This window comes from Apus apus, chromosome 4, assembly GCF_020740795.1.
Source record: "Apus apus isolate bApuApu2 chromosome 4, bApuApu2.pri.cur, whole genome shotgun sequence".
Lineage (NCBI taxonomy): Eukaryota > Metazoa > Chordata > Aves > Apodiformes > Apodidae > Apus > Apus apus.
In genome coordinates, this window is record NC_067285.1 from 10,661,878 (window position 1) to 10,783,773 (window position 121,896).

The 121,896-nt window shown below is 43.9% G+C and overlaps 2 protein-coding genes across 4 annotated transcripts; one reads left to right on the forward strand and one right to left on the reverse strand.

Moving 5' to 3' along the window:
- Positions 1-51,206: 51,206 nt before the first annotated feature.
- On the forward strand, positions 51,207-59,344 carry SMNDC1 (survival motor neuron domain containing 1). 2 transcript variants are annotated; one of them, XM_051619063.1, is made up of 6 exons: positions 51,207-51,300; positions 51,871-51,990; positions 54,671-54,813; positions 55,767-55,928; positions 56,711-56,864; positions 57,590-59,344. In XM_051619063.1, exons 2-6 carry the CDS (start codon positions 51,871-51,873, stop codon positions 57,725-57,727), a joined length of 717 nt encoding a protein of 238 aa, XP_051475023.1. In that variant the 5' UTR covers positions 51,207-51,300; the 3' UTR covers positions 57,728-59,344. The 2 variants fall into 2 exon arrangements, with proteins under 2 accessions (XP_051475023.1, XP_051475024.1); XM_051619064.1 differs by lacking the exon at positions 51,207-51,300 and adding an exon at positions 51,777-51,795.
- A 6,771-nt stretch (positions 59,345-66,115) lies between these two features.
- MXI1 (MAX interactor 1, dimerization protein) lies at positions 66,116-121,440 on the reverse strand. Of its 2 annotated transcripts, none has more exons than XM_051618622.1 (6): positions 121,137-121,440; positions 110,554-110,686; positions 94,913-94,942; positions 70,674-70,788; positions 69,341-69,512; positions 66,116-68,001 (listed from the first exon to the last, which is right to left on the reverse strand). In XM_051618622.1, exons 1-6 carry the CDS (start codon positions 121,318-121,320, stop codon positions 67,838-67,840), a joined length of 798 nt encoding a protein of 265 aa, XP_051474582.1. In that variant the 5' UTR covers positions 121,321-121,440; the 3' UTR covers positions 66,116-67,837. The 2 variants fall into 2 exon arrangements, with proteins under 2 accessions (XP_051474582.1, XP_051474583.1); XM_051618623.1 differs by lacking the exon at positions 121,137-121,440 and adding an exon at positions 111,385-111,824.
- Positions 121,441-121,896: the final 456 nt, after the last annotated feature.

Below are 121,896 nucleotides of genomic sequence, written 5' to 3' on the forward strand. Positions count from 1 at the left end.
TGTGTCCCTCCATATTTCCTTCTCCATCTGTGTCTGCTCCTTTAGCAGCTACCTAGATTCCACCACCTTTCACTGTGCAAATACCTCTGAGCATCTCACTCACTGAACCTTGACTGGGTTTGTACCTATCCCTTCATTATAACCAGAAGAGTGTCCCTCCTCCACAAGCTGCTGCTCTGCTGGACATTCACTCCAACCAGGGCACAGAAGTGAACAAATCAGTCCACAGTGGCTCTTTCGACTGTTATTATTTCTTGCAAATTTCTCTATTTAGGAAATAAAGACAAGCCTGAAGCTGTATGAGCACAGCTCCCTCTTCTGCAGCTCTTCCTCTTTAATGTCTTACATGTCATGTATCAGAATGCAAACTCTGCTCTGTTCATTGTCTCTCTTCCTAGTTTTGTAGTTTGACGTGATGAACCTCCAACCTCGATTTCAGTCTGAGTGACAAGATAATAAATAATAATGATAATAAATTTCCACATGCTTACTGAGTATATCCAAAGGATATAGGCTTCACAACAGCATCCTTGTGACTGATTGAATCTGGTGGATCTAATACTCCAAGACTGGAAGTAAGCAACCTCTCTGTGGCACCACCCTGCACTCCACCCACCAACTCTACTTTCCAAAAATAATGGTTGGTGAGTGAAAATGAAAGGGTTAATTCCTCTCTGTCTCTGCTTAACCTTTCCAGGCTATTCAGCTTCCTTTCAGACTCCAGCCCATCGGAGGCATGCAAGGTGAAGGATAGAATTACAGACTGGGCATGTTTCCTGTACTTAGTGGGTGGGTAGAGCACAACTTCCTCACTAATAATGTCAAGGTAATTAGGACATCCTGCAAAACCTGTTACAGGGAAGAAATAACCATTGTTTATTGTCATTTCTACTTGCCTTTTTTTTGAGCCCATCTCTAGCGGTGACACAACTGGTCCAAATACAAAAATCCCAGGATTTGCAGTATGGACCTGGGCTAAATTCTTCTGTTTTTTTTTTTCATCACTCTTTCCAGCCCTATCTAAGAGCCCAAAGCAGTTGCTGAAACTGACACCTCTGTCCTTCATGCGAGCCTCTGAGCCACTGGGCTGCAGAAGCACAACTCTGGCTGGGTAGTGAATTAGTTTCTGCAGTTTTTGCTGCGTGTCACACTTCCAACAAGATGGATCAAGAACATATCTCACCCCCCTCCTTCTCCCACAAAGCAGACTGCAGTCTGGCAGTCAAGAAAACCCTCAGGCAGATGAGGGAGGGCTCTAGAAAGGCATCTCCCCTCTTGAGAAGAGTGTGCAATAGATTCTAATTGGAGTCACTTCTCCAGGATTCTGATAGAAAGAAACACTTCTTGCTCAGCTCTCAAAAACAGAGGCACCAGCACTGACCTTCAAGTGTTAAGAAACCCAGCAGCCCCCTCCAGGCCACAGGGGCCACAGAGTGGGGTAAGATTGAAATAATTCTGCTCGATGTTTCCTACTGGCTCCCTTAAAAATGTCCTTTCTGGTAGATGCTGTTTAGAGTAGTGGAGCTCTTTACCCCTTGGGAAGTCAGATTTTGTAGAGAAGTAACAAGATTTTGGGGGGCCAGTTAACGTAGCTGGAAAAAAAGCAGACAAGCTTGGGTAACTTAAACTTTTTTTAGATCTCTGTTTCACAAGATGTTTAGCAGCAGACAACTGACCCTACAGGTTTGCTATGACCCACCTCTCCTCTCACTAAAAATACGCCAAGGATGACATGCTCATGTGGGCACGATACTGGGAACCTCTTGGGTGTGCAGCCCAGATCTGCAGCCCTGGGCTCTCCATTCACTAAGGGGGATGGATGAGGAATGAGACAGCTGTGAGACAAAGGGAAAGCCTTCACTTCTCAAGAAAAAAAAAAAAACAACCAAGCAAAAAATAAATAAATAAATAAATAAATAAATAAATAAATAAAAAATCCTTTCCTTGTCTTTTCTGGCTGCAGCCATCACAGCCTGTGCAGGCAACACAGATGTCAGCACAACCCTTCCCATATCACAGGAAGCATCTATGTGGTTAGATGCAGTCACATGGTAGCTCAGCCTCAGAGCTGGGGGCTGCAGCATTCCTGAAGACATTTAGATGCATTAGCAAGGACCATCTCAGTATCACTTAAGCCTTGGCAAGGGAAGGTGACTGTGCAGACATTCCCTTGTCCAGGGCCACTAGGTACTAACTTGTGCATACACTGCCCAGCCAAATGGGCCTTATGGCCATAATGGAATACAGATAATAATCTGTTACATTATTCCTCTTTCCTTTTGTAACGTTTCTGGGCTGCTGGGTGCTGATGTTCATAAGCACTCCAAGGAAAGCAACATTGACTTTTCCTCAGGTGGAGGATTTCAGGATGCCACGTGTCTCGTTTGCTCTGCCAAACATATTTCCGAGAGTCGTGGTTTTGCACACATTGCAGGCACAGCCTGCATCAATATCCCAGGGGGAATTGTGATTCTAATTAATGACAGAGTCCTTCTAAAGGTGTCTCTATTAAGCCTGTACATAAGGGCAGTCTGCTAGGAAATTTTCCTTCCCTCTCACGTGGCATAAGCTGTTGTCATCTGCAAAATATATTGACAATAACGCTGAGCCTAAATTGTTAAGTGCACTACTGCTGGGCTTGTGTGGAGAACCACATGTTGTACAAGCTCTGTCTGAAGGGCTTTGTGTGTAATGAAATTCTGCACTTGCCTTTCAGAACTGCCAGGTTTTCAAATTACATTTGTGATTGTCATCAAATTCAGCCAGTAAAATAAAGCTGTGCATTTCAGATGTGAGAGAAAGGCAGGGGAAAAGGATCTTGGGTCCTGAAATAAAGATTACTCTGAAAGACTCTGCAAAAATAAGACTGAAAATAAGTAACAACATACGTCAACATAGGATTCCTAGCCATCAGAAGATAATGGCTGTCTGCAACAATGCTTTTCATACCCTAAAAGATAACATTGGTGTCTAAAGGCTGGTCTCCACTCATCATTTACTAGCATAATTATACTGCTAAAAATACCAGGATTTGGATACACTTATTTCAAAATAAGAACATTAATATAGGGTGGAAATACTGGTGTAATACGAGATATAATTATTCTGGTAAACTTCACGGTGCAGACAAACCCTGAGGGAAAAAACACATAACGTCTTGTCTGTTTCATTGTGTGCACTGATTTTAGAACCCACAGACAAAAGAGAACACCCACACAGAAGACAGGTCCCACAGACAGTGTGCTTCTCCATCTGATAGGCTAGAGCCAAAAAGCTGAGACTTACAGAAAAATCCACCTTTCCACAAAAATCTGGAGGGAGAAGGTTGGTGGCCAAAGTGACTAAGTATCAGCAGTGCCTTCGGTCCAGCTCACTGTTTCTTTTTCACTGCTACAACGTGGGAATGAAGCTGTGGGATAACTGGGGGTGGGAGAGCTGCAACGGTTGGTCTGGGCAGTGCCTTTCCCTCAGAGACTAAAAATTTCATATACAGAGCAGCCAGTGCCTCTCAGCATTCTGGAGGAGCTCAGGCCAGCAGAGGTTAATGACTGACCCTAACCTTCTGCTTGGGAGAGGGTTGAATGGAGTGAGGCAGAGGCAGCAGAAATTCCTGCTGACAGGTCCAAAAGGGGTCACCTAGTGATAGACTTAAGCTCTACGCAAACTTTAAAGAATGTCCTTGCTTACCAGTTTTGCTCAGGCCACTGAAAATGTATTTTATGGGGCTGCTCAGTTACAGAATTTTCCACCCATTTTTATTTGGAAAAGGAAGATCTTAGCCACTGAACTTAGGCACTGTAATCCTGAAGGTCATCTGTGAGCAGTCCATGACTGCTCCCTGTCTCAGCACTTTGCTCAACTCAGCCTGCAGTGACACAAGTTTCCTAAGTTTTAACAACTTCAGTCAGAATGCTGCCTCGTAGATATCCCAGTGAAGAATGTAATTTCCTTTTACTAAGCTTCCCATGCTATTTCTATAGTCATGCCCAAGTAGCTGTTCTCCTGTTTGACTTCCTCAGCTTTTGAAGACACGCAGCTTCTAAGAGAGGCAGGTGCCAGAAAGTGCTCTTCAAAGGAGTCCAGCATTAGGACATGAACACATAATTGCTACAGGCCTTCAAGTCCTAGGCATGTTGCACCAAATCTACTAGCAACTATTAACAGCAATTAAAGAAATCCTGTTTTTTGCCCTAGAGAATCTCTGCTATTTGTTCATGGACTTCTGAAAGAAAGAGCAGCTGTCCTGCTCTGGATACAGACCAGAGTCATTTCTGCTCATTGACCACAGGCACCTTCTCCCCAGTCTAAGTCATTGGAGAAAACAGCAAGGCAAGTGTCTGCACTGAAAAGCAACATTGGCTGTTTTTCTTCCTTAGTTCACCCTAAAATAATCCCTTGACTTGATACTAAAAGAGTCCCATTCCTGCCAGGACACAAAGACGTCCCAGCGCCATCTAGCCACCTTGCCTTAGAAACACACAGCAGCACCACAAAACCCACTCGAGAAGTTGTCCCCATAAGGAAAAACTTCCTACCACCAATCCCAATTTTGAAGGTCATGCTGCCAGCTCTGGTCCTGACATACACTTTGGCTTGTTAAGTTTGCTAAAGACCTCTTGAACTAAGCTGGCCAGTAAGTTCAGTGCGACCCAGAGACTGAGTTTCACATGCCTTTGCTACTGAAAGAAAAAAAGATAGCAAGGGAGCTATCATGGCTTGAACTAGCTTTCAGTTCAAACTGTGTAGTTCCTTTGAATGAGAAGCAAGAACTGAAACCTTGAGGAAAGGATGAGGTGTAAATCCCCAGACAGATCTAATTAGATGAAAACTAGAGTCTACTTTCAGCTCTGTAATGTGGCTTGACTTACATCAAAGCCGGACCTTAGTGAGAGGGAAGACTTTGCAAACAACTCCAAGCAGGAAACCTGGCCAATGGTGGGAAGTAAGATGGCTGTGGCACGCATGGAAGGAGAACCAGTGCCAGCACAGACAAGCAGCTTTAATTGAAGGACTTGTTTTCATGATCAGTTTAAGCCAACGTGACTCTGCTTCCTCCCTGCCACCCCTTGCCATCAGCTCTCTTGTGTGAGTACCACTCACCACAGAGTTAGGTGCAGTGCCAGGCAGCCCTGCTGATCCACTCGAAAACCAAAACCCTGAAAAGGAAAAGTCTTCAGGCCAGTAGAAACTCATCTTTCTTACCAGCCCAACTGCCAGAACCAAGAAGGGAGGTGGCAGTAAGATGCAGCCAGATGTTCAGCAGAGGCCAGGACTGCTTCTTTAGGCCACAGGGAAAACCTAAAGCATAAACCCACACTCCTAGCACTCCAGAGAAATAATTTAATTTGTAACAGCTAGCTAGAGTACATGCTCACTGACCCCTGTGAGTATACTACTTACCTCAGAGGTGAGCTTTCATATGCAACATTAGAAGATGACAGAGGAAACCAGAAATTGAAGTGCAGTAGCAACATAACCGTGCCACCTGTAAGGTGACATGTCTGAATGACGAACTTTTAAAATGGCAATTCATTCTGCGTCCATGACACAGAATAACAGAAATAAATATTTTCTTCATCAGTTGCAAACAAACCTCCTTTGTGTGTACTGAGGATCCCCAGCATTGATATGATACAAATAATAAAAAAAAAATCCAAGGGAGAATGGTTTACATCCCAGAAATTAAGTTTCTGAGATAACGGATTTGTAAATGCTGATTTTAGAGGGGCTCCCAGTCCAGCAGCACAAGCACTGGCTGAATGTGGGGTGTCCTTTTAGCAAACATTTCAACCCTGATGAGATGGTGGCTCCCAGCAGAGGCTTAGCTTGGGCAGGAGCCATTCAGATATTTCACCCTGAGCCTCTAGCACAGATACCAGTCAGAGCAAAGGGCACTTGTTGTTCCTGGCAGTGTGGAAATGCAGCTCCCAGCTGCCACATCATGGAAGAATGACATAAAATGGTCAGCTTTGCTTGTCCCTAGAGCCACAATTTCCTCACTGCAGCATGTGGACAAGACTTTTTGCCAAACCTCTCTCCAGAGAGACAAGGTAACAGTTCAGCTTTCAGCAGTTGTGCCACTAACTCCATCCAGAAAACTCACTGGACTGGCAGAAAGCAATGGCATATTACTTACTTGGGTTATAACCCATCATGCATTTAAAAATTCAGCCTTTTGATTTGAAAATCAAGGATTTAATGACATTTGGAGTCTGTGCCTCCCCAAACACTGGAAAAGAAAGCTCTGAGGAAACCTTGTAGTGACTTTCCAGTACCTGAAGGGGCCTACAGGAAAGCTGGAGAAAGACTTTTTACAAGGGTGTGTAGTGATAGGACAAGGAGTAATGGTTTCTAACTGAAAGAGGGTAGACTTAGATTAGATATTAGGAATATATTCTTTACTGTAAGGGTGGTGAGACACTGGATGGAACAGCTTGCCCAGGGAGGTTGTGGTTGCCCCTCCCTGAAAAGTCTTCAAGGCCAGGGTAGATGGAGCTTCAAGCAACCTGGTCTAGTGGGATGTGTCCCTGCCAATGCAGTAGGGTTAGAACTAGATTATCATTAAGGTCCCTTCCAACCCAAACCATTCTATGATTGTGTGATAGAAGCAAAAGGCTCAAAGGTTCAGTCCAGGCCTATCTCCAGGCCAGAACTTGGGTGAGGAAACCACTGAAAGGACAGAGTAATTCTAGTTTTTCAGATCTAAATTCTGACTACAAACCTTCCCTTCTCCCTGATAGTAGATAAACTTTGATACAGCTGCTTCAATAGGCACAAAAAAGGCAACAGGTAAATTAGAGAACTTTCTGTGTCACTCCTGCATCAACCATGGTAGGGCTAGACTATCGATCTCTGGATCTTCTGAATTTAAACAAGGATGTATTCCTGCCGTTTTTTTCAATATATTTTTTTTCTTTTTCAAAAAAAGCCAGAAGTTACTGAGCTCAGCACAAGGATAAGCAAGACTAAATTATCTTTAAAAGCATGTTTCAAGTCTGAGCACTTGTTGATCCTTTCTGCATTATAAGCCAGGATAATGGGAACGTAAATGGTGTTGCTTCTAAGAGAGAGACAAGTTTGTGCCATTGGAGAAGAAGGAGAAGTGCTGTGCCCCTGAATTTGCCATTAATATTGAGTCAATCGAGTCTGCAACACCAAGAGAGATGGGAAATCTTCCTGGTCACCCATTCACCACCAACATCCACAAATCACTTGAGGTAGCAACATGGCAAATGAATGAGTGATTTGGTGTCACACCATGAATCAGGTAGAAGTTTATTTAGGAGGGACTTACTTACAACCAGGCTACGTCATACCACATCTGTTAGGTCCAGTTATTTGAATGTTACTAATATCACTGAGCTGAAATAGAGAAGGGCTGATATTTGGGTAGATTCTCTCTATTTTACAGAGTGAGATACAGAAGAGTTGGCCTGGGAGCAGCCTTTTCTATATAACATCACAGTCACAGGAAATACATGCTGTTTTCCAGCATGGAATTTCTAATTCTGGCATCTTGCTTCCCTCAGACAATTTTTGTCGTATATGTAGCTGCACTAAAGCATTATTATCTTTTGAAAGCCTGGCTTGCAGCTTTTTGTCCAACAAGAGCAGTTTTTTAGCTTTGTAAAGAGTAGCATATTATTGCCCTGTCCTCTGGAAAAAAGGAGAAATTTATTTTGAGGCAGAAAAGAATTGCAGAAGGAGAAAGGGAGGAAATAGAAGTCTGTAGCTTGTTATGGGCTTGATGGAGAAGGTCTGCTGTTTTTGTCAGTAGTTCTACAGCTTTTCTATAATATTTTTGTGCAATGGCCAGCTCAGCCTCACCGAACTGGTTTGGTCAATGTTTTTTTTGGAAAGCAGGAGAGCATTTGAATACATCTTGTATCTATGGGTAATGGAACAAAAGACAAAGATGATACAGTTAAAGCTGCAGCCCACATTTGTGGCTTCTGAATGCAATTCTCGAGGAAGGGATTTTATCAGCAACTCTTCCCTGGCTAAGTACGGTGAAAATAAAACTGAACGTGTGATGGCTGAGAATCCTAAAAAGTACCCTGGGCAACCCTACCCAAGGGAATATTATTTTCTGCTATCAGCCCTCCAGTTCCACTGAGGAGTCCCACCAGTATCCAGCACAGAGACACAGTTTGCAGAGCAGAAAGGGAATAAGCACTGTGTTGTATAGAACATTCCTCTAGAACAGCAGCATAGTTGCAAGAAGCTTTACAACCTTCCTGATAAAAAACAAACCAGAAGCAACCAACACACCCAGTTATACCAGTATCACATCCCCCTGCCACCTACAACAGAACACCAGGCTGGGTCAGGTGAGCACCTTGCAGGAAGGCTGGTGATTTAACATGCCAAAGTATCTGGAAACTTCTGGATAGCAGGAAACCTGGGTGCAATATATGCCAGCCACCATGGACAAAAGTACCCCAGCACCACATAATACCTATAGCATTCTCTACGGGAACATTTACATAGGAATAAAAGAAAATTACTTGTATTGTGAAATATTTTTCCTGCTTCAAAGTTACTACTGTTCCAGTAAATGCTGGAAAGCCACTGGAGATGTCCCTATTGGTGCTGTACTCTGTTAAACCTTCTGTGATGCAGTAACTGACTGTCACTAAAGGTGGTTACTCCCTTTGCTTGTCCATTGAGATAAAAAACGCAAGTGATACTATAATTTTGGACTTGCTGAGCAGATGACTCATTTGAATAGCCTGAAGTCTGTCTCTAATAACTGCAGCATCAGTATCAAATTATACTATTCCCATGACTCCAGGATGCAACTAAAGCAACCAGCTGCTTTCTTGAAGGTTCGGTTGAAATAGACCATCCAACTCAATACAGCTCACTTTTCCTTTCAGCTCTCATATTTGAAGCTGGTGTGCTGATGCATCTGTAGCGTGTAGTGTCATCAGGGACCCCTCAGTTCCCAAAACTACCAGATGGCATCAGAAAGGAGAAAGGAAGTGGTAAAAAGTCATTACTCCTGGTGGCATTAGACCTTGAGTTTGCATCATGTGAATAAGAATAGCCTCATAAAACCCTTTTTGCCTGCCTGGGGATTTGCGATTTCAATTTTTTCATTTATGAGCTGTCGCCAAATTTAGTTTCAACCTATGACATTCCTCTGTCATACTTATTCCCGTCTATATTCTTGGTAAATCCCAAATTAGCCTATGGCTCAATCTAGACTGTAACAGTCAAGGACTCAATTACAACTTGTGTTGCAATCAGGTTTGGGAACAAATGATTTCCGTTTTGTGGTGTTGGTGGGAACTGTGCCCATGAAAACTTGAACCCAGTGAAAGCCAGATGGTCCCATCAACTCCCTTGATGGGAGAGAGGAGCAGTGCTGGCAGAGCTGCTTTTGCACTGTTATGCTGGACTCTTATGAAAGCAGATTTCTTTCTCCATCCTTTAACCCAAGCTCACATGCACATTTTTGGTGGGTGGCACATCTGGCTCTCAAACTTATTGTTTCTCTGACTGACAGCTGGCAGAGGTTGGTGGGTGATTTTCATGACAAAGAGGCTTTTGTTTGGTCCTCCTTTCCAGTTAGCAGATAAGAAGCACACACACAGCAATATTCAATGAACACAGCACAGCTCTTTCCAGGGATATTTTCTTTTGCTGTAACAAAAATAAACTTTTCCACTGAAGTCTACATATTTCTGGAGAATGAAAAAACCACAACCAAGAAACCTTATATATATATGTATATATATATGTATATGTATATAAATGGCGTTACTCCCCCAAAATAAACAAAGATAATTTATATTTTAGCTTATCTGCTGGGAAAACTAACAGTCTGAAGAGCCTTCTCAGAAGAATCTCAAAAGTGAACTGAACAGATTGAAGCAAAATCTCAACCTCAGATCCCTCTAACCAGTCTAAGCAAATTCAGCTCAGTTCTGAATCTTACAAATCTGAACTACATAAACTTCTCCATATTTTCTGGAATAGAGAATGCTCACCTGCATTCTATAGAAGATTATTTCAGTCTTGCACATAAATATGTTTGCCTAAGGTCACAGGAACATTCTGACAGAGGCAAGAATGAAAATCTTGATTTCTTGTCTCCCAGTCCCTTTAGGCAACTAAAATAGGGATGCCAAACTGGAAATAGGAGGGAAAGAGAACTGGACATTTTGACAGGACAAATATTCTGTTCCTCATGGGAACCGTATCTCTAAGGCCCCTTCCAGCAGATGCTGGATCTCAAAGAAAAGGCTGATCTTTCTTCTTGTACCTCAGAAATGCTGGGAGCCCATAGACAAGCTGTAAAATCAGAGCACCAGCCTTTCCCATCCCTTTGCTGACAGCCCAGGAGAGTTCACATCTGACACCAATTACTCCATGGATTCCAGACAGTTTTCAAATTTGTATCAGCAAATGTTTAAGGTGTGCTTTTCCTTTTTAGCAACAATTTTTCTCTACAGCTTAAAGAAATCCCCATGAGTGAATAAGATAAGAAATCAACAGGGAAGTCAGAGGAGTGTGTGATTTGATCCCACACCTCGGTTCCCAAATCACTTTAAGACTTTACCTGTGAAACACTTCTTCAGCACATTAAGACACATTAAAGCAAAGCTCGATTCCAGACTTTAGCTGCCCAGCAGTGTCCCCGTGGGTCTCCCAGCCCACCAGTCCCTGTGGCTAGCACTAATCACCCCAGGCTCTCCCGCTGTCTCTGGCTGGTGGCACCACACTGAGTCCCTGTGCTGCCTTCCCTTCATTGCTGTTCCCTGCTGTGATGAAGGCTGGCACTAAAGAGGAGGCTGCCTTCCTGAGAAAGGCCAGATGATCAGAAGAGGGGCTTCCCACCTTTCAGACCCAGGAAGGCACGCCATTGCCACAGCATGCCTGGCTCTGCACTTTTGTGCCAACCCAGCTATCAACTACAGTCCATGAATCCTACTTTGTATGGGGGCCCTTGCACTGAGCTGACTCCACCACCATGGCAGAGTCTGGAAGATTTTTTTTTTTCAGCTTCCTCTGAGAAAATCTGAAATGACCAAGTTGCACCTGGCTGCTGAGAGGTACAACAGGCTGGTAAACTTTAATAATACCCTGCTTGCCCAGTAGCACCCTTTGACAGAGGACTGACAGGCTCTGACAGCACACCGGTTTTTCAAGTCTGAATTTGGGAGGGGCTGATTGTATGCAGTGGGAGGAAACAAGGGTCTAAATGTGGAAAACATAGGTGACACTGCTGTCTGGTGAGTAATCAAGACCATCCAGGGTTTGCCTGGATTAGCACCATTGCAGCAGCACCAAGAAGTGCTGGTCCTGGGCTGAGCCACCCCATGCTCCTCAACACGGTGCAAGCACAGAACAAAGATTACCCTTATGCAAGTGCTTAGCAGAGGATACCCCAGCCCATGACACCACCAAAGCGCCTCATCTCCAGTTGCTTTCTGTACACTGGATTGTTCAGGTTAGGAAAAAGATAATCCATCTGTAAAAGCCTGTTGGGATCTTTGGACAAGACCCCCTCCTACAAGAGTCCCTCCTACATGGCATCTGTAAGAAAAAACAGGTTATGTTGCATTTACCACTGAGGATAATTCTTCATAATAAAGCCTGGGCCTGCTTAACTTAGCAGGCATTAATACTGACAAGAGTTCAGGGTTCATCAGTCAAGCTAATTTGTTGAACATTACCCTGCTGCTGCTTATCTGGGATAATCTTTTCTGTTGGAGGAGGGTTGCAGCAGGCTAACACCTGTGGCCCTGCTCTGCATGAACTAGCTTTATCTTTTAGCCAGTGTTCCTGATCTCTTTCAGCATTTCTGTGTAAAGGCAGCCACAAAGAGGAAAATGTCTACCAGTGTCCTTTTTGTTCCTATTTCATGATGTGCCAAAGGGACAAGGAAAGCTTATTTCATTACAAATGCTGTATCTGCACAGCTTCAGCAGCAGTACCAGAGGACTGGTATCACAATAGGGTGAAACAGAGGGTTTAGGAGCAAATCAGTTTTGAAAAGTCTCTGTAAAATTGTTTTTGATAATCCTGATTTTCATTTACATTCCAAATAAACACTTGAGAGAAAAAATTGTGTGGGAGATATGCCTGCCTCTTTCATCAGGAGCTGAGAAAACTTTTACTCATCAATTCACTTGTGAAATTCTCCAGTAAAAGCAACTGCCTGAAACCTTTAAAAAATACAGAATGTATAATACTAAAAGGAATAATAATAATGATAGTAATTTAAAAAAATCCTTCCCTTGACAAAACCTTTGACAAAGGCACAGTAAATTGTGAGACCAGACAGCTTTAGCAGAGCACCATCAATGGGAATGGAGCAGGGGAAGGGCTGAGGGACTGTGTGTTCACTGAAGCATATGGTTGCCAATTTGCTGGACATATGTTGTATTCCCCACAGGGCACAGGAGGACTTTTGGATTAAAGGGTGTAAATCATTGATTATCACAATAGAATTATGTTCTATTCTAAATGTACAGAGTCTAAATATATACCTCTTTCTCCTTCCCTAGTCACAGCTCAAAAAAACCCCACCAATCACACTGTGCATTGCTTTTAAGAAAGAAAATGAGAGTAACTGTTCACACAGACTTTCTTCCTTTTATTATACTACTTTTTGGGGGGCTGGGAAGGAACAGAAAAGGGCAGGGAGAAAGTAGAAAGATAAAGTGTCTTGGAACATTTTATCCCATAATTTCCAGAGGGAGCCATTGATCACAGATCACAGATGTGCTTTTACACCACAGCAGCACCTAATTATTTTTCAGGACTATTGCAATACATGTTTAGGAATCTCTGAATAATAGAACCATATGGTAACATTGTCAGAAGGAGAAAATAGGAACCCAGTAGGCTGAGGGAAGGAGAAGGCATTAAAAAGTGCTGGCTGTAAATAGAAAACCATTTGTCAAACAAAGAATGAGGAAAAAGCAGGAATGAGAATTGTTGAAGATTTTCTTCACGTTCTTCGGAGAAGATTCCAAAAGCCTCATTCTTTGTTTCCCAGCCAATTTGCTGCAGTTGTCCCCAGAGCATCTGTTCTGTGAGACTGGGTATGATGCTCTTGCAAAATTTATGGAGGACTAAGGAAGAGCTTAGACAGTTACTTTATACCAGGGAAAGAGAACTGGACAGGGAGTTCTTGATGTGCTATCAGCAATGTGAGGCCTGATGCTCTGTGAAAGCTTCTCCTGGTGTCCTGAAAGGTGTTGAAGCACCTACAGAAATATGGGAGGCTTTGCCATGGAAGCTTTTTACTTGGGAGACTGCCTGCCTGAACAGAGAATGTCCAGACAATCCTGGTGCCTCCAGCTTCATAACCATACAAACACACACTCTTTCCTGAAGAAGTTAAGCCAACACCTGCTGAAGGGTTTGACCGTCAGAAGCACAACTGAAAGAGCTGATTTTATGCCCAAGAACTTCCACCTCTGCCTGGAGCATCTCAGAGAGAAATAGATGTGTATGTAATAGAAGACACAAACTAGAGGGGACAGTCTGATATGTCCACAATGGTGTCACCTCTGCTTTATGTACATTATAACTATGGTTCACCCAGAGTCTAGGACCTTCTGATGCTTGTAGCTGGGCTGCAAGATATCCCCAAATACCCCAAGTCCTCAAAATCCTCCTGGATAAAATGTTCCCATAGAAAGAAGGGAGCTGCCTGAGCAAAACACATGCCCAATAACTGGTGGAACCATGTTGGAATATTACCACAGCTGAGCTTCCTTCTCCTGACTTCACCTACATCCTCACTGCAATGTGGGCAGGTCAGAGCTCAGCTTCAGAGGCAGCCTGGGCTTCATCTGCCTCAGCAGATGGACAAGAAAACACATGCTAAAAGTGTGTGCACTGGCATAAGGGCTCCTTATCTACATGGTTACAGGACTGGGAGCTAAGGCAAGTTTTCTGGATAAACCTACAACACAGCAGCAAACACAAGAGAGATGCATACACGCAGGAGGAGGCTTTTTCCACCACACAGCTTGGGGTGAAATGACTCTTCATGCTACTCATCCGCCCGGGCTCTGCAGGGCAGGAAATCCACCCAGCTGAAATCAAGGCACCGGAAGGTGGCTGGGGCTGTGCATGGAGGTGGAAGGAGCCTCTCCGGAGCAAAAGCATGCCACTGCAGTGATCAGTGTCCCCAGCATGAGGCAGGGCAGTCCTAATTGTGCAAAGTGCTCTTTATTCATGACTCTTCACTGAAGCTGTGTTCTTGATTGTGCCTCTCAAAAAAGCCACTTTAGGGCCACTTCTTTCTTGTCCTTAGCAAGAGCAGTTTACTGTCTCCTCCTGGAGAGTGCATTTAATCATTCTGCAAGGGACCTACAAGTGTAATTGACCCAATGAGCTAATTTTAAATCTTCATTCTTGACTTCAGATTCACTTCAAATACACTTCATTAATAAAAAATACAAATGCTTAAGGGTCACATATTTCCAAGGGGCCCAGAAGTCCTCACTGCAGCTATGTTCTTTTGCATATATAAATAACTAAAGTCACAAATGGTAATTGTTAATTATCTGCCTAATGCACAGAGAGCATCAGGTAGCCAGATCTCCAGAGGGCATTCACTGCAACCACAGCTGATTGCAGGAACAAAATTGGAAACTGCTTACCATGCACAGGCCTGTAACATCTCTGAAGGACTGGAAAGAGGAAGGAAATATGAAGACCTGTGCTCCTCCCCTTAAAAAAAAACCCAAACCTAAAGACCCTGAAGAAAAGCCACGGTAAGGAACTACTTAGCCTTTGACAAAACAAAAAATGAGTACTTAGTTGATTAAAAAAACCTAGAGATGATGTTAAGATATGTTGCCATAATCCTTGCTTAAAAAAGAGTAAACTTAAAAGAAATAAGAACTCTTCATGCTTATTTATTTCTTTAGCTAGCTATAAAGGAACTAGTTCGAGCACAGGTGTTAATCTCCCTACACACCAGGAGACTCTCTACAGGCTGGTTTATTAAGACTCAGCTTACTGCTAATCATTAAAGCAATGTAATGTTTTGCACTGACCTGTTATTAATCTTGGGCCATGTAAATCCCTCTGGATTGACTCAGGTGCTGGCTAAGGAAGGTAGAGACCACGTGTTAGCCAGGCCTAGACTCAACTGTTTTCCCCATCAAGATCCACACCTAACACTCTTCCAAACCCTTTCCACATTGACATTATTTTTCTGCTCTTGCTTACCACTGCCAGCTTAATCTCCCTGTCCTTTCTGGTCTGCTTTAAGAATTACCATTTCCTAGATTTCTCTTTTTCACATCATGAGTTTTGGATTAGTTTCTTCCCAGATTTAGAAGTCTGTCCAATCCAAAACCTGATATTGATTTCTGCCCAGGTTTTTAATACTCCTAAATAAATCTGTATTGTCTTTAGTCAACGTTGATTGTCACAACACCTCTCCTACCTTGCCATGATCTGCTTTTAAGTATTTTTAAAATTTTTTGCTTGGAACATTTTAAATTTCTAGCTCAGCACCAGAAGAGCCCAGCACACTGGTCAGGGACCAATCAATAGCACAGGAAATATGTTCCCTATAGGCATTCCTAGATGATAGAGTTTAGGTTGCATGTGACAGACCAAACTCTGTTTTCTTAGTGATTCATAAAGGATTTGCATCTACAACAGACACCAAACATAATAATTACATGCCTAAATCCTTAGCAAGCCACACCACTGAGATATACTTTCCAAATGCACTCAACAGAAAAAGGTTCAAGCAATAGCTTTTTCTGCTGCTGATCTTAGGTATCTGACAAAGACACTGCAACCAGACTAAGAGCAGAGTTTCAGTTTTCATGGCTCATTTCACCATTGATTTATCACTTATTCTCATATAAGGGGATCACAGCAAGTGCCAACAAAGAGGATATTTTCTGCAGATGACTATGGGAACAAGAAAAAGACCCAGAGCATCCTATAAAAAAATAATAAAATACGTTAATAAAGACTTGTTGCCTCAGACATGATGAGACAATAAAAAACGAGCACTGTAGACTGTAAATACAGAAATTCATTGGATACTTTGTCTTATTTAGGTTTCCCTATCTGCTTGCAGAGATAGCCTCATTCCCTTAACAGCCAGTATACACAAGATTGTTTTACACTGTGCAGCTGTAACACAGCTACCTTAGGTAAAATGTAAGGTTTTTTGAAGGGACAGCAGTCAGTTAGGGGAAGCCTTCTTCATTATGATATGAATTTGAAAACACTAATTTCTTAAAATCTTGGGGGTGACAAGTAGATTCAGTTAATTCAGCCTGTGATCTTCTATTAGCTGTTATAGGCTTACACCTGTGTGGGAAACTGTAACAGTTTTCTGGGCACCACGGAGCTGAAGCCAGAGCCTTGGGATGCCAGTCTTGGAGTCCAGCTGTCACTCAACCTACTCTTGTCCAGCACTCTTTATGTCCCAAGAAGATAATCTGAGGCTCAACTCTAAGAAATGGCCACATAAAACTCTGTAGACAGGATGTATTTTCAGTCTCTGCTGGTATGCTGGTAATCCCTGTCCTTTCTGGTTTTCTTTAGCAATTACCATTTCCTAGGAATAGAATGCAAACAAATTGCTTAGCATTAACACCAAGATGTAGTACTGAAATGTTAGCAAACTCCTGCTCCAAAACCTAGCTATGATCAACCAAAATGAAGCTATTCTTTATCATAGTTAATGACAGGGTTAAAACTATCACCAGGTTTCCTCTCATTCCACAGTATTGCAGCTCCATTACATTGGTATCTTATTAAAGCACCTTTAGACATCTATTGAAAATTAATTGAGTTTTCCACAGAAATACTCTTATGAAATGCCCATAAAATTAGAAATAACAAACACAAGTGTGATACTGATACTTTTTTTCCTTTCATAGAAATGGGGTCTACAATGTCTGTTGGACAGATATCAGATTTTGTAACACACAAACCTCATTTTCCTCTGTTTATGAAGTGATTTTCTAACTCAAGCCAATTTCACAATATCTTCCAACTTTTTAGGTTGACTAAAGTTCTCACATATGCCTTTAGCTTCCTGTCTTGCCATGTCTTTTCTGAGGTTTCTTTTCAACCTGCTTCCCTATACCTGATACTTCAGAGTCTTCAACTTCTTTCTACAACATACATTTTTCTTTTTTTTTTTTTTTCACAAGCCAATCAGAACATCTTCTAGTGTTCATATTGTTCACTCACCTCTCTCAACATTGACTCATCTCTGTGACGTCCACTATTATCTGTCCTGTCACTTCCAATTCATGCCTTCCAGCATTATGATGCTTTTCCCCTTCCACACTGATGGACAGATATGGTCAGAGAGAGAGAAGTGACAGAAAATAAAGGGCTTTCCTACTGATCTCATGTCAGCTGCATTACTCCACGATGACACATTTTTCATCAGAACTCCCACCAAACCCAGAGGAGACCTCTGCTCCCCCAGAGTATCAGCCTTTCTTTAGCTGGATGTCCTTAATCACCATTTGTTAATTTGCTACATTCCCTCTCAGTGCTGTTCTATGCACATTTTTGTACTTAAGTAACTTCAGCTGTTTAAGTTGAGCCACTTCTCTATGAGATGTCAAAGGTCCTGACATACAGATTCCAATTTAGTGCACTGTTACCAGAAGGCTCATACCTTGAGAGATGGTCAGATGTATACAGGTCTAATCACATTGGCACAGATGCCAACACTCATGGACCAGGCACAAACATATGACACACACCACTTGTGGCTCTTAAGCCCTCCTGCCATAGGGTGGCTAGGGGTGGCTTTCACCCTCAGAGTTGGGGCTTTAGGGGTAACTCATGAAAGAACACAACAAATAGCTGCCTACACTGAGATGTTTGACTGAACCTACCATGCCAGTCCTTGTCCTTGGTAGTTTCATGGTTGCTGATAGAAATCATGTGAATACCCATGCTCATGTGGCTGTTACCAGAAATCAGACTAACCCAATAGATTCTGCCTTAAAAAAAGCAATGTACTAACACAAGGAATTTTCTTCACGAGACAGATCTGTGGATAACAGGTGGTACTTAACAGACCTGAAATGAGTAGTGAGAGAGTAGGATGTGATAAAAAGGCATTATTTAGGGACACAGAAAAGAGAAATCAAATAATCTACAACAGCAATCTGAGGACAGATAGGCTGTCCAGGAAATAAAACCAGAAACACAACATTTTATGTTGTCACCTACAGTTGTCTTGCAGTTGCCTTATGGCTTCATGTCTCTGATGTGAGCAGTGACTTATACAGCTATTAGCACTACTGCTAGCTCAGAACTCTGCTCCCCGATTTCCAGCTTCAGTGCAACATTGAATTTAGTGCTCTGATCATAACTCAGCATGGAGGCATGTTGGCTCCCACCAGCGTTTCTGGTGGAGAGGGCTGTCACAGTTCTCCCAGATATCATATCTGTGAAAGATATCCTAGATATCATACCCATACATGTAGCATTGGAAGAATTCCTGATAAAAATAAAGTAAAATTGTGGTGACCTACAAAGCAAGCCTGAAGGCATCACCACAACTTCTCAGTGGTCTACAGCACTGGTAAGGCTGCACACTACTATTGAGTTTGGTTCTTTTTGTGAACAGCAGCAGTGACAACATCCCAAGGCTAGAGACAACAGTGGAGAGGAAGACTAGCAGCATCCAGTTCATTCTCACCTAGGCTGCAACCCACATGAGAGCAGGTGTGAGACAAGGGGAGTTTTTGACCTCCTGTCCTGCTCCAGGTCTGAGAAGCTGCTCACTATTTTGGAAATTTGATGGCAGGGGCATCAGTTAGCTTTTGGAATCTGGTCAGCAAGACCGATTCATACACCCAGACATGTTTGGGACAGACCCATGTTTGGGAGAAGTAAAGCCGCAGGGAAACAGCTTTTCTCAGCAGCTGGTGAAGTAATGTCTCTGGAAAACAAGAGGGGCAGAGAGCTCTGATGCATCTTCTGTGTCACAAGAAGAACTGAGGATGGAGGATATTCATGCAAATGTGGGAAAAAGCAGAACAGAGGGAGGAAGAACAAGCAGACGGGGAGGAGGAGGTGATGAAAACCGGCAGGGGAACGGCTCTTTCTGGGAGACAGTAGAAAGGATTTTGCGCTGAGGAAAGCTGTCGCCAGTTATTTTTGTACAGATTTTAAAGTTCACCAAACCCAGCTCTGGAAGTTGCATGTTGTGTTTTTGGCTAGCAATATCAACATACCATATGGAGAAGCCTCCGTTTGAGCTTTACAATATTGTTTGTATTTGATATTGACGTATTTTCATTACTGAACCTGCCTTGAATTGTATGTCCTTTTCTTTTGATATATGATGGGTGAAATAAACCCATAAAACAAAGAAGCAAAACCTAAAAACAACAGAAGAAATGCACAGGGAAATTCCTGTAGTTTGAACTAGACCTGAAATTCATTGACTTTAGCATCCTGTCTTCAACAGCATCAACCAGATAAGGTAGATTCCAGACAAGAGGAAGAAGGAAGAAATATACTACCATAGATATCATGGATGCTGTTTCTCCATCTGTTTGTCCCATTATTATTGGACTGCCTCCCTGGTTGAGGGATTTGCAGAAGTAGTGGGCTAAAGCGGGAAACAGTCTAAAGACAGGCCTTACATTTTACTGGTATAGTAAGAAATGAAGGGCAATAGCTCCCACCTTTTATGTCCTGAGAAGATCCCTAGCAGAAAATAATCTGAAACAAAAACTTAGAATGGATGAAAGTGTGGAAGCTGAAGGGACTGAAACATAAGTGGAACAGAAGAACCAGAGGCCCTAGAGATAGACAAGCCAAAAGTTTTTTACTTTCTCTACTTGTAAAGCTTTCCTCTTGTAATGTTTTATTCTTCTGCTGAGATTGTGCCTTATTTACTTCAAAAAACTCAGGGCTTTTGTCACTCCAGACCACTGACCACAGCTGCCAAAGGCAAGACTGTTAAGTAATTAAATGTCATGCAAGTAACCTGCTGACCTGATCACAGCACTTGGCATTGGAGCCTGGGGACTTGATCCAAGCCAAGGAGAACAACCGTGGCCTTTCCAACCAGTCCAATTAATGCCTGAAAGGAGCTGCTGAGGAAAAGCAGGAAAAGTCAGAGGGTGGGAGCAAGTCTCCAGCCATGAGAACCTCTGGCAAGACAGATGGGCAGCTTACTATGCAGACCTGTCATGCTCTAAGGACATCAGTTAATTATATGCATGGTTGTCCATGGGGAATTTCAGAATCCCAAGCAGCATCCTCCAAGCTGCATGGAAGACCTGCAAAATTACTATGAAATCTAAGGGAGGCCAGCTTCATGAAGCCAAAACTGGCATTTGAGTATCTGACATTGCTACTGTAAAATGAAATCCAACATGAAACAGTACCCAGCAAACACCTTGGACTAGACTTGAACCGGGCTAGATTTGAAAGATTTTTGCATTTTGTAAGCTTCTCTCCAGCCTGCCACTGTCCCTGAATGTTTTTTGCTACAACCTGCATTTTAATAAACTATACTTTCCTCTGCTAATTACCATCAGCAGCACAAAATCACAGTAGTAAAAAGCCCTCCTACGCATCTCTTCCTCCTCCTTGCAAGCCCATGCAGCACCAAACCACATATTTGCATTTTCAGAGACAACTTGCCTGAAATGTAATTGAAGACATACAGATAATCTGTTTACAGTAACAAATTACAGTAATTTCAGTGAGGCTTTCGTGACAAATTCACGCCTAACTTGGCTATTTTTGATATGCAGTTAAAACACAAAAAAGATGCTGGTGACACAATCAGAAAGCTTGCAAAGGCATTAGATGAAGTAGAAATACCTTGGTAATCATTGCTACAGATGTAAGAAAAACTACACTGAAAAGACAGCCTTTTTTCTCTTCCTGGAACTTCAGATGAGGAAATTATTAATACATGATTGCAGCACTGTACCGTGGGATCTTAAATGTGTGTAGCTGGTGTGGGTTGAGCTGTGCAGGGGAGAGCCCTGCTAGCCATGATCCTTCTGCAAAATCTATCCTGAGCACCTCTCTAGAAGCAATTCCTGTAGTCCCTTTCCTTGGCATCTCTGTCTACTCCTTTGCTGTTCTACAGGCTAGAGTATATCCATTGCCCAGGTAGGAGCAGGAGACAGGTAACACAAGTTCAGATTGCCGCTTGATTCACCTCATGAGATTTTCAACCACTGGTTATGGCCTCTGGTTTGCATTTATCAGAGCCTGGTGATATGGGGTGCCCGGCACTCTGCTGCAGAGCCAGAAACAACCTTTTTCACTGGTCACCTGCCACCATGACTTGCACAAAACATGGTATAGGTAGATTCAGAAAGAAGTGTGGAAAAGTTATTCTGGTACGTTTGGAATCAGAGACCCCCATGGGGAGAAAAAACTTGCTCTTTACAGGGGGCACTGGCAGAGGAGCTTAGAGACCAGTGACCTGTACAGAACCAAGTCTCAAATCTCCCAGATATTGACTGTAGGGGAGAACTACACGGTACTCAATATTTTCAGGTTTTCCTGCACAACTGGAAAAAGGAAAGAGAAAAAGGCATAGACTCCTTTTCAATTTACACTGAAGGTCGCAAAAATTGAAAATATACCTTGGGGGAAAAAAAAAAGAAAAATAAGAAGCAGTGCCCTTGATTATATCACTTAGAATTTGGTTGATGTAGCTGATATTCCATTAGCCTGCCTACTTGCTGCTCAGTTGCTAAAACTCTGCTGGCACTTCTGAAAGTTTTTTCCACCTCTGTGCTGAAGTTGGAACACTGGTAAGGAAAGAGGAAAAACCTGCTGCTGAAAACTCAACACTATCACTGTGTCCTCATTTCTACTTGTAAGAGAACTCATGCAACACCAGTCCAGCTCTGTCATCTCATAATCTTCAAAAGGTATCCATTACCACTAACACCACTGAGATGGGAAGCAGTCATATCATCCCCACTGCAAACAGACATTGAAGGACTGGAAAATTTGCACAATGAAACCCAAGGCAACCCAGGTCTGCCAAGCCAAGGCATGGTGCTACGCCACCTTCCAACTGGTTCAGTTGAACTCTGTTCCTTTCCATTTTATTCCATGCCTTCAGAATATCCACCAATTTATTCTCAGTTTAAAAAAAAATAAATTATTTGCACAAAGAGCAGTTTTTAAAATCAGAAATCACAACCAAGTAAATATTGAAAATATTAGAAGTCACTCTGGAACCCAAATTCTCCTTGAATTTCACTAAATGTTAGTTAAATGTTCACTAAATGTTCACTTAGTTGCATCTCTTTATCCTCAATTCAATTCTGTAAATTCTCCCTGATTTTCTGGGCAGAGATAACTTGAGTACAAAATGTGTTCTGGTCTACTAAGTTATTGTTCCCTGGAACAACAACCTTACATTTGAAGGAATGGATATGGATATCCTCTTTGAAATCCATCTCTCTGCAAAACCCTCACTTGATGGAGTCAAAAGAAATCAGCTTCAAAGTGGCCAAGACAATTTACGTCATGTATGTTCATTAATGATCAATGTCAGATCCCCTGCAATGGCACCTTCCTCTCTGCAGAGATATGAAAGCCTAAGACCCTCTCTACTGTCTTCAGCAAACAACCATGAAAGGGAAGAAACTGACTGAAAGAGCTCCAAGATCTTATAAAATAGGCCATAGTCCAAGTCCTATTAACAGATTACTGCTGTTAGCAAATTCTCTCTTTTCATCATGAGGAAGAATACAAAGGATTGATGAAATTATGTAGATTAATAGGATATAGCAAGTGTTATTCAACTGCTCTAACCTCACCCAAGTAGCCTATTTCTTCTTACAAAGCTGTTGATCAAGCAGAGAAAACTGGAAAACATAATTGTCCTTGAAAACATGCGTAACTATCAGTTAACTTCAGATACCAGATGTACACATAAAATAGTATTTTTGTAGGCACATGGCTATAACGAACTGCAAAAAGTATGAGTATAAAAGTAGCCTTGCAGGACAGAAAAGTAGCATCTTATAGGCAGAAAACAGTCCTGGGGGAAATATACTAAATTCTGACACTTGTATTAGAAACAAACAGGAGTTCACCTCTCTAACTATTCAAGCAACAGCAGTTTATACATAGATGAGATGTAAACACAATTTCTATTAAAAACCTGGAATTGTCCCGTTTACAAGGAAGATTAATTGACCCAGAGGAAATTCAGGTCAGCAAGAGAGTAAAACAGCCTTGAAAAACTGTCTTTATAATTTTCAGCTTGGTAGATTTCAGTTATATTTTTTAACTTCTTTTCCTCATCTCTGACCTTGTGACTAGAAATGAAACACCTTCTGGAGAAACAGCCAGCTCAACCCCTCTGCATTTATCTGAACCCACTCAGCATGTGGGAGGAAGGATGGTTCCATGGTTAAGTCAACTGAGAGTCAGATTCTGTTCCTGGTTTCCTCCGTGACTGTGGGTGCCTAAAACCTATAAATCATTCCTCTGTTAAAAGGGAGGCTGTGGAGGAATTCCATTCATCAGCATGTGTAAGCATGCTCAGATACCAGAGCATTAACATAAGACAAAATGTCTATGTGCAAAACATCTGTGTGTCTTCAAGGTTCAATAATCACTGCATTTGAGCTTAAGCCGTAACATTTATGCCAGATCTCATCCTCAGGTGTGCTGTTGCACAGGTAAGGTCAGTGTGCTCAGTGGGATACCATGTGGATCACACTGTTCTTGCTACAATCAATCCTAAAGTTTTTGTTTGGCCCTCATGAAGAATTTTATGTCAAAAAATATCTCACTCAAGTGAAAAGATTGTCAAATGAAGATACCTGCCCGGCATAAAAAAAATCTATCACTATCTATATCCAACAACGTTCATTACACATGTGGGAAGCAAGAGGCTGTGAAGCATAAACTGTTTCAGCTGTATTGTTAACCTACGCTGCCTGCAGCAGCATTTCAGTTTCCTGTCTCTCACCTATTTATATTGTGTCTACAAGAGTATGTGAGCTGGTGATAGGTTATGCTATCTGTCTTGCTGAAGTTGAAAGGAAGCCAGAGATTCTCCTACAACAAATGTATTGAGGTAGATAATTCTTTAAAATGAGCCAGCAACTGGCAGAGCCAGAAAACTCGCCTTTCTCTGCCTCTGGTTCTGTAGCACACCTCTGAAGAGACAGCTCTGCTCTAGACCACCAGAGTTCATTAGGAAGATGCTGCATGATGCATCAGACGTAGGTGTGCGTGGGAAGAAAAGTTCATAGTTTCACCAAGCATTTTGCAAATGCTTTTCTAGACATGTGTAGTATCATTTGCCTCAGCAGTTTCAACAGCTGCATTCAGAGCTCTGCTCACCAGAGTACATCATGCTACACAAGAAAAATTTAATTAAAGATTCTTAAATATTTCTGTAATGAAAGCTAAATGAATTGTGTGGAAGCAAAAGGAACCAAACTGACTGACATCTCTAGGAGCCGAATTCCCTGTTTTACTTACAAAGCGGTCTAAGGGCAAACACAAAGCCAGTTTTCCTCCTACACAATATACATCAACCTGAAGAACCTTCTAGGAAAAGCAGGAAAGAATGCACCCATTCATTCAATCATTTTCTGTCCTAAGACTGCCAGCTGAGGAGATGAGAGCTGGAGAGGGAGAAGGAAAATAAAAACTGTGTAAGGCAGATCCCTGCCCCTAGAGGCTGGATGAAGGCCACATCAGTTTAGATGGTCTTTGTAAGAACCAAAACAAACAAAAAACAAAACCAGAAGACATTCAAAAGCAAGCTTTCTAATAGGGAAAGGATATGCAAATCTACCTATCCTGCCCTTGGATGCTTCCCTCAAGAAGAGAGACGGAGAACAGCACAAAGAAAACTTACACAGCTGCTAGAACCATACAAACCTTTCCGGTAACAGAAGTGCTTCAACTGCTTGTTACATTAGGAGGGAAGTGACATTTATAGCCCTATTTAAAACAGAAATAAAGAAAAGCAATGAAGAGACCAGTTGTCTTCCCTGCCTTCCTTTCTCTCTTGCCTCTCCCTAACTCATATACCCTCCAGGAAGAAAGATTTTACTCTCCTTTGACTTCTCAGAACAGCTGGTCTGTCTCTAACAAATGAGATACCCAGAAGAGGAAGTTTAGGAGTGATTGAGCCACTGAAGAGTCCCAGTTGACCTCAGGGCACGGCCCCCACTCTATTGGAGAAATCCACCCTTTCCTAAATGCCAAAGTTGAGGCATTTCTCCATAGCAGTTCAAGAAAACTGTTTTGTGAGATGTATCTTGCTAATACTTCTGATAATTGTTCAAATCTCGCTCCGCTTCATTTGAGGAGTGCAGGAACAATCCAGCCACTGCTTTTGACCATTACAACACTGACAACTGTTGTGAACCTTACTAAAAAGGGGCTGTGATTTCAGGCAGAAATTTTAGGATTGTTTCTAACAAGCAGTATTTTCTTGCTTCTTTAGAGATTTGTCATTTGCTTAGTTATTTAAGCAGTGTTAGGTCTCCTCTAAGCAAAGGGAAGCAAGAATTTCAGATCGGAACAAGAGCGGATGCATTTCCAACCAGATTCATAAAAAATGCTTTCATGTCAAGTGTTGCAATGGGTCAGGAGAGCCCCACCATTCTGCACAGCCAAGACTTTCATAGTTAGAGTAATACAGATGACAGGCTATCTGCATCATTGTTCCACATTAGCAGTAGTGCAAAATGCTATGAGAAATGCTCAAGTGCTGTGTACTTTCCTTAAGCAGCTCAGTTCAAATAGTACAAACACCACAGGAATTTCACATGCCTCAAGTCATTTTCCAAAGCACTGGCCCCAGCTAAGACCGGGGAACCAAAAGCTACTCATGAATGTGCAGATGGGTCTCTGAATGATGCTCCACACACTGTCTCAAAGGTAGTATAGGCTCCATTTCTTGAAATTGTACCTAAAGCCCTTACACTGTTCAGAGAAGGTGCACTTTGAAAGGCCTCGTTGTGAAGCTCCCAACTCTTCATTTGCCATCACTGTCTCTGCATCCAACTGGGCAGCTTGATATCAAGTCACTGAACCCTATACTCAGGTCCTACTAGAGATGAGCTTGAAGTGGCAAATTCAGATCTTCATGCTGCTATAAACTGGCAGATATTCAGATGCAAGATCTAAGGCCTGTGTCCCATTTCCACCAGATGTGTGAAAAAGCTAGATTAAGAGAGTGAAGCAGTGGCAGTCTTTAGTTCAAGCATGTGCTGCCATAACATACCATGAAATTATCATCTGCAGGGACTTAATCTGGGACCTGAAAAGTATCCCCTTCCCCAGGAGGGGAAAGCAATACTGTCCAATCAAAGGCTGTCATTCACAAACCAAGTGCAATTAGCCAGAGGCATGTTGTTACTGATGATAACCATAATGAATCCCAAGCAGAGACACCTTCCCTGGCAGGCCACTGTTTGGTCTTGAAAAACAATTTGGGAATAAATAAAACAAAAACAAAAGCCATTACATTAGCTGCTGATTTTTCACCTCCTACTCAAGCACTCTGTAGAGATCCACTCTAGTTTCCATCAGAAGCAAGTAATTACTCTCAATCAGAGGTATCTGGCACAGAGTGAGCAACTTCGTGCATTCCTTGGGGTGGGTGGGTATTTTTGTACTAATTCAGATAATGCAGCTAGTTTGCTGAGTGGGAGAGGATTACCCATTTCCAAGACTACCTCCCAGCTCCCCCTTCCACTCCATTCCTTGATTTTTAACATACTCCCACTGCTTTATGACTGGTGCATTACACATAACCAGCTCCTGAGGTGTCTGCTCCTCTGTAATAGAAGTGCTCACATTCCAATGTTGGGTGAGTTGATTTGTCTTTGGTTGGGTTTTTTTTATTGCATATAACAACACACATATTATGTTGTACTGCAGCAAACTAATGTTTTTCCCCCAACCCCACCTCAAATCACACAGTTTAGAAAGGTAACTGAGAACGTTAGGAACAAAGAAATCAGATGATGATCTATTGCAGAAAGATCTGGCCACAGCTTGTGCTCAGCTCTGTACAGCTGGTCTGAAAAGTTACCAGACAGTTACCAGGACAGGAAAAGAACTGATGTCTGACTTCAGGCCAACACTTCTGATATCTCTGGCTAGGGCCTCCAAGCTGGTACCCTGGGCTGACAGCTCCTCTGGGCATGTACTAACTACTCTACATTTTCCTAAGCCAGCATTTGTATTTCTGGTCCCTTTCACTTGTTGTCAAAGAATAAAGCAAGTCAAGAGAAAGCTTGTGCTGGCAAGCCAAGACAGTTCCAGGCACATTCCAAACGTACTGCTGGTACAGGCAGCTTGTTCCCAGAGACAGCCAAGATCTAGACCCCCTCTTTCCACTTCCAGCTACCTCAAACCCGTTACTCCCTGCTTGGGTCTATTAAAATGTACTTAAAGTGATGTTATATCTCTGAAGTCTTGCAAGAATTCAATGGTCTTTGTAAAAAGCTTTTTCTTGTCACAAAGTACTGAAGAGTAGTGTTGTACAAAGTAACTTATTTGCTGGTAAGTTATTTTTGTAATCTTGTTAGTACAATGTGGGAAAATAAATACAAGGGAAATACTGTAGTGTTATTCCCTGATAAGGTACTCCCCTATTAAGCCCACTAGGTCAAGTATGCTGTGTTATCAATTATACCATATTATCACTGTCAGCCTTATTTGCCTGGATGGCATAGAGGTGCTTTCCTGGAAGATAATCTACTAGACCATTTTTAGTTTAACCCAAAGATTTCCCTTCCTTCCTCTTTTCAGTAGACATTCTCCAGAACAGAATGAAAGAAGTATTTTCCCCAGACTATTGAAGGATAGCATGAGCAAAATCTCATTCTAGCCTTATCTGTGCTAGACAGCTGGCAACTGTGGACGTCTGGGGCATCTGGGTGGAGACATTTTCACGGGCCGCTACTGGCAGTACACGGCAGCATGACAGGCTGCAACGTAACAGGGATTTGAGTGGGTTTTTTTTAAAGTACTTTCTTTAGTCTCTTGCAAAAAAAGCATGTCCATTGCCAGCATAATATTGCCTGCTGTACACCAACTGCATAAAGGCAAATAAATTACAGCAGCACATCCAAATCTCAGAGTTCACTACAGGGAAACCTTGTCAGCAAATTTCCCCTATTGGATACATAATCACTAGGAGCAGACAGCTGGAAGTCAAACAGCAACTATAAAACCCTTTGAGATATGACAGTGGCACTTTACAAATGGGTATTGTTTGACACCTGTTATAATTTCTACCACTTTATCTTCTCCTTCATTATGAATCACACTGGCTTCCTTGATATCATGCCCACAGCAAGTGGGTAAGCAGGCCAAATAAAGCAAATCTTAGCTCGGTATAATTCCACAATGAAGATAATTAATCACATCCTTGCCCTTATCTTTTAAAACAATGCAGAAGAAAGGAAGGCTCTATCTACCACTAGAAGTTTATTTAGCTGGACATAAATGAGACTTAAAGACAGTAGTAGTCTTTTAGCAATTTGGTGATCAAACTTGATCCAGAATAAAGGCAGGACATCTGACTTACCTTCATCAAAGGTTTGCTTTTTAAGTAAAATAAAATGAAGGAGGTTACATTTCTCCAAAATATTAAATAATTAAATATTGAAAATTAAATTCTAATAAGATATTGTGCAGATAAATCCTCATTTTCAGTAAAAACACAAACTTTCTACTATGAAAAAGAGAGGAACATTTATTTCTGAGATAGCATGTGAGAACAAATATGCAAGAGCAGGGGAAGAGGAGGGAAATATAATGGAGAAGGAGCAAAGCTTTTAAATTTGTCTATGCATAAGAAAACAAAAATTACTCATTTCTCTCAACCTAAACTATGCTGAGCTTTTTTTCTGTTATATAAATTTAGGCTTCCAATCCAGAGTCAGACCTACGTTAGCATCACAGCACTGAGTCACTCAGATGACTGACGCAGACATACTGAGTTCTCCAGCTGAACTTAAGCCTTTCCCCATTAAAAGCAGAATCAGAATCTTCCTTTCTTTTTACTTTTTTAAACATATTGCTTCTCTTATGAATGCCAACAGCTTATAAATGATGTAGTCGAACTATAACATAGAAACAAAATTCTCCTCTTGGACAATAACCAACCTGCAACCTAAAACCAAATGTTATCTTCTGTGACAGCTTGGTTCATTTAAAGTTTAAAACCTTTGTTACTCCTTTGTGAAACTTCCCACAAGTAAAGAAACCTATCCCATGAACTGTGGTCATGGGAAAAGCCACTGCTCAAGTGCTGTGATGCCCAACCACTGCACATTAAATTTAATGTGAAAGATTAAGAAATAATCCCAATTGCGCAAGTATTCCTGGAACTCTTGAAGCCTAAGCTAGTTAGCTGTGGAGGGCTAATGAATACTGAAGGTATTAAAAAAACTGGCATTTTGAAACTCACTTCAAAAAGTTCTGACCACAGTAGTTGCCACAATGATACCTCATGTTATCGTTAACAGGATTTACGTGAAAAAATGGAACCCGATTGCGTATCTCACCACTGATTAACCAGCAGTTTGTCTCTTAAGCCACTATTAATAAGCAAAGAGCAGCTCTTTGTCATTTTAGCAGATGAGAGCACTCTTCCATTAGGAAGTCACTTCCCCATAAATCACAGCCTATCAAAAGCAGCATCTGACGTGCTTGCAGGGGAGTAAGAGAGGAACTCGGGGAGCAAGCAGCAGGCTGAACGAGTGCACAGAAGTGTGATATATGCTGGACCAAATGTGCGTATCACACAGAGCTTCAGCACAGCTAATGACATCTTTGCTTGCCAGGCATTAAGATCCCATTAACTGGTGAATCATTCTACCATCTGCAAAAAGCGGGTCCTTCCTCCCTCCTCCCCTCACCCAGGACAAGTGAAGGGGAAGCTTGAAAACAACTTTCATTTCTTTTAATTTGTTATGAGCAGTTTCATTGTCTCCCTTGGTGATATCATTGGTGATACCTCCAGTTGTGTCTCAGTGGAATTCTACTACAGTATAATGTAACATGCAGACACCAACAGGTTTCCTGTATATACAACAACATTCACAATGACAACCAAAATTGAAGCCTTTGAGACAAATAGATGGTTTCATGTTCATTGCCATTAAGTAAAGCAGCATTCATTTCAGAGCCAGGATTGAAGAAATAAAAAATATTACAACTGAGCATTAAGCTGGGAAACTAACAAATAAAACTGAACCTAGCTACCTGCTAAGCCCCCAGTCATCTTGCAATTTCCAGAGACTACAGGAATCTTCTGGCAGGTCAAATACAAAGAAAGGCAGTTTTGTCTGTAGGTCAGTGACTGCTATACAAGTTTTGCTTGGTGCCCTGATGCCATACGCAGAGCCACAAAGATGATTAAGATGATTAAGGGAGTGGAACATCTCCCTTATGAGGAAAGGCTGAGGGAGCTGGGTCTCTTTAGTTTGGAGAAAAGGAGACTGAGGGGTGACCTCATCAATGTTTACAAATACGTAAAGGGTGAGTGTCAAGAAGATGGAGTTAAGCTTTTTTCAGTGATGACCAGTGATAGGACAAGGAATAATGGATACAAATTGGAGCATAGGAGGTTTAAGGTGAATATCAGAAATTTTTTTTTTACTGTGAGAGTGACAGAGCACTGGAACAGGCTGCCCAGAGAGGTTGTGGAGTCTTCTTCACTGGAGACATTCAAGACCCACCTGGACACATTCCTGTGTGATGTACTCTAGGGGGGTTGGACTAGATGATCTTTCGAGGTCCCTTCCAACCCCTATGATTCTATGATACAAAAACCTAGAGAAGGAACGCACATGACCTATCTTGAGCTGCCACCTAATAACCACATGCTAGGAACTGCTTCTCTTCCTTGTTCCAAGAAGGCAAATTAGTCACTCATCAGAATGGCCATACCCAGGAACATTACAGTAGTGAGTTACGTGTTCAAGTTACTGTCAATGTGGTTCCTCAAGAATTTCCTTAGTAGCAGTCCACATCCCACATTGTTCCCATCAGAGCTGTCATGGCTGCTTAGACACCCACACTGACAACCAGGCCAGATAACTGATCCAGATGCAAAAAACAAGGTACTTTTTGCTGTGCTAGCATCATGGGGAACCTGGCATGAAAGTGTTAAACATGACTTCAGCAACATTGCTGTAGGAAGTAAAACCACAGCCAAATTATCTGTTTCAAAGAAGTTGTTTGGTGGGGATTTTTGTTTATTTTTGGATTTTTTTAAAGCTAATTTTCAAAACAGTGAAAGCTGCAATTCAAATTCTGCCTTAGGCAGTATCTCCTCCCACACCATCTTTAACACTCATCTGGCTCCCAGATCAAAATCAGAGTGCCACTAATAGTCTTGAAATCAGTTTAGGGAAAAAATCCAAACAGCCCACCAACAAATTCAGGCAGTCTAACTGATTTCACAGGCATTTAGACAGACTTTTTCACTGCTGGGTTCAGACCTACAAACAGCCCCACAACATGATGTTGCCCCTGGAGTTACCTCTAAGTCTCAAAAACCTAGGGCTACTCTCTCACTACACCTTGACAAGAACAGAGGAAGATGGAGCCAGTCCAAACACAACTCCCACCCCACCCTAGTCTGTTACCCACATTCAGGCTCCACTGTCTATCAAGATGAAGATATCAGGTTCACACTAGATGACCTTTAAAGGTCCCTTACAAACCAAATAAATCTGTGATTCTAAGAGAAGAACATCACAGTGCTTATCTGCTTTTTCTAGGAATTTCCCTTAAGTCCCATATTTAAGATAAACAAGAATTGCAACGGAAGGGGGAGGCTCAGGTTGCAGTTGCACCAATTTCAAGGGCTTCACACTGAATCAAACAGGACATTTGTAAAATTGTTGTCAACTGCCTGGTGTACCTGAAGGATCATTTCTATCTCAAGAATGACTTTTGCAGACCTCATAGTTTTGCGACCTACTTTGTTTTTCTGCATAGATACAACAACTAACTTAGCAAATAGCATTGTTTAGCTAACATGCAAGTTTGCCCATGCTTTGTTATGGTATGAAACATCTAATATGTTCCTCACTTTACATTATAAAGAATACATCCCTGGGGTTTTTTGTTTCGGCTTCAAAGAGAGCATCATTAAGTGCTGTGCCAAGAAACTTGATTAAGATACTATTTTAACTTGTAAGTTCTTCTAAAACAAATATTCAATTGACAGCTTTAAGTAGATGACAAATGAACTTTAAAAAAACCCACATTTTTTAAATCAAACAGGTAAACCAATTCTACCCTGCAAGAAGAGGAAAAAAATACCAATTCAGTAAGACTAGTTTGATACACAATCACTCGACAAAGGAATGCAGATTGTCACAGCTGTCTTAATCAGTAATTACAAATGAGTTATTCAGAAGTGCTATTCATTCCTTGATAAGAGTTAAAGTTGTTTTACTGCTGTTGAGTATGATCATAGTGCACTGACAGTCTCCTGACGGTTCCCCTGCATTCCCAGAAACTGGAAGGGGCAACTTTGCACCTGACATAAAGCTCTTAGAACAGGCTGTCCTGGAGCACCGCAAGTTATGTTCATAGTAAAACAACATAGTAAAACTCCATGGAACTCCCCAGGAACCTGGGGGTCCTTTTTTCTTTTTACTCCTTCTTCCTCGTTTCTATTCCCTTACCCTAAGATTCCACAAATCATCCATTAATATCTTATCCAGTGATTTAAGTTTCCTTTCTTGACCACTGCTTCTGTATTTCGTGAAAAGCGCTGCCAGCAGCCACTGCTCAGGCAACTTAGGTGATGTTCTGTGTGCTCTCCTGTGGGATGAGTAGCCCAGCACAGCACTTCAGGGCAGTTACCACTGCAGAAGCCTCTGTGTCATTGGTGTGCCATGGACATCACCTCTTCATAGGACTTCTACTTCCCTTCCCTGCTTTGTCCTCAATTACCTTCAGCTTGTATGCTCACTCTTGTTTCCAAATGCTGTCATCACTGTGGCCACAACAGCAGACGGAAGAATCTGGGGGGAGCAGACATCTCACTATTCTCTCTGTATGTCAGTGCTTCCCTCAAATCACTGTTTTGTTAACTGCACAGCAGTTAAACTAATGCCTCAGGATTAGACTCATGGGATATTAGAATTATATAGGGGGAAAAGGATATGAGTAGCAAGAGGAAGAGTCAACACAGTGTGTTTAAAGCAGCTCTTTCTGGCCTCTTACATCAGGTAAATGTAAGTAACCCAAAAAGATTTCTCATTTAAAAAGGAAAAAAAAAACCCTACAAAACCACTGCAGGGAGTGAACAAACAACTTTCTGTGCAAGCATATGCGGCAGCCCTCCCTCTGGGAAAAGTTTTTATTTTCCTTTGTGATTTACAAACAACTCAAACCTCCATATCCTCCTCGCTCTTCAGTGGCTGCTGGTTCACATGGAATTTTTGAATGTGATCGTCACCGATGCATCTCATGAGGCTTTATAATGCCATCTTAATTTTCTACTCTGACCAACTCTCTCCCCCTTATATTTCCCACAGGGTAAGATTTTGAAAGAAACAAAAGAGTCACCTAACTTCACATTTGTAATGAGTGGCTGCAGCCTGAGCTGAATCAGAGCCTTTTGAAATAGAGTCATTTTGTCTAGTTTGCTCTAATGTGATAAGCTACAAGGGATAGAAATTTTATCTATTATTACACAGAATTATTTCAAAATATGGATCCAAAATAAAAGCACAGTCCAGGGAGGGCTAATCGGTGCCTGGCAGCCCACACTTTAATCACATGCCGATTACTTTGTTAGTCATCTCTTCATCAGTGCTTTCAACCCACTCCTGCTCCTCCTGCAGTAAACTTTAATTAACCAAAGAAACACTGGAGTTACTCACTGAGAACAGGGAAGCAGAAAAAAATGGAGGAGCTGAATGCCTCTCATCATAGGTGAGAATGAATCAGTTTGGAGGTAAAGTCAACTCTTTAAACCAAAGCAGCAGGAATACTCATCTGAGTGAGCATTCGGAAACAATCCAAAAGGAAGATTTTTGTATCATTGCTCTTTCATATTTCTTTCCCTGACATGTTTCGGGATAGCAGCTGGTCTTTTACAATAAATTAAATTGAGAAAAAAAGCAAATAGAACAACACATGAGTCACCTGCGTGGAAAGTTCACTAAAATCACTGCTGTGCATTATCCTTACTCTGATGGGACAACTGTTAGCTAAAAGCCCAAAACAAGCAGTCACATAATAGCAACATTTGTACTTTAGGCTGAGCCTTCAGTTCTTTCTAATTTTAGTGAGCTAGCACCACCCCTATATGTCATGCTGATTACCCCAACAGTAACAGCATCTGTCACACCACCAGCAAGTAACATCTGAAGTGTTATGGTTTTGTTATGCTCTTGAGGATAATAACCACTGGTGGAAAGGAAATCACTACAGTAAAGCACAATCCATTGTACAACTAGTTGCACAAGCTGTCATGACTTGCCAAAGAGAATCCATGGCACAGCTAAGGTTTTATCTTCCAGAATCACCATCCTTGCACCAGCACTAGCACTCTTCCCTGCCACATCAAGCCAGGCAGCATGAGATCTGGAAGATGATTAAAGGAAAACAAAGTTCTGGCTCTTCAGCTGGGCATATTTCCATATTGATTCTGGAGTGTGAAGAACCTGCTAGATTACTTTAGCTATTAGGCAAGTATCAGAAAATGAAACAGTTTGGTAGGTCCCAGGCTCTACTGGATTTTACCATAGCAGCCAGGACTCTGAGTCACAGGGAAGAGCTGTGCTTTAGATTACAGCTGCCTATTAGCCTTGCATGCTCATAACAGATTCTGCAGAGCATCCTGCACCCAGCATGCACCTGGCACATTTGCATAATTTGCAGTATTAGACTAGAAAGAGGGATACAAAAACAATGACTGAGGCAATATTCAGCTCCAAATGGATGTACTGGTACTACCCTGCCATAACAGGCTGCTGGCAGAACTAGCTTTAGATAGATTTATGACTTCCTTGGCTTCACTACCCCTTCAGTCTTCTTCTAACCTCTGTATTACTCACTTCATTAATGACTCTCCCAGCTTCTTTCCTCCCACTTCTCACCGTGATCTACATTTCGCCCATCCACAGCACCCTGCCACTGCACCACTCTCCCTTTCTCCCACTTGTGAGATGATGCCTCTCTTTTTGCCAGCACCTCTGCTTCAGCCACAACAGACCAAGATCAACTACACCAGAATCCTACTTTTGACAGTGACTACCAGCAGATACCTGAGAAAAGCAGCAAGAATCAGTCTCCTTCCCCTTCACTTGTGGAGCTTCCCCCCTTCTTCTGCTCCTCACCTTCCTGTCAGTCAGCACTTGCTCTCACACCTGATCATGTGATGATACAAAAAATCTTTATAATTAGGTTTGAGAGGAACAAGAGCAAAGCTTTACAAAAGATCACCATTTGGACAGTGCTTGGTATAGAGTTATCACTCAGTGCCACATTCACATGCCAAGTTGGCTCTGTCATTAAAGAGAAGCCTGTACACACGGGCTATATTCACAACTGAAGCAGGGCAAATCTCAAAGAATTAATCTCCATTTTTACATACTCTCCAACTCAGACAATGCTGTAGAAGCAGTGTTCCTGGTATGGCACTTCACGATGCTATTGCTGCATCCCAAACAGCAAAACAAACACCAAAGGTAGCAAGGGCTTGCTCCTCCAAAGCACAGTGTGAGAGGCAGGAGACTCTTTCTTACCATTAAGGCTCCTGTTCCACTTCAACAATTTCAATTTTGCTGCAGCCATCTGCTGTCTCCCTCCCCTAATAAAAAACCACCAGGGGTATGTGTGCTTACCCACCTCTGTATTTCAGCTTAGAAAAAGAGACAATAACTGACTGTTGTGCTGGCACAGGAAGGATATGCCAGCAGCCACACACAAAACTGCTGACCTGGCACAACACGCAGCTGTAACGCAGAACTATTTTCCCATGCAACTCATTGTTAGCATTTAATTGCAAACACTATAGAAAAGGGTAAGGGATTTGGAGGGAGGTTATGGGAAGCAGAGCATGATCTGGAATGCTGTTGTGCAGTCTGGGGAGCAGCTGGGAAAAGGCAGTAGGGGCTACCTGGATGGATGGAGAAGGCAGAGACAAACTAGCACCATGCAACAGCCTGTCTTCAAGCACAAGTAAGACTGGATCACCACAGAAATCACGTTTCACAGCTGCTCTCATGCCCACTACAAAAGGTATATAAATCACATCAGTAATAAAAGAGTAATAAATCATGTAATTATTGCATGATTGGATTTGGGGGGAGCAAAGGGAAAATTCAGCATGGCGTTTGCAGGAGAAGGTTCAACTCCCTGACTAAAAAGAGGTGGCTTTGGAGCTGAAGGAGCCCATGTTTTCATGAGCCCTCACTTTAATGACTAACACGTAGATGTGCAAGTCACGTGATTTGATGCAGGCATATGAATCAGAAATTATTCCTCCAGAAATGGAGGAGCAGTTGTATTCCTTACCTGTTCCCTTTCATACACTTGTATGCTTTGGAAATAATTCTAAAATAATAATACATGAGAGATAAACATACATAAACCATGAGAGAGGTAGATCAGAAACAGAAGTTTCAAAGGCCCCAGTGCAAGAAGCTCTTCTAGGCACAAAGTTCTTCTGTTGGTTCCTCTTCCTACTTGTCTGAAGCCCCACTCTTTCTGAAACTCTCATCTTTAGCTAGCATGAGTCTTCTTAAAAAGGACTGAGTTTTTTTCCCCAAATCTAAGATAGCTTAAATCACTAGATGTTCTGTAGCTGGCAGAAATCCACATCTAGACAAAAAAAGAAGCTTTAATTAAGCTTTACAGCCCCTTTCCTACAAATAAACATCATGATTCACTATACCATTGTGCCTATCACAGGCCCTTTCCTTTCAGCTCAGTGGGATCCCTGAGTCCCTTCTGAGATCGGATTCCTACCAGGAGCTGTAAGTTACCATGTCATCCAGCTGGAAGCCTGCTTAGGATATTAAGAAACAAAAATATGTGCTTTTCAACAGCACCGTCTTGATTACCTAATTGATTTTTACAAATTAACAATAATAATTCTAAAACACCCAGCAGGCTAATTATCAGCCTCTTTTCATTTATACTCCCATTAAATTCACAGCTGCTTTGCAAAGTGACAGGCTGCTGTATGAAGACAGCCTTGCATGCTCTCACTCAAGCCCCTTCCATTTATTCCATAGAGAATGACGACACAAATAACTCAAATGCCTGCTTGGTATTTCGCTGATGCCATTCACATATGACATACTATTAAAAAAGCAAACAGAAAGAATTATATGGGGTTCTAAAGCAAAAAAAAAAAAAAAAAAAAAAGGCATTTTTTTGTCTCATGCTAGTCAAACAGTTAATTTTCAAGTATCCACTAATTTCTTAAATATGCAAAGGCATTTTACTTTGAGCCAGATCTGCCAGCTTACCTATCTTGTAACAAAACATAGCTGAGAAGCAGGTAGCTGTGAATACAGCCGCTGCTGTTGAGGGGTGGGGGGAGAGTAACGGAAAAGCAAGGTGTCTGCAGGGCTGGCAGACTCTAGTTAGGCCCTGCAGTGTCAAAGTGGTGTCTTCCAAGACCCAACCAGCTGGGTTCCTTGGCAAGAACACCTCAAAAAGAAGAAACAACCTGCAATTACATTTTGTTGGCTTTGAAACATGTTAAATTGACTGAATGTGTCAACGTCACGCAGTGTGATGTTTCAGCATCTTTAAAGGGTATTTGCAGGTGTATTTCTAATTTGCCAGTGCGTTCTCACACCAAGCATGTGAGCACTTAACTGACAACCCAAATCTACACCAAGAGCAAGTCTGCATCATCTCAGCTAAGAACTTGAGTAGTTTTTCTAGACAGAACTAGGCTGATTCCAGGCTGGAAATTGTGAAAGCAGCCAAACATAATCTTCAGACTGAGCTGATGTCTGTCTACTCCCAATTTAAAACACTGAGAAAATGGGATATTTGGGCCATATTTGGTTTAAAAATTCTCTTAAACAGACTCCTTAAAGCCAGCCACAGGAGAGAGAACAAAACATATAGGCTAAAGCATACAGTTAATTGGACATGCTCAATTTCTGAAGACATTTATAGAATTTAAAGAAGAAAAGTTTGTCATGAAAGGATGAATGTCAAGCAGGATATAAAAATACCAAACTAGTTTACCAGTATCAGTTGATATGAGACGTAACAATCCCACATTTTAGTGATTTAAGAGTTGTAAAAAAGCAACCTCACTTAGATCAGAGCCTCTGCATCGACAGAAGTGCTCCCAGTATGTTCACCTGGAACAGATTATGTTACATTTTTGTGCACAAAGATCTTGGGACAGGTGCAGTTTATAAACCACAAAACAACCCCAGAGTACAAGATGCAGCTGTAAGTACTGCTGTGCAGTAAATACCACAACTTGAGCTGGAAGGAGGGAGAAAGATAGTTTGCACTTGTTATTTTAGTGCTTGACCCAGCCAAAAAACCCAATAAGAACACCTTGAAACCAAGGGGGTTTTTAACATTTTTTACTATTTTTTTTCTTGTAGATGTTCTTTCCAAAGACCAATTAAACACCTGAAATAATATGGAAAAGCATAATTAACCTAACAGCCTTGCAGACATTTGCAATAGGATCTGCATGCTGTGGTTCATGTTTAGGATAAGTCAGATGTCAAGTTTGGATTCAGCCTAGAACTTGGCAGGTATTTTTATTATGGGGTAACCAAACTATGAATAATGTACTTATTTTAACTTATCTTACCAAGTCCATAAAAAAACAACCCTATGTGTCTTACAGTCTTTTATAACTACCCTCAGCCAACACTCACAGCTTACTGATGAGACAAACTTGAAGAACGACATCTGGTTTCATCATCATGCAGCTCATAAACCACAAAGGAGATCAAAGGCACATTTTTACAAAATAATTTTGAGTCAATCTGTTTCAAAGTTTTAAGATTTTGAACTCAGAGTGAGAATCAGGAGGCAAACGCAAGTAAACTCAGGGCAAGGAGTATGTTTACTATAAATGACGTTCCCTCTGTTGAGCAGCTATAAACGTTTTTGAAGAGGTGAGAAACAGGCAATGAACTTGGATTCAATCATTCTGTTTGTTACAGAAAACAAAATGGTTTATTTATTAGTTTATAACTGAGTGCTCTGGGACCTTTCCTGATAAATGCTTCACTAGCTGAGTCACAGCATGCGCAGGATTAGTCACAGCTGTAAAAGTGTCCCAAGGTTTCATTTACAGCCACAGATCTACCCAATGTATATTAATTTATTCTGTAAGTTGAAACTCTCTGAAGCTGTGTGCTTCAGAAGCTCCTGACCCCATCATCCCCTCCACGTCACCACACACCTGCACCGTTTGAAGCTGAGGAGCAGACTGCAACAGCACGCAAGAAGGTGATGTCTGCTGGCTGTGCTGGGGAAGAGGGACAGAGAGCCCACAGCTTGCAGATCAACATATGTTATGTGGGCCACAGCAGAGGAGAGCATGTGTCCTGCTGACCGTGATGCTATTTTAAGTGGCAATGGGTAAACTAAATGACTTAAATGAGCAACCAAGCACCCTCCTTTCATTATCTGCTCTGAGTGTCCACCAGAACTTCTGTGCTTGTCAGCTTCTATGCTGGCAATCCCACTCTGCAGATGGGGAGCAGAGATAAGAAGTAAGTAACTTTGCCTAGGGTTAAAATGAAAATTCATGGCAGAATAAAACCCCTACCAATACCTCAGGCATCCAGGTTTTAGGTCATCCTGTCCACGGAATCCCTAAAAACCCTCTGCCTGGAATGATTTAGCAAAGCCTGGCTCTTCTATGACAGATGTCAACAACTGCCTACACCAGTGAACACCAGGCACCTTATCTCAGTTACCTTTCTTCTCCAGCTGAGCAAAGTCTGAACATGAGTGTGTGCATGAGTTAGCTGCTCCTCCTCTGGAGAGGCTTGCACGAAGCAAAAGAAAGATCAAACCTGACCACGTGAACAACAATATGAAACCACGAACACAGGATTCCCAAATGATTTAAAAGGATTCCTAAATGGCTGGAGTAGCCAGCCGTTGCAACCACAAGGCCCCCAGCTTTTCAGCACCTTATATTCAGCTTTTACACATACCTTGAACACGGCACTATTTAGGCATGGAGAGCCTTTCCACTGGACTCCTTATGCTACCTGTGTGAACAATGCTGCTTTCTCAACAGGCAGTTCACTTTCTGCCCAAGAGACATCTCAGAGACTTATCCTCAACAAAGTGAACTACAGACACACTTAAAGTGACCTCAAATGGGAGCCTGTTTGCACTGTCAGTTAAATAAATGGAGACAGTGCATGTGTAGCATAGAAAAGATGTGATTTTAAAAATTATAAAGGATGAGGGCTTGTGCAGCCTTATATAAGCCTATCTTAATGGTAAAACATTTGAAAAGAGAAAGTTGCAAAGCAGAAATTATTTAGATTGCACTTCATTGTCTGCTATTCTGAACCCTGCAGCACAAGCACCCATTAATGAGATGAGCTCCTTTTTCCTGTATTTGTTTCTCCCTCTGTTTCTCTTGCCTTTCTGTAACGATTTAACTTGATCGTATTGGTTCCTTTCTAGTGGGGGTTGCTCCAACGATCAGATAAGATAATTGCCTGTAGAATACCGTTCAGCAACAACTATTGCTTCCTTGGCTGAAAATGTCAGAGCCATTGAAAGCTCTTAGCGAAGTTCAAGAACAAGGAGGCAAAAAAAGAAGCTGCTCCTATAAATGGATGCATCTGTGCCTATACAGTAAGTTTGTAGTGACCAGTTCTCCTAGACTGTCTTGCTTTATAAGCACCACTTCCAGCATATTTTATGTTTTCATTACTTTTTAAAGCAGCTAAACAACAAACACACACCAATTCACATAAGGAAGTTATTTCTCTAATTTACTTTGGGATTCTACACCTTGTATTTCAGCTTTGGAAGACAATACATAATCACCTCTTTTGCATAAATCCTAATGTCCAGCCTAAACCTTCTCTGGTGTAGCTTTAGGCCATTCCCTCTGTCCTATCACTATTTACTTGTAAGAGATCAGTGCCTACCTTTTTACAACATCCTTTCAGATAGTTGTAGAAACCAATGAAATCTCCCCTCAGCCCCCTTTTCTTCAGACTAAATAAATAGCCCCAGTTCCCACAGCTGCTCCTCATAAGACTTGTCTTCTAGGCCTTTCACCAGCCTAGCTGCTCGTCTCTGCACCTGCTCCAGCACCTCAATGTCTTTCTTGAATTGAGGTGCCCAAAACTGCACACAGTATACTCTGTACTAAAATCACTTATATTATTAATACAACTGATGATAGGACTAGTCCACTGAGACTTATCCAGTGATTTAAAACTTCAAAACCAATAGTATTTCCTTGCTCAGATCTATACAGATGCTCAAAATAAATCTAGAGATTATTTCCCAAGATGTATTAAAAAAAAAAAAAAAAGGATTAACATTGCTGATCTAATATTTCAACCACTCTACCACAGTTCCTGACAACAGCTCCCTCAAGGTTAGCCTCAAAATTGTATCACAGCCTAATTTGTCTGAAATCATGTCTATATTTTATTGAACTCTGATTCTGTTAGTGAGTTTACATATTATCCAGATTAAATTTTTAAGACTGTTTCATGGTTTGAAAAGCATCATCATCTACTGGTAGGGAGTTTTTAGTGCAGCAGGAAATGGAATTAGGAAAGATCTACTGACTTAATTGAAGATGCCACTAAAAGCATTTGTCAGCTGCAAATATCCTGCCCTTCTATTTCAGCAGTGATCCTGGGAGGAAAGTGTGGAGCAAACTACTCTCCATGTGCACAGCAACCTACTGTAGAGAAGCCTGCAAGATAGAACAGGCCTGTCTGTGTACATCAGAGCTGGGGGTACATTTAATGCTTTTATACCCACTAGCGTTATCAATATGATTTTCAGATGTGCAGGAATTTTATACAATAACTGTGCTATATTGTGCCTGCTCTCTATCTCCAAAGTAAACACCATCTCTAGAAGAAAAGCATATTCAACACCACAAAACCCACTACATTCTCCACTGCTGCAATGTGCATTTGAATCCCCAAAGTGACTAAAAAAGAAGAAATGAACTATGGAAACTCATCTATAGATATGCAGATGGTATTTCCTATGCTCACTATTCTGATTTACCAGGCAGTATTTACCAGGCATGTCTATTCTATTACAATAAAAGGAAGGCAGAGAGCCCAGATGAATGCCCTAAATCTAGACATATTGACACCATGAGTGTTAGTGAAATAAGTCTGGTTGGAAGTATCTAAAAAAACAAACAAACAAACAAACAAAAAATGCAGAAGATAAAGACCCCAAGTATGAGTTTTGCTACTGTATTTCATCCCTGTGATTTAAGATATTAGCATCATGACTCACTCCAGGGATTCAATTGCTCCCTGGGCGACATGACCTCCTCATACCAGCTTTGTTTCTCATACTAGTAGAAACTGGTCATTCACAATCACTGAATGAAGAAACTTCCTTATTAGTCATACCCAGATCTATAAAGCTAATACCAGAAAATGATGTTTAAACAAGCCCACTGCCACTTAAGTATGTGGCCTTCCAACGTTTCAAAGCCAAATAGTTTCATCAGGTGTGGGAGGGAGGGTAGAAAATGAAAAAGTTAGACATATAAGGCATCTGCTTTGTGGCTCTAGATGAAATCTATGGATCAGCACTGCTTGCAGCAGTGCTCTCCATGCTTGCAGCAGTGCTGATCCATATTTAGCTTTTAATGGTCATTTGCCTGACGGGCAAATCCCAAGGAGATTCTGAGACTGGTGCTTGAAGAAACCACAAATATAAAAACCCACCAAGCCTTCAAGTGCAGAAGGCTCAGATCTCAGCTGCATGTTCACTGATTAGCTGACCATCCTTATCAATGCTGTGAACACTACACCTTCTCATATTCAATTAAAGACTACACATCAAATCCTCCTGCTGAACAGGTGATTGTGTCCATATGCTCTTGTCTTCACCTGTCCTGGAAAAGTTCAGTATATTATTGATCTGGCATGAAACTAAACACTTAGAGAAAAGCAGGCTGCATCTCAATTATTAGTGTGACTATAGGCTTGTTTGCTTAATTCAAAAGATGCTGCAGCAGCATCAAGTAATACCTGTCAAAATGATCGCTGACAATAACCACCATCTTGTTCCCACTGACACTGATTGCTTTTCATTTTAAGCTCTCTTCACTGGCAACAGCATAGGGTCAAATGCCATGGACAGCGTATTTTACCCTCTCACCAATTATATTAATAGGCTTGACTAAGGTGAGGACAAACATCCCCATAATTTCAGGAGACCTAACCAGAATCAGTCAAACCATGACAATCACTTATCCTGAGTCAACCAAGTACCAAGCTAAATTCTACATGCTCCTGCAGCTATAAAGCGTTGAAAAGACTTTGAATCTATAACTACACTGAAGAACTGAAAGTTTCTCATCAAGGAAGCATAGCGTGGGGGATGAAATTTCTCATCCAAAATAATCCACCATATGAAACAACAGCATATCACAACATATCAGCTATGCCTTTTCTCCCGTGTAAGCAAAGGATGTAGATAGCACCACACATAAAAAGATGAAATTGCTAAAATGCGTGAAAGAATTTATTTTTTTTTAAATCAGCCAAGAATCTCCCATAGATTTTTAGCCAATACACACATAAAAATAATCCCAGAGCCCAATAATAGTGTCGATACCTCTGTGTGAACAAGAATCATGCTTCCAAATCTCCTATATCCCAGTATACTCTTGGTAACCTGTCATCTTGGTTTCCCCATCACATTAAGACGGATGCTACCATATTTCTTCTATGAAATTTAGCATTTAAAGAAATACCAAACAGTAGCTCCACATTTTTTTCGTTCGAGTGACATATAAATAGAAACACTGGTAAAAAGAGTTCCAAGAGCCCATCTGATATACTCATCTTTTATTAGTAGCCTCTGCAAAGGGTCATTTCCTAGCCAAGGATCCAAACTGACTTAATCTGGAGGCAGCTGCAATGGCATGCAAGATAATTCCTATAAGAGATATTTCAGTTTCATTTTCAGAGGAAACATCTGCAGAAGGACTTTCAGTTTCTCCAAGCATTGGATCAGCTGTAGGATGCCAGACAACACTCTGATTACCAGGAACAGGATGCTAAACCACATGAAAGCAGCCTTGCTGCTCAAGTAGTGACTAATATGGTGTAGAAGCAAACATTTAACAAGTTTGTTCAGGCAACAGGATGGGTGGTTGCCATCTCTCACCGCTATGTGCAGACTCCAGAAATTCTCTCACTTCAGGAAAATATGTCTGGAAGTCTCTCAGGAAAATGAAGGATGGAAACATTTGGAACAGCAATGCACATATTTTGCATTTTATGCAAATTGCACAAGTTGTTTATATTGGTAAAGACAGCACATTGATGCATGTGAATGCTGTTGCTACTATAGCATAGCTCTTAAAAGTTCACGTACAGTGTAGTTGGCAAAAATAACCTTATCATAATGCAGCATTAAAAATGTTGTCTGTGGGCAACTTCTGAGCCCACAGGATGGAAGAAGGACATGGCATGACAAAGTCATACTTCAGTAGTCATTGCTGCTGATGCCAGACGTTTACAATCTGGTTCTATGTCAGCAAAACTCTGTATTCGCTATGGACTTCTCAAATTCTACTTTAAAGAAGGAATTCTTAATTTTCTTACTGGCTTTCATTTATTATTAATCAGTACTATGTCCCAGCATTTTAAAGTATTCATTTCTACAACATAAGGTAGCTTTATTGTTCCTTGTTCTACAGGAGGGCAAAGAAACAGAGAACCAGAGGTCCAATGGTGCTCAAGTGGCTAATTGAAGTTCTGATGTTGTTAACTTCAGATGAGGCAGAAAATAATCAGAACCCTCTTTATAAATAAGTACGACAGTCTCAAATGGCTTCTTTCTATTTTTGACCGCTCCCATAAAACTACTCATATGGCCTAAGTAACACTGATTAGAAGTGGTAGCTGTCCCAAGCCAAGATGCTATGATTTTTCAAAACCTAGGAATGTAAGACAGTTGCTGAAAGCAATCTAACCATGCCCCAGTGGCAGCAAGATTACCTCCAACTGAATCAGAGCTTCTTTGGTCAGTTTTCAACAACAAATCCCATGGGGCAGTTAGCTCTAAATTTACACTCTGAGCTTTCTTTTTTTTCCATACACAGGTCTACCTCACTCATACTATGTAGATATGCCTACACAGGAGAGTAAATCCAGACCTTGATAGTGGTACTCAGCAGCCTTCTTGCAAAGCTCTCTTCCTCTTCTTTCAGCTTACTTTCCTTTAAAATTCAGCAAAGAGAGATACAGGACCTACAAACAACAGTGTATTTTCAACTACTTGAATGCTGTAAATTCTGTGTTCTGAACAAAGCTCTTAGACCAGGAGTGTGCAGCTCCTGTGTGGGTGGACCACCAAAGATTGCCAGCATGGGCTGCAGCTGCGGGACACAGCAGAGCAGCTCACCAGGGCAGAGCAGCTGCCCAGCTCTCTGGGGGTGACTAAACCCCTGCCACAAACCCCAGGCAGGGCCTGGCACACGGCTGGCAGAAACCCTGTACTGGGGAAAACGCACAGTCACCACTGCTGTCAGCTACACCCAACATCCCTTTCCCTCTCCAGTCATGCTCTGGTTGCAAGTTTACCTCTTCCTTCTGTCTACCTTCACTACCTCAGCACTTACGTCTCCTCTTCCCCACAGCAACCCCACAGTCCATCACAGCAGTCTGTCTTGTTCCTTACTTCCCGGGTTCCTCCCCACACATAAATACCCCCCACGCTGTTCACATATTAACCTCGACTTCCTGCTTCCCAAACCTCCCACACTGCTGGCTCGATGCTGCAAACTCCTCTCCTAATCCCTCCAGGCTCCTCTGCCCACTGCAACCGCCCTTGCTCTCTACTTTCCAAACTCCCCTCATCTCGCCATTCAAACTCCTTCTGGACATAAGGAGTCTCAGGAACTGGCTTCCCAGCACCCCGAGTAGAAGAACCAGCATCTCCAGCTGTCTTCTTCTGAAGTCCCCAGGCCTCCAGCACTCACATGCTCCCTGACGCAGATGGCAGAATGCCTCAGAGAAAGAAGTTGCACCATGACTTGGCGTATTGCTCCCAAATGAAGACTCACATTAAGCTGAAAATACCATCTGAGAAACTGCATGTTGTGTAGGCCTGATTAAGACCCATCAAACAGACCCGCTGCTACTGCCAGTAAATGATGACAGTGGCAGGTTGTCATTTCCCACATAGGCTGCATTTTGTCAGCTCTCACAAGCAGTCAGTTGCAGGGGAATGGAAACCAAAAGCCTCAGACCCTTCTGAAAAAGATGACGTTCTAGTGGGCACAAGCTTTTGTTCTGTTCTTCCTAATTCTGACATTTCCTCCTTATCTCCTTGCTGCCCCACCCTGGCTCTTATTCCTCATCCAGTTCTGATTCACTTGTCCCCCTCAGTCACCATGCCTTTTTCACTGGTGGGGCATAATTACTGCAGTAATTCAGGACACACAACATGTTTGAGCTCCCAATTTCTTTGTTTAGCACCACAATCTGTGTTGGCTGCCAGGGTTTTAAAGTTATGTTTGGAAATATGTACATGCTCACATAACTGGCTTCACTTCTACACAAACTTCTGCATAAACAGGTATTTCAAAACCTTACAATTTGGCCAAATTTCAGGAGAGTGGGACAGTAAGAGTGAAGCTTTAAAGCAAGCAGAACTTCCCTAAGGATTTTTGAGCCCATGCTTTAAAACAAAGAGGCACTTGAACCTCTCAACAAAACAGCTGTGTATTTTAATTATGTGCCTGGCCAATCAGTATTTCTTTCTCTATCTTGATTTTTTAAGTGTCAAACTGCTGAAGCTCTCTGAAGTTCAGACAGCGAAAAAGCCAGTGCAGAAAAAAATGCAGCCTTTAGAAACAAATTTTGCAGGAGCAACAACAACAAAAAGGCTTGTAATAGGAAATACCACATAATCACATCAATGGATGAAGCTGACAGCTCTGCCCATGATGACAAATGGTTAAAAAAAAACCAACAAAAAATAAAAACAACAAACAACAGTTTTGTTTAGAGGCACAAATCAACTGAAGAAAACAAAACAAAACAAAACAAAACAAAACAAAACAAACAGCTTCAGTAAAACAACCATCATCACTGAAGTATTTATATATGATATTCACTCGATGATTTGATCCAAATGAATATAGCAAAGTCTTTCAAGCCTGACACACTGCCCTACTAAAGGGGCAATGCCTCCTAGGCCAGCTGCCTACCAGAAGAGCCTACAAAAATCCAGTGTCTCCATTTTGGCCTAGACTTGGATTGCAATTTCTGTCATGAGGACAGACTGATTAGTTTGCATAGGCCAATTTTTTGCTAGTGACTGGGTCCCTATGCTGAGCACAACGATCTATCCATACAACATTAAACTATTATTAAACTATCTGGATATAATTGTCTGGAAGGCATTAGCTGCTGCTAATGAGCACACTGATCTCTGACCTTTAGCTGATTCAGGATTTAACACCAAGGAATGCAGAATATTGCTGATTTAAATGCACTTATTTTCCTTAATTCAGATGTTACAGTGTACGTATAGTCCCAGCTATCTTAAAAAATAACTTGAGATATATGTTACCATTAGCTCTAGCTGTAAAAATAATGCAGCAGACTGTGAAAAAGAGACACGATTGTGGACTTAAAACAGAGAAAGTTTCCTGCGTTGCTAGTTACACACGGCTGGTTACACAGACGTCTTGTGCAGCACCACTACCACCTCCTGGACGAGGCAAGGAGGGCTGCAGGACGCGACAGTCTTTTCTAACTGCTAATTAGTTTGTCTCGAAGGCAGGCATCCTGAGCCCCGAGACATGCCCAGCTGCTCTGGTTATAGTAACCTCACCTTCCCAACAAGCTGTGCCAGCCACTACCGAGTATGAGCAGCAGCACGGCAAGAAAATCTCCAGTCAGGTCCATCAGACAGCTTCCTACTTAGGAATCACAGTGGAAAGTCTCAATGGCTAATGGCCACAGAGTCTGGCTTAAATAAAAGCTGTTTGAACTGCCTTTTCTTTCTGTTACTAAGTTAGTGACACAAATTCTATGGCATTTGTGATAAAAGCCTTGTCATAAATTTACATGCCTTCGTTTGGCAACACAATTAGCTAAACTTCTATGCATCACGTATGAGGAAATGTGATAAATTCTGGCAAGATGGTAGAATTAGATTCTAATATTGATGTGGTATAACTTTGTAGCCTGTAAATAATATGGCTGCATAATATGAACACACTGTAATACCACACTACATTAGACATTAGGAAGAAATTTTTCAGTGTGAGGCTGGTGAGATGCTGGAGCAGGTTGCCCCAGGAAGCTGTGAAAGCTCCATCCCTGGGAGTGTTCCAGGGCAGGGTGGATGGGGCTTGGAGTAACCTGGTCTAGTGGGAGATGGCTCTGCCCATGGCAGGGGGTTGGAACTAGATGATCTTTAAGGTCCCTTCCAATCCAAACCATTTTATGATTCTATGATTCTACGATTCTATGATGCAATGCACAAACATCTCATAAAAAGTAAGGATTTATGAAGAGACACAGTTCTGGTAGGACCTCTGCTGCCCACAGAGAAGATGAAAGTACTTGATGCAGGTAGAAACATTCAGATACAGCACAAATGTACCTGAACTTGCTTTACTCATAACAAATTCAGAAAGAACAAAATCTTAACAACGAGATGTACATTGTTTTAAGTCATGCTAGCATGCTGCCATGCAGGTAACTCTCAAAGCAGTTCCAACCATTTAATGAACTGCAAAACATATTATTTAAAAATTTGTGAAGTCCTGCTTAGACCATGTTTTTCCTTTAGATAATATAAGAGCTTCTTCTGTCAAACACGCAAAAAAAGTCTCTATTTTTGAGTGAAGACAAATCCAGTTTTAAGGACGCGATAAAAGAGAATTTCCAATTTGTAAGAGTTTAAGATCAGTGGTTTCAGGATCTATCTTCCAATATATAGCAGTATGTGCCTGAATGATAGCACATGCTGAAACAGCATCTAAAAGGCACTATATGCTGAGCTAAAGAAACCAAGAGAAAAAAAAATCCTTTTAAAGGTCATTATACCTTAAGATTTGAGTCAACTGGGTATTGCAATGTTTTTATGTTTCAAGTATTTCACGCTATTTTTCTTTCAAATTAGTTATATGTTGCAAGCAAGTCACCTCCCCTTCCTTTAAGAGCTAAAGTCATGGGCCACTTCAGCCTTGAGCTGAAACAAGGGCATTTTCTGCAGCCATTGAATAACCTTGGTGGCTCTTAAAATTCTGGAGACCCCACCCCTGGAAACATAAAAGGTCAAGCTCGACCAGACTCTGAGCAACCTGATCTAGTTAAAAAGGTCCCTGTGCACTTCATGGGGGGCTAGACTAGATGACCTTTAAAGGTCCCTCCCAACCCCACACATTCTATAATTCTATGATACCATATAGACTATTTCAGCATTAACTTTCACCAAAACTTTTCTAGAAGTAAGATACCTCCTTAAACTTGCTTCAGCTGATGCAGCCACAGAAATGTTCTCCTTTTTGCTGCTGTTGCCTTTGGAAATGTGTGGACACTGTGCTCCACCTCAGTCCCTTTCTGTCACTTCAATCCTGCAGATACAGCCTAGAACATCTTGTTCTGAGATGTGAAGTTGAAATTAATTGTACTAATGTGCATTTTAACGCATAGGTACGCTCACAAAGTCATTGGGATTGCTCTGTATCCATAAATGTGTTCACCAGTTGCTGGCCTGTCCACATATTGATCAGAATATGCTTTCTGTACCTATCTCTAGGATATTAATACAAATGCTAAAAAGATGCTTCTGTTGCTACCTTCATTGTTACACTTGGGCTCAATCAATCAGTCTGTGAACAGTGTCTAATAAATTCTGTATTTTAATTATGAAATCACACACCAAGATACATAAATGTGTTTTATCTTCAGTCAGGATATCCTCTGAGGACATAAGCCAAGGGTCACAGTCCCCCCTGAATATGTCAACAAACACAGAGTCACAGTGAAGTCATCTTCCTGTGAAGCCCTTCGTGCTGACAGCCACGAGAGGCAGGATGTCTGCAGGAGACACCAATCCTCCTGGTCATATTGAGAAACTTCTTGGGCCCCTGCTTGATTTGTTTGGCTCACAGGCTCAAGGCCAAACTAGTAACTGGATTTCCACCATGAAGTATTTTAGTCTTCCTGTCACAGGCTCGAAGCTGCTTGAAGCCGAACTCTTCCTTCCCCTTTCCTCCCCAGTCGTGGGAGCGAGTATCGACACTCTCTTCTAAATTGCTCGGCGCCAAGTTATGCGCGGCTCTCATGGTCACTGAAGAAGGCATTTCGTGCTGGACACAGCCAAGAACACAGGTGGGCGAGGGCACCCGCCAGGGCCGTGCGGCCTCAGGCTCCCGGGGTCTCCCGCAGACCAGACCCTCTGAACGCAGGGCTGTGCCCCGCCCGGAGGAGCGAGATGTCGGTGCCGTCAGCCGCTCCAGCGGACGTCAGGGCCATCGGGATTCCCAAGTGGCAAGGGGCAGGACACGAGGAAACGGCCTCGAGTGGCGCCACGGGAGGCTCAGGCGGGGAACGAGGGGAAAGTTCCGTCAGGCGCCCAAGGGGCTCGGCAAGGCCGCGGTGGAGCCACCAGCGCCGGGGGCGCTTCTGCGGAGGGGCGCGGCTCAGCCGCGCAGCTGCAGCGCTGCGGGAACGGCGGGAGGCGCGGCCATCCTGAAGGTCCTTCCCGGCGAAACGGCTCCGCGGTGCCGGGGCGGGGCGGGGCGGGGCGGGACGGGACGGGATGGGAGGGGAGGAGAAAGGAGGGGAGGGTGCCCAGCCCCGCCCCGCCCGCGGCGCCGCCGCTGCCGTTACCGGCTCACGCCCCGCCCCGCCCCCCGCGCGCCCCGCCCCGCCCCTGCTCTCGCGGCCTCGCGAGGCGGCAGAGGGCCCGTCCCACCCGGCGGCACGTGACCGGCGCGGCGCTCTCGCGAGGCTGGCCGCGCGCTGGGCCCGCGCCCCGCCCCCGCCCCGGCCCGCCGCGCAGCAGGACCGAGCGGCCGCCGCCCGACCCTGCCCGCCCCACCGGCCCCACCGGCCCCGCCGGGCCCGCCCGCCCCACGAGGTGAGCGCCGCCGCCCCCCGCGCCGCCGCCGCCGCCTCCCGCCCGGCCCTCGCGCGGGGCGGGCCGGGACTCCCCGCCCGGCCCTTCGCTTAGGCCGCAGCCCGGGCCTGGCCGCCCGCGCGGGCCTTTCCCGCGGGCCCGGCCCCCGCTCCCCGCCGCGCTGCCGTGCCTGAGCCGCCGGCCCCGGCCTGGCGAGGAGCTCTTGGCCGGGCTCGCCGCCGCCGGCCCCGGCGCCGGGCGGTTGCTGCCGGGAGGGGCCGGTCCCGGGTGTGGCGGAGGTTCTCGCTGCTCTGGGCCTGCAGGCTGTGCCCTGCGGCGGCCGGACGGGAGAGCCTGCGGGGCGCGGGGGTTTTCTAGCGATGCGGGTTGTTCCCAGGCTGCCGGGAGATCCCGCTGCGGGTGACGCGTCTTCCGTGTGCGGGCACGGGCACGTGTTGGAGCTGCCGGGTTCAGCAGCTGCTCGGGTGTAGGCGAGCGGCGATCCGTAGCCAAACAGTGCGTTGTTGAAACTGAGTGAGCTGTATTTGTAATCCTGCTGTGGTTCTGATGTCTGCTGTGTGTTTCTTGCAGATGTCAGAAGACTTGGCAAAGCAGTTGGCGAGCTACAAAGCTCAGCTGCAGCAAGTTGAGGCTGCCTTGTCTGGGAATGCAGAAAATGAAGACCTACTAAAACTGAAGAAAGACTTGCAGGTGAGAATTTTAGGGGCCTTAGCAAGTGTTTCATCATTCCTAAACGCTTGTGTTGCAACAAAAATGTACACTAAGTGGGGTTTTTACTTTCTGTTCACATAATTTGATAGAATGATGGTAGAGCTGGTTGGAAAAAACCCAAAGTGTGGCCTGTTTTAAACCTGTCTTGTAGATTTAGTAAAAAAGACGTACTAATTTATAGACCAGACTCTTCTGCTAAAAACTTGAGTGAGTGCTGAAAGATATGCCAGTGCTGTCTTTACTATCTCCTTTTATTTTTTAAAGCATTTCTCAGAAAGTCATTCTTTTTTCTTGGCTTTACTATGCTGAAGCATGATGGTTCAGCTTAACAGTGTGTCTCTCTGCTTATTTTTGCGTTGTCAAATAATTTGATCCAGAATCTGTTTATGCATTGCAATAATAAAAGCTTTAGAGTGTAGTTCAGCATTCATTGGGCATCTCAGCCTTGTTTGTGTTAGGGTTTTTGTACAAGAAAGGAAGAGAGTTGTGTTGTTCATTTGCCACTTGCAGGTTTTTACACCTTTGGGGAGCATACCACATTCCTAACAGCTTAAACCATCCTGGTTTTTAGGGTGCCAGGAAGACCACCAGCCCAATTTAAAGTTGTTAAGTGTTTTTTTGTTTTTAGGTTCTTCGGCATATAAAGACACATTGGCATATAAAAAAACCAAACAGCAGTGCTGTTAAAATTTGCCATGTGAGAGTGCAGGATGCTGCTTTGTTTCTGGTGTGGATGGCTTTAGCTGTCAGATCTAAAATACATAAGACTATCCAGTCCAAGGTGCAGTAACCACTGTACTGTGTGGAAATAACAGCAGTAGGAACAGTGCTTCAACCAAAACACAAGCAGTGCCTCAAGTCAGTGATATGTAGAATTCTCTTTACATTATAAAGGCTTTGTGCCCAGAAGGCACTCGATAGATCATCTTAATGTCCTTCATTGTACACTGTTAAAAGCATGTGTGTATTTTTATATTTTTAAAATGCACAGCAAAACCCATATGGGATGATATTTCTGATGCCAACACGACCTCGGCTTTGATATGCAGAGAGCATTGATGTGAAAGGACAACTTGCAAACTTTTTTATAAAAGCTTTCTGCACAGAATGGGGAAGATCTTTACACTTTCATCCCCAAAAGGTTTGCTATCCATATGTTCCACCTTGAAATTGACATAATGTTTTGCAGACTTAATAGATGCCAACCTAACAATGGTAGAAATGGGCTTGATGCTTCAGTGTCCCAACTAAATAGCTTTCAGATCAGTTCAAACACGTTGTTGCTATGGAATGGAAACTCTTTCCTCTCATAACTAGCAATGCTCTACTGCATTTTGGGTACTTGGCTTACTCCTGAGTGACAAGAGTAAAAGAAATACTACAACAATTCTGTATAAATCCTTTGCTTTTCACCTTTTACTTTGCTGAAGTGCTTCTAGGATAGTGTCCCTGCACCCGAGGACCAAACTTACCTTTGTATCAAGTAGAATGGATGGCAGCTGTCATCTTCTGAAGCTGGAGATGGTATCTCTGGCTGTTGCATCCTGGAGTGTAGAGCTTGCTCTGGCTTGTAAAGACCAGTTGGTCAGGAAAAATCTTGGCAAACTCTAAATGACATTCTTTTTGAGTCACACCTTAATGTCAGAGGTATGTGGCAAGAAGCCATATTGTTCAACCCATCTGGCTGTTCTGGGCTGCTGTGGTAGCCTCTCTCATGCTCAGAGATTTGCTTTGAATGGGGTATTCCTTTAAAGGTCTCTTTGGAACTATCTCATGCGTTGCAATAAAATTAATGTTTCTACCTTGTGTGCTTGGCACTATCACATGTGGATATCGGAGGAGGATTTTTACCAAAAGTTTGGTATTTGTACCCTAGTGTTTAAGTGGCTTTATAAAATTCACAGAATCGCTGGTAGACTTGTCTGAAACCATTTGCATCGGAGTTCTACAATAAGCCATCCACAAATGTGGCAAAAATAAGTTAACAATTTCATAGTCTGTGTAGCTGAAACACTCACTTCCATGTGGCTTGAGCCAGATGCTGAGATAAGATACTGACTTCAAAGTGTGATACATCTTGGATTTGCAGAATACAGCTCTCAGAGTGTTGAGGAATACTTTGGGATTTTGCATCTGGGAGGGAAAATTAGGTTAATGCTCTGTGTTCTGCAGACCTCTGTCAAATTAGGTGACTAGATAAACAAAATCTCTTTATGTTCAGAGCACTTTCCTGCTGAATACTCAGGTGTTTTGTGATTTTTATGTTTTTATTTCTTTTGGCCAGTAACAAACATTCCATGCAGCCATGTGCACAGAGTCACAACGTTGATTTTTTTTTCTTTTTTTTTTTTTCTTGATACTGTCTGGCTGTGTCTTCGTGCCTATGGATTTATAAAGAAATGCTGTAAAAGCATCGGGCCACTTTTTGAAATTTTGAGGGCATGGGCAGCTTTGCTGCAGTGCAGTGAGGACTGTACATCTTAACTACGTTCATTAGTGAAGTGGTTAAAAAACCAAAACAAACGTAGTCCACTTTACATCAGCTAGGAGCTTAATACAGTAACTTCAAAAAACACTAAACCAGTAAGTTTGGGGTAAAAATATGCACAGTAAGAGAGTTTGAAAAATTATTCTTTGTGGGTTTTTCTGTCTTTTATAGGAAGTCATCGAATTAACCAAAGATCTCCTCTCAACACAACCTTCAGAAACTCTTGCAAGTTCTGACAGTTCTGCTTCTGCTCTGCCCAGTCACTCCTGGAAGGTTGGGGACAGGTGTATGGCAATATGGAGTGAGGATGGACAGTAAGTGTAGAAAACTTCTCTAACAGTTACATGAAATAGTTCAATGGTAAGAGACTTTCATTCAGTTTAAACTGCCCCTAGGGTGACTAAAAGCAAAAAGAAATTAGGAAATAAATATGGTATTAGATATTCTTCTATTGTCTTTATTAAAGGTCAGTATTTTAGATAAAAAGCAATGAGATGTGGGGTCGTTTTTGAGAAATGCCTGGCTTGTCACTAACCTTATAAAAGTGGGGTAGGTTTGGTAAATTACCATTTGCTAATGTAACAAATGGCAGACTTTCATGAATTGATCTGTCAGAGCAGCATTTCGTAAAGGTTTCAGGATGTATAATTCATTGTTTGTCGTTGCATTAATAGATATGTAATTGACTGCTATAAAGAAAAATCCTTGCTGTATCTGATTTTATGCCTCTGATTTGGATTAATTTTTAATTGGAAATGCTGATTTTTTACTATGAAATAACTAGCTGTGTAATGTAACTGTAGAATTAATCAGCCTTTTGGGCTTAGTCTTCATTACAGCATTACAGCATACATTCCCATGAAGTTCTGGGAACCCAAGCGATTCATTGTGACTTCAGTTTTCCCAAATTTCCCAGTGAATTCCCTGAAAGCTGTGTTCTCTGAATGCAGTATTTTGTTTGTTTTTTTCAATCTCATGACCTGCCAGAACTAGAACCAAATCTGGGTATTTTATTAGACTGGCCCCAGTGTTAATTGTTAGTTGTGGTAACAGTGATGCAATTGCTGCTTGATGCTAAAGGTCAAATAAAAGATTCCAATCTTTGTACTTGTTTCCCTTTGACCATAAAAAATTAATATTTTGGTTTGATTTGGCCAATATTTGCAACTTCTTTTACTTAATGCCATTAGCTGGCTAACAGTGTAGGTGTTGAAGGGCTGAGTATTAAAGCTTTACTCACATGCTTACAGCCATGATATCTTTACAGGTGCTATGAAGCTGAGATTGAAGAGATAGATGAGGAGAATGGAACAGCTGCCATCACATTTGCTGGATATGGCAATGCTGAAGTTACACCTCTGTTCAACCTCAAGCCTGTGGAAGAGGGAAGAAAAGCAAAAGAGGACAGTGGCAACAAACCCATGTCCAAGTAAGTAACACACTGGCACAAGTCTGAAAGCTGCTTTTTTTCTTTTTTCCCCAGCTACAAAAATTGGTTAATGAAATAGAATCTCTCTTTGAAATTTTACGTCTCTTAGTATCTTCACGTTTGCTTGAAAAAGGATACTAAATCAATCTAATATATAACATTGGGCAGCTTATTGTGGCTGGTATCGTGTGTTATGTATCCTGGCAAAACAACATGATAGACTTTGCTTTACTCAGATTATGCTATCTCAAGATAACAAGTGTGTAAGTGGTATATTATAAAAAAGTTAGTACTCTCTCTGACAGCCTAGAGCCTACAGTTTCAGCCCAGATCTAGTGCAAACTCTGTTCAGATCCCTGGTCTGGCTCACAACAGAGTATACTCACCAGTACCTAAGGACTTTGCTTTGGGCTTTTCACTCAAATGGACTATTTGAATTTTCCAAACCTTAGATTTTTCTGAGACGCAGAAGTGCTAGCAGGTACAGTTTTAGCTTCAGAAATGAACTTCATGCAGTCTCATTGGTCACTGAGTTTGGCATGGTCTTCCATTAGGTGCAGGTGGTTTCTGTTGTTCTTATGCCCAAATATATATGCATGGGAAGAGTTGTTTGTGTTGGGTTTTTTTGTTTGTTTGTTTTTTTCTAGAGGTGGAGAATATTGACAAGCTTTGTTTTCTTTCATTGACTTACAGAAAACTATTGTTCATGTCTATTCTTAAAGAGATTTTTGTTTCTCACAGAAAAAGGCACAAACATAAAATGTCTTTTTCCTTCTCTACAGAAAAGAGATGATCGCCCAGCAACGAGAGTATAAAAAGAAGAAAGCTTTGAAAAAAGCTCAGAGAATTAAAGAACTTGAACAGGAACGAGAGGACCAGAAAGTCAAGTGGCAACAGTTTAACAACAGAGCCTATTCTAAAAACAAAAAAGGCCAGGTTTGTTTTGTCAGTATGTGAATAACAACAGGGCACGGAATTCTGTGCAGTACTCTGGGAGAGAGGAGGGAGCGGTTTTTAAAGGGACTTAAAGGGGGTTAATCTTTGGGAATCTGAAGTGTGTGGTTTGGTATTTTGTACACTTGAAAGGCCTGGCTCTGTACCGGATGATTTTGGAGGGATGCTCTTCTTAAGAGGCTGAGCTTGCACTTAACTTGGAGAGCTGGGCTCACTGTCAGTTGCCAGGCAGTGCTGTCAGAGCTGAGAACCTGAGGGCCTCTAAACCTCCAGGCCTGGCTTCTTGCCGTGTTTCTAACCTGGCAGGAATGGCGCTCAGTGTCTGCCCTGGAACAGCAAGTGGAGTGCAGAAAAGATAGGGATGTTTTTAAAGCCTTATTGCATCTTCATGGTGTGACCAAGAGCTGCTGGACAGTGGTAAAATGTCAGTCTTCCTTCTGAACAGTTATTAGAGACCATCTTATCAGGAAGGTGAATTGTATTTGGGGGTCGATACCAGTTACACCCAATCCTTAGGTGTCAGGAAGTTCCCAGCTCTGTCTTCTCCCTTGCTGATAACATCACAGATGAGTTAGCCTTAAGAAAGTGTGCCTGTCCATAGAGTAAGAATTGGAGACTGTTGAAACACTTCAGATGGTCGTGATTGCCTGGGTTTTGTTTTTTTAAGCTGGCAATTACTCAGAAATTATTTTCTCTTTCATTTGCAGGTAAAGAGGAGTATTTTTGCTTCCCCTGAGAGCGTAACTGGCAAGGTTGGAGTTGGAACATGTGGAATTGCAGACAAACCTATGACACAGTATCAAGATACCTCTAAATATAATGTCAGGCATTTGATGCCTCAGTAACAGGGGAAGAAGATGGAACTTCATCTCTGCAGGGCTTTACACTTACCTTTTTATCATTATATTTTTCTAAAAGTAAATTATTTGTTGGCACATAGTGAGTAGTCCATTTGTCACCATCACTTTGGCTTCAGCTGATATGAGCCTTAAATCTCCTTTTGTTGATTTGACCCCCTTAATCATCAAGCATTTTGTAGTTGCATTAAAATACGTTCTGCAGGTAAATGCTTTCATGAACTGCTGTTACCTGTTACTCTGAAAGCAGTAGTTATCTGCAGCTTTGGTCTCTCGAATCTTCCATTCAGACTAGTAGAGAATTTTTGTTTTCCTTCAGAAAAGTGATGGTATGAAAATGGCACCTCGACAGCCTCCCTCGTTTCTGTAGTCACAGTGCTGTCTGCTGTCTCAGCAGCAAGCTTAGCAGGAGAGAGGGCTAGACTCCATCATAGCTTCTATGTCACATGGAATTGCTAAGGAAGTTCTAAAGTATTACCTTGCAAATCCAGTGAAGATCCATTTGTGCAGCTGTAAATGAGGGCAGAACAGGGCCAATAGGATCTTTATTACCAATGATGATTCATGTGCTAGAAACAATAAATCTGACTTAATTCCGGTCTGAATTTCCTGCACTAGAAGTTAAGCAGAGGAGATGCTGTTTGTTTTTTTTTTTCAATGCTCATAAAATTTTAATAGGAAGCTACTGAAAGGTTATTTAAATGTAGCCAGAAAACCATAGGACAAGGTATTTAGACTCCAGTTTCAGAGTACAGAACTGTACTTTAAAATACCCACCCCTCCCAAATATCAGAGAGTTGGAGAACATAAATGGAAAGGAGCCATCATCTGCCCTGTTGCAGACCTTGTAGGTTTGATGGCAGGGTCACAGACCTGGAGTACACAGTGGTGGGCCTCCTCCCTCCAGTCAGGTAAAACTGCAGCACAGCAGGGACAAATGCCTAGATCACACTGACTTAGGTGTGAGGGAGAAAAGGTTGAAGTTTCTGCCCTTCAATAATTGACTGGCTCTAGTGTTCATTGTAACTTCAGCTGTATTACAGTGCTGCTGAGCCCCTTCAATTTCATTTCAGGAAACCACGTGTAAAAGCTCTTGCTTTCTCATACTTCATGTGTGATTTGCTTTCCTCTGTTGCTTGTCTCTCACTTACAGTAGTGGTGCCATCTCTGGACCCGTCATGTGTTTAAAGAAGTTAATGGGTAGCCCTGTATACAATGTAGATATTATTTTTGTAAAATCTAGGGCTGAGTTAATGGACAAGAGTACATTAGCTGTTCCCACATTAAATAATGAAAGGGTGTTGTTTCTTGTCCATTAACTCTGACCATTATTTCCCTGTATATTATGTTAATGTAGCTCATTTTGTAATTTGTTAACTAGATCAGGTCACGTCAGCAATTGTTGATGCACTGATTGGTGGAAATGTCCATCAGTTACCTGAGTCACAACTCAAGCTAAACTCTACAAGTGGTAGTTTAGAATCCATACATAGAAAAAAGGTTTTCCCTATAATGGGAGAAGGTGATTTTTATGAATACAAAGTGTGTTAATTTCAGTTTTGTATGTTTAACTTTTATTAAATAAAGTGTTTAAAATCTGCTGGATACATTTGCCTAAGTGAAAGTGCACATGGTGGGGGGACAGTAAATGATCAGGAGAGCAGCAAGTACAGAATCTCCTGGGCAGACCATAATAATAATAGTGAGTCAAGACACTGCAAGATGAAGTAGATGTTGCTTAATTCCCTATATTCAATGGTCGTGGGGGGGGGGGGGGGTTAAGTTTTCTTTTGGATGGAAAAGCTCTGAAGAGTGAAATAATCTGACTCTACTGCTTTTTAGAAAGGGAGTACTAGAGACAAGTTCCAATAGTGACATCAAAGAGGTGATAGTCCCGTGACACTGACAGCTAACTGCTGAGGAAGGTCACCTTGTCTGCCACAGATGCTGTGATACAGTGACACACCAGGAGCATCTTGAAGTTAGAACTGAAACACTGAAGCAGGCACACCTGGAGGTTTTGGGAAGCCTCATGAGCCTTTACTCCACTTGCTTTTTCTTTTTTTTTGAAAAAATCAAGTCTTTGGACAAGGATACTGCACATGCACTGTATGTGCTCATCTCTTGATGTCATAAATACAATAAATGGTCTGTCACAGGGTATCTGTTCACCAGTCCAGAAGAGAACAAGGTGCAGTGAGTCACTGGACTGCAAGAGGTGCACGAGCCTCCCTTCAGATAACACAGTCTGGCCAAAGTTAAAACTAGCTGGTCTCATGGACTTAAATTTTTCTTGAGCCTTCCAAAAAAAAATAATATTAGTAAAACAAGCATATTCTGTTTGAGTAACTTACTGTCACCTCCCTTGCCTACTAAGCTTTGCTGCAAGTCTGTTGGGCACTGCAAAGAAATGCTGCAAGTTTCGATTCACTTGTTTTCTTAAATGCCTTACCTAGAACAGATAATGGCACAGTTGTAACACTGTGGGTAGCCGAGTTACAGCAGAGAGGACATTTTGAAGCCAACTGACGTTTAAGAAAAGCACCAAAACTGCCATCTTTGCCACACAACCATTCCACTTAAGGGGTTTTTTTTGGATGCTGTTTCCTCACCTGCAGGATGGGCCCAGTTAGTGTAGAGTCTGGCTTTGGAACACTGCCTTAGTGACGTGTTCACATTCACATAGAAAAAATAAATAAATGATGATTTAAGCAATGCTGGTAATTGCCAAAATGAAGAAAAAAAATTTCTTGTTTTACAGACACTGAAGTGACCTGAAAATATAGCTGAAAGTGTTTCAGTGTCGGCTTGTGGGGGTTTCTTTTTGGGGCAGAGGGGTTTTTTTGTTTTGTTTTGGGTTTTTTTTTTTGTGGTTTTGTTTGTTTGTTTGTTTTAAAAATTATTTTTATTTATTTATTTTGGTTTTCTTTGGGGTTTTTTATTAGCTGCTTTACACAGTAAAAAAGCAGATTTTTCAGAACTCTGGCCTCTCAGCAAGCAGAGTAAGTACCCACCTCAGTGGTAGCAAATCCCACTATAGAGAGTACTTGGAAATACTGAAATGACAGAGGGGAAAGAAAGTTAAGTGTAAAATTAAGTAGTGCAAAACCACTAAGCTAGAGACATGAAAAGATTTGTCAGTTCACAGATTTGCTTCTTTAGTATGAGGATACTGTGCCAGATGACAACTACAGGATGGATGTTTCCTCTTAAAAGTAAGTACCTACAGGAAACAGTTTATGTAGTACAGCCTCAATCTTGTACATACGGCAATTTGTTGGGGAAATTAAACCACAAATCTGACTCTCCAATCTGCTCCAATAAATTTTAAGTGTTTGGAACTGTCTTAAGAATAGCAACTTCAAATGGTCATGGCAATCCATTTCTCTTTTGCTTTCCCTAATGCCAGAGTGAGAGTGTTGTGTCACTTATTTCTATAGATACTTGGTCTCAGGCTTCTAAGTGCACAAAAGGACTTAGAAAACTACAATTCAACACTGGAGGTGTTTAGAAGGCAAAACCAATAGCAAACTTCTGTACTTCCACTGATGGGGACACTTCCACTCACCTGAATCAGAGCTGTGGCCGTATTTTGTGAAACAAACACCACTTGTGTGCCTTGCAACAGGTACACAAAGCCTGAGATAAGGGGAAAAGTCCTTGGGTCAGGCCTAAGAAAAGTATCGCTACCCTGCAACTGGTGCTGCTCTTTGCAATTTGCCCAGTCGTTATCTGCACTCTAAAAGGTTCGCTCATTGCAAACTAAGGAGGGATGTTTGCACCAGGACTATGGTAAACAGCCAAGCCATATATCTTAACTAGTTCACATAACACCTTGATTAAGCAACTTCAGTGACATGTCAGAACTCTGGCCTTGAGCTGAAGGCTCTGCTGCACAAAACACATTATTGCCTTTTGTAAAGTAATTACCTTTCTATGCTGAACTCACCTTGCAATGATGCCATGGTCTGCGCAGAAATGCAAAGGTTTCTCATGATAGCTGCTGACAGAACATGTCTTGCTCTCACCTAGACTGAAAGGTGATGTTACTTCCCAAAGAGTAGTTCTCTGTGAGGAATACAAGTGATGCCAAGTTTTAAACCTTACATTTTTAGCAGAGCTGCCATCAGGTATGCCCTAGCTTGTATTTTGTACATTTGTCCACCAGTTCATGCAAAAAGAGCTTTTATATTTCCCCATTAAGCCTTCCAGAAGGAGATCCAAAACAACTGTTTTGAGACTAGTATTTTTGAAAAGGGGTTAAATGGAAAGTATTTCCTAGCCTTAGCTAAACAGCACTACCTAAAGCACTTGTTGCCCAGTCAAGTTATGAATTAGGTCTGTGTACATTCTGACTAGCAACTACAATGTTACAGCAACAACGATAAAAGGCTTTAATGCTTGATGGTTTATCCTGCTCTCCTGCAATGTCCCTCAGATCAAACTAATCCTTGCAGAAGCACAGTCCTGCTGCAATGTTCATGATCATGATGAGACCTTGAGTAAGGGGTGAATGTGGTCCAAAGCTGACTGCACATGCACCAAGTGACTTTCTGGCTCAGTAGCATTTCAGTGGTAATCATGGAGGAGGGAACAGAAGAATGCTAAATCTGTCTTCTCTCAAACCACCACTGTAACTATCACCTCATGGAGGAGGCACACCAGACCCATGCTGGAAGGCAACAAGAAATGCCAGTGTCCTCCAGCCCCACACACACTCCGGTCAAAACTCTCATGGTGAAACATCCCAGAGGTCCTTATTGCAGAAAACCCCAACCTAGGAATGTCCCCTGAGGCGAGACTAGCATTATTACTAGTGCTCAGACCCACTTAGTCAGCATTCCTCTCTGCCCGTTTTCTCTGAACTACATTTCCAGTACATGGAAAGTAGCCTTCATGGCCTTAAAAGCACTGGCTGGGCCACCCTGCCCTCCCCAGGAATGTGTGGAAGCTGGTTGCCTTCCCTTGACCCTCTGAAGACCAGCATCAGTCCTCTGCAGTGGTTTGTCTCCTCTGAACACACACTGTATTAAAATGAAGCTCCAGGACAGGAGCTGTAGCACAGCAGACCGCAAGTCACGATGTGGAATGACTGGTTAAAGGGCAAATACATGGGGGCATATACAAACTAAGGGTGGAAAAAAATAAATAAATAAATAAATTATCCATAGTCCTTACAGCATGGTTAGCTTTGAAGATCTTTCTGCAAGAAAACAACATTGCACACCATTGACCTGCACCAGTCAGGGCAGCAGTGCAGTCTGACTCAATCATTAGCTCTGTATGTGAGGCCACTTCAGAGGACTCATCCACCCTTCCCAGAGGCTGCTGAGCAATTCCTGATCCTTGACATTTTTGAAGGGACCTCAACATGAGCTGCCCCTCCTTGTGTGACAACACTTTAGTTTCAGTCAAACACAGCAACACCCAAAGCAGAAACCCTAGATACTACATATTTAGTACCACAGCCATAGACTCTTTCTTTATAATATTTAAATAATTAAAGGATCAATCCTCTTTTCAGGAAGAAATGAGCAGAGAAGCAGGGGTTGGTGCTAACGTATTATTCCCAATTAAACAACCTGCCCTTCTGTATCATGTCGCTCCAAAACATTGTGTATGCAGACAACCACTCTCCTCTCCCCTGTTCACCCTCTGTCAGATCTCTTCACCAATTTCAAGCAAATTTGACAGCGCATCAGTATTTTCTAGATATTTCGTGCAGACTGGTGAACTGAGAGGCGGAAGGACACACTCTTCTTCCCCGAGGGTCCCACAGGACAATTCAGAGACCGTATCACAGATGCAGAGGAGTTTCAGTTACTATCAGGTCACAGAACTTATCACTCACCAGAGAATCTGTCCACAGGACAAAGCCCCAGGAAAAAACCATCAGACTTAATTCTGTTATTTATGGACTTCGTTTCATTAAGAATATTATCACCTCCCTAACCTCACAACAAAGTCCTGGGTTTTACTATTACCTTCCAGGAAGTAAGCCCAGTTTCTCTTTCCAATGAGGTATGGCTGGTGCCAGAAAATACACAAAAGCTTACGATCCTAGGGGGGAAAAAAAACTAACACAAAACTATCATCTCCATTTAGTGCACGTAACTGATCCCACTTCCACTGAAGCCAAATGTTTCATCCATTTCAACAGTGCAAGACAGAAACAGGGTGCAGCAGGTAAAAGAGAAAAAAGAGCAGAAAAGCAGGAGGCTGGAGCTCAGGGGCCAGAAACAGATGGCAGCAAATAGACAGACAAGAAAATAACCAAAAAACCTGCAACATGGTAAGTCTGTGTAGTTAACTCCATTTCTATTGACCTTCAGATTTCTTGAGACAGAGGGATTTGAGACCCCCTCCGTCACTGACATGCCTCTAATGGAACGGACATGAAAATGACCTTCAAGTGACAACCCACCAGAGGGTAACAGTGACAAATGCAGCCAGATAGTCATCTTCACCTTGTCTGCAGACACGAGATGACATACTGTAATACGCCTGTGTCAAAAGAAGGAAAATGCTGGATGGTCGTTTTAATGGGTTTGTCTGTAGCAAAAGGACCCACCAGGGATCTAATTTACAGAGGGAGGACTTCACAGAATGAGCTCATGAAGGAGCTGCATGTGCAGGTGTGTCTGCTGAGTGGGCAAGTTGCCTCAGGAAAGCACATCCAATTCTGTTTTTGTAGGGAAAGTGACCATATTCTTGTAAAATTAAGCAGAGAATAGATTTAGGACTTCTGTTACTTTAAAAATAAAGCAGAATACCAAAAGCATCCATAAAGCAAGCCATAAAGAAAACCCTCACATAATTTTGCAAAGATGAAAGGAAAATGTGATATTGGGCCCAAATTACCATGTGATGAGAAGTGTCATTGTGGATGAGATGAGTTACTGTGGTGAATGAAAATAACATGGTTGTTTTTTGTGGTTTTTTTTTTTTTGTTTTAAGGACTGAGTTTGGACAAAACAGACAGTAAACTTCTGTGGGCACTCTTCAGGTGAAAATTGGCCTGTAAAATAATCTAAAAGTCACTTACAGTAACTTCTCTGAGCAAATTAGTCACCTTGAACATTTTGACACTACAGACCAACCAAGGGAGACGAGGAGCATGACAGTCCACATGACAGTCCATGTGAGGTGCACACGTACTGAAAGGGCCAGAGTCCACAATGCAGTAATAAAGCAGCACAGGACAACCTTGAAAAGCCAGAGACATGTTTCCCTCCCATAAGAAACTACACAAACTCTCTCTGAAATCTGCTAAAACCTGGCACAAAGAACCCCAACACCAGAGCCACCAACCCCATGTCTTTAGCAGTTTTTATAAAAGCTCTTAATTTTGTTTTATTCTTGATCCTCTTCCTGGCTGGACCACTGCTAGCCAAGTGGTCAGGAAGGTGGCTGGAGATGGAAGCTCAGCTCCTGCTACATTTTGCCCATTTTATTTGCTCTTGATATCAAGACCCCTTCCAGTCCATAACACTGGAAAAGGGATACCCAACTGGCTCTGGAGCATACAAGCAAACATTTCAGACACATTTATTCCAACCACAGACATGTCACTGATTTATACCAACTAGAGAGCAAAGGCATTCCCCACCCCTTGAACTTCATCTTTTCTCAGCTGTGGTATTTCTTTCCTAAGTAGTCATTTAAAACAAACAGGAAAGATGAGGTGCTGGGACAGCTACAGAAAAAGGGTAATAAATAAATAAATCTCACTGGCATTCAACTGGTCAACACCAAGACTGCCAGTGGTCAACACTTTCAAGGAGAACAATAATAATGAATAAATAAATAAGACCTTGCTAGAGCAAAAGCTTCCCACCTTTCACCACTCAGAAGACTGTCCCAAACCTTTTTGTCAACCAGAGGTTATACGGACCCCAAACATAAATCCAAGTAGCACTTCTTTGAAAACCCCCAAGCCCCATTTGTTAACGCAGAATTCAATTCAGTCTGTGGCAGACTCCTGCTCCTGCCAGGTCACCTCCCAGAAGGCAGAAGACCAGATGTACTGAGCCACTGGATTACAGACACATAAGTGAAAACAGATTTAACAGCAGCAAACCGACCCAGACTTAGTAAGCAAATGAACTTAGAAAACCCAAAACAAACAGAAATTATTCTTTACAGCAATGGAAAGATTATTTTTCTACTCAAGCACCTGCATTGTGCCTCTTCCAGGGGATGACACATTTTGGAGGCGAGTGGGGGAATCATCAGAATATTTAAACATGGACAACATAATGCAAAGCTCTACAGCAGGCCCGCTAAGGATCTTCTCATCACAGGATCAGAGGGCACAAGAAGAACAAAGAGGCAGCTGAAGTAATACAAATGACCAAGATGGAAGAACACAACTCATTTCAGATACAGAAATGTTTAATGGCATTAAAGTGCTACTTTAATGGGGACCATATGCTAACATTTAAACACAATTCCACTGCACTGCTAAATATGGTTGTCTTTATTTTTTTATTTTATTTTACCTCTTTTTGCCCAATCCTACCTAAAACAATAAAATAAAATCTAAAGGACTGAAATTAACAACCCATTCAAATCAGCAATAAGTTATGAAATTTATAAAGCATTTTTTTCCTCTTTTTTTCTTAGTAATGAGGGGTAGTTAAATTACTTAAGGATATACAAAGTTTCAAACAATGCCAGAGGTGAGGACTCTATTAGGGTTTTTAAAACTTGGAAAACAAAATAATCCTGGCCATTAAAAAGACAAAAATAAAAAAGCAAAGCCCTCAAAGTGCAGGTTAGAATGCTCATCTCCAAGAAAATTAGAAAACATTTGCTATAATAGCTCTTAACAGCACCTGCACAGATAAGATGGCAAGGCCCTTGGGAACAGGACGTGCAGTCAAAACATTACATTAACATGAGAGACGTGCTGAGCTTAACTAGTTTAACTACTGGACTGGAACTTCAAAAGTCAGCAAAGGGAATGATTCTAAAAAGAAAACCAAAGAAACTCCCACCAAACCTGGCCTCTTCCAGCTAGCACAGCCTTCATCGTGTGCATGGCAAAAAGCATCTTTGCATTTCATTGTGTCAAGTGCTTCATCAAAACAGAGATCTTCTCATGGCATAAATTCATATAAAAGACATCTAAGGTTTCATATGGACAAGCTCTAAAAAGACGCATCAGACTTGGGGTGTTTTCCCTCCCAACACATTTACAAATGTTTATCAAAAAATCTCTTCAAATAAAAAGGTCATAGTGGCTCAGTATCTGGGCATGACTTCCTGGCATATCACCTTTCATATGTGCTGGTTTCTTTGTGTCCTCAGCTGGTTGTGTGCCTGTGTATGAGCACGCATCTATTGGGAGATCTGCTGCCAGTGTCACAGCCTGAGGCATGACACAGCCCACGGTGTGCTGGTAGATTGTGTGCACCTCTGGCTTTAGCCACGCATCAGAGGTACTTACTTGCTTTTTAAATGATGTCCAACAGAAAGCTGAGCTGAATGGTGTTCTCTCCTGAACGTCTCTCTTTGTTGCCCCTCTCTCTCTGGGCACAGAATGAGACCTTAATAATTACCACCATTGTTATTCCTGGGCTATATAAGCCTTCTTAGATGTCCTAGTACATTACAACAGCATTGGATTGTGATAAACTGTAGGACACGGTCCTTTCAGGACCACAAAAGCTCTTCAGAAGGGCCTAAACTAGGTTGTTCAACCTGAATGCAATATAAGAAATTCTAACATTTCTCAGATCTTGTGACAGAAAGAGAGGGATGAGTCTATAGTATCCTCTTTCAAGCAAATAAATTCAAAGCAAAGTGTTTCATCACTAGGGTCTAGATCCAGGTCCCACAGAAACAAATGGATTTCAGTGAATTCAGAAGGACTAGTGTTTGGTCTAACTTTTTGCCAGCAGGAATTGGGATTGGTAACATGACCAAATGAACACATGTGAGTTTCTGTGGAGGCTTCCTTTACCCAAAAAGCTTTATATACAGGTCTCTCCAGGACTAGCTGTCAAGATGTCATTTCTGAAAGAGGATACTGGAACCTAGGACCCAGTTTGATCACCCCAGTGAAATCACCCTGCACTGTTGTCTCACTTGGTTCTAGGAAGCAAATGAGAGCTTGACACTGGCGCTGGAGTAACCCTCGTCACTCCCAATACTCTGCAAGCTGCTGTGATCATCAATGTCACTGATGCTGGTTGTGCTGATATTGTCCACTTCTCCATGGGAGAACTCTGTGCTTTCAACATCCACTTCAATCTCTTCTAAAAAGGAAAATGAGAGAAACACACACAGGTTAGCACCACAGACCCAACTGTTCCTTCAAGCCTTAGCTGCTGGGACTTCCTCAGTCAGGGATGACACAGGAGTCCAGCAGGAAGACTTTCAGTGTTCTCCCTGGAATGGGGTGGACTGCAGACATGGTTTATAGAAAGACTAGACATCAGCTTGGAGTTTTTCTTAGGAACTTGGCAAAAGGGTTTGACTCCTGAAGCATGCAGGCCACACTATCAGCATAGGTGAGCCACCCCATGCACTGAACTTGTTCTGCTGCCTCTTTCTTTGGAGCTCTGTTATTCCTGTATTGGAAACAAAATCAGATAAAACAGAGGGCAACAGAAAACAGAGTAAGAAGTCCCCTCAAAACATGCTGCTTGATTGATATTATGTTGCCAAAACTGGGACCATTTACTTGGGGTATTACAATGGGGATCTGGGTTAGTCTCAGAGATGCGCAGTGGATTTTAGATCATAAATCTTATATTTCAGAAAGACTTAAAAGCAGGGATCTAGTTAACTAGATATCTTGGTCCCCATATTGTTTAGGAATCTTCCAAAAGGATTTTTTTTAAACTACAGACTCACAGCCAAGATGCTGTATATCTTTGGGTCTGTTAGTAAATATAAAACCATCTATTGTGCCTAAATATCTCTGCACAGCAGAGATATTAAAAAATAATAAAATTATCTGAATTCAGTTAACCATTCAGATAATCTCTACACAGTTTTAACTGAGATGAACTCCGTGGGAAGCTTGGAAAAAAAAAAGGGAGGTATGTGTGTAGTATCACTCCAGGGATTTTAAGAGGCAATGTGCTTGGTTCCGTTTGCTTGGTTCTATCATGGTACCTTGGTTTATCGTGGCCCAAATACAGAATGAGAAGCTGGATGCTGCTTTGCAACATGTGTTCCAGTCCCACTAATCTCTTCTTACATTTTCCTCTTTGTGTTGCCAAGAGACTCACTCAGTAGATCAAAGAGCACAATGGATATCTCAACTTTACCATCAGGTATTTAGCCACCATCTTCTGATCACATTATTTTTCCTAACTACTGTTTTGGCATTTTAGAGAGCATTTCATAGAAACTTTCAATGCCAAAGAAATCAGCTCAGGTATGCAATAACACACTTAATTAGAACACATGCAAAACACTAAACTATTCATCTATGTGTGCATCTCTGTGTGCCTACATGCACGTGTGTGAGCAAAATCAGTAGCCTAAATACCAAAGAAAGGGGTTGCTGAGAGACAGGAAGTGATGAATCTCATGCCCTCACTTTGCCAAGCCCTGGAGATGCAGTGCTAGCTCAGCCATACGCACCTCGCTCCGAGTCCGAGCGATCCGAGGAAATGGTAGATCCAATGCTGTCTATTCGTATTCGCTCTATCTCCTGAGGACCCTGTAGTTGTTCCAGTCTTCTCTTTAGGAATCTTTGTTCTCGTTCCAGGTTCTCAAGCTGGTGTTGGCTTCTCCTCTCAGTCTCTTCAAGTTTCTGACAGGATCAAATACGACTCAATAATTAGTTTCATACTTTTCTCCTTCCCTCCCACCTCCACTGCCCAGCCACCTGCTTTGCTTAGACCTTCCCAGATCCCAGAAGGATCTGAGCTGCAAGAAAGCCCGAAATCAACCTGCTGTGCATTTTCAAAGAACCATACTATATCCTCACATTTTTTCCACTGCCCAAGTCCTACTAAATAATACACATTAGCGTAAAAAGTCTCTGAGGATAGAGCTTTTCCATGGGTAACAATTTTAATTGTAGCAGTTTGTGGGTCATTTCACATGGGTTCAGCCACTTGCATTACCAAATTTGTCCACGAAGGGGCCTCAATTCCCTTAAGCAAACCAATTCAGGGATTGTTATCATCCACTGTAACATAAAAACGTGCCCTGGGAGTTCTGTGTTCCTTGCTGCATGGTTTAGTAGGATTTCTCAGAAACAGTTTTCTATTCAGTAAGTGATTTACGTAACCTACTACAGATTTCTTTGATCACAGCTGGGAAATCTACCAGGGCACTGTTCTTTGTTTCCTACAACAAGCACGTTGCATAAAGAGGAGTCATTTCAGGCTAACCGTCCCTTCGGCAGCGCTTTTTCTCCTTCACTACCCATCCTCCCTCCTGCTATCCTGACCTGCAACAAAGTACTGCAGCCCCTTCCATATACTGACAATGCTGCTTTTTCTTTCCATGCTTTGTTTTGCCAAAAGTGAATCTAGAAGAGCGTTGGGATAGCTGGCAGGTTCGCACACGAAGCCCCAGCAAGCCAGCCCCGTCTCACAATCCTGTGGTTTGTGCTAATGCTCGGCCAGTGGAAACTCACTAGCACATCAGCAAAAACACTGCATTTCCCATGAAAACACAGTCATTCAACAGCAGCTATGCTCCTCATTAAAGAGATGCAGCTGTCAACGAATGATCACAATACAGAACGAGACCCCTGCTCTCCAAATCCATCATTTCCATAGTTAACAGAGTTCATTATGGACTCTTCTAACAATGTGGCTTGTAGCAATGATAAATGATTAACAAAGTGGGCAAGTCTTGCTGGTCTCCTTCAAGAGAGCTACCTCTAGGCTGCCAGACTTTGTGATGGAATTGCACTTCCCAGCAGCCCAGACTGAAAGCAGCTGGGAAAAGCAGCTCTTACCTTGATATGTGCTTTGGCTTTGTTGAGCAGCCCAAGCGTTGTGTGCCTGGTGCAGTCTGGTCCTAGGGGTATCAGAACTTTTAAGCGCTCTAGACACAGGCGGAGGTGAGCTCGGCTGCAAAGGGAGAAAAGGAAGATCAGCGCTATGCATTCAGAAAGGGAATGGCATTTCCTTCTCTGCTTCCCTCCTACAGGGCAGTTTTCATGTTTCTCTCTTTCCACCTATTACAAAATTCCCCACAGGTACCAGGGCAGACTGTCACTAAACTATTTACACTGCAAACATGAGCTGCTAGCAAAACTTGCATTATTGCTAACCTCTGACAGACACAGTTAATAGTCTTGCTGTCTGAACAGATAATCTGACTCATCTGGGTGAACTTTGCGCAGGGGCAAGGCACACAGGCAAATGGTACAAGTATCTCATAGGTTCCGTCTCTCTCTGCTGCCTGTTTTGTTGAGAAGAACTTTTGTGAAAGCAGTTTTGAATGACTGCTATCCCCCGGCTCAGGGAAATTTGCTATCAACTGACCTAAGATCCATGAGAAAAACGGTCAACCTGAAGCACCTAAACAATCCCTGCTGGCAGCTGAAGAATGGTAGTTCCCAAGAACTGCACTGTAACTCCTTCCTAGGTCCATGTCTAAAAGGTCTGTGGGAACAAAAGAACCCAGGACCTTCCCCTGGGCGGTCTTCTGACCTTGGCCCACATCTACAATGACAAGCTCAAGCACAACAGTGTTGCTGATGACTTGATCCATTTTCTGCAGATGGAAAGACATTTTGGGCAAAATGGTTCAGGCAGCAGTGGCAAACCACATCGTTTTCAGGCTGCATAGGAAAACTGTTCCTGCTGTCTCCTTCTCTGCATCATGTGTGTAGGAATGAACAGCAGATTTATTGAAAACTATCAAGTGTGGGTTGCCTTTTTCCCCTCCCTCTCTCTTTCCCAGACATTAATGATTTATGTCCAAACTTGTCATCACAATCAATAACACAATGACATCAGCTCCATCATTCACATGCAAGAAACACCGGTGCAAAAGAGTCCTGAAAGCCCATCCCAGCCCTTGGTCATGCACAAAGAAACTGAATCTTAGCCTGATCCATCTCAATGCTCAATGCAGGGGAAGGGAAAAAAAAAAAGGGGGGGGGGGGAGGGTAGAGCCTGGACAGTTCATTTTCATTTGGTTTTCAAATTCACTATTGCACCCAGTGTGCAAGGGGTGGGGGAGAGGAGTCTGTAATCAGGCAATTATGTCAGTGACAAGCAAGGATGATTAAGGGTGGAAGGGTCAGGGGTTTTGCTGATGAACTGTCAGCACAGGGGAGTGTTCACTAGCAGTGTCGTAGCTGTGAGCTCCTCACTGTTGCTATTATAAATCTCTTTACAAAGGGTCCATCATTCTGTCTCAAGACCAGCCACAGGGCTGCATATGACCAGCAAAGGCCTTAATGAAACATGTGTTTTTCATTAAGTATTAACAACTGGAGGGGTGGGGAGAAGAACCTCATAATCCAAAAATCAAACTGAAAAAACAGTAATCACATCAATCTCATCTTTTACTTCTCAGCTCGCTCTACAGCAAACCCCACTGACATACAGCTGACATGGGGGGGAGGGATGTTTTTCTACCTGCAAGCTCATTTTCAATATAGAGCTTGATTAAGAGGAGTTGTGTGCACCCACTACAGGTGTACTATGTCCCTGTAGGGCCAGTAATGAAAAAGCATTGCTGGTTCACACTGGCACTATAGTTCATGTCATTCCCTGGGAGACTGGACACTCACTTCCTGCAGCTACAGAAAGGAAGAGGAGGATCTTATAGTTGAAGACATTCTGGGTTTTGAACTCATTTTTTGGCTATACCACAGATTTCCTAAACAGCCAGAGAGGCAAGTCATCAAGTCAGAGCTGTCAGAGGACAGCCACTGAGTTGTAGCACAGAGCAGCATGTCTCCTCACAGCATGAGTATCAGCCATACCCTTCACCTAAGCCCAAGTTAAAAATGCAGCTTGAGTAGAACTGAAGATGTGTGCACAGATCAGGGGCTGAGGAGCAGGGCTGGTTCCACCCAACAAGGGCCTTGCTACAAAGAACCTGTTACAGGTAGGGACTACTGACTCCCCCCTGCTCTGCTGGGCAAGAGCAGCTCTCAGCCCATGGTGACAACTGAATCATTTCTGCAACAGAAAATAACAAGTTTGAGGAATTACATCTAACCAGTGTCAAACATATCACAGTCCACTGCTGAATGCAGAAAGAAATGGACATTTACACTCTGAGCTTTGCACTGAGTCTCAGCACTGGAGGTATTACCAGGAACTGGAGAAGGCACTGCACCAGGAACTGTGATTCCTGGAACGAGCCATCAGCATCAGGCAGGAGTTAGCACTGGCTGGATTGCTGAGACAGCAGTTAGAAGGATGGCACTGAGCTGCCATGTCTAAAGCTAGGTTATGTGCAGACTTGATGAGATGCTTAACCTGTGTTAAGCACCTGAAGCTAGATTGTAAGGATCCAGCCATGTAATAAAACCCTGGATACTGAAACACTTCCTGTTGTGCCCCAATCGAAAAAAGTTACTGCACTCTGACAGGGCAGGGAGGGGACAAAGCGGTCTGAGGGTCTTGTCCTCATGAGGACACTAGAAAGAGAGTTACTTTCCCAGCATGCCTGGCCCCAAAGGGAAGACTCCCCCAGATCTGGACCCTCACATTGGCTATCAAAGCCCAGAAGATTGGCTCAGGCTCACACAGAAGGTTTTCAGAGAAGCTTCTCATGCCAGTGGTTCTGCTGGCCAGCCACCAAAGGCTGTTACCTGCAGCAGGTGTGATGGCCTCTGCCAGCACACCAGGCATCAGGAAGGGACGCCTGCCTGCGACACAGGGCATGAGTGTGAGCTGATAAGCTCATGACAGCACATAGCACGGCTCAGGCAACGAGCACCCTACAGGGACAGGTGGCACTGGCTGAGCCAAGGTTGGTTTGGAAGAGGTTTGACCCAAGCAATCAGTTCCGTGCCACGGTTGGATTTTCCCCTTTTGCACTCAGAGCTGAGCCATGCTGAGTTTTGACTCCGCTGCAAACATAAGTACGTTTATACTTCCAAGCATAGCCTAACCGTGGGGAAATGCACAGGGCTTTACATTAGCATACAGCAGAGGGCCAGCCCAGGTCCTCAGGCTGGAGGAGACTAGGGACAACCAGCACTTTCTGACCCAGCAGTCGCCTCACACTGCTAGGGACGACACTGGTTAAACTGCTCTGGAGCTCCCTGGCCTGGTGCAGCTGGGATAGAAGAGAGCAACCAAGCCCACAAAAAGTCCTGGCACACATGCTTCCTTTAGAGAGATCGAATCAAACAGCTTCCCCAGCTCTCACCCCTCCACAGTGGGCAATACCTTTTTTTTTATTTTTAAAATTTATTTTTAAAATCCAACAGAGTCATAGTACCTGACCTCTCTCAACTTCCAACTGCCCAAGTGGACCATGATGGGTTCTTAAACCACAGAGCACACAGGCAGGTCTGGCACACTGATGGGTGGCTCAAAAACTCTGAATGAAACTCCAGAGCTCAAAGGCCTCACAGCAAACTTAGCTAAAAGACCGTTTCAGAGAGAAAGCAATCACAAACCTATTAATCTTCCTTATCAAGTCCTGGAGCTGTACCTGGACAGCTGTAATCCCATAGGTCAGGCCACAATATGAATATCTTTTCCTCTGTTTACCTGGTCTCTGCTGCAACGTGGCTTTGACAATGCTGCAGGCTCTCATATTCAATGAAAATGTCAGCATTGTGCAGGCTCCAGACAGAGCCAGACAGCCTTCTGTGTAAACCACTGGATTATGCCAATATTTGACGCATCTGCCAATATCTGGAAAAAACAAGCCTAAATGCCCATATTGTTACATAACAGAAACAACTTGGGCTTGGAGCGAAGGGCTGCTGCCTCTCGCTGCTTCAATCCCAGGGAAGACAGAGGATGTCAGGAAGAGAATTCCAGTTTCAACCAAAGCCTTTGCACACTTGCTTCAAGGGAGACAAGAGAAGCTGAAGCCCTTTATCCCATCTAAGTAGCCTTGTAAAAAATCAGGCTCCTGCAGCAGCATCCTGAGGACACAGTAGGTACTGGATGTGCTGAAGAAGGAATTAATGGAGGATCTGAGAGGAGGGGGCTCTCCCCATTCCCAAGAGATCAGCCTGGTACGCTGCTCTTGCTCAGCATGATGAGGGGGAAGACTGCTGTTTGAGATTTCCATGTGGGGCATCAGGGTGGCCATGCAGCTCCATTTTAAAGAGCTACAGGAGCTTTTATCCTGTTCCACCCGGCAACTCCAGCTAGGACAGAGCCCCCTGCTCCTTCTTCTTCTTCCCCTGTGCAGTGGCAGGAGAAGCCTAGAAGGTCTGGGATGTGGAGGGCAAGCAGAGCAATGATGCCCTCTCTTCTGTGTCAGGAACTGCTATGGGAAAACGTACATCATCCTCTAAACAGATGGGCCAGGAGACTGAAGCAGAAGAGCGATGAGCAAACCCAGCAGCCCCACAACCCTGTCAGTTGACCCACAACAAGCTATAGGTAGCTGCATGTGGAAGAAGGGGGTGCTGACCCCTGAAATGGCAGACCCACTGCTGCCCACTGGGCATATGCTGTTCTCCCCCCTTCACTTTGTGCCTGTTTGAGAGCTTCTGATTGTATGTGGATTATCTAGTTCTACCCCTGCAGCCCCCCTCCAGGCCTGAGCCTCAGGCTCTCTGTCCTGAGCCTGTATCAGAGAGGAGCCTGGCCAGTGCTCCATGCAGCCCCTCCTTGCACTTGGCTCTGCCTGGCTGCAGAGGGCTGTAATTTCCCAGCCTGTGCTCCTCTCCAGCTCCCAATGACATCATCCACTCGGATTATATAAAGCACAGGGAGGAAGCCTTTATTTATGCGTGCTTTTTGCTCACAGCTCCAGCTGTCTCACTGTACAACACGTACCCAAATCCTACTGCAGGATCTGGGCTCCCCTTTGCCTGGATCAAAACTGCACTGCAGAAGGTCTGGGTGAAAAAAAAAATTAAAATAAATAAAAAATCCCCTTTTATTTCCCCCACTCCTCTGAGAACATTTTTTGAGTGATCTGGGTAGGAATCAACTTACCCCACCACTGTGCACCACAGCAAGCTGGGCACAAAGCCACCAGCCTCCTCCCTGCCTGAGAAGTCCCCAGGGAGTTGAGGGACATGTGGTGGCAGCTCCAAGCTTTTGTGTCTGCTGGTCACAAAGGGGCTACCTACCTTCAGTGTCTTAGGAGCTTCCCTGTGAGAGCCAGCCCAGGGGCACAACTTTCAGGGAGCCATTCCTGAATGTAAACATCCCTGGAGAGACTGCAGCTTCTTTGGTAGGACTGGTTTTGCGTTTGTGAGTTTTTTTCCCAGCTTCTACCATGGGCAGAAGTGATGGAAACTAAGACAGGAAACTTTCTCTGCTGAGGAGTGGCTGAAACACGTGCACACTCAGCTCTGAAAGCAGCAGGTTTACCAGATTCAGCACTATCCCCTAGTCAGACGCTGCTGATAGACTTTGCTGAATCAAGACCTGAACATCTGCAAAACACATACATGCACAGAGACACGCACAGAGACACACACACCCCCATACACCACCTCCCCCCATCACTCTTCCCATCTTTAAAAGATCAAGTCTCCTTCCCAGCAGGAAATGACCAACTCACCTCCAGCAGACTTTCAAAATGCTGAATTCTGATTTTTGTATATTGAAAGAAGGAAGCATCTGAGGAAAAAGAAAGCATTTCCCAGATATTTTTGCACTATGCCTGCAGGTCTATTTGGCTTGAATTCAGCAGTGGATTTAAGCATGTGCTTAACATTAGAAATATGCTCAAGTCCCACTAAGGCTAAATCAGGCACTTGATCTCTAAGAGGTTTTAAAAAAACAGAATTAAACAAAAAAAAAAAAAACACCAAAAAAAACACCAGAAAGAAGATCCTAACATGGAAAAGGGCATCATCGCTCTTCCCCTCTGCCCTCCTCCTCTTTCCTCTACACCTTTTCAAAGTAGAGCCTAATTTAAGTCTGAAATTAGAAACCAACAACTTTGTTTGGATTTCAGAGCTAACAGATCGCTTAAAAAATTCAGGAGGGATCACTGGTTAAAGAATGCAATTCCTGGAGAAACACAAGTGACCCCACATGAATAATTCATTGCAAGAGAATGATTTTGAGATGAAAGTGATGAGAAACACATGCAAAAAAAACCCAGTACAGGGAAAATGGGAAAAATACAGTTTCCTTCTAAAACCAATCCACAGCCTTATCTCTAACAGCCGTCACATGACTTGATCTTTTTTCCTTACTCGCATCTCTAAGCCCTCTCTGTCACTGTGTCTACCCCCTGCTTTACTGAACATTTGTCTTCAGGGAAGGATGAGGAGGTTTTGGCAAGCACCTGGACAGGGAGCAGCGAGCAGCCGGGCACGGGGGGCCCAGCCTGTGTCCATGGGCTGCAGAGCGCGCTGCACCTGCTGCCAGCCCTCCGACCACCAACACACACACACCCACCCCAGCCCCACAGGATGCCAGGGATGAGGCACAGGTTTTAATCTGGCTCAGAAACATGTAGCTAGAAGTTAATATTCTCCACCTGAGCTGTGAAATCATTCAAACAAGCCTTGCTTCCCCGATTTTGAATCAGGTCTCTTCTCACAGTTTTCCTGCGCTTGCTCCCAGCTGAAGGAGGTACTTGCTCATTTGCCTCTTCATCTCCAGTCAGTTTCTACTGATGGCTCCCTGGCATGTAGGAGCATTTGTAGCAGCATTTGTATTGCAAATGCTAATAAAATGTACCACAAAAAAGTAATTGAAAATAAAATTTTTAAAAAATGAAGCCTTTAGAGCTTTATATTTTTTTATGTCTTTCTATCGTTTAAAATAAAGAAACACAAATTTAAGACCAACAATAAGAAGACTTAACAACGTATTATAAATAGGAATTTAAAAGAACAAAACAGTTATATGGGCAACATTTTCAGCCTGATCTTAACCATATCAGACCTGTCTGCAAAAGTTAAAGACAAACATGCACCCAACTGTATTTTCAAATCGAGGGCAGATAAAAAACAAACCACAAATGAAGAAACCTATGATTTACCAACAGCAAGAACAGTAATAGCAGTAAAACCAAAAACAAAAAAACCCAAGGCAATGCAGCTTTTCAAAGTCACATAAATCAATGCACCTCTGCTTGCTGACAAGCTACATAACGGGGAGATAACTGGTGGTACAGTGCTCAAGAAAGCAGCATCCTGATTCAAGCCCATAAGTGGATATGAAATACAAACAGCAATGTACTGATGCACTCTGCAACAGCAGCTTTTTATCCAAAGGCCACCTCAGGCACAAAGGCAAAACAAGGTACATTGGGAAAGGAAGCATTTAACCAAACTACTGAAATACTTGGGAAAAAACGGCCAGTTTTGTAGCACATAAACAGTTAATATCTGCAACAGAAGCTTCAAGCTTTAAAGTAAGCATAAAGCAAGAATTTTAACTTAAAATATACTGCTCACAGTCTCTATTGTAAGCTTGGGAAGAGGCTGTCCTACAAACCCTGCCCTGACAGTCCCCAAGGCCTGCATGTCCTCCACCATAGGGCTAGCATAGGGCCAAGTGCACCCCCACAGGACACAGAAATTACTTCTAACCCCAGCTCTTCTAGACAAGAAGTCTCATCAGTGATTTCAACTTTGGAAGAGCTTCAGGCTCTTGGCAAACAGAATCTGCAAGATCATGAAACCTTGTGCCAAGTGGTCTGTTGCCACCACTGGTCCATTCCAACATGAGTCTTTCTAGCCTACTGCAGTCTGGAGAGAGACATGCTCTCCCCCCAGCTCTTCACGTCACACAGCTGTCAAGGTCTCTCTCTTTCCTGAGATCTTTCTAGGTTTAAAGCTGAATACTATCGAGAGGGCATTCCTCATTTTGATAGTATTTCAAAGGCATATTGATTACTTCAAGGCTTTCCATAATCAAAAAAGAGAGTGACAGGAGGAGGGAAAATGAGGCAGTCTCCAATCCCTTGGTGAAGTGTGGGGTATCTCACTGAAAGATTCAGCTGTCCTGCAGGACAGGTATCTCCTGGGCTGCAATATGGAAGGGTAACAGGCACTTCTAGCTGTACCTCCCAAAGGCTGATCAATCTGTCCATGTTGGGCAGACATTAAGAGTAAATCATGGTGTTCAGTGGGTGCAGGGGTTGGCCTACAAACACCTTGAGTTATGTGGACATGTGAGAGAGCTTCCACTTCCCAGGATTCAAGGCCACCACATGGCAGACAGCTGTGAAAAGGACACCTATGGAAGACTTGGGGTCCTACTCTTACCCAAGAGCGCATTTCAGGTAGTAGTACTTCTGTAATCTCACACTGAGTCTCTATTATCTTCCCTTTCACCCTGTCCTCCGAACAGCACTGCAAACGCTGGACTGTTTGGCTCCAGTTTGCTATCACTAGCCATCATCCTTCAGCTTGCCCAGGTTTTTTTCTGCTCCTCTTCTCTGACAGTCTACTGGATTGGAAATTCTTTGGGACAAGAATCCAGTTGTCAAATGCACAGAACCCCATGACTGCACTCAGAAATCCTAAATCAAGCAGAGCCCGAACAATTAGACTAAAGCAACATTATGATTCTGAAGGTGAAGGGATGTATCTGGGGCTACTTTTATTCACACAGTAACTTCTGGGCCTTTGGGTCCTATTTGTTGCTTATCTTGAAGTTTTTCTCTTTGAACTAGAGAGCTAGAATACAAAAGCTTCATTTAAGTGAATAAAATAATAATAATAAAAAGAGACCATCTGTAATCCCATGACTTCCAAAACTAGGATACTTAAAGAAATGGAAAAAAAAGTGAATACAGATGTTCAGAACAATAAAAAATATATAATTTTGGAAGGTGCCTCCTCGAGAAGGAAGTCACGGCTGTTCAGTAAGACGGCTGCTCATCCTTTCCTAACCCCTTTGATCTTCAGAGGCACCAATGAGACATACTACTTTAACTCAGTAGAGAAAGATCAAATATAACAGACTGTTCTTCACAATGAAAAGGTGATGAGAGCTGGATAGGTGGCCATCTGCCCAGCAGAGGAACGGAGTCAATCAATGCCTGGCATTTTCTCTCGCCCCTTCATTTTCACCCAGATCTAGCACTGAGCTCTCAGCTTCATCCGTCCATCAGTTTCTTTTCCCTCCTTCCAGGTTCCCTATGGCTTTCTGCTTTTTTCGTAAAGCAATTTGGACACTTTTTAAGAGATGTCAAATACCAACAGATGCTTTGTAGGAGAGTCTGTGATTATTATTTATCAAAGCTAATCTCCCCCTGAAGTTACATATTGAGGTTTTACTATTATTGATCTTGGCCATTAGCCATAAAGTATTTTAATCCCTAGTGAATATAATTAACTGAACTTCACTACTGAACAACACATGATGTTACCTGCTATAGCCATCACAGGTCATAAACACTCTACATCACATTCTCCTTCTGACCTGAAAACACAGCCTAGCTGCTGCCAGTATGGTTACATCTAGGTACCTCTTGCACAAGATCATTTGGCACCAACTTTTCAACCATGCTCACTGCCAACCATGCAGGTATCGTAGTTTTGCTACCCTGGAAGTAAGATTCAGTTACAATCCTGCAACTGGCTATAAGGGAACATGCAAAGCAAGCCGTAAACATCAACGTGCAACCGAAGCCGGTTAATTATAAAGCCCCAACCAGCCCAGTCTAATAAAAACTCTGTTAAAAGGTGGTTAAAAATAGACCTGCTCTTTAAATAGCCAACAGTGTCCTGTGCCCTCGTTCTCACTAATACCATTATAATCATCCTTCTAGGGATACGCAGTGTGCTTACAGCCACAAAGTCTGGCGACGCTGATCCAACCAGTGCAGAGTCCTCCTCCACGCCACCAAGATGCCTGCAAAGCAGCTGTGCCATTCATCAGGAACCTGCCTCACCCAAGAGGAGGCACTAACCTGCTTTGCTACGGATTTTCAGCTTTACTGCTAGAATTAGGTCACCAGCAAAGATAACCAAGATTTTCCAAACTCACCAGCTATTCTTGATTACTGTGTTCAGAGGTTTCCTGGCTAAGCACCCTGCCTTTGAGAAGAAACAAGGAGGTATTTCAGGCTCCTGCAAGGTTTCTGCAGTCAGACACTGAGTAGTGGGGATGCTCTCACCCCATAATCCTTAACTGCTTCGAAAACTGCCAGGCAACAGGAAGAGCTCTCCAGTTTGAATCTACTACCATTAAGTCCTTGCAGCCTCCCAAGGAGAAATCAAAGACATTGCACACCAGAACACCGATGAATTAGCAAGGATATATGCTGCCAACTTGTTACTTGGAAAAACACGTATTTAGTTTTCAAAATAATAAGCAGGGAACATGCTGATATCAAGAATGCATTCTGATCTGGTACTACAACTTATTTTTGTCATTAAGATTTTTTTTTTAAATTACACAGATAAGCTTTGCTACTAAAAAAGTATTTTTTTACTGTTTGGTAAGATAGGACAGAGTTTTCCCATCCCATACATTTATTTTCTGAAACTATATTCCAGTTTCCTCACCTCATGGAAGAAAATCCTAATTCCTAATGAGCAAATATTCTAAGAACGTGACTGTCCGGAACACTTGTTTACACAAAATCTTTTATGCCAGAAGGAAAGCATGTGCTGTTCATCTAATACCTCTTCACACTGTCAGAAATATTTAAGGAGTCATCAAATATCTAATGTACCTTTCAGGTATAGAGGGCATGCATCTGGAACAGAGGAAGCAGTGCATGTAATTTCACCTTGTAAAATTGCTTTAAACTTATCCTCAGACTTCCCAGGAAAAGAACTACCAGCCAAGGTCACCATCAGATGTGTGCTTGGGAAAAAACATCAGGAAGGACAACTTCAGAGACCCTGGAACTATTTTTCCTATTGGATATGGATTTTTGAACAAAAACAGTAAACTGAATTTCAGGAGTTAGCTAACATTATGCGACAAACAGTTTTCCCTCAAGTTAACTATGTATGTTACTCAGCAGGGGAACCTGAACAGAGAAGCACAGCTCCCAGCACTATGACAGCAGGAGCCATGTCCTCATCTCATGCATCCACAGGTACCAGGAAAGAGTTTGTGAAAGGAGGTACCAGAAGGTGTGAAAACACACCTTGCTTCTGCTTTACTGGTGTGACATGCTGATGCAAACTCATTGCCAACACAGTTCTTCCAAAGATGAGCAGGGTTTATAATCTAGAAAATTAATACCATGTGAACTTCAGGGGAAAAAACAACAAAAACAAAACAAACCCTCTGTTTTGCCCTTTCCCTTTAACTATCCTTGACACCTTCCTTGCATTTTCTTTCTCTACTCTGGACATGTGTGAAGGCCAAGAGATATAAAACTGCTCAAATCTCTCACAGGGAAAAAGCATGAAGTTGTCCACTTGGAAAACATTTCCTTGACCACAAAGCAAGGCAAAATGTAGTAAGACAAGAAAATTGCTTGACTTTATTTTCAGCTAAACTACAAAACTCATAGTACTTCCAATAGGGATCAAAAAGTCAGTATATTAAGCACAGGACATTCTATTTAGTGCACTCTCAATCAGCTGGAGAAGATCATTACCAACCCTGCCTGGGTCAACAATGCCACAAATGGATACCACTTTAATTCTCCTAAACAGAGAACAGCTTTAGTTGAGTAAACTAACATTTGTGAGAAGATTAGCTGCCTTATGCTTGCTTTGTATCCTCCCAGCAGGAAAAGGGTCAGGATCCCACCTGGGAACAAACCAGACACTGAAAAGTTCACGGGTTTTTTTTGAAAGGAAAATAATTTTTTTAAAAAGAGAGAGAGTAGCTGGAACAGCTAGTCCTCTGGTTTGGTGGCAACTGGCTTGCACTTGCTCAACTATCAGGACAATATTAACAAAATAGCCTTCTCTGCCATTTTGTAGTGCTGAGGTCCCTCAAGGGGCCTCATGAATGTAAAAAAAAAATAATAATTTTCACTAAAAACAATTCACCTAGGGTGAGGCTGGGGTTGGTCTCCTCATCAGGAGTGCCAAATGGCAAATCAGAAGCACAGATTTGCTTACTTTCTTATGCTGTACCAGCCAGAAGCTTGCAGAGTTTCCATGTACTTCCCAGAAGGGAGAAGCAGAAACCATCCAGAACAGACTTTTAAACTCCCTCCAAAAGCAGAAGAGGGTTATGCATCAGGCAGGACCTTTAAGTGAGAGTTAGAAGGTGTGTCTGCAGACAGCTCACATGACCTCAGGTAAATCCCTTGAGGAACTGTAGCATTCACCGCTCATCCACAAAATGGAGTTAATCCTAATTCCTTCATGGAGTACCTCACAGCTAAATCCACTCTTAGTCTTCAGGTGCTCATGTAGCTCAGCAAAGACACTGGTACGTGAGGAGCCAATGGAGTAAGGCACTTTGAGAAGCTAAACCATTCAGGTTTCTCTGCTAGTTAATAATATCTGGCATACAAGATGGCCACATTTCTCAAAATGTATCAATAACCCCTCACTGCTCCCCACCGTATATGCAGCAAAAACTATCTGAGAGTCTGAGAGCTCTTCTTAACTCTGTCCCGAGAAATTCCCAAGATGGAATTTCAGTGAAGTTCAATGGAGTTTAGTCAGAAAAAGGACAAGATGAAGGTTGTGTTGCTGACTTTGCAATCAAGCAGTCATAAAATTTTTTATTTCTTTAAAACCTTCAGTTTCTGATATCCAGCTGTTAATCCTATACATCCAAAAGATTATGATGTAGACCCCATGAAAAATATACCAGAGTAGCTCAGACTTCACATGATTTAAAAAAGCAAACAAAGATATGCATAGGATGCTTTCTCTTCTTTCTTTTTTTAAAATACATAGGTTACACTGGCTCATACACCGGTTTTATGTGGGGGATAGAAAACACTTAACTGCAAGTGCTGAGATTCAAGAATCACAGAATATCACCAGAATTGCAGAGGAGATTACAAGAGCTGGCAAGATTAATAATATTTTTCACTTTACGTAACAGAACATTTTTAACAAATGCTCCTTTAAAAAGAAGGGGAAAGAAAAGCCTTTAAGAAACTAAGGCAACTTGCTTTCCCTGGATGGCTGAGGCGAAGGGCAAGGCAGGACTGTGTGCACAGATCTGAGAGCCAGCTTGGATGTCTTATGGGAGTCCTCTACTTCTATAAAACAGCTTTCCACTCTAACTACTGCTAACCATTTACAACATGCCCAAGCCACAGTATAATTCCCTTCCCACTCTGCTCTTTCATCACCACATGTATTTTTCTCAGAGATCACTAAGAAAAAAAAAACCCAAGACTCAAACAAACTGCAAGAGACACTCATGACTCCAGAGTTGACTCCTTCACCTGTTTTCCTGAAGTGTATGACACCAGATACAAGATTTCTCTTCTTCTCTCCCCTTTGCAATCCCTTCACTGAAACCCATCTCCATATGTGTTTTTTCCAGTGAACACCAAGCCTGTAAGCTGCTTTTCCAAGCCAAGGAAAGTTTAAAAGAGGTCACGCCACAGAGAACAGGCTCTGCGCATTTCCTAAGAGGGTCATATTACGTAGACTATCCACCAGAGACAAAGCGTTCCCATCCGGTTTCCCACCTCTTTTGGCATCAAAGTTGCTTTTCTGGGTAGGTGAAGTGGCAAACATATGCACTGGGGAAAGGAAGGATTATTTTTTATTCCCACCCCTCTTCCTTATCTCAGCCAGAATTGCTCAGCATACTTCTAGGGTCTAACAGTGACTCTTGCTATGAAAGCTGATTACCGTATTCAGCATTTGGGATTCTCCCCTTCACACATACAGAGGCACTCAACTTTGGATGGCGTTTTTACCTCCCCCAGAACACTGAAATCTTCTTAGACATCAGGAAAAAACTTTCTAGCAGCGACAACAGTTAATCAGGGCAATAGGTTGCACTGCCTCCCTGGGCAATCCTGCCCTCAAAGGCTTTTAAGGCCACGTTAGATCAGCATCTGCCAGGAAAGGTTTAGATAGAGCTTATCCTGCCTTGGGGCAAGGGGACAGACCAAACAAGTGCTGCAGGCTCCTCTCAGCCTTCCACAGCTTCAAAAAACTACACAGCAGTCTGAAGAGCACTGTTTCCTGCCCTCCTCTAGGCACAGGGCCTGAGCCAGCTGCAGGGGCAGCATGCCGAGTCTCGAAAGCATAGAGGCTCTTCTGCCTCTCTGAGCCATGACCCTGATGACAGAGCAAAAGATTTGGTCCTAAGTGAAATCGTAGCTGCTGTGTGCAGCTGGAAAAGGGCAGTAATGCCATGTATGTGGGAGAAGGTAGGCAAAGCACAAGGGAGGATCCACAGGCATTTGCAAGGCACTGTTTTCACTAGCAGAATGAGACAATCCCCTCCTGTGTGGGTTGGCAAGGAAAGGGCAGGAGCAAAGCAAACACCAGGAGGGGTTGCAGGGAAGAGGAGCCCCCACCCCAAGCTGCTGAATCCAATTATATCCCAGCCACCCCAGCAAGCTTCTCTGTATGCAGTTATGCAGCTGCAAACATGGAAAAGACCAGCCAGCTCTGAAGAGTGCCAGGATCCAGCCTATGAGAAACACTGGAAACAAACACAGATCAAAGGGAAACACCAAGCTGTATACACAGCTGGGGCTGTCTTCTCCAGTTAAAAAGAAATGGGCACATAAATTTTAACTGCAAGCCTTTGTGTGTGCTTGCACGTAACTGTGTGCATCTGTGCAGATGTGAGTCCTCACTCCACATTCAGCTTCTTGACATTACAAAAATGTAGCTAATGAAAGGTACTTTCTGAGTTGTGTGGAAGGTTCCCACACAACTGGGCAAAATCAGACTGGGCAACCCACAACTCAACCCACGCTGTGGAACAAGGCCAAATAGGTGGGAATGAAAGACACAGGAGATACAAAGCAACTTCTTTTTAACCTCTCATGTCCACAAAAAACCTGCTACACAGCTAACACTTTCTGAGTAATTAATTTGAAGAATTTCACTGAGTTTCCAGAAGGAGCAGAACACTTCCCATTTAAGGGCTGGACTTTGGCGGTGTGAAACCACAATGATTTACCCTAAGTGTTCAACAGGTTGTGTCTTTAAGCAGCATAGGGAAGTCTCTCCTGAGAGGAAAATGTAGACTTATCACCCCAAACTTCCTCAAGGTCTAGGATAGCAAGAGCAATCCTTGCTGCACAATCGAGCTTCAAGCAGAAAGAGCAGAGGAATGCATTGTAGTAGCAGATGGGAAATGGTGGCAGCTCCTGAGACACTCTTGGCTGACCAGGCTCTTCTTCAAGGATGGGGACAGGCATGGTACGCTACTTAGAGCTGATCTCACCTCCTGTTCTGTTCCTTTTGTCACCTGGGCTGCACCACAGGGAGATCTACACAAATAAGCCGCAAAATCAAGTCTGGCATCAACTTCCCCTTCCTTTTCACATATCTCCCCTGATGGGCATGTAGCTTTGCCACCTTGCACACTCATAGAAGGGTCCTCCTTATATACCTGCTTATTAACATGAAGAGTGGCATCTATCAAATGTCCTCCTTTTGCTGTTGCATTGTTCACTGTGCTAGACAGCGAGCCGTTTGGTGCAGGAACCCTTGGCACTGCTCTCCAAATTACTACACACAACTACACACTGCAGAGACAAACAGGGGGAGCAACAAGTGCCCAAGTGAAGGAGCAAGTATTCATTTGAGACACACTAAGAGCTGTCCTTCTAAATGATTCAGAGGCTTTTAGATATTCCACCCTAGTTCACCAACCAGTCAACTCAGAGACAGCAGCCTGACTTCATAAGCATGACTAAGTTTTGTGCAGCTGTTTATTACCTACCATGATAAAAACCACACCCTTATCCAAACTGTTATCAGCCCAGACCATATGTGAACCCACTGATACCATTTACAGAGTCTATTTCCACGGAAGTAGCACTGCATTTCAAGCTCAGGCTGTTTCCACTGGAGGTTTCAGTGTGTAAGCCTTTTTTGTATCTATTTCTGTCATGTCACCTCCTTTCCCCCTCAGCTCCTCCTGGGCAGAAATCCCGGTACAGGCAGTTACAAGATCACTATGCAACTGCTACATCCTCTTTCCTGCCTCACCTTCTATGAGCTGAACATGCTCATTGCAAAATATCACACTCATGGCAATGCCTTCTTCATCGGCGGTTGAACTAGACGTTTTCCTTTCCAACGCAAACCATTCTATAATGTTGAGTCTTAAGGTACTCTACTTAAACCCATGGGTGAAAAAGTAAGAGCAAAAAGCATCTATCCTTTGCAGAAGCTTTTCATTTTTCCCTAAATAAGTCATGTTGCATTATGACTGCACTCTCAAAGGTAAATAATTAACAGGCAAGAGGGACAGAAAATCTTATTACACAGCTGATGGGAAGTGATGCTCAGGCAGCAACACACACATAAAGGATATCTTCAAAAGACAGCCTTTCATTTTTTTTAATGAAACATCAGGCAGAAGACCTGACTCATCCTGTTGCTCTGGGATCCAGGGATTCCTCTGCATTCCTCCAGACTTGGACAAATTGAAAAACCTTTATATGAAATTCAGCCTGCATCTTAGAGACTCCAGTGCCACCTCTGAAAGAGGATACTTCAATGGCACTGCAAAGATTTACCAAAAGCAAACAGAAAGAGCACCAAGGAGAGAAGATCTGTATTTCTACACAAATTCAGACTCCCAAGGCACAGAGAAAGGGAGGCAGGTAGATGACACTATCTACTGCTCTGTTCTGCCATGGCCCTGACTTAGCCCTGTCCGCATTGCACGATGTGTTTCACGGGAGAACTCCTGACCCTCGGTTGCACATTACCCACGTAATTGTTTTATGGCTGTCACAAGCACGGAGAGGAAACCTGCCTGCTCTGTTTGCCCACAGCTATGCAAACTTCTCCGGGTGGCCAGCATTATTTCCAGCCAGGCAACAACCACAGCAACTGCAAGATGTAGTCCTTTGCTTTCATTTCCCAGACAAGGCTGTGAATGCTGCACACTTGCAATATCCACCACAGCACCCAAAACAAGGGGCTAGACTATACTGCACCAGGCCCTGTCAGCCACCCACAGCAGCAAAGGCACCTTCCTTTTGTTCCCCTTCTCTTTTTTCAGATGGGAGGAACAAGGGCAGCAAGACAGCACCATGCAGCACCTCCTGGACTTAGGCAACGCTGACAGGGAGGACACTGAGGGAGACTAGGAGTGAGGATTAAGTTTTGAAGGAGGCAGAGGTAGGACAAGGGAAACTTGTGAAGGGGGAAAAAGCAAGCAACTGTCTGGCGACATGGATCAACAAAGCAAAAGAGTGGGTCAATGCAAATTTGTTCCCTTAAGGCCCATTACTCCAGGCACTGTATGCATGCAACTCGTGGCCCATTAAATTGGGGTGTCTAACTCTTCCCAGTCTACCTTAGCATATAAGGTTATAGGTTCTTAAAAGTTGTGATACTTTGGTAGAAATGGGTCACATACAGACAGATGAATGAGAAAGTTTCTTGCCTACATGTCCTATCCCATAATGTATTTCCTCTGGTTATCACAAGTCTGCGTGGGCTGTGTTGCTATAACACCCTCAACATATATAACATATATACCAGATATTCAGATCAGTACACGCAACTCCACTTTCTACCCTAAGAGTACAAAGCCCTGAAACTTGCAGTTAACAGGTAATCTGTCTCAAAAATTATATTCCTGTTACCTCATCTTCTCTAAGGCAGCAACTCCCCAAGTGGCTTTTAGGTAGTAGTGCTTTCAGGCCCATGAGCAATGTTAGTCACTTGAACAAGAAAAGCTGTTGCATCAGAATATCTGCCTCTCAGCATTTCAACAAACAGCACCCCAGGAAATGCAAAAAAACCCACCCAAAATAACAAAACAAAAAACAAGCCTGCAAAGTCTCCAGAGATACATTTGAGAGAGAGATGACGAGTAGAGCGCCCTGACATGGCTGAAAACTGAGCCAGGAATGTTGAATGCCTGAGCTCCTACCTAAGGCCAGATTCTTCCTGATCCAATCTTACTGATTACAGAGGGAATTTGTCCAGTCCTTGATTTTTTTCAGGCCAGCCATAAAAATACCTAACTGGAGAGGGGTCAGCCTGAAAAAAAACCTGCGGCAACACACACAAGTAGAAATTTGAGGACACAAGTTTGGAAAGAGATTGAAGAACCAAACCTGGCAATGATGCACTCCAAATTAGATACCATCTAAGTACATTGGACTGCTTTCATTACACATCCCCAGCAGCTACCAAACCCCCTCTTGGCTCCCTGAAAACAGTAAGCAACCAGTAACACACCATTTGATACCTCTCCTATTCACTACTCTGGAAATCTTCAGTATAGGACACTGAATGCAAGACGACAGCCAGTAAGTGGGAAGACCTCACTGCAGAGCATGTTTCTTTCTAAGATGGGGGCTTCCTCTAAAGTCTCCCTTCTGGAAGGCAAGACAATGAAAGGATTCTCAGCATCAGACCATTACGGCAAGGCCAAGTAGACTGTGCTGAGAGTTCTTTCTACACCATGGGAGGAAAGCACATCAGAAAGTGTCCCTAAAACACATCTCAGCTGAAAAGGGCTTAGTGATAAATATGTTTCCCAAAAGTGGCCTATAGCAGTGGTTTTATTGTGCAGTGTTGTTGAAACAAAAACGTTTTGCTTTGCGATAGTTTATCCTAAATAGCAGTATTGTTCTTTTTCCTCTTCTTTCTCCAGCTGCTATTGGATTCATAAGAGAGGTGCAGAAATACGGGAGCAGAAAGAAAGACAGGCATGCGTTCATTCTTCATTACATCACTTTGAATTAAAAAATAAAATCATATTCAAAGTAGAAATTCCAAAATGAGCAGTACTAAAGGACTTCCAACAAAATCAGGATAATTTTGTTTTGTTTGAATTTTTTGGCCGGGAGACTGAAACTGTCCCTTTTCAGCAGCTTTATTCAGAGTTCAAAATGTCCCACTGCAAAGGCAATATGAAACAAAGCCTTTGCAGACTTTCAGTTGTAAGTGAATCAAAACGCTGCTTCTGCTCAAGAAGGCACATCCCTTGAGCAAACGTGGTGGTCAGCCAAAGAGACCAATCCCAGCTTTACAGCACCTGACTGGCGAGTTTGTGGAGCAATGCAACAAAATAACCACAATATCGCAAAGGGCAGACAGACACTGAACAAGGATGACTGAGTCTAAAAGTATCCAGAAAGAACACCTCTGCACTAGCCTTACTTCAAATCCCACCATCTTCACTCTCTCCAGGTTAAGCAAAACCAGGCACAGCAGTGTCAGAAGTTACCCAGATCTCCTAAACTAGCGGAACGTATTTGAGCTTAGCTTACAATTGTTAGCCCCAGCTGAAAACAGAGGCACCTATCGTCCCAGCAACAGAGTCCAAGACAGCTAGCTACCTCCATCTCTTGTTCTAAACTGGCCACAGAGACAAGAGGGTTTAGCATGTTCTGACCTTTGGATGTGTCACAGAAAGAAGCATGCTCAGCTGTGTCGGACATGGCTTGACTGCTGCAACATCATAGGTTCCAAGTTTTATTAATGAGGAAAACAATATGTACTGTCAACATTTGCTACACAAAGTTAAGATGAAAACAAAGCCCACTACAGAGAACAAATGAAATTTACTGGATTAGTTTCTTGTTCCAGCTCTCCTGATAAATAGCACTGAACTCAACACCACATTGATTAGTTGGTTCAAGACAAACACTGATCAGATTGCCTTGGCAAGCATATATAGCACTACAAAAGCACAATCATCCATCTCTATTCAGAGTAGCAAGGATTCACTATACTTTCATTTCTCTTCCCTCTATCTTTCCCAGCCTAGACAGCATGTCTGCCCTATGTTAAATGCCTCCTGCTCCTTTCACATTTTGCTAACAGATCCACTCAAGCCCCTGTTCTAAAGAAACAAAACCAAACTGCAACTGCTGTGGAGTCTCAGAAGCCCTCATGTTTCAGTGCAAGCTGTCCTAGGTCATGGTTTTCTCCTAACCGTTCAGTAGGGTTTCTGGGTTTTTCCTTTGTCTTATCAGCTACTTCACAGATGCAACCTAGCATTACAGTCAGCTCTGCGTGAGAAACCATTCCAGAGAAACACTCTGCAATAAGCAGTCTCCCATGTTAAAAAGAGCATGGGTGGGGAATCACAGGAGATAGAAGGGGGATGTTGGTAAGAGTCAAGCTAAAAAACACAGTACTTGCTCATTGCTATGTGTTTGTCTTCACTTTATTTCTGGTCATCTCAAAAAGATATCAGAGAGAAAGGATCTTGCACCACTTAATTCTCTGCTTTTACACTAAACAAAACTCTTTAGCAACTTAGTTTAGAAGGAGTTTTGTCTTCTTCAGACTTTGTCCTTTTTCATTTTAACTCAGGTATTTTTGCAGAGCCACAAATTCTGTGAGATCTTCAGAAAATTCTAATTTCAGTGATTCTCCCAAGGTCTCTCTCCTCCTCGGATCTATCTTTTGTTTGAACTAAATTATCATTACTGTAAGAAAAATCTGCCCTAATAATTATATACTGAAGTTTTGTTTTCCTCCTTTCTACTGTACAACAGTGCAATCATTACCAAAACCAAACAGACCAATCTAGGATATACAGAAAAACTTTTGGTTTATTATATTGTATTTTTTTTATTTGATCAATAACTTTTCAAACATCTTTTTCTATGAAGAGAGGTAATACTTCTGACAGACACCACCACCATGTTGGTCAACCAGATCTGCCACTTCACAGAGCAACAGGAAAGCCATCTCAGTGCTGTGTAGCTTCCTGTAATACCACACTGACCACATCCTTCCAAAACTGTTGTCTCTCTGAAATGTTCACAGCCAGCAGTTAATTCTGCTGTCGGTGTAAGACACACCATTTAACTTGAGCCTGAATTGTATTTATTATCCTTTTTTGAGAAAACATAACACTATCAAAATTCATCTTTCAATCACTTGCTTTACCATGTTTTCTATTAGAAAATGATGGGGTGTTGCTTACAAATGAGATTTTTTTGGTAGGTGTGTTTAAGGACTAAAAGGTATTGTTTTAGTTATGCCTTGCAGCAGATGAGAAGCAGAATACTGGTTTCTTGTTTAAATGCAAGCTATGACTCATCCTGGGCAGAGATAAACTGAAACACATATCCATTAAATAAGAAACACAATTTTCCAACAGAAGGATTAATGACAGATAATAACTATAAATTAACTTTAATCTTTTATGAATCAAACAAAGCCCCTTAAATAAACGTCACTGCAATCTTTTCAGATAAAAAAAAACAAACCAACCAGAAAAAGAAGTCACTTAAATATTACAGCTAATATTTGGTACCAAATCAAACAGCTCCTTAGCAGAACCAGTGGAGTGTTCACGAAGTATTTCAAGACTAAGAAAAGGAGTGAAGGCTAAAGAATCACTTTTGGGTTTTTTTTTTAAATATATATTAATTACTTTTCAATATCAAAGCGGTAAAATATTCTTAATCCTCATACAGTGGAATATCGTCAGCTCCACAATATTGATTCTGAGTTAAATCACATATTCAAAGAGGAGAAGCAGAGCATTTTGTTTTTCTACTGTTCTCTTGCTACTGCTTGAAAGAAACTGCATAATTGTCGAATGGGTTAAAACAAAATGTAACTGAACATAAGAAGGCTGCTGTTCACAGACAAGCAGGGAAAAAACAGAGTCAGAGATCTAATAGTGGACAATTTTGAAAATTATAGTGTGTGTCAATAATAGAGATAACAGTGAGATTCAAAAGGAATAATCTCAAATAATAGGGAAAATGAGCACCTGCCAGCCACAAAGCCATTAGTATCAGGGCTTTTATCTTTACAACAGTTAAGTCTGGAGACACTGACAAACTTAACGACACAGCAAATAAAACATGGTGAAAATCTAACTGGGAAGCAATCCCCTTCACTCAGAAAACACTACTGTGGAGTTTGAAAATAAATGCTTCCAGTATGAAACTCACTGTCCAAATTGCTGGCAATAAGCACTGCAAACCCAGCATGGGCCTAGCTGGGTTTGCAGATGTGTGCAGGGGACCAGGCCATGGCATGTGCATTAAGTGACAGACAATCCCAAACCAAAAGCAGTGGGCTTCTGACAGACAATCCCAGATACAGCAGTTTGCCTGAACAGACCACCCAATGTGATCAAATGGGTGTCCTTCCCAGACGGCTGAAAATCAAGGGCTTGTAAAACCAGGTCTGAGACACAGACCTGGAATACAGTGCCTCAGAATGGGAAGTCCTGGAGGGGAGACCTTACTGAGAAGTCTGATGGTTAGGAGTCTTCAACCTAGAACAGGTAGGGACTAGGGAACATAACTGAGATGGAAGAGTCAATCCTCATGATATTCCCACCCCAGGTTAGTATTACTGTCCTCAGTAAGACGGAATCAAAGCAGGAGTTTCCTCGGCTCAGAGCTGGTACTGGTTATATCCTAAACCTAGCAATAACTGCCAGTCCTCAGCTGGACACTAAGTATGTAATGCCAGCTGCTGAGATCTCGCCCACAGAGAGTCTTAAGCCTCACTGCCTGCCTCACAAGCCTGAGAAAAAGATGGTCACATATCCACGCAGACTTGGTCAATGTGAGAGGACCAGGTTGGTACAGGCAAAGATGGAGACAGCTCTGCTCTACAGCTGTACTGAGGGTAAGCAGTGTTTGCAGTAACAATTAGATATGCAAATAAGCACATTGAAAATTAGTGACGGTTTACTGTTGTCATGGAGAAAAAAGTCCCCTCTGTTCTGGGTCAGACCCAAGCACTGCATTTTCTTTCCCTCACTGGCAAACAAAACTGTAGAGAGCAGTGGAAAACCCAGGAGCCAACACAGCTCAACCTCAGACTGGAAAGGTTGAGTCTTGGGTAACAACATAACCCAAAGGAAAAACCTCTCCAAATCACCTCAGAAAAACAGGACAATGATAACTCTGCAGATCATCAAAGCTACAAGGAGGAAGAAGCACAGCCTGGAAGAAAACATCCACACCGTGCAAAGGCCAAGCTGCTCCCGAGCACTGCTGCAGCCAGGGAGAGGCAGACGTGGGGGAAACCAAGGACAACATGATGCATGAGGTACTCAGCTCCAATTCCCTTCAAGCTACACGGGAAGACCTTGTCTGAATGAAAATACACACTTGGCTTGAAGCCTCTGCCCATCTTTCGCCAACCTTATAGTCCTCCCAACCCTTGTTAAATAATGGCTGCTAAGAAGGAAGAGGAGGCAATGAAATTATTAAGACTCAGCTTTCCACCCTGGGGCTTTCTTCACGAAGCAGCTGGCCAGAGCACTGCCTTTGCAGCCACAGAAAACCACACACACCCCCCTGCTGCCCCCGTAAAATCCCACAGAAGGACCAAGATAAGTTTATAATGGAAACCCTGACAAAACCTTAACTATAGCATCCTGAATGGAAGGCGATAATCTGATCTGTGTGTGAACTAGCTCCCCATGTCTCAATGGTATTTATCTTGCTTTAACTTCTGTTACAAAAGGGTTGAGTCACATAGCAGATCCAGCCAAGTAACAAAACTGCAAGGCTTGCTGAAACTCCAGATTCAAGGATAAACAGGCACAATCCTAAAGCAGGTTAGAAGACAGAGTCTGCACAGGAGCACTGGCAGCCAGACCTCTGAGCCTCTGGACACAGGTATTTTCTACTGCACCGCAGAGATTATCCCAGGGGTGGGAGTGAGAGGGTGCAGAGCACAGGGCTCTGCCCTTCGGTTCATGCTAACATGTATTACCCAGGGCCCAAGAAACCTGATCCCGTAGCAACCTCATGTATGGAAAGTGCCCCAATCAGATTTCACTGTGTCAGGAGAAGAACAGTATTTACTCTGCATACAGATTAGTCACAAAACTGGGTCACTTCTTGCCTTTTCAGAGAGAGAGAGAAAGAAAAAAAAAGAACAACGAAAAACAAGGCTTCTTTTTCAGATCTTTTTGTGTCTTCCCTCCCTGACTTTTAAAACTACATGAAGCAGTGTGGTCATTCACAGCTGTCTAAGCTGATCAAACAGCACCTTGCATGTGCAAGGTTTAAAGCACATTACACTCACTAGGCTTGCATTTCTTAGAATTCAGCTCATTAGCTACTTACCGGTTCTTTTCTAGTTCGTTGTGCGTAGACCTGGAAGAGAAACAAAAATTTGCATTAGCCATCTTTGACCTCTCAGCACCAAAGTTCACTCACTGCAAGATGTACACATCCCCAGCAGTACATCACAGCATAAAGCCAACCAGCTACATACATTAAAATGTATAGCTATTACCTCAGTCTCTCTGCTGAAAAGAGATTCCTGCCCTCCGGTATTTACCTGTTACATGCAAAGCTGGCACCCTTACTGGTGCTACAAAAAATGTTCTCCAGAGACTTAAATGCACACAAAATCCCAGAGAAGCAATTACTAGAAGAGGGGTGCAGAGTCAGCCATTTCCAGACTACTTCTGGCTCTGCCACCAACTCACTACAGGACTGCAGTTACATTTCTTTGTGGTTTAGTTTCTCCTATAAAAATATTGGTATAATCTGCAAACAAAAGAGCTCATGGAATACTAATTTATGCACACCAAATACAGAAGAACCTTCCAGCAGAATTGGGTCTGTAAGGACAAGCCCTGGAGCCCTCCAGCAGTCACATGCTAGATTTAGCAAACTTAGTAGAACTCCAGATACAGCCAGCACTTGGGCACGAAAGCGGATGACCAGCACTGCCATGTTTGCAAACATCAGCAGCACTGAGCAGCACTTCAAGGATGCCTGGAAGCCCCTCAGGGATTGAAGCAGCACTGCCACAGCAGTAGCTTGCAGGGAAGCAAGTCACCCATAAAGTGGCACTGTGACCACTTGACAAAGGAGAGGGCTTTGTCTTTATACCTGCCCACCACTCAGAGCACACTGCCAGAACTCCGAACTTAGCACTCGCAGCTTGAAAATGAGACCAAGTAGAAACAAAGGGGAAACGGGCAAGCTCGTTCTCCTTGTCTCTGTGATGAAAGCAAGAGTGTCAAAAAAAGCTTAGAGCCTTTCATGATTTCTAATCTAACGATGTTATTAGTAACCCAGGTAAGACTGTTGAGGATTATTTAAGAAGGATAGCCATTTATCCCACATTTCTCTTTAACAGAAGGTCACCTTAAAATAAGAGTAAAAGGAGCCTGAGAGCTTAATAAAAAGGATCTATTTTCTGTAATTTGGCATCACATTTCTTCCGGAGCTCTGAGAAGATTATCCTCTATCCCCCATCTGGAGAATCCCACAGAGAATTCTACAATTAGGGAACTGAATGGAGGATGTGCTCCAAGGGAAACCCTGTCATAATTAAATGCTTCTCCAAAAAAAAAAAAAAGAAAAGAAGATGGGAGGAGGAGCACTGCTGAACAGGTGTTAGAACCTTATTGAAGACAACGAATAAACCACGGACGTCTGTGAAAAACAAGGTGAATGAGTCTTAGGTAGCCATGGCTGAGAGCTGCAGGTGGCCAGAGGGAAAATAAAACTTTACCATGTCTCTGTGCAAGGTACCCTGTGCAGCAGAATATGGGATACCCTAAAGGCAAGGCACACTTCAGCCAAACCCCTGAAATGGAGGAAACTCCCAAAATGAGAGGATCCCTTAAGTCTGGTTCCCAGAAACCAGAGACATGAACATAACATTTAGTCCAGAAAGTCTCCCAAATCAAACCCACAATCTCCAGAGTCTAAACCAGCAAAATCCCTTTGTCCAGGCAACTTGGATGCAAATTAACCCACCAGAGCTGAGCTGGGGCCCTTTCAAAACCACTGCCTATATGTTCTTTGGAACATGCTTATTATTCTTATTTACTGTATGTTCCTGCAGGAGATTTTGCACTCTTCTTGGTTATGACATTAGCAGTTAAAAAGCCGGAGATATGCAATGGCTTGAATTCCTGTATTATATTGAGCCAATTATCAAGGCCAGCACTGAAAGAACAAAGTTTGGCCCACTGCTGTGAACAAAATTAAACCAGCAGGTTCTCCCTACTCCTCTCACAGGAGGCTCTTTATTACCTATCTGCCTTCTGATGAACAAGACAACTGAGAGGGGTCACAGGCTTTTCACCAAGTCAGGAAATATATGCTGTGACTTTTAACCATATCAGTGGCAAGGGAAAACCAAACCCCAACCCCCCCCAACACCTTCCCACTGAAGCTGAATGCAAAGGAAAGAACCTCAGCAATGCTGGATGAATCCTATGGGGATATTACTTCTCTTACCTGCCTATGTTTTGGGGACATTTGGAAAAGTTTTAACTTTTTATATCATCTATATTTAGGAAAAAAACCCCACTACTACAACTCCCTAACTCTTATTTTCTGTCCCAGTTTCCCTTTGCTTGAAAATAAATACAGAAAAATAAACACCTCTTTTTTTCTGTTCATAATTAATTTAATTTCATTTTCTGTAGCTCCTGATCTAGAGATTACTTTTCTCCCCTCGTCTCTGGGCTGCACATGGTACTAAGATTTATTTGGAGTAAACAAGGACAATGTTGTCACTGAAGTGGAAAAAAAAAAAATACAGGAACCTCTATTGAAACTACATTCAGAAAAAAAAATATTTTAAGTAGGTACAGAGACAAATGTAACTAGTCCTCTTTAACTGAGCTGGTCTCATCATCATCAACTGAGAACCTAGAGAATACCACCAGACTGAAATCAAAGCTCCCTCCTCGTACGCCAACATCAGCTTTTCGATGGGTACAGGATGAACACCACAGCTGTAAACCTTTGCAGCACTCAGGGAACATTTCAGGGTTACTCAGAACACTCTACATTTACAGCAGCCAGGAACTGGTGCATTCACCGAGATGCTGCTTTGCTGCTGCCCAGAGTCAGTCATGGACTGCGTCACCCAGGGAAATAAGGACACTGTGTTGAGCGTGGACCACAAACCAGAGGAGCTCACATCTGCGCTGCCAGGTGGACAGGGCAAGCATGACCTCGCCCCCACCTACTAAGATGAAACCACAGCCATGCAAGCACAGACATGTTCAGAGAGGAAAACAAAAGCCCCGGCACACTTACCGGCGCTGCTCAAAACCTCAGCTGCAATTTAAAACTAGCTCAAGCACAAACTGTCTGCAGGGCTCTCATTTAAAAGTCAAGTTTCTATAACAGTCAATTCTTTAACAATAAACTTAAAATATCCAAACAGATAACTAGCCCTAAAAACAGAAGGAATATTATATCAGGAGGAGGATCCTGCTGACTACATTTTGAAAACAGCTCGAGAAAAGATCAAGAGTTCAAGAAGCTTAACATAAAGGAGCCAAGCAAAGAGTAACAAAAAAACAGTGGAGCAGTGCACATCCCAAATTTAAACAACAAAAAGCTGGAAGAGGACAAACTGAAGTTTATCCCTTTTTACCCCAGATACCTGAAACTGCATACAAAACAGGAACAAAGAGGGAAGCAGCAATCGTCACTCACTCTAATTTAAGGCACTGCAACTACCTTTTTGTGATGCTGCCTGCAACCTTGCTATCCAGCATTGCAACAAAGTGTTGCTGAAACATCAGGATACACTGTATTCCCCCGGTGAATGAGACATTGAAAATAATTTATTACTTTATCCCATTTTCTTTACTTAAATAAAATTCCTCCTACTATGATAGAGGCAGCCAAGCTTTCCCCAACTACAGGTAAGCCAACAAAACATTCTGATTCAGGGAGAAGCAAGCTCTAAAGAGCAATTAATTCGTCATTGGATTTTTTACTGTAATTAAAATCACAAAGCTGCCACATGACATTAAACACAGCTGACCTTTCTGGTTTACACATTTGATATTGATAAATAGCCCAACAAATGCATTTGCAGCATATCTGCATCTTGGTTAGACTTCTTAGTAAGGTAACTTCTACTGGGAAAACACAGCAATTGTTCTGTGAGATACAGAGGTGGCATTTAGGCCCAATAACCCTGTCATATTCTTGTCCCTGGTCACTCTCTTGTCTGTATCTGGCACCAGTCCCTGGCTCCAGAGGAAGCCAGGACTCCAAGAGCTCCATCTCCACCACAACAGAGATACTGGTGGCTCCAGAGATGGTACTGGCCATACGTACTGCCACAAAAAAGGGACAATAAAAGTAACTTCTCCCAATGCGTGTCCTTACATGCCAACACAAAGCCAGTGCTTCTCCAAATTCACTCACCCTACTCTGCTTTAGCAAGAGATTAAATGAGGAGAGGAAAATTCCATCAGCTCCTGCTAACTAAGGCACAGTTACCTCAACCATGTATAGCAAAACATTAAGAACAGCCACACAAAGACCAGGCCAATTGCTTTCTGTCTTACTTCACTTGGGTTCCCCCAACTTTGCTGCTTATGCATCATCACCTCACATACTATCTTGTTCTTTTTCATTTACAGACCTTCCCCACCTTCTAGCTGTTGACACCCACTCACTTGGCCACCAAATTCCCCTGCAAAAAATGCCTTCTTCCATTCCCCAAGCCAAGATAACTACCCCTCTGGAACCAGTGAACTACATTATTGCTTCCTCTTTTACCCAAGTTCTTCCTCAGAAACTACTCCTGTTGGAAAGAGCCAAATGATGAAACAAAACATATTAAAAGGAAGGATGATGAACAGGTTTTTTTCCATTTTAAATCCAACTGTGTCCACAAAATAAATCCTACTCAGTAAAGAGTCCCAGTGTTCTGCCACAGTTTCAAGCAGCAGTGGATCAACACCATAAGTAGTCTATAACTGCACAAGCCAGAGTCTGGGAAGCCTATGGAGAAACTCCACAAGCAGTGGTCTGTGAGCCTTTCTGCCCAATAGTAAGACAAATGACAGCTGTGCAAGCATCATATCTTCCCACTCAGATGAAGATGCTCAAGCACTGAGTTTCCAAGGGAGTTGTGAACCTCTCTCACCTCTAGGAGGTCCAGGAGCCTGGCTCTCAGAGGGCTGCACAGAAGTCTCAGGAACACAGCAGCTTATGGTACTCAACACTGCCAAGAGCTCCAACAGTAGAGTGGAATGCAGCTGAACAGGAGATAGCATAGCTGGAGCAGAAATCCTGGTGCTGCCATCATTATGCCCTTTGCAAGTACCAGCCTCATGTCTAACATGAGCCTCACCTCAGCCTTGCATATCAGCAAATCTACCAGAACGTTTCCTTTCAATCGACACTAAAGACAAAAGTTATCTTAGTCATTACTATCCCATGGTTCCCCTAAACTGTCTGGCCTTGAGGTACAGAATAAATGCTTCCACACAAAGATCTGAACTGAAGAGACAGAACAGGCTGTTTCACCACCTCACTGATGCCAATGGAGATGCACCAGATTAACCTGGTCCTAAACTCTCACTAGATTTTCTGTCACTTTTAGATGGACAGGTTATCAGATTCCCCCCAAGGCTCTGATCAAAGATGTTTTCCCAGGATCAAGCCAGACCTCTTCCAAAATTCACATTCTCCATCTCCATCAGAGAAGGGGATGCTGGCATATGTTCATATATGTTCATCTTTGGAAAAGGAGAAATGGCTCCACAACTTCTTTTCAGCAAAACGAGAGGAAGAGAGCACCTCAGTGTGCTTCACGACTGCAGAAAGTAACTTACCCTTGGTTTTCTCCACTGCATCCTGCAACACTCAATCAAGAACAACTTTTAAAGGTACATTGCACACATCCCTTCAAGAAGTAGATGTCTTCAAAGCCATCTAATTTATTTACACAGCCCCTTGCAGTTTGATACCTGCTCCTCTGAATTGTCATTTTTATTTGCAATGCTTCAGAAATTAACCTGAGACCCCACATGCAGAGGCTGGTGCTAGCCTCAAGTGCTAGGGAAAAACTGCCGTCTTTCATACACTCCCTCACACAGAGCCTTGCATGGCCCAGAGGAACCACGTTTGCTGAACAAGCAGCTATTCAGTATTTTGTTTTCTCCTCATTGTTCAACACGTGGCCTCAAGCCAAGCCCTGCTCTGAATACAGAACTGGTGGTTTCCTTACAGGCTTTTCAACAGGCCCACAGAGAGCAGCAGCTAGGCAGCTCCCAAGCACATTTGCTGTCAAGCATCCTCACCTTCCAAACTGGAAGCTAAGGAATAGGGAAAGAGGAGTTGAAGATTTTTGTCCCTCCGGGTGTCTCAGTAAAGACCCCCAAGGGCCTGGTTTTCTGGGCCACTTTACACGTTGAAAGCACAACTCCCGATGCTGCCCGTTGCAGCTGTGCATCATCAGCACTTCCACAGCTCAGAGCCCAGGCTCTTATCTTGAAAAAAATCACAGTATGAGGAACAGATTACTTGGGGGTCTCCTATGACAAGCTGCACTGAAAGGAACTTGCTGAATGTACACAGAGCTGCTGACAGGGGCCAGGAGTGAAGCGAGTTCTCCAATGTGCTATTCACTGCTCCACTCGGCTGCCATCTAACTTCTGTGACAAGCGAGCAGAAGTACTACAGAAACCACCTCCTTCCCTTCCCAGCCCACAGTTAACCACATCAGAAGGGGCTCATGTACACACACCAGATATTTTTTTGTAATACACTGACAAAATTATATTTTTCAGGATCTGGTGAGGAGAAATGTCAGGTGGCTTCATTATGTCACCTTCAAGCTCCCCCAGGAACACAGAAGAGAAGGGCACAGAATGAGGACAGCAAAATACAGACATTTTCTCACACTAATATCAGGTGTGTCCTGTCCATCAGGTCTCTACCAGTTGTTGCCTGGGAAGGACAACCTCCCTACACAATCATCATGAACAGACCTTTCAAAGAAAAAGGAATTATTTAGGTAGAACTAGGCACAGATTTTATCTGTCTCCTGCTAACATCTCAGTATCTCTGCTAACAAAATTTTCTCTGTTGAGTATTCAAATTTGTTACAGAGCAGGGTAAGGCCTGACAATGCAGGAAGCTCTATGCAGCCCCTGCCTCATGGACCTCCAGCAGGCTCCATGAGACTCACTGCATTGTCAGAGACCCAGTGTCTTCCAACGGCCCACTAGAACTAGCATCATAGTTGCTAGTGCCTGCACAGCAGAGAGATTGCAGTGATCCACAGAAAGAGAACAAAGGCACAGGAGGCAATTTTCTCTACCTAGAAAACTTAAGATCGTAAGTCTAGTCTTCTTTCAAACAGCCACAAGCTCTAAAGCACCAATTCTGTTCCCTGAAAACAGCATTAGAAAAATGTGTGCATTATCCCAATGTACAGATGGTGGGAACCATATAATGTACAGATGGTAGGACCCATGTAGGTCATCTGACGTGCCCAGATCTTGCAGCCTTTCAGCAGCAGACTTGGGAAAAGATCCAAGGGCCCAGCATGCCAGCCCTTTGCCCTATACCATGCTTCTTCCCACACATGACATTACCCTTTGGAGGAAGATGGTCACATCCAGAAATAGCCTTAGCAATGTCAACTGCAGAGCAGCAGCCTGTTTGGGGAACATGTACTTCTCTGCCACACTCATCTTCTGACCTACAGAAAGTGCCTTCAGATGCACTGTGGAAAATGAGACTTCTTGAGTAAACGCCACCTGACTGAGACGCACTTTGTTTGAAAAGAGACTGATGGCATTTGTATGGCTGTGGGCCAGGCCAGACTTTCTTCACTTTTATTTAGACTTGTTAGTTATCGCTCATGTTACAACTATATTGCTGCAATACTGAGCCTGGAGATGAAGAGGGGGGGGAAAATATACTTGAAAATACATCGACGCCAGTGTTAGCTACACACTGTATTAGGGAAACTGAGGCAAAAAGATTTACACGGGCTGTGACAATATCAGGAAGAGGACCCAGATTCCCTGATGTCTGGGATTATATTCTGTCAACTGGAACATAATTATCTAGCATCTGGGAGATCCATGAAAAAGGAAGGCTGAGAAAAACAGAAGAGCTCTGATTTCTTTTGTTCTTACAGTAGTGGCTCACAAGCAGCAGCAACTAACATGAAGGCAGAGAGGTGGCTACCTCCCACTGCTCCCAGATGGCCAAGCTACTTGTGAAACAGTTCATGAACTGCTGCAGTTTGTAGCCTAACTGTAAAAAGGCAAATGAGAACGGGTGCCATGTTATCTTACAGTATCTATACATTGGTTTACAGCTGCCCAAACACCTGGGCAATGAAGACTGCAGTAACAGCCTCAACAGCAATCCCAATGTCATCTGTCCCTTCCTGGAACTTCTCCCTTCTTGATGGTGTAACAGATGGAAGGAGATAAATGAGAAGCATTTAGAAAATAATCAACTTATTTATGCAGAGGAACTTTAATCAAAACTGAAGCAAAAGAATTGCTATCAGTCCACATGCTTGCTTGTTACAGAGCAAGCATGCAAAGTATAAATAAGTAATTAAGATAATGTGGAAATCATCTAGGCTGCTTCACACTGGATTCATAAAGCAACAGAATTGAAGTGAAATCATTTTTACATCAGAGAATGGAAGTACAGTAGGAAGCACAGAAATGAGACATGGGAATATATCCAGCAGGATGGAAAAAGCAGGCGTGTTCCCTCTGAGCTGATCAACAAGGCAGTGTCTCATACAGAAGAGATTCAGGCAAAGGCCAGCCAAGTGCACAGCCCCAGAGACCCACAGCCCCTGATCAAGAGAGCCCAAAATAGTCAACAAAAACAAATCCTATCTTTGTTGGTTCAAAGGGGGAGCAAGTAGGAGCCAACACTCAAGAGGAGAACAAACAGAAGCCAGTCTTTGAATTTGGGCAGAAGTTTGTTAGGAGGGGTCAGGAGATGATCAACAGCAGGAACTTCAATGACCAAGACAATTACTTTAGCAGCGTGGCACAGGCTGGTCTGTTTGGGTCAGAAGAGAAATGAATTTGAAAGCTCAACCAGGAGAAAGGAAAGTCAGTCTTACCTACAAACAGGGGAGCAGATGGAAACAATGCTATGGGTGAAAGCATGAAGGATAAATCCCTGCATGTGTTGTGGATACGGCATCACACAGAGAACATACAAAAAGGATACAAACATGGTGAGAGGGGAAAAAAAGCCCAAAACTTCTGACAAACAAGGAATACTACTTAAACCAGGGAATTGGCTGTACACTGAATATAATGGGAAGAGGAACTACAGGCTGATCATTTGACCAGATTTGGCCCAAATATCCTCCCTACCATCCCAAGGCACCAAATCTCTCTAGGAGCTGGGACTGACAACCTTCACATTTCAAAAGGCCCTAAACACCAAAATCCAAAGTTTCTTGTCACTGCACCAGTGCTGCTACCAGTGATGAAAACCAGCCCATGGCAGTTGCAGCACAGCTCTACCTGAGCTGAGTGTTGCAACATGAACAGCATGAGCCCTGACTAATAGTCCCACTGCTGCAAAACAGCATCCTCCTGTAGAGGCTTTCCCCAAAATCTCAGAAGACAAAGGGATGATGAGTCTTCAGCCACAAAGAGCAACAATTCACAGCAGAGAGATGCTGCAGCAGTCAATTACAGCTAAGTTTCATGTAACATCAATTGCTGGACCTGCTTCTAGTTTATACAGAGGCCTCTCACACAACTGGGACAGTCTGAAGAGACAAGGAATTACATTTGACACCTACTGAAGGTTATGAAAGGATAAATACAGCCCAGAATCATGGGTTTCTGCATAGACTCACTGCCACACAGATCTCTCTATGCATGGCTATACAACTAACACACAAAGGAAAGCAGGAACTGCAGCTCCACAGGATCATCTCACTTGAACGGCTAAAAAATAAACAGGGTGACAAAGTGGAACACTTTGGGATCCCCCATGGAAACTGCTGTATCAGCTCTAGTGCTTTTGGAGGCCTCATTCCTCACTAAGAAGTAGGGTTTATGCTTCTCATGCCACTTGCTGGGTTCACCCTCTCTTTCTCTATTTTGCTTGGTAACCTGCCGGTTCTACTGCAAAGCCAAACATCACTGAGATGACACAGTATAAAAATCTTACTTACATGGGGTAGTTTTTTTTTTCCCAAATCATTGGCAGGATCTCAGCTTCTGATGCAGATCAGCAGAGACAAGGAAAGGCACAACTTAGTGCCAGCAGGTTCAGGAAGTCCAGCATCACCACAACTTGCCTGTCCAGACTTGCATACTGCATTGGGGCCAATTACATCAAATGGACAGATGGGATGTGCTGAGACCTAACAGTTATTTGGGTACAGCCCTACCTGCCAACCTGTTCTGATAACTGTATTAAAGTACCAACCTAGAGAAGAGAGTGGGATTTTAACATAGGGTGATTTGCCTCTTTTTCATGGACCAGCATCCATTTTCCCAGCCTAAGACTCAAAACTCTCATTATGCTTTCTCAAAACAAAGTCATGCTCACATCTAACTATAGTCAATACTGCCAGCTAGTCCTTCTCAACATCTCTAACAGAGCAGTGTTCCTTAAGAGCCCAGCCCTGTCCAGCTTTCCTTTGTTGGAAAATTACCTAGCATTATCATGTGTACTCTCTACTGGAGGGCAAGATCCCTCCTCCAACTATTTCTTGACAAAATTTTAACAACTGCATGAAAATTCCAAATACTAATCTCACTGATTGTACATTACCAAAATGTATTAGACATGTAGGAAGAAATAACTTAGTGTGAGGGTGGTGAGACACTGGAACAGGTTGCCCAGGGATGTTCTGGAAGCTCCACCCCTGAAGTGTTCAAGGCCAGGTTAGATGGGCCTCTGAGCAACCCAATCTAGTGGGGTCCATGCAGAGAGGTTAGAACTAGATGATCTATCAGGTCCTTTCCAGCCTTAACTATTCTATGATATGATTCTATGATTTGTATCATATGAAACAAAAGTCAAGTTCTGAGCCATGAAGAGAGCTCCCTGGCACTACGAGGCTTGAGACAGAAAACACAGTCTCTATCCCCCGCATATTACACAAGAGCCAGATTCTAACACACCTACACACTACGAGTCAAAACCCAACTCCCACTAGATGTGGAGTAAGGTGTGCTCCAGCACAAGTGCAAGCAGCTAAGAAAAAAATAAAGCTCCCAAACAAATAAACAAAGTCTCATCCAGAAACAAATAAACACTGATAGAGGCTGGGAAGCTGTAAGCTGCCAAAAGAAAAGAAAACAAAATGAAAAAAAACACCTCAGAGACCAGCTCTGGCACATGAAGAAAAAACGGTAGGGGCTTCATGCAGAAAAACAGAACAACATGGGCTGACACAGCCATCAACTCTTTCAGAAATTTCTTACACAAGACAGACAAACCACTCAGCCCCCTGCACGTCCTCTCCACCAGCAAAATCTGAATTACAGCACAGGCTGTAGGAAGGACTGAAAATTGTCATGTACTCAGTCATCAGCGCAATGGGGGAGGTGGGAGGGGCAGTGAACCTCCCCTGACAGAAAAGATGTAATATATTTAAAACTGTCCTTAACCAAGTGTTCACCAGCCCCCCTACTCCTCCCCTGCACAATGAGGTGCAGATGCACAGCACTGCTCTTCTGGTAAATGAGGCTTTCTTGAGCACCAGCAAGTCAAGGCTGACTTGCAGCTATACATGCCATATCCTTTTAGCTTCTGCACCTGTATTTGTGAACCTGAGGCACATGAGGTACCTAATGCACACCTACCTGTCCCCATCCTTGCTCAGGGACACAGTGAGCACATTAAGCTTGAAGCCCGGAGTACCTGAGGATTTCAGTAGTTCAGCCCCCATCCCAACCTTTAGAAACAGCTCTAATGGTTATGAAAGTATAAGGCTACAGAGAAGATTCAGCACAAAACCAACTGATGGGATTTAGAAATGTGGGGAAAAATTTCAAATGGGGCAGAGAAGAGTGCAACAACAGAGCAAACGAGGAGCTGCATCAGTAGAATAGCCAGAAGGGCAAAGCAGCCGAGACACCCTGATTTCCAAGGTACCATGTTCAAAATGCCTGACCATACCCATTATAACTGCTGATTCCAAGCTCTGCAAGCAACCTGCTATGGGACTGTAGATGTTTGAAAGGGCCTTGGGAAGCAGCCTCAGACACCAGGGAGGATAATGGGAAGAGAGGAAAACGAAAGGAAAAAGAAACTGGACAGAGATCAAACCCTCCCCCATAGAGCTGAGCAATAGATTCTTTGAGTGCTCTTAACAACAGGGGCCTCCCGGGAAAGCAGAGGGCTCCTAGTGCTGCTGGGAGGGTGCTTGGCATTTCCCCAGGATCAGACCAAAAAAATAACAGGCTGTTCTACATGCCTGAGCCTAAAAACAAACCAAAACAAAACACAAACAACAGTATAATACTGTAATGTAATTTCAGATTCTGTTATAAATCTTAACTTCATTAAACTGATTGTATTATGGGGGGGGAAATCATTTTGCATCCCTGCTGCTCCTTTTTATTTCCTGCTGACACAACAATTTAAATTGATTAAAAAGTCTTCTCAATTATTTTCCAAAATGTATAAATATCAAGCCTGTCTAATCCTAACTAGCTAAAATGAACCTTTGAAATAACTGGGTCTATTTAGAACTGCATGTGTTGGGTCTGTAAGAGCAGCTTCCAGTGACATCAAATGCAAGTTAACGTACCCTCAGAACAGTACCCCCAGTGTGGATTGCTTCATTTCTCAAGAAGTTTTTAGAACTCAACTTCTGTCCCAGAAACATCTTCAGAAGAAACGAGCATTAAATAATACTTGTATGTTACAATAAATCTCTGCTAATTTTTTAACCCAGTCCAAAAAACAGAAGATCCTCTTGTCAAGAGCAAATTTGAAAAGAAGCAAAATTAAATTCTAATTTAACGGCTTTGCTAATTTATTTACTTGGTCTTTTGGTTTTAGCTATGCCTTACATAGTATATTTTTTAAAAGTAAGTTTCCCTTGTTTATTATGAACTCCAGGTCACAGTGAATGTAATTCTCCAGGTATTTTTGTAGGTGAGTAATTTTCAGTACCTAACTATCCCTGACTGAAGCAAGACTGCACATTCCAAAATATATTCAGGTTTCAAATTACAGAATGCAATACTAGGTCTTTAAAATACTCATGCAAAATACTACACATACCTATAGATAATATCTGGAGGATTGCAGAGTGTAATCTCTCTGCAGCAGTCTGCATGCTGTCAATTGCACAACTGAGACAAATGAAGGGAGAACATGAACCAAAACATCCTTATTTAAAAATGCATCATGTAAATTAGAAATAATGAAGCAATGTTTTCTCTCCAAGCTGCACAACCCCGTTTGGGTTTGGGGTAGAAAAAAAATACTTTGCTGGGACTGGGAGACCACTGCAGATCTGTGAAAATAGCATTTGCTCCACCATTGCCATCCAGAGCTGGGCTGCCTGTTCCTCAGAACTTTCTGGGTGTTTGTGCCACGACAGCACAGAGCCTACTGGGAAGAAATAGTTGTCATGTCTGGGCTGCAAAGACTGAAGGGGAATGCTTGGATTTAAACTATGAATTACAGAGCATCTAGGCTCTGTAAATACCCTGCACCACATCAACATGGGTTATTTGGTTCAATAAAGACCAGCAACAATACACACACGTCAATTCCCAGAAGTGCATAAATACAATAAAAACAAACAAACAAACAACAAACAAATATGCTTTGCCAACGTTATTTGAGAGACATTTTAACCAGAGGCTTTTAAATGACATAGTGAGCATAATTTCTCTAACTAAACATTTTGAAACAAAAGTAATCTAAGAAAATCTCCACACATGAAATGCATGTTTAGTCCCTCATCACAGGCTTGATATTTAATTCAAAGTCTATTCAAACTCCACGAGACAGAAGTTACTGAATTGTCCCTTTGATTTTAAGAGGAAGGGATGATACAGAGTTGTCCTTAAACCAGGATGAGGCTATATGCAGCGTCACACCAAACACACTGCAGTGAATCTGGAGGCACCCTGAACTTCACAGTTGTCACTTCCTGGCACTGCAGCCATCTGGAAGGCCTGCCATCTCCTACAGCAAGCACAAGCTGCTACGACTTGTGCTGAAAGAGACTTCCTTTCCAACTGTGTGCATGAGGTCTGAGCTCCCCAAAAGAACTGCTCTGGTCGCTGCCTGGAGGAGAACAGACGCTGGTCACTTACTCCCTGAGGCCAACACAAGAAGGGAGGCAGCACACTGGATAACACTCTCACGCTGAAGATTCAGTTTGGCCTCAGTATCCCTTGTATAATGAAGGTTTTTAATAAGACCAGAAAGTATATTTTCTGCTTCTCTGTTTCTTTTCCTCCCACACCAGTATATTCAGTCTGTCATGCTAAAGGGCCCAGCAGGCGGGTCTCAGCACAGAGAGGTGCCCCATGAGAGCAGTGTCTGGGGGCTCTGTGCTGGCAGGGCAGGCTGAGCACCCAGGCTCCAGGGACAGGGAGTGCTCTGCATCCCTCTCTAGCCTACAGGCTGCTGGATTTGGTGCTAAGGAGCTCCTGAGGGGGATGTGCTTCCAGCCCTCCTCTGGAGAAGGGCAGGTTGCCATGACAAAGGCCTTTGAGAGAAAGAGATGTGGGATGGAAAAATAGTATGTGAGAAACTTACAGGGGAAAAACACAGATCTCAGTTCAGTGTTCGCCATAATTTCCCAGCACAAAGTCACTGGGATTTGGGACTTCAGTTCATAGGAAATAGTAAAGGGCTACAACTGCCCTGAAATCAGGAGGGGCTGGATGAAGGAGAGAAGCAAGTATAAACGTGCAGCATACGAAGAGCTCAGGATATGCTGATCCTGATGAAGAAAACTTCCCCACAGCAAGGTGTCCTAACATCACTCTAAACAATCTTTATTATAATAAACTGCTGCTGAAGCAGAATCACTGCAAGCAAAGACACCTTTCCCCTAGGCCTTTACAGGTCCTTCCCAATGGCCTTAAGAAAGCTTTAATCACCTGAGCCACCTGTCACCATTTTATGGATTGCACAGGCCTTGCTGCTTGGCCTTGCTGCAGTCAAAGCAAGCTTGCAATTGCCTTTTCAAAATTACACTTCATGTTTCTAAAGTTTCTCTATCCCAGAAGGTCTCAACAAGGTCTGAACAAAAGGGAGCAAAAGAAAACAAAAATAACAGGAATGAGAGGGAAAAGGCAGATCCTACCACAGCACCAAGTGATACACTTCATCCTATTGTCTCTTCTAGATGTAAGAAACCAAGATATACGGCATTGTATAGTAAGACAATTGTCAAAAATCTGGAGTTCTAGAATCACCAAACAATCAGAGAACTGGGAAATCCCACCGCCTTGAAAGGAAGAGTGAAAGACAGCTTCGTTTTCCTGAACTGAATTTTTATTATGTTGTACGTAGCAGCCAGTCATCTCTCTCCCATTTGTTATAGGGAATCCATTTCAAAACATCATTTCCTTGCTTCAAATCATGCCTGTCATTACAATCCCAAAGCACTCAGGCTTCACGCACGCTATCCCTTAAAAGCAGTGACTTCTGGGTTGGAAAGACATCAGCTGTATATAATGGGAATAGCTATTGCCTACCTCCTCCCTGAACCCCACAAACAGATCTCCCTATCCTTTCCCTCTGCAGCATCTGAGCCTTGGCTCAAGGTCAGCTGGCTGTGCCACTTCAGATGGAGCCCCCGTGTCCCCTCTGCCCTCAGCACTACGGATCCAGAACGGACACTGTACTTGTGTGTCCCAGATCAGAATCCCCCTCTGCTCAGACTCTTCCCGTTTTCCCCAAAGGCTCCCTTTCCTCTCCCTCCAGCTTCATCCTCCCACCCCAGCCAGCCCTGCACCCAGGCCTTCCTGCCCGCACCGTACCTGTTGGCAATACTCGCGTTGCTGCCGCTGCCGCTGTGTTTCCTTGCCCGGCTCAGCCTCCGCGTGGGCTTCGGGTCTTGTAATCCAGGACTTGGAACTGAGGGAAAGGTCGAGGCGTAGCCATGTTCGCACTCTGCATAAGAATCAACAGGCAGGGCATAAAAAAAAAAGGGTCTTAAAAGAATTAAAAAAAAAAAAAAGGAAAGAAGGGAAAAAAAAAAAAGAAGGGAAAAAACCCACCAGCACTCAGGCCTCACCACGAGCCCGTCAGCCTGGCTGGGGAGGCCCTTAACCACAACAGCTCAGGGAAATGACTGATGATGTATTCAGAGGGAAGTGGACTGGGAGGTGGAGAAAAGAGAGGAAGGGGAGTGTGAAGACTCTGCCAACCTTGGAGGAAGGACAACACCACTCAAACACCTGAAAACATCAAAACATGACAGCCCAGAGAGCGTCCTGTCTCTCTCCCGTCCAAGCCGTCTCCATCGGGCAAACCAGGTGTATCTCATTGTGCCATCGGCGTCTCTGCAAAACCAGAGCCACCCACCACCATCCTTCCTGACCGGTGGGAAACTTTCCTTCCAGAAATCGCATTCACCTCAGGCTCCCCCCTCTCTGAAAAATCCTTCCACCTCCATCACCACCTCCAGCAGGACCTGTCAGCCCCGTCCCTCATCAAACCCCTGGCGCTGGGGGTTCAGCACCAGCCAGTACTCGCTCCGACCCGCTCCGCCGGGGCCATCCTCACTCCTCCGCGGGGACCCCTGGTCCCAACCCCGCTCCCCCCACGGCGGGCAGTCACCCCAGCACCCCTCCTCCTCCTCCCATTACCTCTCTCCCTTCGCTCCAGATACTCGGCCGCCTCCAGCAGCCGCTGGATGTTGATCATCTGGACCCGCTCCATGGCCCCCAGGCCGCCAGCCGGGGGACTCCGCAGCCCCGGGACCCCCCTCTGCCCCCACGCCGGGCACGGGGGCGGCTGCGGGGGGCAGGAGCCAGGGACCGCCGCCTCGCCTCGCCTCGCTCCCGGGCCTCCTCACCCCGACAGCCCTCCCGTCCCGGAGGGGGTGCGGGGGAGGGACGGCCCTCCTGGCAGGACAAGAGGTGGGCGCACGGCGGTGCCGAGGGAACACGCGAGGAAACGCCGGAGGAAGGACCGGGAGCGGGATCCTCCCCCCCCCACCCCGGGGCGAGGCAGCGGGGCGAGACCTATTCCTGACCCAGACCCGTCCCTACCGCCCGGCCAGGCTCTCTGCCTCCACCCGCAACTCCCGCTCCGGCCCGCAGCCCGCACCCCCGCGCCGGTCCCGGCCCGGATTTACCCCGCACCGCCGGGCTCCGACCCCAGCCCCGCCGGGCTCGCCCCCCGCCCGGCCCCGCCCCGCACCACTTTGTTTACCTCGGCCCGGCGCTCCCGGAGGGGCGGGCGCCAGCAGCGCCGCGGGGCACCCTGGGACATGTAGTTCCCCCCGGGGCCTGGGGGCACCGAGAGCCCCGCGGCAACGGCCCCGGCGCCCGAGGTGACGGCGCCTGACTGGCCTGCAGGCCAGAGCTCGACTGGCAGGACGGAGCAAGCAGGAGGGACCCACAGCCACACCAGCCCACTCCTTGTCCATACCAGGGGTTTCCCGCACACGGCAGCGCCAGGACTGGGTCAAGAATAACGCCAAGAGAGGCTACGGAAGGAAAAGCTGCAGCCGTGGGGGGGGGGGGGGGGGGGGAGCCTTCCACATCTCGCCCGTGGAGGTGTAACTAAAGAGAAGGTGCCAGGCTCTGTAAAGTCACTCCTGGAGGGACTGATGAAGTGTTTCCGAAAGGAGCCAGAGGTGCAAGACCCGTTTTTTCATGGGAATGCAGCCCTTTCAGATCGTGGACAGAAGATGTCACATAGACCAATCTCACTGTGTACCCTTCTGTGTAACTGAAGTAGGAGGTAAACAACAGAGACTATCTCAACATCTTAATAAATACCGTCACACCTACACCTTGCAGTCCGATCTCCACTCCTCTCAGCCTCTTAATAATGTCTTTACATCCTGATTTTCATACAGGAAGAAACCCTCATGATCAATTCTGTGACTCTGAATTTTGCCAACTACTTTAATGTTTGCTGGAATGCAGCTTAAAAACCAGTTAGCATTTTTCACTGTATGATACCAGTCTCAAAAATATTCAATGTACACTCATAAATGGAATGAATGGAAAACGTGCAAATTCGGGGTCAGAACATACAGAATAAAAATCCAAATCTCAAACTGATACTGACTTAGAAACCCCGCAAGGATTGTTTTGTAGTTCTTATTGGGGCTACGTTTCATGGGTCTGAACCTTTAGGCAGTGACGGGTTACATTTGACAGAATTCCTCCATCAGAACGGGAGTTGGAAAAGTACCTTTAAATAAATAATTAACAAACAAACAAACAAACAAAAAACACAAACCAAAAAACCCAGAAAAGCAAAGATTCTCAATGGCTTCTGTCTCGTAGCAAAATCTTTAAGCAGAGCACAAAGTACCAGGAGACTTGTGTTGCAAGAGCTGGCAGGACTCATCTTGAGAAGGCCTGAAAAAAGTGGATTCAGGGTAGCTAACTTTTCTTTAAACACCTTTTGCTGAATCACCATTTCTGAGGTTTCCTCAGAAAACTGCAGGCTTGCAGCTGATGGAGGTAAAAATAATACCACTTTGCAGTTCTTACACAGCTCTTTTCATCTCCGAATCTCAACGGGTTGATTTGTTTTGCTTCTCTTAAGGCGCGATAGTTGAAGAATAAAGGAAGCTGTCCCCACACCTTTAGGGACATGCCTCCCTCGTTCTGCGCTGTGGAAAAGCAAGCCCCAGCCCTCGCTCAGGCAGGACAGCCTCCATCCACCCACCTACAGCCAGCCAGACCGCAGCACTTGTAAAGACTGGATTTTTGTCTGGGGGAAAACTCAGGGAAGGAAGTATTCTCTCTCTCCCCACCTCTTTTTTCTATGCTGGAAACTGCAGATACACCAGGCTGTTAAAAGCACATGGAAAGTTTCAAATTTGAGCAGTTTCAGGGACTACTTACATGATGACCTTAGAATACTCACAAAGGGAAAAGCACACAGGCACACACACCACTCCCCAACAGCAGGGTTACTGCAAGAGCTCTAACTGTGCTTCCTCTAACCTGTTTCCAAAACCGGGAAGCCATTTGCCCCTAAGCATTAGCAATACTAAACATTAAAAAAACCCCAGACAACACCCCCCTAAAAAAAAAAAAAAAAATCCCTTGATGAAGCCTCAAAATCACTGCAAGACAGGTTCTTGTCAGCATCCACTGCCACTAGCTTTTCTGATGGTACATCTGTTCATACACAGTGCCACTCTACAGATTCAATAGGGAAAGCCATGGCTGGAAAATGTAGGGGTAGTTTAGGATCATATGCAAGTGTCAGTCTCCTGAAGCTAAAGTTCAAGATACAACATAAGAGAGTCTGAAGGAGGGGAACACCGATACACACAGGGAATTAAAGCAGCACTGGAATGAAGCAACAGTAGGATCAGTTCTGCATGAAATGCTGTAGGATCAGCTCTTCCATTTACACACTAGCTCAGCTTCCAAGTCTTTGTTTCTGAAGTAAACAATATACAATCAGAAAAAAATTCCTGTCTGAAACAAAGACAAATTTGAAAATAAACTGTGGGACATCTCTCCAAAGAAGGAGCCCAGAAGAGACAGGGAAGCCAACCGCAGAGCCACAGCAGAGTTGCAACCTCTTTCAGTTGCCATCCCAAGTGCTCATGTGGGCAGGTCAGCCTGCAAAATGCCAGAGTGGTATGTGACAGAAACAGAAGTGGGTGGAAAGTGAATGGCATAGAGAGGCCCGATGCTATTCAACTACTGGCCAAAAAACCCCCCAAAGTCACAGCAATCCACAGGCAACACTGGGGAGGGGCTAAGTGAAGAGTATTTTAGGGGAGAATGAGATCATTTAATTTAGTGGCTCCGAATGATCTGTAAGTACAGTTTTCTGATTATAAGTGGTTGCTGCTTGGCATCCCTTCTGGCAGCTGTGATTCACTTTCATTGTGTGTTCTCTGCTGCTTCGCCCTTTAGAAAGGGGCTTTTTACATTTTATTAAATGGCACTTCGGCAGCCCTCCATTTCCATCCTTAATAATGGATTTGTTAATCTCCCTGATAGCCTTTCCCTCCTCCTTAGCAACAATTTAAATATCCAAGAAGAAATCTGCAGTGCAGAAATCAATTAATATTTACATCTGAAATGCTGCTGTACTATTTTAATCAAGTCAAACAGATGTGGCCTGTTTTTTACCAACATCACCATCACTTGTATTAAACTAGCATTTTCCATGAGGGAAATCTTCTAAGAGTCATCCAGAAAATAACGTTCTAAGCTTCTCCAACTTGCAATGACTTGAGCTCTTTTCTTTCCACTCTGCAGGAAAGGAAACTGAGGTGTAGGCAGCATAATTGCTTGCATGAAGACACACCCTAAGCTAGAGGTGAAACAGGAACAGAGCTCACAAATCAAGATGCCCAACCCTCTACTTTGAACACAAGGCTTAGAAATAACACAATGCTCTGCTACGTGGAAGTTAGTTTCAGAAAGGGCAATCCCTTTGGCTAACCTGCCAAGTTTTCCATCCCTCCTTTGGCTTTTTCCAAAACCCTCCTCATTCCTATTCCTCAACTCCTTGCAACCTCCAGGAGGAAAATTAAAGATGGCAACAGCTGTCAGACCTTTCTTTGCCTACCTTTCCTCAAACTTCACAAATTTTTAATATTGCTTTCAAAGCCTTGAAACCTAACATTCCTGCAACCAAGGCATGAACAGAGATGCCCAGTAGGAAACATTCTCTGCTGCTCTCAAAGCAGAGAAAAAATTCACGGATTCCCCAAATTTCTGGAGACAGCAGATCCATAAAACTCCTGTTTTTTCTAGCAAAGGGAGCAACAACTCTGGCGCTCTTGAATATCCCATCTACCAGCACAGACTGTAACAAGCAGGTCTGTGTTCTTGTACTCATGGCTGCAACAGCTCAGCATCAGGGGACTTGTAGCAAGTCCCACCTACTCAACACCTTCCCAATGCTTGCACTACCCTCAGTAAGGGACCTACACCCCCTATGGGACACGGCCTCATTTCTCATCTGGGAGCCTCGTTCTTTCGCAAGGTACCAGGCAATCCCTTTCAGCGCTCCCACTGGTGCCTGGAACCCATCCACGGGTGAGGACAGACATTTTTCAGAACCAAAGCACCTGGATTCCCAAGAGGTTTGGGTATAAAGTGCATGCTGTACACCTCACTCTGATTCAAAGACCAAGCTCTGCCAATCCATAAGGCAAAAGCCACAGGTGCACTGGCTCTTCAGGCTACTTGCTTCTTCCCTCTGGGAGACATGTTGCTGTTTTCAGGCCTGTGCTGTGCCCCAGTTTATTCCGAGTCAGTGACTTACTCAATGACTTTGGTTAAGTCACTCAACTGATCCAGCTGCAAAATTAAGTAAGAGGACCTCCCATAAGAAAGAAAAATACTACATGTACAGGACAGTGTCCCTCAGCTAAATAAGAAGGTAGGATTATTTAGCCAATGGCAGAAAGTGCTTCTCTGCCAGCCCTCAGGATGCTCTGCTGACAAGAAATGTGATCAGTTCTCAGCAGGGTTTCTGGCACAGTCCCACAGTTTTACCTCTGCCCTATCATTTCTCCTGCTGTGGCTTCCTTCTGAATTTTATGCTGAGGACCAAACAGTGTGAGTCAAAATAACCCAACCTGGAAGTGGCTAACATGTGAATCACTGCAGCCAGGTCATGAACCAGGAGGAATGAAAGGGGTTTATTGTAAGCTGGAAGAAAAATACATAAATAAAGGAGCCTTGTACTGCTCCATACATCACATCACCTTAAGATCCAAGACCATCTACGCTGACCTTGAGACACATGTTTGGCTGTCATTGATTCAATGGGAGTTTTGCACAGAGGGTGAAGGCAGTCATGACTCCTTCTGCCCTCCACTAATTATAGGTTTCTGATACATCTTTATTTTGGCTTGTCAAAAAAAAGATCCCAAGCAGCACATAAACAATGGAAGGAGCCACATGATGAAGATACTGTTGACTCACCCTCAAGGTTCAGTTTTCTTCTCCTTCAGATAGGATTATTCAGGAGCAAAGGACAAATCTAAGGTCACCCATTTGTTATTTCTGGTTAGAAGGTTGTCACCGTTTGACAAGAAACATAGCTAGCACTTCCAGGTGAGACTGTGAAGAAGATCTGGTTGATCTACCTTCAGCTAGGGCCCAAAGTCCACTGTCCTAAGTATGCCCACCTCTACTAGACTTGTGAATAATGACACCACTGGTACAGTGGCTTGCGTGCCTTCATGCTTTTACAAAAGGATATGGCAACATAGGTCAGTATCGGCAGTGAGATCAGTATACATTACATACCATGTCAATTACAGATAAGTCATCACATCCAAAGAATTCACCACGTGTTTACACGACTCCTACTGACAAAAGCATGAGTCCACACATACAAAGGGGATGCTTGGCACGTACTAAACCTCAGCCAAATTTACTCCAGGTCCTTTTGACAACATTGTCAAAACTACAGCATTTCAGCTGTTACAGATTTCCAGCCACACTTACTCATGGAGTGGCATTTGCAGAGGTTACAGATACACCAACAGAGCTGCCCTCAGCACAACTTTCATTTCTGAAAACAGCCACTGCCACTTTTTTCATGTGACATTTCTATTCCTTAGATACCAAGCTTGAATTTCTAGAAACAGGTCATTTGGAAACCTGAACATGTCAGTTAGCAAGGTGTGTTGGCACTGAGTTTTGTGGTCTCACCGTGAGAACTGCAGCAAGCAGGCAGACAGCCCTGCTACTCATTTCCAGAGACTTCACTGGAAAATTTGTTCAGTTATACTTCAGTAGCTAAAATACGCCAGTTTACCCGAGCAGTAACAGGACTGTAGCCTCCCCTGTCACCACAATGTAATACAGGTAACTTTTATTCCAATTTATTTTTTTGTTCTTAAGATGAGTGAATACTACAACGGTGGTTTCACCACTGGTGCTGAAAGGGCACTCCTGAAGCAGTCTACCCCTGCCATAGCCCCAACAGTATATCCCTACTCTGCTCCAAGGCTCCCAGCTCTCTGGTTCTGTTTCCTCACCATCCAGCCAATCCATGCCCCCTCTGCTATCATTCACGACCACAATAACGTGATTTGGGTCCTATAAATCTAAAAAAAAATCATCTCCTTATTTCTCCCTGGGCAGCAAGCAGGTAGGAAACTCTTGTCTTAACTGAAAGTCCTGCCCTAGACACAGAAGGCTTTACTGCCCACCTTGAACCACCGACCTGCAGGCAGAGGAGGGAAACTGTTGTGTTTTGGGGGCTGAAAAGGGCCTCATAGCTGCTTCTCTACCACCAAGAGGATGTGACATGCACACTCTGGGATATCCATAAGTCTGGATCCGCAAGAGGCAGGGTTGCCTCCACCTCTCAGACGTTCCCTCTACCAAACAGCAGCCACTGCTGCTTGGGACGGTGTTTTAAAAAGGTGAACAACCTGGTACAGCCCCAAAGGCCTGGAAGAACAAATGTAAGCACTGAGCATGGCTCATCAGAAACTGCAAAAAACTACTAAGAAACCCACTTGAGCTCACCCAGCTGGAATAGCTCTTCCTTAAATTCCTGCCTTTGGCTCCTGAAGCCCTTCAGCTTCCACACAGCTGTGATACTGATCCCAGCCCCATCCCCATCACCCACCCTGACTGGGAGAAGACAAACATCTACCTGTTCTGTTTTTTCAAGACTGTTTCCTTGGGGCAGGGCACTGTCATTCCCCTACGTGTACAGCACCCAGCGCAACAGGGCTGTGACTCAGCCACCTGCCTGATGGGAGGAACACCAAAATAGCTCCTCACAGCCCTGCCTAACACCGCAGTCAAATGACCTGGGCATCCTGCAGGAAGCAGGTGAGCACCCACTCTGCCTGCAGCCGCTTTTGGCTGCGGTCTCCATTAATAAACTTCTTTGCACTGGTCTCCTCTGTTACAGCTAATTGCCAGGTCAGAGACTAAGGAGGGGTGCCCAGCCATTACCAAGGTCTCTGCCAGGCTGCCAGCACAGGGTGCACTGAGCAATCCCTCCTGCGCTGGCAGAGGGAAGGGCACAGTATCCTCTTGGTGCAATAACAACCTGAGCTCTGCATGCAGATCTCCTCCCTGTAAGACTATGTATATACGTTAGGCTACAACACTCCCACCTCTGCAGCTATTCCTTAGTTTAGCTAGGGCCCGTGACGCTCAGAGATTGTTTTCCAATCCCAGCAGCATTTTTCTTTGTTTGGGAGCAACACGTAAAAGCTGCGTGTTTACAACAGTCACGTTCCACACAGCACGTTCCATAGCTGAGCCCTTGGTTACATGGGACTTTTAAACCTAAAATGTCCTGATTGCAAATTAAAATATTGAAAGGTTTTGCAGATTTGGCTCGTAGAAGTGAGGATGTTCAGTGCTATGAACATGATAACCGTTAGCGAAAGCTCCAGTGAAAACAAGTGCTCAGGAATGGAGCTGTTTGGATGCAAATACCTCATTTCAAAACTAAGCAGTAAAAATCCAGTATCCCCCCATCCTGCTGTTTTTCCAGTTCCAAAGAAGGAACCGCATAAAATGATGCATTTTTAAATGGAGATAAGGTCAGATACTATCCATCTCAACGGCAGGAAAAATTCTATTCCCCACCCCCCCCCCCCCAAAAAAAAAACCAAACAACCAGCCAACAAACAAACCAGCACATCATTTTGACAGTTTCCCTTCAAGACACGAGCAGCCTTAAAGAAAGAAAAAACCACAAACAAAACCAAACGCGCGGCCTCACGCCGGATTTCCAGAGCAGCGGTGCTGCTGCTGCTGCTGCTTTCACATGCAAACCCGATTTTTGCTGGCAACTCTGTCATTCTCCTGCTGGCAGCTGCCGGCCGGGGCTGCTCAGCTCCTCAGCCGCTTTGCCGATTCATTACGGAACAACAATTAGCACGTGAGGCCAAAAAAAAAACCCCAACGCCCCCCACACCACCACCAACCAAAAGACATAACCAAAAACCCCAACATCAATTCGACGTTTGAAAACGGAAAATCAGCCAGGATTTGTTCTGGACGACGGAGAACAAGGGCTTTCGGCCCCATCACCCCCCTGGCTTTAGCAGCAGAGCAGCTTCTCCGCAGCGGGATCCCTTCTCCATGGAAGGCTGCGTGCGGGCAGCTGCTCCCGCACAACAAGGGCACCCTGCCCCCGGCACCTGCCTGGGGCTCCGGGCTGCCCCCGGGGGATGAGCGGCAGCGCGACGGCCCCGGGAGGGACCCCGGAGGGACCCGGGAGGGACCCGTGGAGCCCTCGGTCGAGTTAAAAAGGAAGCGAGAACGCAGCACGCGCTCCACGGCGAGGAGGAAGGAAGGGAAAAATGAAAACGGGGGAAGAAACAGAAAAGACCAAAAAAATGGAATTAAAAAAAGAAACGGAAAATCAACCAGAATAGAGACTAAGGAGTAACAGGGAAACCTGAGGAAAACAAGCGCAAAGCGCCGGGGGATCGGGGGATGGGTGGGTGGGTGGGTGTGCACCCCGGGGCTGCCGGCGGCGCTGCCCTGGGCCAGCCCGGGGACGCGGACAGCGGGACCCCAGCCCCGACTCCCCCCCCCCGCGGCTCTGCGCCCCGCTCGGCAACGCGTGACGTCACAGGGAGACCCCGCCGCCGCGCATTGGCGGAGACGGACGCGCGGCCCCGCCCCCTCCGAGGTCGCGGCCAATGAGCGCGCCGGGCTGGCTCCATGTGCGAACCACGTGGCCGCGGGGGCGGGGCGCAGGGGGGGCGCAGGGCTGGGGGGCCGCGGGGTCCCCTCCGCGCCCGGGGCTCCGCGGGCGCGCACCGCCGCGGGGGCACGGCGGGCTCTTTGTTCCCGACGCGTGTGTTCCCCACGCTGCCGCCGTTCCCCGCGCCCCGCTCGGGAGACCGCTCCGCAGGGGAAAGGCGCAGGCTGCGCGTACCCTCCGCGCCGGCGGAGCAGGAGGCCGGTGGCGCGGCTGGTCGCCGCCCCGCACCGGCCGCTCGCCCTGCCCTGCCCTGGCCTCCGCTCCCCGCCGGCTACCTGGCGAGCTCTGCCGCTTGCCTACGTGACTCTGCCCATGCCCCGGCGGGGGAAGCGGGGACGTGTCACCGCCTCCTCCCCCGCCGCTCCGGCTCCGCCACCGGCTCCGGGGCCCGCGCTCCCCCGGCCACACTCCGCGCCCCCCGCCCCGTCAAGCCTGCCCTCCCCAGGGGGCGGAGATGTGTCTCCCCCCCGGGCCGTCCCGCTCCGCTCTCCATCCCAAACTTTCCCCGCAGACCCGGCCTCCGTGGCTGCGGAGGGGGGTCCCACGCGTTGCTTCCGCAGCTGGGGGGGGAGGTACAGGCCGTCCGCGGCGCCCTTTGTCACCGCGCCCCCGGCCCCTGCAGCCGGCCAAAAGTTTGGGTTGTGTTTCCCCCTCCCTCGCGGGTCACGCACACTGGCGGCCACAAGCCCGCACTTACTTTTATTCTCCTTCTCGATCCGCTCCAGGTAGCTGGCGGCCTCCAGCAGCACCTGCACGTTGTAGAGGAAGGTGTCCATGCCCGCCGCGGGGCTCGTGTTGCAGATATCCCCGAGGGGGCACCGAGCCCCGCCGGCCGCCTCTGCGCCCCGCGGCTCCCTGCGCGGCCGGCCGCGCTTCCCCATGCCCCGCCGCCTCCTCCCCGTGCGGCGCTGCCTGCGCGCCTGTCCGTCCGTCTGTCTGTCTGCCCGTCCGTCTGTCCGTCCGCCGCGGTCCCAGCGCTGCCGCCGCCCGCCCCGCCGCTCTGCCGCCCCACGGGCCGCCGCTGTCCCGCCCCCCTCACCCCCCCCGCGCCCCGGCGGGGCGGCCCGGCCCGGCCGCGCCTGCGGAGTGCGAGCGGCTGCGCGGCTCTCGGTGCGCCGGGGAGGGAGCGGGGAGAGGCTGGGGCGGGCGCCGGCGGCGGGGGGGACACACGGACTAGAGGGTCGCCCCCCCAACAGCCCCGCGCTGTCCTTCCTTCAAAGCCAGAGCGGCAAATGGCCCCCGGGAGACGGGGGGGGGGGGGGGGTGCTGTGGCACCGGCGGTGGGGGCACCGCACCCCAGAGAGCAGTGGCACAGCGCGGGCAGTGGCGGTGTGGTGGTGGTGGGGGGGCATCCAGGACACAGAGGCACAGCCTGGCCTGCCGTGCCCCTTGTCACCTCGTGTCACCTCCTGTCATCGCCCGAGGGCCTCTCCCCGCTCAGGTGCACAGCATGACAG

Coding starts and splice junctions, on each gene's coding strand:
- SMNDC1 (XM_051619063.1), top strand. CDS start 51,871: ATGTCAGAAGACTTGGCAAAGCAGTTGGCGAGCTACAAAGCTCAGCTG. Junction 51,991..54,670: donor AACTGAAGAAAGACTTGCAG/GTGAGAATTTTA, acceptor TGTCTTTTATAG/GAAGTCATCGAATTAACCAA. Junction 54,814..55,766: donor ATATGGAGTGAGGATGGACA/GTAAGTGTAGAA, acceptor ATATCTTTACAG/GTGCTATGAAGCTGAGATTG.
- MXI1 (XM_051618622.1), bottom strand. CDS start 121,320: ATGGGGAAGCGCGGCCGGCCGCGCAGGGAGCCGCGGGGCGCAGAGGCG. Junction 110,687..121,136: donor GATCGAGAAGGAGAATAAAA/GTAAGTGCGGGC, acceptor ATTCTTATGCAG/AGTGCGAACATGGCTACGCC. Junction 69,513..70,673: donor AAGCCAAAGCACATATCAAG/GTAAGAGCTGCT, acceptor TGATCCTGTCAG/AAACTTGAAGAGACTGAGAG.